Consider the following 141359-nt stretch of genomic DNA (forward strand, 5'->3'; position numbering starts at 1 on the left):
GCCACACGTCCCAGGGCTGGTCTCTTCTTCCCCAACAGCCCCGTGGGGTCCCTAAACCACCCTGACAGCCACACGTAGCCACAACTGCCTGCTCCTGCGTCCACTGCATGCCTGCACCATCCCCCCTGCCACCTCCGCCCCAGGGCGGCCGGGCCGGGCCGGGACACGTTACCCTCTCCAGGGCGGGCACGGGGAGGCCAGGCTGGTGCCCGCTCCCAGCCCGGGGCAAGGGGCCATCGCCTCAGATGGTGCAGCCCGAACCCCTAGCGCGCCAAGACCGGCGCGGCGGCACCGCGAGCGGCACCGGGACCGGGACGAAGACCCTGCCGGGCCCACAGCCCTGCCCAGGGGCCGGGGCAGCAACGCCCCTACAAAGATGGCGGCCGCCCGAGAGACCAGCCCCTCACAAAGATGGCGCCGGCGGCGCGGACGTGGCCCCGGCTTGGCTGCGCGGGAGGCGCCGTGCGCATGCGCGGCTGCGCTGGGGGGGTGCCCGGCACCATGGGCAAGAAGCGAGAGGGGCTGAGTGTGGCCTGGGAGGTGAGGTGGTCTGGGGTGGGGGTGGCCTTGCTCTGGGGTGGGGTGGCCTTTCTCCAGGATGGGCTGGTTATGGGGTGACTGTAAGGTAGCTGTGCTCTGGGGGTCAGATAGCTGTGGGGTGGGGTGGCCTTGCAGTGGGGTGGGCTGGTTAGGGGGTGGCTGCACCCTGGGGCAGGGTGGCTGTTTCAGGCAGAAGCATTTCCCTGGAGCAGCGCTGGGAAGGGGGCTGCCCGGCCGGTGCCTGCCCCTCCGGTGGGGCAGGGACAGGCGTGGGGCAGAGCCCCGGGGCGCTGCCTGCTTTGCCCTCCAGCCGTGCTCCACGCCGCCAGGATTTGGCCCAGCTGCCACCTTTGGGTGTGGAGGCCCTTGGTGAGGCTCTGCTGGGACCAGCCTTTGCTGGGCTCCCCTGCATGTGGAAGGCACAGCGCTGAGCTTAACTGTGGCTGTGGCCGTTGTTTTGGTCTTATTAAAATTCCCTCTTCAGAGGCTGTGATATGTTGATTTAATAAAGCATCTGTTAATCGACAGAGTGCAGTACAGCCTTTACCTGATGTGAAACCAGGCACCACAAATCAGCCTGCTCTATGTCTGCCGTGAGCCTGGGACTGTTTCCGATGGTTAGCAGCTGCTCTCTAGTGTTCCTGAGAGACAGATTTGCTTCCTTGGGGAAGTGCTGGGTTCTTAGTCCCAAACATTTAACTGAGCAATCCATTTGATGCTTTTGCTTTTGCAGAACCTTTGAGAACATTAAGAGGCACTTGCCCACAGTGACCTCTATGGAGAGGCAGTTCAGCACGTGTTTTAGTGGAGGGTGTTGAAGTAAGCTCTTGCTCCATGCTAGCACATCCACACACAGCCCAGTCTTTGAGTGCTGTGATTAAATGAACAGTGTCCTGTGTTCAAGCTGTCTGTTGAGCAACTCTATAATAGTAAGTAAACCAGTATGCAAGGTGGAGGAGAGTGGCAATACATCACAAAAAGGAGAAAGGGTAGAGACTTGCTTTTAAAAGTATGTCTTCCTTCTAAAACTGTTTTTATTGTTACCCTTTGGTGTTTCATAATATTCAGAGGGGCAGGAGGCCTGCTGTCCTAGCAAGCTTTATTTAAGCCCTGTGTTTGTATTAACAAAGAGGGTACATTTGTTAAGGTCTCTCTGAAGCAGATTTCGTTCAGGCTCCTGCACTGACCGTTGCTATCTTGACTGTTATAGAGGAGGCAGGGGAAAGCCTGCAGTTCAGGTCTGCAGGTTGTAAATACTTTGGGAAGAATGGAAGCCAGAACCTTTCTGGTAGAAATGGGGCAGAACCAATGCAATGAATCTTGTTGATTACCTCTCTGTCCCCAAGTCTTTCAGGTGAACTTACACAAAACAAACAAATGCAGCTGGAACAGAAAGGCTAGGAAAAGGACCTGGGGCATGCCATATATGCTTCATGTGCCACTAATGAAAAATGTGAATGTCCTATTGTGCCCTATGAGTGGTAGTTTGGTTTATAGTAGTGTTATGCTCTACTTCATCTATTCGGGCCTTCATTGGAGAAGACGGACATTTCTGGGCACTCTAACCTAAATGTAGCAGTCAAAAGGAGTCCAGAGGGGAGTGTACTGACAGTCCAAGCTTTTCCTCACTAAGCCTAACAGAGATAATTGAAATAATGAATTTTTAGTTGTTTGTGGAGATGTGACAACCAAGGAGAGATGACATGGTAAAAAGCATGAGCCCTTCTCTGAGACCTCCTGATCACAGAATGAAAAGGGACTGGTTTTAGCTGCCACAGAAAATTATTGCAAATTATTTGGGAACTTCTGGTATCTTTAGATTTTTAAAAGTCATGACAGAACAAGCTACTTTTGAAAGGACTTCCCTTTTTTGGGAAGTATTCTAGGTGAAAAATTTAACGTCTCTAGAAAATAACTATTAAAAGATAAAATCCTTTCACTTGCAGTGAAGGGAAGAGTACTGAATGGAAATTGAGGAGGAAGAAAACAAAATCGCTTTAAGCCAGAGGAAGAGAAGTCTCTGTTTTAGGTATATCAAGTGTCAGCATGCTTGACAACCATGCTATTGGTTTCATAATTTAAACTTTCTTTCAGTTCTTTGTTACCTTCTGAGCTGTTATGATTGTAAAGAAAACTTTCCAAATAAGTCTTAATATGACATGATGCATGGCTGTCTCTAAAAGGCCTAATCGAGGCAGTGTCATGCTTGTTTAGGTAAAGTCATGCTAAATGAATGCAATTTTCTACATGGATGCTTATGTCTGTTTAAATCTACATATCACATTAGCTTGCACTTACAAATTACAGATGCAGTTAATATGACTTGGTTTAAACAGGTGTCTCTAAAATGTCTCTCTATAATGTTGTGGTAGTTTAAACTCATGCCATTTCTACTCTATATGTTTGTTGTCTTCTGACAAGTGGTCTCATTGACAATACTGAACTGTCCAGAACTTCCTTGATGAAATCCATCAGGAGAATGCCACAGAACTGACCAATGTCTTCCTAGTTTCAATGTAGTAAAATGGGAAAGAACTTAGTGACAAGGATGATTAAAGGTGTGGACAACTTGTGCAAGAAATGACTAAGTAGAGAACGTTCCTGTAAGCTTGAAAACAAATGACTGAAAGGGGATCTGATATAGGTCTATATTCTCTCTACGGTACTTGTGATTTTAAACAAAAAAAAAATGTTTGATGGATGTCTCTTCAGTGTGAAAATTCAGGTTATCAAATGAAACTAGCAGATGCAAACTGAAAGCAAAGCTGTGCCCTACCTTTAGAACTGAGTCTTGCAAGGGATGTTAAGGACAATAGGAAGGGCTTCTTCAAACACATCAGCAGCAAGAGGAGGACTAGGGAAAATGTGGGCCCACTACTGAATGGGGTGGGGGCCATGGTGACAAGGGATACAAAGAAGGCAGAATTACTGAATGCCTTCTTCGCTTCTGTCTTCACTGCTAAGGGCAGCCCTCAGGAATCCCGTAGCCTGGACATAAGGGGCAAAGTCTGGAGAAGGGAAGACTTTCCTTTGGTTGAGGAGGAAAGGATTAGAGACCTTCTGGGCAAGCTTGACATCCACAAATCCATGGGCCCGGATGGGATGCACCCATGGGGACTGAGGGAGCTGGCAGATGTTGTTGCCAGGCCACTCTCCCATCATTTTTGAAAGGTCATGGAGAACTGGAGAGGTGCCTGAGGATCGGAAGAAAGCCAATGTCACTCCAGTCTTCAAGAAGGGCAAGAAGGAGGAACCAGGCAACTGTAGCCTCACCTCCATCCCTGGAAAGGTGATGGAACAGCTCATTCTGGATGTCATCTCCAGACATATGGAGGAAAAGAGGGTGATCAGGAGTAGCCAGCATGGATTCGCCAAGGGGAAAGCCTGCTTAACCAACCTGATAGTCTTCTATGATGGAATGACTGGCTGGTAGATGAGGGGAGAGCAGTGGATGTTGTCTACCTTGACTTCATCAAGGCTTTTGACACTGTTTCTCATAACATCCTCCTACGTAAGCTCAGGAAGTGTGGGTTAGACGAGTGGACAGTGAGGTGGATTGAGAACTGGCTGAAAGGCAGAGCTCAGAGGGTCGTCATCAGTGGTGCGGAGTCTAGCTGGAGGCCTGTGGCTAGCAGAGTCCCCCAAGGGTCAGTATGGGGTCTGGTCTTGTTCAGCTTATTTATCAGTGACCTGGATGAAGGGACAGAGTGCCTCCTCAGCAAGTTTGCTGATGATGCAAAGCTGGGAGGAGTGGCTGATCCACCTGAGGACTGTGCTGCCATTCAGAGAGACCTGGACAGGCTGGAGAGTTGGGCAGAGAGGAACCTCATGAGGTTCAACAATGGCAAGTGCAGAGTGCTGCACCTAGGGAGGAATAACCCTAGGCACCAGTACAAGCTGGGGGCTGACCTACTGGAGAGCAGCCGTGCAGAGAAGGACCTGGGAGTGCTGGTGGATGACAAGTTGACTGTGAACCAACAATGTGCCCTTGTGGCCAGGAAGGCCTGAGGTGCATTAGGAAGACTGTTGCCAGCAGGTCAAGGGAGGTGATCCTGCTGCTCTGCTCAGCCCTGGGGAGGCCTCATCTCGAGTACTGCATCCAGTTCTGGGCTCCCCAGGACAAGAGAGACATGGAGCTACTGGAGAGAGTCCACAGTAGGGCTGCGAAGATGATCAGAGGACTGGAGCATCTGCCCTATGAGGAACGGCTGTGAGAGCTGGGCCTGTTTAGCCTGGGGAGGAGAAGACTGAGGGGGGATCTGATCAATGTGTACAAGTACCTGAAGGGAGGGTGTCAAGGGGACGGGGACAAACTCTTTTCAGTTGTCCCATGTGACAGGACAAGAGGCAATGGGCACAAACTGAAACACAGAAGTTCCACCTGAACGTGAGGGGGAATTTCTTCACTGTGAGAGTGACGGAGCACTGGACCAGGTTGCCCAGAGAAGTTGTGGAGTCTCCTTCTCTGGAGATCTTCAAGGCCCGCCTGGATGCAATCCTTTCTAACATGCTCTAGGTGACCCTGCTGAGCAGGGAGGTTGGACTAGATGATCTCCAGAGGTCCCTTCCAACCTTACTGATTCTGTGATTCTATGAAACCTTCCCATAACTTGTTACTATGATGTGAAACTCCTTGTCATGGGATGTTGTAGTCCATAAAAATACACTTGGGCTTAGGCAGCAGCTGAACATGTTAATGGAAGTTTTGGTTTGTTTGTTTGTTTGTTTTTTAAAAAAGTGGGTTATTAAATATGAGGAGAACACCTTGTACTCAGGCAGTCCTTGGCCTGCAAATGCTGAGTATGTATTTGGAGAAGGTATCGTTACATGTATTGCCTGAATTCTCCTTCTGACAGTAACTGATTAGTGTCTAGGCAAGAGTATTAAGAATATGGGGCAGAGGTGCATGTAGTCATTACTCAGTAAAGTTGTTGCAGAATTTTTCAAAATGCTGTGGATAGTGGTGTGTGGTCACATCTGTGTGACATCCTGCAATGCCTGTGATGCGAGCTGCTGACTGGATAGGCTATAAAGGAGAAGATGCAGACGGGATGCAGACCTCCCTCCTTTACCAAAACAGAGAGTGGATTTGCAAGGTTTATCTTAGACTTTGCTGACTGATCATCTTCTATTGTGTAGCAGCTTACTTGGCAAATATTTTCCAAGCATGCTGTGGGCACAGCATCTATGAGATGACGTATCAGTATGATTCTACAAGCATGGTGAAAATTGAAGCGAGTCTATTAAGCACAAGTTAGCATGTGATTTTAAAACTCATCTCTACTGGACTGATTTTAATAATCCAGACAAATTTGTGGATGTGAGAACCACTAATTCCCTCTTGAAAAGAACTGCTCAATTGTACTGGCAGGTGACAGGTAGGCATGAGGAGACTGTTCAACAAAGCTTTTTTTTTTTCTTTGCTCCCACCCTGTCAGTTGGCTTTGATCTGTTTTATGTGAGGGTCAAGAGACGAAAACCTCATTACCTAACGCTGCTGGATGTCAATGTATGTGTGATATGGCTCTTTGCCAGCATCTTAATTAGGGAATTCATAAAAGCAGAGGAAGAGTGCTAGTTCTTGAAAAGTGCTTTTAGCCTTTCTGCTGGAAAGCAAGTTTTTTAACAATTCATTATAAAATGAATTGAAAAGGATCCAGCTCAACTCTGTAAGCAAAGCTCCCTCTCCACCTCAGTGCTAGCCATTTTGGATTCCCTGTCCAAGATGATCCCAACAAATGAGATTTGTAATAAACATGTAAGATGGTTTGGACTGAAAGCCACTCTGTCTCTCTAGTTTGAAGAGGTCTCTAGATTCTGTGCAAGTGTTGTCAGAGTTTACTGAAAATGATTGTGCCTAGTCATCCCTTTTAGAGCAAGGGAGGCACTGTGTGTGTGTACAAGGCTGCTGGAACTTGATTTTCCAGAGTGGTTCATGGAGAGCAGAAGGGCAGCTCTGTATGCCCCGAGCTGTTATCTGGATTTTAAGCACCTGTTACACTTCCTTCTCTTAAAGGGCACTACTTGAAGATGTTGCTGTGAATAAAGTCTTTTATCCCTGCTATGGAGCAAGCTGACCTTGAAGAGTTGTAGTGCGAGCTTTCTACATGCTGAGGTTTAGCTCTGTCCCAGAGGACCATCTTCATGGAAAGTGTATTTGGGGAGGGGGGGAGGAAAGGCGGTGGAGACGAGTTTGGTCTTTGCATTAACATATCTTTTTAATGGCAATCTCAGCACAGTTGTGAATAAGTTGTGAAGTGCAGTAATGGTTCAGCATCCTGCTATGGAGCTCAGCTCCTCATTTTCATGCAGGGCTAGGTTTCTACCCCAGCTAACTTGTTAGCATGAGGGAGAGGTTTCCGTCCACAGTAAACGCAGGTGTGCAACTGCATCTAGGATTGCTCTCTCTTGGAGAGCTGCCCCTGGGGATTATGCCAAAGCTTTACAAGTTCCCTTGTGCTACAGCTTTACAGGCTATGGGGCCCCTAGGAGACTCCTTGGCAGCCCTAAGAATAAGCAGTAATTCTCAGGCAGGTTGCTTGGATTTCTCCCCTATGTTTATTTTCTCTTTCTCTATTTTCTTTTGCCTTGCACTGAAGAGTTGCTTGGATGGCTTAGCTGCTGAGAGAGACTCCTAGCATGTAGGAGCAGATCCCAGATCCCAAGTGAGGCAATGGCACTGGCATATCAGGATACTGCTCTGCCTATAGTTTGGGCTATTGTCTGGGGCTCTTTATGCCAATAAACCACCTCCCGAAGGCAGATAGTGTTTTCCATTCACTGTGCCTCAGTTTCCCTACTTTCAAATTAAAAAAAATCCTTCTGTATAATCCGCTAATGTCCCAGACCAGCCTGAAGAAAAGAAATAATGGGATTGTAGAGAAAAATATTTTTTTCCTTTAGCAATCAGTTCTTTATTCCTTGCAGTTGTTGTGATTATTTTCTGTTTCTTGTGCCTCCATCTTAGAAAAGCTGATGGTGCAGTTATAGGGCTTGTAGATAGTTAGTGAATTACTATTCTCTGGCAGGGGAGCCAAACTTTAGTTTTGATTTAAGAGCAGAAAAACAGTTGGAACTTTTAAAGTATTATGTGGAATCTGGAGGGCAGCAGAAAGTCAACAGAAAGTAATAGTATCAGCAGAGCTGGATAGAATATCCCCTTATTGTGTCTTATGAAAGTATGAGCAGAGAGAGTACTAATGAGAGCAACTGCAAACTGAGTGGGAGACCCAGCTCTGGAGAAGAGGGGAGGAATGCATTGACAAGGCTAGTTTAGTGGTGGGCTAGCAGCTGACTAACCAAAGTTCTTGTTAAATTGTATTATTTAATATGATTTTTAAATGCTGTCCTGGAAAAGGAATGATGCTTTGTAATAAATTCACTAGTTGAGGAGGAGCCAGGTAAGATGCTAAAGTACTTCCTGCTGTGTTTGTGAGGGTTTCCAATACATAAGGGAGCAGATACACACATGGTACGAACTCATGATGGAGATAATCTGTTCAGGAGGGCTGAGCTTTGAGATTGATTGAACGAGCATAATCTCTTCCACTCTGCGGCACTTGGCCATTAAATTAACTTGCTGATAAATGTGGTTGGAGCTGACTTGGGTGAAGCCCTTGGTTTGCCCTGAAGCAGACAGGATTGTGGTCAAATAATGCATCCTGCTGACGAGGAATGATGAGCGGCTGGGGTGAGTAATATTCTTAACTGGCAAACTGGCATAGCTGGATATGGAGGAGGACACCTATCGTCACCCTAAGTCAATGTGTTTCAGGTAACGTGTTTCAAAAAATAGCCCTGTCCCCAGCCAGGCAAACCCAAGCATTGCCAACCACAGATAGCCTCTCTCCCCTGTACGTTGGGTTAGGGGATGTGACTTGGTGCTGGTCCTTGGGCTCAGGGTGGGTTCCTGGTGATCTTGGGATGTCAGCAGCCTTGGCAGAGTTCTACAATGACTTTTAAACAAATGACTTTTAAAACTGCATTCTAGCAAGATGCAAAGATCTGAACCTTGTTTTATGTGCTCCTCTCCTTCCCCCCCGCCCCGCCCCTGATCTACTGTGATTCTTGCGGCGAGACAGTTCAGCTGGCTGAAGTGCTCTTTGCAGTCTACCTTGCTCTCCCCTTTCCCTCCCCTGTCCTGCTTATTTATAACTCTTGCCTGCTTTCCCTGAGCAGAAGGTCAGGTCTCAGAGCTTATCCCTAAAGCAGTATGAATTAGGGGTCAGGGCCTTTAATTTTATTTCCTGTGTCAGTCTTGCTGGGAACTTTCATGCTTTGGACTATCTCAGGTTGATGTCCAGGCAGCTGGTGTGTCATTTCACCTAGTTGCTTTAACCAGGACCCTGTCATCTCTTAGTTTCTGGCTTGTGAATGCTGCCACTATAGAGAGGCCATGCTGCCAGTAACTTTGCTGGGCTTGGCCTTGCTTGGAGGGTCAGACACAGCAGGAACATTGTGTAAGTAGCTGAAAAGAGAGGTCATTGCCACCTCAGGACATTAGGGCTGGTTTCTTTCAGGCTAGGATGTTGTATTCGTATTATATGATTAGTCCCACTGTTGCCCTGCTGGAAGCAAGCCTGAAAGATAAGGCTTTCCTTGTGATGCCTTACATTCTGTTTGCAGGACATAAAAGATGAATGATTCCCAGAACTGTTTGGCCATAGTAGGATTTCTTCTTGTGCAAAGACTCCCCACACCCAAGCCAGTAGATCAACTCTCTTATGCTTATCCAGAATTACCCCCTCTCCATCTCACAGGAAGATACTCCAGTGTGTGTGTGGGTGGGTGTAATTTGCCAGGAAGACAACCAATTTCTGCTGTGGCAAGATGTTGCTGCCAAAACTTGGTGCAAGCTGGAGGTGTGTAAGCAGGGTGGAGGCCATGGTGAATGTGTCTTAGGGATTTTCTGCAGAGTGCTGCAGAGACCTTTCTGTGCATCTTAGTGTTGTCTGTGTGTAGCTCAGGATCTTTCACCTCTGCAGGGCTTGCAGGTTTAGCTGTAGAGGTAAGAGGTGGAGTGGCTGGTCTGCCATCTTTCTCTTCTGAGCGGGGGTGGATCCATATCAACCAGGAGAAACAAAGAGGGGGACTGATGTGTTTTTCAGATCGATGGGCTGGAAGAGAAGCTGGCGCTCTGCAGACAGTGTGTGGAACAGGTGGATCTTAAACTGCGCAGGGAGAAGCTCAGCCCTGAAAGAAGGTATTGATGATCACCTACTTTCACAGCTATGGTTGTGGACTTCAGCTAGCTGCTAACACTGTGGTACTCAGCAAAGACTCTTGGATGGATGGGAAATTTGTGTGATTTCTCATGACAAGAATGTCTTCCCCCATCTCGGTGATTACTCAGGGAACTTACCTGTGTGAGAAGTTTAGCAACATAGAGAGCGAGCTGATCTTACAGACAGCCTCACTCAAACCTGCAGTACAGTACACCCAGCCAAGCTGTGCATGCACCTCCTAGATTATTTATAGAACTGGCTCCGGGCATGATAGGAAATAGTCCTGTAAGACAGGGAAAGATTCACTATATACTGCTACTCAAGTCTTGTGGGGGCTGCCTAAGCTGAGACGGGGAAGATGGATAGCAACCACTACTCAAGGCCAATTCCAGGCTGGGATGCATTTGGAAAAGGGTTGAGGGAAGTGACTCTAGCTATGCCTGTGTGGCAAATATGCCTGGGTGTAGGGATGCAATCATCTACTGCCTTTCTTTGGGAGAGGGAAGAGGGACAATTCCTCTGAGATCTGTTGCTGACATAGAACAGGCAACTGTAGTCTGAGCTGAGATTCAAGCAAGGACTTTAATCTGGACTCTTTTTAGGAGACACAGGCAGAACCTGACATCTCTCTGGAGTGTGAAGCAAGAAACAAGTCTTCAATCCTTAACAGAGTGCAAAAGCCAGGGCTTCCCCCCCCCCAGCTGCAATCCCTAAACTGGTTCTCAAATCTGTGAGCTTGAGGACATGCCTTTCTTCCATTCATCGACATCATATTTCTCTGCTCCTATTAAAGAGTCTGGAAAGCTCAGTTGTAGGCCCAGGAAGGGAGCAGTCTTGTTGGTTCCTGTTTTCTGCTCTACAGGAGCATGTCCTATAGAACCCAGTTAGAAATGGCCCTAGCAGTGACTCATACACTGAGACTTTCCAGCCTCAACTTATGTTACTTTGTTCTCCATCTGCCATTCCTTGAGCCAGCCCCTTGCTTTCTTTTCTCCTCCAGTAATGGAGGACAGTAATTTGGACAGAGCTCTATCTCCTTTCCCTCATCTCTAGCTCCACATCTCACCAGTCCTTTACCTAGGCCTAAATTTGTCCCCTTGTGTTACTGTCTGGAGTCTCTACTGCTGGCCAGCCAACCAGCTTCCTGTTGCAATAACTAACCAGAATGGAACATACCCATATGATCATATCATCATATATATCATTTAGATCAGAGAATTAGGATTTGGGAATTCCTAGGGCCTTTTGCATGCAGATGGAAAGAGAAATACCTGATTCCAGATTATTCCCAAACCATGGAAGGAAGTCCTTGTCCACTGATCAGACTCATTGATCCAGTATTACACAAAGGAGAACTCTGCTTTTGTATTTTGAAGTTCAATTATCACATTTTCTTCCTTGCCTTCCCCATGAACCCAAAGCCCCCTCCCTCTAGATTCACAGTAAGCTGGGCTGGGAGTCCTTGAGCCCTGCACATTTTGCCATGTTTAATAGTCTCAGTTCCTGAGTGCCGAAGTTCTCAAACTCTCTTCCCTTGACCTGCTTCCAAAGGCAAGTTTCTAAGCAGCACCTCAATGATGTTGGCAAATCCCTCTTCTCACTTCCTCCTAGGTTGCACTCTGCATTTTTTCTCTCATGGTTGTCTCTTAAGAGCTTTTCCTCTTCTGCTGCTAATGTACCCTACTTTCCTGCTGCCTGTCACTTAACCAGCTGTATGCTTAGGTTTGGATTTCTTTCCATTACAGGTTCTTGCTTTACTCCAAGGGGAACAAACTCTGCTACTCTTACTGCCTTCCCTGTAATATTACCATCTGCTGAACAGGGAGATAATTTATTACTGAATGTTTGTTTGTACGTACACAGTCTGAAAGGAGTGACAGTGTCCTCATTGCTGTAATGGTGCTGCTTTCAGGCAATTTAGTTTGCTTTTATATTTTAAACTGTGTATTAATTAATCATCTTATGCAGTTGAAGACACAAGGCTGGGTAAGTGGTGGTGCTGGCTTGATTTACTTCTTATCCCGATTCTTCAGGTTAACTATTTTAGCACTAGGCCTGGGTTCAGTTTGTCTCCCCAAGTTGAGGAATTTGTATAAATTAGGTATCAGCTGAGGAAAGAGATCTCAGCTTGAATGGGGCAGAAGAGTTATAGTCTTTCAGCACTGAGCCAAGATGTGGTGGAAGAGCAGGATCCAGCAGAGACCTTGTATGGACCCTGCCCTGTCCCATACCTATTGCAGAACTTCTTTCTCCACCTGGGGGAACATGATGAAGGGGTCTGTCAGTCAGAGATCCCCCTATAGCCTGCTTGCATACAGTGGCACTGTCCTGTAATGAGAAAATTTTTTTTTTTGCCAAAGCCACGTCATTTAACTGCTGCATTTCTCCTGCTCAGCTGGGGGTTTCCAGACTGTCGCCTCTTTGCAATGAAGGGTAAGGGGATCACTCTGTGAGCACCTATCCCTGCTGGTAGGGCAGAGTTTCTCTTCCATCATATACGTGGAGAAATAGGCTGTGTTGTGCTCGCAGCTAATGAACTCCTCTTCTCCTTACAGAAGGTCACTGGAGAGAGAAAGAAACTTACTAATGACCAAAGCTGACAACTATGGTAAGAACTTCATTAAAAATGGCCCCTCAGGGTTGGATGGGATCAGTGCTGCAGCCTAGCTTTCTGGTCAAGCTCCTGCCAGCTCTGACTTCTGCCTTTGAACCTGAGCTCAAATAAACAGGGCAAAAGTGAGGGAAATCAAGTCAGCATTTTATAAAAGGAATCCAGATCCTCTGTACTCCTCCTGAGTTGAAAAAAAAAAAAGTAGGTATCAGCTGACAGAGGGGGAGGGGGCAGAGGTAAGAGGTCTTGCTGGTCTACCTCCTGCAATTATCAGCTTTGCCTACTGATCCCAAGAGAACAGCCCCTGGTTGAGGTAGTCTTGTTTATCTATAGATAGAAGAAGAAGAAAAAAACAAAAAAAACCACCTCTCCTTTCAAAGCTTTTTTTTTTTGTTTGTTTGTTTGTTTGTGCTGAAGCTACAAGCAAGGCTTTATTTTTGTTTTGTTTTTTGTGTGTTTCCCAGAGAAAGAACTGAGCGTGCTTCGTAAGGAAAATCGCAAGAATGCTGCTCTTGCTGTGGCCATGGGGTTACTAATTGCTCTTATTTATGCCTGCTGGACAATGTGATTGCACTCCAGAATTCTCCCTGCTAATCAGATGACTCTCCTGCAAGGAGCTCTTCATTCTCTCACCAATGTGCCTCCTTCCTATGGGTATGAATGAGCATTTCACATTGCTATTCTTGTTTGTCCTCCCCAAGCCTCACTGTGGGGATGCTTTCTCTCCAAGAACTGAGGGTTTGGGAGGCAAACTAGAAATCAAAGCACACTTGTGATCAGAAAGAGCATCAAGCAGGGATCAAGGTGGAGCCCTCTTACCCAATAGGCAATCAAGACCCTCCTGGCTGATGCAGGAAGGCAGTACATTCTCCCTTTTAAAGACCTCTCTGGGCCACCTTCTTGGTTGCTGTGCCTCAGCAATAAGCTGAAGAGATCAATCTCTCTGGATCAAAAGGGAAACCCGAGTATTGTGCATTCGAAAGCATATATATCCCCTGAGCCGATGCTAAAGAGAGCCTTTCTTCCTCCACACAAACTTACAGGACTAAAGGAGTCCTACCTTCACAAAATCAGATGGGAGGTGGGTATCTCTCTCCCTCTGTCTCCGCAAACAGGTAGCAGACAACTTGATCTTGGTGCTTGGACTTTGAAAGATCTGCCTACCTCTCAGGTACATCAGAGCCTGTTAACCCTTCTGTGCCTCCAAGAATCAGCACTTGCATAAAAGTTTCCTATCAACTCCAAGATATGAAGTCCCTCTGTAGGGTTTTAAATAAATAAAGTAGTTAGACCTGGTAGCTTCCCACTTTCTTTTTCTTCTCTCTCCCTATTCTCCCCTCACCTCTGTATTTTGTAAGAGGTTTCTCAGCCACTCTGTTCTTGTCCTACCACCATCTTACTGGCATGCAGTCCATCCCAGTAAGCCTAGAGAAGACAGGGTACTTGATATTCCTGGGTGGCAGGTCTCAGTAGTGGGCTATTGGCTTATTATGGCCTGGAATCTGCTTGAGCATTTACTGTTGTGTGTGCTTCCTTTGAGTGGAAAAGCAGCCTAGTGTAAGGCAGAGGAGTGCCAGAGGCTGTAGAGTGCCTTGCATTCCCTTCATTCTGATCCAGTAACATACAAAGGGGAGCCCTGAGGAAGCTCTTACTTGTTGGGAAAGCCTTGTAAGAAAGGACTACCTTCAAAATTTAACTACGCAAGGCATTTCTCTCCCCACACTAACACAAACTTCTGGCTAAGATTTGCGGGAAACAAAATAAACAAGCACCTTTATGAACTAAAGGGGCTGTATTGATAATAGAGAGAGCAAAAGCAGAAAAGTCAACACAAAATGATACATGGCCAATACATTGTGCAATTAACGTACGTAAACATTCCCTTCAGCAAAACCTTTCTCAGCCCCCTTCCCAGCATGCTCCCTCCATATTCAGCCTGCAGCAAGGAAGCAAGTAGCTTGGTAGCTCATACTGCCTTTTTGAAAGGGAGTTGAGACTTAAGGTTCAGTGCATCAAAAAATAAAAATAAAAGCAAATTAAAATTAAGAAGAGCTAGAGACAACAGGGCAAATAGGAAGCATCTGTTCATAAAAGCTAGCCTGCAGGCAAAATAGGTTTCTTTGGTGCCCTCCAATGCCCACACTTACTATGGTATACTCCCTAGTTACCCTCCTGTTTGCCAGTCCAAAGGGGAGACCAAAGCCCTGAGTGGAGGACAAAACATTTAGCAAAGGAGCCTGGTAAAGGGAGCAGCTTGCTTTGCTGGCATTATAATAGCCTCAAGGCAGTCAGCAGAAGTGCCCAAACTCAAATTACTGATTTAAAAAGCCAACTGTACACAGGCCTGAAAACCACACAGCTGGAGGTGCTTTATTGCCCACTGGGAGAAGTTCCTCCCTGTCCTTCATGGAAGTGCCTTTGCTAAAACTGCCAGTGTCAGGGTCTTGTCCTCTGAGGAGGAGGCTACAGTGTCTCATGTTCTGCTAGAGCTTGAGAGCACAGGGGGTTGCAGTTCAGCAACAGCACATGATACCACAGCTGCTTGGGTAGACCTACCTGTGTCTGGGGATTAATAATTATCAAGAGGAGGAGGGAGGAGGAAACAAAACAAAACAAAACAAAAAAAAAAAAAAAAAAAAAAAAAAAAGAAAAAAAAAACAACTTTGGCTCACTTCACTACTTTTTGGCTGGAGTTTGAACAGAAATAGAATACCTCTTCTGCGCAATATTCAGGGCTACCAATTTGTAACCTAACCTTTCACTGGCACCCAGCTTTACCTTCTCCAGTTTCCACACACCAACAGACCACGCCAGCTTCTGTGCTGCTCCCCTAGAGAACTAATGCACAGGTACATGGACACAATTTGTTTGTGAAGACATGGAAGTGCTCCAAGCTCAGAGAGCAGAGCCCACTCACATTGACAGGATGACATTCAGTGTGTGCAGAGTCAGCACAAAAACTATGCATAACATCGAACATTAGAGAGTAAAGGTGGGACTTCACAACATTCTGGTTTTGATCAGGCCTCTTTGTGAGGGGCACAATGCAGCCATGCACCTGTACTCTTGCAAGAGCCAAACCTTCTGTGTCTCATTAATACCCAGCTTGTTCAAATCCTACATGTGAAGATAGGGGAAAAGAAAGAAGAATCTAAACAACTACTACAGTTTCTGGGAAAACTATAGTTTTCTTTAAGGCACAGTTCAGGCAACCCCTAAATAAGTTTCCTCCCTACTGCCAACCTGTGTTTAAGAGGTGGGGATGGGGAAGGTAGCAACTTCACTGTCTTGCCCAAAGCAGTCAACTGTGTGTTATCTTCTGATTTATACGGAAGACCTGGCAAAAGCCACATGGAAGCCAGAAGTGAAGGTAAAACATGCAACAGAAGACAATTGAGCCCAGCACAGAAGTGCATGAAGAAGTCTGTTGACACATAATCATGTTGAGAGTCATGGCTCTGTGTCTTCACACTCCAGATGCAGCTCCAGGGTCAGATCAGACATGGAGGGTTTCAAAGACCACTCTGACATTTAAAAAGGAAAGTCTAATATCATTTCCAGTGGATATACTCAGGTGATAGGATTTCTTCTTAATAACCAACAAGGTCAAAAGTCAAGATCTCACTTCATCAAAGCCCTAGGTCTCTAGTTAAAGTCAGATGTTCCCATCATTTCCTCTAAAGATCTCCAGTGTCACAAACTTCTTGCATCTTCCCTCCCACATCTGCTTTCCTCCCTGAAGAAACGGGTAACAGTACCAAGTACTGAGTACCAAGAAAATCAAAGCACTTTGGTCTCAGAAGTACCATGAGGCTTAGACATGTTCACAAGTTAACACCAGGCTGGTGGCTCAGGGTCAGTCATGGACTTGGAGAGGGGAAGTCCTTGTCACAACAGCTTCTAGAGGTCTGAGAAGACCCTGACACCCTACATATCAAAATCACGCCAGGAACTCTGCTTTTATCACCTGGATTGGCTTTTGTTCACCAGGATACCATCACATAGGAATTGCCAGTGGTCAGCCAAGTGCCTTGACAGCGTAAGTGCTGGAGACACCAACAAGAATACATACTTGTGTCCCAAAGCTAGCATTCCCTAATGAGTTATACCCACCACTGGGTAGCAAATGCCCTTGACAAGGCCAAGGATACAGACAGCTGCAAGAAACAACACAGGGTGCTCAAATGTGCTGTTCCCCAGCTCTATCACCATTCTCTGCTCCTTCCCACACTGCCAAGGAAGAACATCACCTCCGGAGAGTTCTGGTACACAGAGCTCCACAAACCTAGCTGAATGTTTGAACAGGAACAAGGAAAGCTGCCAGCCCCTTGGCCTTATGCATGCAGTAGGTCAGGACAAAAGAGCATTAGGCCTTAGCTCCAGGAGTCTCCATGGGTACTCCTGCAGCAGGCACTACCTGAACCACACACTTACATACACGGCTATCCCAGGCTAGAGCTTTGTCCTATGCCTTCTGCATTACCACCCCTGGTTAGACCATCTCCAGGAGATCAGCTCTGGAGAAGACCAGGGCCAAGTTGTGGAGTCTCTTCAGTCCAGCCAGTCCTGAAGAATCCAAGCGAGGCTCAGCACCCCCCTACACCCCTCCTGAGTGCAGAGGTCAGGGGTAGTGTGCCTGGATGAAAGACAGGACATCATCCTTCGACAGCTTCTCTGGATCTTGCCTTTTCTGAGAGTCATGCACTTTGACACCTTCCCCCCACTCCCAGAAGAGGCGGCTGTAATGGCAGACACTGTGGGCAGAGAGGAGAACAACATTAGTGTGGCAAAGGGAAGGAAATAGGAAAACACTGTCATAGCCCCGAAGCGCATTACAAAGATGCCCTGACAATGACAACTTTGACCAGAAGGCCATTACATTCATTCACCTGAAAAGCTCTAGAGTTTTTAAGGTACAAAAACTTCCAGGCCTAAGAGATTTCCATAGAAACAAACAAGCTGCATTCAAGATGGTCAGTTTAGTATTTGCTAGAAGGAAACAGGTCATTAGGGAAAACCTTCCTCCCTTTCCACAAAGGTTTTCAGAAGATGAAATTCAGAGAATGTTATTGCAATGAAAAGACCTTAATGAAGAACTTAGAAAGTCTGACAACAGCAACAAGCTGCAATCTGATCACTTACTCACCATAAACTTTAACTAGAGTCCAGTAATACCTGTCTTATGAAGCTTAGCAAATGAACAGAATTTCATGCTGTACAAAAAGCACCTGGGATAACCCTTTCTTTCCCCAAACAATCTGACCAGGCCCCACTTGGCTGATGAGACTTTGGTCATATAACACCATTTCTCACTCCATCCATCAAGCATGGCCTTCCCTCAGTGCATCAGCATAGTCCCATCCCTAATGAAAACAGAGCTGCTAATTATTGCTACTGACACAGCAGCCTTTAGTTTTGTACAATTACTGATGCTTAATATTCACATAGCTTATTTAGTGCTACTGTTCTAACAAAGCAGTATTAGCAAAGTGACAAGAGCACATGTCAATGGCTAATTGCACACACATTAGTACTCACTAATGACAATAGAATACATCCCTTCTAGAGTCCCACACAAACCTTCCCCATCCTCATCCATTCACGCTGGTCTACTTTTGAGAAGAGTGTACAGGCAGAACTAACCCCATCCTAAGGCATGGAGGAAACAAGCACCATGTGCCACTACTTTTGTAGTTCTCTTCTTCTATTTAGCTGGTTAAAGGAAGCTTACAGATTCTTCAGATCACTTCTTTAAGCTAGAGAAGGAGATTCAGAGTGGGAGATCAGCACCCCTATTTCACATGAACATCTCCTTCAGAGGCACAGTCAGGGAGGGAAGAAAAGGAGGCGGGGGGGAAAAACAATCTTTGGAGACCACCTGAGGCAAGGTGTCCAGAACATCTCCACTCAGGAACACTAGGCTGCTAAATGGACTCAGAACTTGCTGTCCTTCAGTGGCCTTGGCCTAGCACACGATAGATAGAGATTGGTTTCAGCAGCCGCAGTGTTAATGACTGTCTAATGACCATCCTTCCTCATCCTCTCCTAAGGAACTGCTGCTACTTTTTTCCTCACTTTCTCAGCTCCCAGCTAGCTATAGCTTATTCCAGAGCCTAGCCTAAATGAACTGAGATTTGCTTTTAAGTTAGCAACTTCCAACCAAGCATCTTAAGACACTTTACAGTTGCCAGACTCAACTTCCTTTTCTGTGGGTGCAGGGAGGCTCAATAACTTGCTACAGATAGGGAAATGAAAACGGAAATGGAAGTTGTGAGAAGGTGCGTTACTCATAGCAACCAATGGCAAAATCCATCAGAAATCAGCAGTGTCCTAAAACTCCAAGAAGATAGCAGCTTCTGCAGCACACTCTGCTGGTGACCAAGCTGTGCTTGCACTGAAAACGATTGCAAGAACAGAGTGCAGCCAGCCTGGACTCCCTTCCAAGTCCTCAGAAAAAAGGTCTAGAGAAGCACCGACAGTCGAGTTTTTCCATCACTTGACAATACTACCTTAAGACCTAAGCACTGGTCTGTTGGTGAGAAAGAGGCAGTATACATGGGATACTGGAACCCTTGTGAAATATCCTTCCGTAGCCTCAGCTCTGGCAAATACTGGGGCTTGTACTCACTGAAAGGGTGCAATGGATTCAGAAGGGAGATCATATGTTGAATTCTTTGTTATCTTGTTGAAGAAGAATTTCCTCCTGGATTTTTTGCTGTATGCCATTGTCCAGGGATCTTGGGAAAAAAACACAGGCACAAGATAGAAAATGGAATGGGGGGAGGGGAGGGAAGCACACCATAAACACATATAATGAGAGCAGGAAGGAGCAATCTGTAAGAATATATTGTGATCCCTCTCTTTTTCCTTTTCCTTTCCCTCTCCACCAAAGGACCTGCTTTGCAAGCTGTTCTCTATTCACTAAGAAAATTCCCTACTCCCTGCATTTAAGGGACATTTAAGTAGGATATTTTCATTTACTATTATTTTGGGAAATACCTTCTTGGTGAAGGAATATGAACTCAAAAATGTCATGAGTCATGTAAACAAATGGAATTCCCCATACAGTAACTAATCAAACCACAATAGAAAAACTTACCACAAAAAAATCTAAATCTTATCCCAATCCAAGTTACCCTCATTTCAAACACATGAAACCAGTCTCTAGCTACTGAATACTCCCATTAATTTTTATCAAGTTACAACAAGAGCAAGTCTGGTCACTACTTTTCACTTGAAAATAAGGAGAACAGGAAAATGAGAGCAGGAGACTCTCTTCCTACCATTCACAGTCCGTACGATGTATAGTCCCGTGGGCACAAAGTGCCGGTCATCTCGGCCTGTGTAGGATAGCCGGGGCATTCCCCCAGAACTCTTGATGACTTTCATCTCTAACCTGAATGTTGAGAGAAGGCAGTGAAAGAGATTGCCAAACACAGCATCTCTTGTTTCTTCCTTCACTGTCATCTTACACACAAAATGCACCTGCACGCTCTCACAAGAGTGTCACAGTGAAAACTGACAGCACTGCATATGACAGGACAAATTAACGCATCTCTAGACAACTCATACTTTAAAAAGCTAGAAATCTCCATATAAACAGGCAGAAAGTCAAGTGGTGCAATGAAGGATCTGTGATGATTTACCATACTTGATCCAAATGAGGCTGCCATTTCAGGTACAAACTCTTAATCTTTCAAGCCACTGGCACTTCTGTACACAAACTCAAGTGAAGCTTTCTTCTCTCATACATCAAGGGAAAAGACAAAGAATCCCTGGTGACAAGAGCTAAAAAAGATACTGCTCCTGCTACTGCTAAGCATACTGGTCACATCTGTGCATTAGAATTCAGCAGGATGATTCTTTGAACCAAACACCTCACAAACAGCAGCTATCAGCTGTAAAATCTCTTACCCCAGGGACCCACAAGCATATCCCTCCCACTCTTGTGGCTGAAGTCTTCAGTATGCCCTGAAGTGTCTCCTTTGTGCTGGTCACTTACCTCACAAAAATCTTCTCCATCTCCTCCAATCTGTACACTTCCTTCACTCTGGAAAAGCAAAAGCATGATGGTTAAAGAGTCTGAATTGTCCTCCTTTTCTCTCCTAGCTACTGGGAGCAGCCAAATACGTTTTGTACAGCATAAGGTGGTCAAGCTTGACTAAGATTCACCTTCCTCCTCAGTCTTATGCCCCAGTGCCTTGCTTCTCCTGACTTGAGAAAACCTGACACCTGCACACTCACAGCTGAGTTGCTGTAAGCAGTATACAAATGTCCTCACAGCTAAAGAAGCTCCATATTTTTACTCAGGCTAAGTATAGAGAAGAAGAACAGTCTAAGCCAATCACTTTTTGCTTTCTCACAAGGTAAATCCATCTAGATCAGCCCCAGACAGGAGATACAGTTCTGGCTTTGGCACGCTGGCCTCACAGTAAAACTAAACAGCCTAATCTTTGCCGTGATTATCCTCAGGGATACCTCAAACTCATTAGTAACCCTGAGGTATAAAAACACAGCTTTTTTTTTTTTTTTATGATAAAAGATAAGTTGGAATCATCATTCAATGATCATGTCAATCTGCTTTTATTTTTATTGTTCTGAGACACACAAAGATAATCAGAAAATTTCAAAAACACTGCCTCTGACCAGAGCTTATCTCACGACATCACAGCACTTCTAGCTAGACTGATAGTCTTCTGAGATGAAAACTATTTTGTATGCAATATCTACCTGATATCCACCAGAACAATGCTCTGATATTCCATCACAGTAGAAATAACAGGATGAAAAGTCAGAAGGCAACCAAAGCTGAAGCCTCTTGTCAGAACTTTCTTGGGATTATAACTAAAGCCTTCTCCTCAGATTAACTCTTTGGAGATTGCAATTTCTAAAGAGAACTTCATTTATCTACTAAGAATAATTAAGCTAACTGGGTGCTAGAGCTACTATAGCATGCATTTGAGACTGACATCAGCCACTGCATCTCTGATGAAGGTATGATTGCCTGATACCTGAAAAGAGGGGAAAACGCCTCTATAAACATTATCTAAGACACCTAAAGGCTCTTTAGCCTCTTCCCAGTGAAGAGGCTGAAATTCATTGTTCTGTTACAAAGTTCAACTCCTTCAGCTCCTCGTCTTTATCCTTGAATATGCTGAGACCAAAGCATTACAGGCTGAGGGAAGGAGTCACCACTCACCGAACAGGGTTCATATCTGGCCGGCTAGGTTTAGAAACAGCTTTGACAAACTTCTCCGCAAGTTGAATCCTGAAACAAAATGGAAAGAGAATCCTGCAGTTTAAGGTAATGGATCCAGCCAAACAACTGATACACCCTCATACATGCAGATACACTGACCCTACCAGGAATCAAAAGGGTATTGAACAACATCTTTCTCACCCTGCCCCCCGCCCCATTCAGTGCCCAGTGAAAATGGTTATTATTCAGTAAAAATAGGTTTCCGTAGCTCCTCCACAAACTCATGTGCTGCTGAATACATTACATTCATACATCAACAGGAAAGCAGGACTGACAGAGACATCATGCCTCTGAGGAAGGAAATAACGAGGTTCCTCCCTTCTCAGCCAGTCACCAGCTATGTTCATTCATATTCCCAGGATGATCAGTTCATCCAGACTCTGCCTGACTCACCTCAGACCCCAGGAAACTAGGCCTGCCCTAATACACAGAGAAGGTACAGAAGCTCCACAAGAAAGAAGCTTCTCCAGAGCCTACATACCTCTGGTTGAAGTGCTGCTTTCGAACATCATTGCCATTTAGCACCAAGACATCCAGGATGTGGATGGCACTGATTTTTCGCTGGGCTTTCCCCTAGGAGGGCAATACAGAGACTTACTGCTCAGACTGTCCATTGCTATTTCAGTTTTGTTTTGTAGTCCACTTTTTGTCAGCATATTATTCTCTTCTAGCAAGAAAGCACTTCTTCAGATATTAGAAGTACAGCAAATTCCCTCCAGTCAGTGGTACAGTAACGTGCCATCCATCCTTCAAGAACCGCTGTGGTTCATCTACACAGTTGCAGCTCAGGGGAGGCAAAGACAACAGGGCCACAAGTGCCTGAAGGAGCAGTCACCATCTCCCCAGAACAACTGCCTCATCAGGTACCTCAGTACAAAACAGTGCAGTGTACCATCATCACCTGAGGTGCCAGAGGACAGTAAACACCCCAGCAGCAACGCCTTATGCTCCAGGATCTTTTCCTAAAGCCTGCAATCGCTACCTAGCAGTTATGCACCCAAAAAGTCACAGAACACATTAACTTTTGTTAACAATACCATCTCTTGCTGCACTTAGGACAAAAGCAAGTCATCTCCAAAGCAAGTTTAAAATTATGTTTAAAATCATCTCTATAGCCCTAGCTAATAATCAAAAATGGTTTCATACACAGAAATGTTGTACCTGCACAAATGGAACAATTATTCTGCAGTACCCTACACAGAATGAGTGAAACTGTTGATTACATTGTCAGATCCTTGGTGAGGCAGAGAGTTACTTCCTACCTCTCCTTTCAGTTCATGAACAATCTCCACAGAGAGAAGAGTATCTCGTGGCAGCTCAGTTTTCAAGTCCAGCTTTGTCCAGCGATCTGACTGGCGACCATCCCAGGTGTAGATCTGTGATTTCTGTGTGCAGAAGGCAGTCAGATTCAGCCAAGGTTTCATGGAAGGAGTAGAGGAGGAGAGAGCTCCAATTTTAAAATTAAATCTGGAGCAGACTTTCTTGTCCTAGGCTGTCAGAGGTAGTTTCTTTGTGGGAAGTTTTAAGGAAGAACTTTAATCTCTACACTAAAGGAGCAAAACCTTTATTCTGATCTGTCAGTGACTTTTCATACCCAGAATCAGAAAGAGAGATTTTTTAAAAGGACACTAAAGACAATTAGAGGCACTAGTGAGCATACAGCTCTCCCTATAGGCTGGGATTAGAAAAACAGAGTTAATTAGTTTGAAAAGCAGTGAGGGATGGATCTGCAAGGCAGAATAATAGCACTGAAATGAACCACCAAAACTGCCTGCTGTGAAGTCTGACTGTTCTCAGCACTTACCCCTAGCCCCAAGAGAAACTTCTGCTCACTTCCAGACACCATACACCGGTAATCTAACACTTGGCGGATCTTTTCCAGTGTACTGGAATTGAGAGGAGTAGGCTTGTAACTGAAGATATCAATATCTGTGTCCTGAAGAGCAAAGTATGGGAGAAGCAAGTTAGACACAGTCCAATAACAAGTAGATAAATGGAATTTCTACATAAACTGATAATACAGGTCTAGCTTCTTCATCTCAATTTCTACAGCAAAAAGGTCTATTTGTACGAAAGGATTCAGAACAAGCTTCCAGGTTAAGGTCTCACCTGGATCAGCTCAAAGAACTTGGACTTGGGATCTGAAGATGAGGGAGCAACACGGGCCTGATCAGGAATCTGGGGGAAAAAAAATCCAAATGATTGGTAATAAGTGCTGCATGTTCATAGGAACCTTTGTGTTCCTACAGAATACTGTGCCCCCTGAAACTCCTGCTCTTAGGACTCTGGGTGTTGGAGGGCCCACCTGACAAAGAAAAGGCCTAACATACTGCAAACTTAATACAGTTATATCATGTCACAGGAAACAATAGGCAATTTTAAAAGGGTTCAGGTTATATATTTTATTCCATGTGTGTTTTGGAAAGTTTCAAACGCTATGTGAAGAAAACATGTACTAATTGAAACAGCACCTCCACAGTAATGAAATACTGTTTCATCTAGGACATAAAATTAGCCCATGAAACTGACTGCTGTGTGATCTCACTGCAGTCAGAGGATCAGGAATGAAAACTGCAGACCCACAAAGCCACTAGCTGCTGAGTTTGTTGTGTACACGATGAAATATCCTCAACAGCAGCACAACAGAATAATCAGAAGGCTGTTCACTTAAGCCATTCACATAACCTCTAAGCAACATCATGTTTACTTATTTGAACAGCTTCAAGAGCTCTCTGATTTTTCCAGAGGACACCATTAAACATATCAAACCCCTGGCTAGAAATTCCTTTCTGTACTCCAGCTCCTTCCTTATTTCACCATAGCAAGGACACCTTCACAGCCTCCCAGATTAGCAGCCTACTTACCCCCCATAGCTGGAGACACTCTTTTCGGATTTCAGCCTGCCGTGGCTCAACCAATGTCCTTAAGAGAAAGCCAGCACACAGTTAAAACAGCGAACCCTCTTTAGTCTCGCAGTGTTAACATATCCCAGCCCTACCAGTCTGCATCTTAGAGTATCTGGCTTGGTCAGACACGTACAGTGTTCATTAACAGGTTACATTCAAAACAGGATGTTCCCACCTGCCCCAAGTCTAGCTTTGTTTCATGGTCTGTGCTACCGTTAGCAGCCTCTTCTCTGTCTCAGGAATGGACTATGGAGACATTAATATTCTCAAAGTGATGTATTGGTATGAACTTACCTCAGTCTCCAAGAGCTTAGAAGCAGGATACATAGCCCTATTTACAAGCAACAATGTCCTCTTTGGCATCACACAGAATGGTCTCAGTGTTAGGATTAACTCTTAGATGACTCCTGGCTCCCAGGCTCATTCAGTTTTCTACTACATATTCTCTCTGAATGATGCCTGAACAATAAGTTATGACAGAGAAATGCCTATATATTGCAGTGATTTAGGTAATTCCAGGTATGTAACTTAGACGCTCTGAATTGTCCCCAGAAAATGAAGAGCTACGAAACACAGTTAACTGAGGTGGTTACAACAGAATTGAAAATACCAGCCAGGAGTTGCTTTTCTGCTCAGATTCCTGTAAAGTAGAAGGCCCACTTCTGGTAACTGGAAAGCATGCCAATCCACAAAAGCCTTCTTAAAAAGGGTGGTACTAGACAATCAATTTTTAAGATGCCTTAAGCTACCCACATGTTTCAGGGAGCAACTCAGAGACAAATTGACAAAACAATTCATTTATAGTAGGTTAACTCAACCCTCATCCAAAGTAAGGGGAATATACTCACGTGTCTTGAACAAAGGCACGAATTTTGGCTAGTGCCTTGATCTGAACTTTGCAGTGGCTGAAAGAGAAGACAGTTTTAAGTCATGGAACAAGTTAATCACCACCAAGACTGTTTTACTGTTCAAAACAAGGAATAGTGTTGGAGCACCAGGAGGAAGTCTGACTAATCCTCAAAGCAGTATTGGATCATCATAGTCCAATATTAATCAAAGTGACTGGAAGGCCATACTAAAGAACTAGGCAGTAGCATTCTGCACAAGAAGACAGCCTACAGAGGCCAAGCAGTCACTAAAGTATAAAGCATTTGTCTCTGCAGAGGGTCAGACTCTGCTCTGTCAAACCTCTTAGGGAGCAAAACTAGAGCCATCTAACAGCAATCAACAAGTACCTCCAAGAGTGTAAGCAGTTACAAGTGAAAGCCATGTTAGCTGACCTACTCCAGCCAGCGGCTCTACTCGCCCATGGACACTCACTTTTCATTAGAGCGAACAATGTAATCATAGAAATCTTGGTTGCCTTTGATCACGTTCAATGGAACAACTAGATTTACATCCACGTCTGAGTTGCGCAGCTGGTTGAGTCTGATGTTCACCATGAAGAGGTAATCCCGCACACCATCAATCCCTAGCTTTAATCCTTTGCATATCACGTACCTGCGGAACAAGTCAAAAAGATCATGCGAGTTCACTCTGCTACACAGCCAACTTTCCTGCCACACTCCCAACTGTTAGGGGAGCTTTGGTTTCCCAAATCCCAGGAATTCTTTCCCCCTGGGTTCCCCCAGTAAGAGATAGTCTCACCTACCACAAAATCCTTATGCATCATTTTCTACTCTCTGAAAAGATTGGGAAACTCAATCCTATTCAAAAACCTAACAGATCTTCCTAAAGTAGTAAATCAACTCAGATAAACTTGACAATTAAAAAAGAGGTACAATAACACACATAATATGCTCTAGCTTCACTGAAACCTTAGTGGTTTCATGCAAAACAAAGTTGTTATATATTCAGGTCCACTGCTCTTCCCCCAGAGAGAAGTCAGTAGAGGCAGGAAAAGACCACAATAATTTGGTGAGCATCTTCTTTACCTTGTCAACCACCATCATTTGCTAAGCATCTAAAATGTTTCCTCCTCCAAGAGGAAATGAGTGAGATCACCGAATTTCCACTAAGCTGACCTAAATCCACTTATCACAGCATTAAAAAAAGGGGGGGGAGGGACACCCCACCACATACACCAGCCCACAGGGTTTCTTTAGTAATCCTTCACGCGCTACAGTCTTACCTCTCTGAGTTAGCAGGACGGCTTGTCACAGGTTTAAAGATGCAAATTTGCTCAAAGCAGCAGTACAGCAGATAGATAAGTCCCACACTGAATGGGGTAAAGAGGTCAAAGGTTTTGCAGACAAAATGTCCTCCTGGGGTGAAGAGAAGAAGCACATCAACATCAGTAGATTATGAGGAAACAAGGCACCTCCACAACTTTTTCTCCCTCAGAAACAAACAAAATAAATGTTTTTGTACAATTAAACAGAACCTGAAATACTTTCATAAAGTAGATCAGTGGGGTTGCATGAACAGTCTTCTCCATATTTCTGCAGTAAAAAGTAGTTCCCTGACCAGAATCAAATCAGTCTGCTTGCTGTCTCAAAAGCAACCCTTCTATCCTCCCCACAGAGACCAAATTGTGCAGTATGGCAGAGCAGCATACTATGCAAAAGCCCTGACAGAAGAGCAGCTCTGGTCTCTCCAATGAGAAGCTTCAGGTTGGAAGAAAATCAACAATTATCTAAACAAAATAATTGTTCATCTAGAGAAAGTATCTATGCTCTCTGCCTACAAACAAGGCTCCTGATTTCCCTCAGGAAAAAGAGGTCTGTGTCTATTCAGAGAGGAAAGACTTACAGAAGGTTGTTCTTTTTACCGTATCAACATCGAGATGCTACTGCTAAGCAGATCACTGCCTCAGATACTTACTTCTGAGCACAGCACAAGGTAAACAATAACCTGATGAAAATTTTTTTTCTCTTTCACTCTTGTGCCTCAGTGCCAAATGCTAACTAAATTCAGCACAAGAGAGGAGCTATTAAAACCAGATACAGCTGTTCTGTCCACCATTTGGCAGCAAGAGAGCTACAGCTAGGACAATAGCAGACATCATCTTTTTCTGATCATAGAGATGATAGATTCAAGGGAAAAAAGCCACAAGTTAAAACAAAGGATGAATTGCATAAATACCATTGCCTGTTCCAAACAGCCTGCTAAAATAATTCAGGAAGCAGCTAGTTTAGCTGAAACAAAGCTCAGATTTACTGTCCAGTCATTGTACTATTGACCTTAGTCCAAGACAATTAATAACACATCAAAAAAATTTAAACTAATGCATTTTACCTCATGTTTGTAATTAAAAACAGACATGATCATCTTATTTTTTCTTTTCTCTAAACTTTGAGATAATCATCTCAGGATGAATGGGAACACACTTACTAAATTCAATGCAACTCACCCTCACAGCAGTGCAAACATCATGGCATGTTAATAAAATTCTAAAGCATCCATCTGAAAAGCTGCAGATGCCTTAAAGAAGCAGTGAGATCAACAGATAAAACATACCTGTCCGGACAATAGACAGTGCTGTAAGAAACTGGCAAAGCATCAGTTGTTTGCTTAGTATTTCTTGCAGATTCTCCTGACCCTCCACAGAGAAGCCCTGCAATGCACATAGAATGTGATTAGCATCTCCACAAATCTGTTGCTCAAGCAAAACATTCAGTACATCTGCATCATGGAATCATGACAATTTCTACTTTTTAGAATAGAAATCATTGCCACCAGGAATTTTAATAGCAAGCATTGACATGACGCTGATTGACAGCTGGCTGAAAGGCAGAGCTCAGAGGGTCGTCATTAGTGGCATGGAGTCCAGTTGGAGGCCTGTGGCTAGTTGTGTCCCCCAGGGCTCAGTACTGGGTCCCATCCTGTTCAACTTCTTCATCAATGACCTGGATGAGGGGACAGAGTGCCTCCTCAGCAAGTCTGCTGGTGATACGAAGCTGGGAGGAGTGGCTGATCCACCTGAGGGCTGTGCTGCCATTCAGAGAGACCTGGACAGGCTGGAGAGTTGGGCAGAGAGGAACCTCATGAGGTTCAACAAGGGCGAGTGCAGAGTCTTGCACCTAGGGAGGAATAACCCTAGGCACCAGTACAAGCTGGGGGCTGACCTGCTGGAAAGAAGCTCTGCAGAGAAAGATCTAGGAGTGCTGGTGGATGACAAGTTGACTGTGAGCCAGCAATGTGCCCCTGTGGCCAGGAAGGCCAATGGTATCCTGGGGTGCATTAAGAAGACTGTTGCCAGCAGGTCAAGGGAGGTGATCCTGCCCCTCTGCTCAGCCCTGGGGAGGCCTCATCTCGAGTACTGCATCCAGTTCTGGACTCCCCAGGACAAGAGAGACATGGAGCTACTGGAGAGAGTCCACAGGAGGGCTATGAGGATGATCAGAGGACTGGAGCACCTGCCCTATGAGGAACAGCTGCGAGAGCTGGGTCTGTTTAGCCTGAGGAAGAAAAGACTGAGAGGGAAATCTTATCAATGTGTATAAAAGTACCTGAAGGGAGGGTGTCAAGGGGATGGGGAGAAACTCTTTTCAGTTGTCCCATGCGACAGGACAAGAGGCAACGGGCACAAACTGAAACACAGAAGTTCCTCCTAAACGTGAGGGGGAATTTCTTCACTGTGAGAGTGACAGAGCACTGGAACAGGTTGCCCAGAGAGGCTGTGGAGTCTCCTTCTCTGGAGATATTCAAAACCCATCTGGATGTGATCCTGTGCAAGGTGCTCTAGGTGACCCTGCTTGAGCAGGGAGGTTGGACTAGATGATCTCCAGAGGTCCCTTCCAACCTTACCCATTCTGTGATAAATCTCACTTTGTAAGCATGGCCTGATGTTAAATCGTATACTATATACAGACTGAGGTATCAATTTTGGTCATTAGTGCAAGAAGAAAAAGAAAGGGACCAACCCCATCAGCCATTAAGAAATGCACTCCCTTCCGCTCGGTATTGTCTAAAACAAAATTCCGGAAAGCAGTGATGTTCTCTGGACGGGTGATGTCTCCATCTCCATCAATCCCTCCTTCTCCTAAGAGGAAAAAAGGAGGCAGTTACTAACATGTTTGCAGAGTACTGACAAAAGACCAGTACATACAGGCAATCTATTTACAGGCATTTAGTCCGCAACTACACAGACCTTGGTAAATGAGTAAGCATTAATGCATTCCCTTGTTCACCAAAGATGCTAGTTAACTTAAGAAAATTATGCAGATTGTGTGGTCAGAGCTAAACAAAGTCATATAATAACCATGCTCAAAATATGAGTTGTACATTAGCCTTGGCAAATGACAAATCATTCACTGCCCCCGAGACACAAACTGACTACATTACAATATAACACTCTCTCATTCAAGCAGGAATGAAACAGTTGAATCTACTAAAAATGTAAGAATCAATCTCATTGCATAGCTAACTGTAAGTAATGCATTTTACAGGCAAGGCAAAGTTATTTGTATTGTGCATTGGCAATCTTCTGTTAAGAATTAGCATCATTCCAGAGTAACATAATGACCTATTTCCAAACACATTGTAAACTGGAATCAAAAAAGCACCAAAAATAAAAACAAAACTGTCCACATACTCCCTCTGTGTACAAACCCTATTTTTCTTTCTCTACTCCCATTATAAACTGATTTGTATTTCAGTTTTCTGATATGTCTCTCTAAAAATCAGATGTATGTACTCCCCCAGGATGACAATTTAGAAAATTAGTCTAAGGTGCATTCTAGAACTCACCAACTCTGACTTTTAAGAATTCTGAAACTCTAGTTGGTAATAGCCCCTATAAATCTTCTACAACAACAGCCTCTATTAACTGAGCAACTAGATGTCTAGAAAGTAGCACAGATCAGGATGCATGATAGTGTTTTGAAAACTAAATTCCTCATCAATTATCCTGTCACTAAGTGAAGTGACCCTAGAATTTGTTGCCATTCTTCATAGCACAAATATCAAGGCAGTTTGTTTCCTTCCCATTGCTGGAAGAAAGTTTGTACATGTCTCACTAGACTTTATAGCATAATAGAGAGAAAAGGAATCAAGAAAATGCATCAAAGTCATTGGACTATTCATTTCTGCAAGTCTCTCCTCTCTCCTAAAGAGCACCAGTCTATGAAGATCCAAATGCTGCATCTATTAGAACGTGTTTATCTGCCCCACTGCCCTTGCCATGAACTACTTATTTAATTGATCTAATCTTCAACCGCTAATCATTCTCTAAGAGTTCATGACCAGCTGTCAGAAATGTCAGCCAGCAAAAGTTACAGTGGTAGGGAAAAACAGAAGCATGATTAAGTGGAAAAGCAAGCTGGCTACTGCCAGATAGTCACACTTGACTTCTCTTTACACAGTCTAAAAAAAAAGCAGGAAAATTAGCAATCCTTGTATTTCCCTTCCTACATACAGGCTACACAGACAGAGGGTTCAGTCATATCAGTAGGTTTAGCAAATTACCATCCATGAGATGAGATGCAGTAACCATCTGTTTACCTGTACTTAATCTGTCACAAATGCAAGGTGAAATATGTTAGTTTAAATATCTTTGGATTAAAAAGTTCATTAAGTCACAGAGATTCAGCCATAGCTTCAAGCTCAAATCTGATTTATTGGTCTTTGCTAAGAATCCAGAATCAATTATCAAAGCAGAGCTAGAGATGCCTGATACAGAAGTAGACTGCCAGTCAGGCAAGTAAGGTTTCTATTTCTGGCTCTGCTCACAAATCTTTAGGCAAGTCACCTCAACCACTATGTTTCAAGCCAACAGCAGTAAAGTGGGAGAAATAGCAGCAAGCAACCTTAAAGCACATTATAATTTTCAAATAATTGCTCAAATAGAAAATATTACAAGGGACACATTCCCAGGGCAGACTAGAACTAACTGTGGAAACATGGCAGTGTGCAGGCTCTGCAATCTCAACCACTTCGTCAGACAACAGTCCCCTTCTATCTTACAAAGCGGCTTCCAGGAACAGACTTCTCTTAGATCCCCACAGTGGTATCAATATCAGCCCCACTCCTGATAGAGAGGCTGCAATAAAAACAAAAACATGAGGTAACACTCACATGTGTGCTACATACCATAGTAAGGTTCAAAGAGCTCACTGGAGGCAGAATAGAAGTCCTCTAGTTTAAAGTCATTTGGTCCTTTCAAGGTCATGCCAAATCCTTTTGCGTGCCATTTTCGCCTCCACAGGACATACTCAGAGAAGCCCCCGGGGCCAGCACACACATCAGCAAAGTAAAGCAGCTCTGCTTCTCGCTCCTTTATTAAGGGCCTCTGCAAAAGGAAACTGAGGAAATTCTACTGACCCAGTAACAGCTCACATCAGTCAAACTACATATACTATCAACTGCACCACCAAGACAGTCTCTCTTAAGCACTTGCTTTCTCAGCTAATAGCCTACGGACTCTCCTTTCTCCCCATCTTCTCCATTCTCTGAGACAGCACAGCTGTTTGAAAGTTAAATAGAAGCCCTCACCCCCTGGGAGTCCTTAGGATTTGTAAACATGTAGTCAAAGACATGGTCCATATTTGCCATCTTCATTGCAGCTCTGTGAACACACAAAAAGGGACCTGTTTAGTTTCAACCTTGGTTCTCAAGGCTGAGAGGGGACAAAAATAGGAAAGGGGCTACACAACCAGAAGTTCTGCAAACCTATTCAGGAAGAAGACTCCACGGATCATCTCATAGGGGTTAGATCTTGTCCGAGCTCGACGCATTTCTTCTCCATCCAGCTCATCAAATACACTCTGCATAAAGAGAAATAAAACTGAGCCAGACTTGCTACAGGCTTGAGGGATAGCTAGGCACACGCATTTCCAATCCTCACGCTTTTTTCTTCTTGGACTGTTAATTCTATCTTGGGTTTGGTCTTCACAACACAGAATGGTTTTTTCAGTCGCATAATATCCAGACTTCGAAGCTGCCCCATTTCTCAAATGAATTTAGCAACATTGAAGAATTCTGTACTGACAGCTCCACAGCCTGATAGCCTAGTTAGTCACCTAAAAAGCAGTCACAGCCCAAGGGTTTTCTCCAATACATACACATGCTCTATCTGCCCTTCTACTGCAATTCATAGAGGCATGATTAAATCCAGGAGGGGAGATGGAACATACAAGAAAGGAAAGGAAGTTTATTTCCTTAGCTCATTCAAGTCTTCAGACTTCCAGCTGAACTGGCTAAAAAAGAGAAACCACTAATTTCATTCATCTATTTGAATGCTGAGATGTGAAGCAGGTCACAGAACAAACAGTAACAACTAGGATTCTAGGTTATACCAGCGGCATAGAGGTGAGAGAGGATGCCTGAGCACAATCACCTAAGCACATTACTCAGTCCTTTCCAATTATTTATTTCACTTGCTTCCCTAAAGCCTAAATCCACTCTGTAGAGAAAGGAACTCACCTTGCACTGCAGGACATTACGTAAAAGCTCTTCGCCACAGAACTCCGTTTCATCTTCAATCACCATCTTCCTCTGGAGCAAGATAAGAACACATAGACAGCACTCAGCACACATGGTATCAGTAATTTCAGAATGTAAAACGCAACAGCGATGGATGAAGCTTGCCAACCACATACTGGGCTGTATTAGCAAATGTCTAGCCAGCAGGCCAAGGGGCTACTCCCCTCTATTCAGCATCTTGAGACCATATCTTGAATATTGCATCCAGATTAGGATTCCCCAGTACAAGACAGACAGATTCATATATAGGAGTGAGCCCAGCAAAAGGCCACCAACGTGCTGTGGAGGGCAGAAGCACATGACATATGAGAAGCACTGAGGGAACAGTTCATTCTGTCTGGAAAAGGAAAAAAAGAGAAAAAAGTAGTTGTCTACTACCTAATGGTAGGAAACAAAGAAAATGAATCTAGACTCTTCTCAGAAGTGCATAGTGATAGGAGAAAAGGCAATGGACACAAGCTGCAACACAAAATATGCTATATAGAGTTTTTTTTTGTGTGTGTGTGATAGTCAAACACTGAAAGAGAAACCAAGATAGGCTGCAAGATCTCCATCTTTGGAGAGATGCAAAACTCAATCAAATAAGGCCCTGAAGAACCTGATCCAGCTGGACCTGCTTTAAGTAGCAGGTTGCACTAGTAACTTCCAGAAGTTCCCTCTAGACTAAATTATTCTATGATTCTTTGACAAGACAACCATTCCAGGCTGAGTACTCCTGCATCTTCTTAGGCTAGTAAGTACTGGGATCTGGAAAATTACCTTCCCCACAGTCATCCACTCCTCCAGCTCCTGGGCATCAGGGATTTCTGTGGTGCATCCTGTACACCAGTCCACCTCCTCATAGGCACTGGGCTGCAAACACAAGAAATGGTAAAGGTCAGAGAATTTTTTTGCTAATAAAATATAACAACTAAGTGCTCCCCAAAAGCTTGATGCTCACTCCTCCCATAAGGGGCTTCTACCATAATTTCTGGGCCAAGCACAATTTTCTCTCCTAGACTGTAACATGTCATTCTTCGTGGAAAAAAAAGTGAAATAACTTTCCTCTGATCAGAGTCCTACAAATAGTAAGGGCATAAAGCCTAGTAGTCTCACAGTGCGTTTTAGAGCTATCGCAAGAGAGATAGTTACAGGTAAGAAAAAAAAAAATCTTGATGATACTTTACACATCCTTTCTTTTCAGTTCTTTCAGAAAGGCTCTCACAAAACAGCTAGTTCAAGCTTCAACCAGCTTTTGTCAATCTTGGGAAGGAATTGTTACAGTAATAAAGATTAAAGTGACTCCACTCCTCCACACAGAGTCTGCTAACACCCATTCACCTTCTCCTTATAATTGAATTGTAATTATTAGTAGTATTATAATAGCATCATCTACAAAGACCAATCACATATGACATCTAACTGTTCTGTGAGCTACGGAAACACACTGGAGAACGAACCCAAAGAGTCTACAAGAAGAGGTCTCAGATTTCTGGCTTGCAACAGATAACCTCTGACGTTATTTATAACTACTGAAAATAAAACAATTCAAAGAAAGGAGGTGAAGTACTACAATGTCACCATACTTCACTTGACAGACATTACTGTCCTTGGCTAATGGGACCTTTCGGCTTACTCTCCAGAGGACCAAATGCCTAGGACTCAGTTTTGTTTTTTTGTTTGTTTTTAACTACAACACATGCCAGCTATTTCACACCAAGCGAGGCTTTACTTTGATGACATCCATTTCTATTTCCCAATTTTCTTCCCTGTTGAAAAGCTTGACAAGATGCAGGAATACAGCAGGTCTGCATTTTATTTGGGACTATTAAGCACAGCTAGAAAAGTTACTTTAGAAAAAAACCTCAAAACATCAGAAAACCTACAGAGGCATGAAAAACACTGACACACAGAATAAAAATAGTAAACAGAAAACAGCTTGATGGTAATCTTCAATCACCTTCTCTCCTGCAAATATGGAAACAAAATGTATAGATCACAGCAACAACCTGAGACTGATTTTTCACCAGCATATTAATACAGGTGAACAAAAACAAGTTTTGATGTGCTTTTCTGGGACAAAATGAGGCCTGGATCTATCCAGCAGATCCATTTGACAGCAGCCAGTTATATCAGAAAATAGTAAAAAACATTCCCACAGGGTGAATCCTGAAAATGTCAACAGAAAAAAAGATTCAAAACAGGACATACTTACCTCTGGTTCATCCTGCCAGTCAATATTCAGCTCCCCATCAAATCCTTTGAGGGTCAGCCCAAAGCCTCTCCTTCCCTTCTGACTGGAGGCCTCAACAATATCCTTTCTGCCTTGGCCATATTTTCCCAGACCTTCTCCTTCACGGAAGCCCATCTTGGCCTACAAAGAAAGCAAAATGACACATCACACTGAAGTGAATTGAACGCATCGATCGCTCTTAATCTCAGCTGTAGTTTTCAAGACTTGATATCAAGTTCACCCCACTGAGGCAGGAAGGAGAGAAGTAGATCCAGAAAACGATGCTTGAAAAGATAACGCATTACAAAGGGTTCAGTAATGCAGGAAGAGCCTGCTCAAATAGAAAAGTAGTGAGGAGCCAGGAGCCATTTGTTACCAAGTTCAGCGAGTGTGGATTGTTCATAAACCAAAAGATACTGACACAGGAAAAAAAAATAATGTTTTGATGATTTTTTTTTGTGGAAATGTAGTCACACATGCACACAGATATCTGCAAGTGTCAGTTAAAAATTCAGAGGAGGACTTCAAGACTGCTCCAGAAATGCATTATCTCTTAGCTTAAAAGGAAAATCTTCATTAACTGCTACTTTTTAAGGCTTTTCTCTTCATAGATCTTAGCAACAAGAACACAACAACATGAGTGTGAACAGAGTCAATTCCACTTCTGGTATGCATCCACAAGACAGTAAGTAAATAAAAGACCTAGAAAAGTGTCACATCAATGAATAATTTATCTGCATCTCCTTCCCTGTGTAAAGCAGCAATGACATTGTTAACTGCCAGTCTGTATGAGAAAGAGTGCAAAAATATTATACATGCTTTATACAAAGATACGTAGTGTTCCACCACTGCCTTTGCTATCTGGCTTTGAATCTTCTGAGTTATCACATCTTGAAATATGTGCATTAAGCATGACAGTCACTGAACCTGTTAAACACTAATTTTCCGAGAACAGAATAGTGAACATCTTTTACTTAATGCTATCAAGTGATTCAGCTAGAGTTCAGAACAATCTTTATATCCGAGTCAATAAAGCTGTACAAACAAAAGCTTTCTGAATTCAGACATACAGAGTCCCCACACCATGGCAATTGAAGACACATACCTACTCGGCTCTGGAGACAGCTCTACATGTTAAAGACAGTCTGTCTGGTGCTAGAATCTGCAAACTGCAGCCCAGGTGGCAAATAATTCTGAATGATCACCAGCAGGATTTACCCACAGAGGAGCACATTAACAATCAGTAACTCAGTCTCCAGATCCTGCAGAGTTTTAAATTCATCAGGAACGGAAAGTTCCTGTTTTGTAAGCATATGATCTTGCTGATTAGTAATAGTTCAACTCTTTGAAAAACAGTATCACCCAATTCCCATAAGCAGCAATACAAACAGTAATATCTGTAAGTGGAAATCTGGCTGTGAAAGGACATACCACATAGTATCAAACTAGGAACCTTCCCAGACCAGCAACTACTTTGTAAGAGATTTGGGGAGCAAAACATCATACTTACCACTACTAATAGTCACAGTATAGTTAATTTGCCAAGCTTTCCATTTAATGTAGGACTATCTGTGTATATGCAAGTCAAAATTCACAAGATACCAGATGAACTAATGTGCCGCAGTTAACTCTGCGTCACTTTAAAAAAAAAAAAAAAAAATCTGTCTTCACACTTTTTGTTTCAATATATTTGATTCAGTCACACTGATTTTCAAAAGCAAAGATGAGTAAAGAAGAGTCTGGTTCTACAAAAGGTTACATTATTAAATACCAACCTTTGGAGGCAATTCTGAAACTAAGGCAAAGCAAAGGAACAGTTACTGCACTGGAGGCTTCTACGATCTGCTTCAAGAAAACATCCTCACTTGGAAAAAGCATTACAAACTTCACAAGTCGGAACTTCATTAACAATTTCACAGCAGCGCAAAACACAAGCATAACTACCGCTCCTCAAGTTAACAGCTGCATTTAAACCAATCTCAAAGATTAGCAGAAATAGGAATCTTCCAAATTTCTAGAGGCCTGAGGCTTGCAGGAATAAGCTTCTGTGCAGTAGGCACGTGCAGTAAAAGACAGACTTGGACTTGAATGAAAAATACAATTATAAGCACAAAAGTCTCTCTTGTAAGAGGGAAAGATTATACTCACTGTAGTTTCAGGTTTGTAATTAAGAAGGTATAAATCACTGATTGACCTTGCTGCAGCTAGAACTGCTGATGCTTTCATTATGGGCATAAAAAGTCCAATAGCAAGCATAGAGAAAAAAAATCTCTTAAAAGAGACCTTAAAAAAAAAAAAAAAAAAAAAAAAACTTTGTCCTCACATACTCATGAAGTCTTAATAATCTCATACAAAATCATTTTGACCTACCATGAGCTTTTGGGAAACACTGTTATACATAGAGTAGCGGGATGAAGTACCCTCCACAAGAGAGTCTTGCTTGAACTCATTGCTGAAGACTGGTCTTTTTTCATCACTCTCACTATCAGACCCACTGCTGCTACTGGAAGACTCTGAAAACAAAACAGTAGAAGAAGTGAATACAAAAATAAAAAGAAAAATGGAATCAAGGCATCTCAGCTACCACATCAAGAACTTTAAGGTGTGTTTTATTCAATCCTCTCAATGAATACAAGCTCAAATAGGACACTTCAGTATGTCATGTGTGTTACAGAAACCATGCAGGTGCAATGTAAAATACTATCTGGAACCAATACCTGGTTACATTCTTAATTTTACTGAATGGTTAACACTCCTTTTTCTCAGGGGTCCATATGATCTCTCTCAGCCTGTAATAAACATTTTAGACACTCAGATTTCAAACATGCCAAAAGGCCTGGCAAACACCATTATGGCAGCAGCAAAGGCCACAGCACGATCATCATGGCACATTACTGTGTCTGACCTTTCAAATGATCCCAGGCAGCTGGGAAAGTCCATGAAGAGTTCCTCCTGAGCATAACAATAATTACTGATGCCTTGGTAAATCATATTGGATTCTCCTCATTTCCCTATCCAGCTACAGGATTGAACACAATCCCTGACCTAACCACAAATTCATATCATGCAACACAGACATGCAGCAAATGGACAATACTGCAGAAAGAAGAGAAGATTTAAGTCCTTTTAGTCCCCATAATAAACTTCACTTTGATTCAATTACCCACTTCAGCAGCATGATCCACAAGCTCACTATGGAAAATGAGACTGTTTCACCACCAATTTTGCACAAACATCACTTGCCCTATAGGTCTTTCACGGAAAGGTTTAACCTACATAGGTTATCCTTCCCATAGAAGGATACAGACTAGAACACAGCCAATTTCTCATTACCATTGTGGGTCTACCAGTACATTAATTTCATGTTTTCCAAATTCAACTGGCTATCCCAATATTCCTTTCGGCAAGCTTCACCTTTTGGAAAACTCTTAACTGAGAACAGTTTAATATAACAACATGGATATGCTATGGACCACTAATGATCTGAGGGCCGCAGTTTAAAAACACTAAGTAAATAACCACTTCTTTGCTACATTCTAGAGCAAAACCATGCTATTAAGATTTCCCAAATGTTATTCTGATAGAACTAACCTTAAAGCTTCTGGTTTCCTTCTTTCACAACAGCAGGCCAGTATACATCTTATTCTTTACCCTGCACGTATGCAGCATAGGACTGCAGCCTCAAGCAGCACAGGTACCTTAGCTGGCTAGATTCTACTAATACACCCAGGTGTGGTACCATCTTCAGTAATACGAAGAAAATAGAGTAAAGCACGAATTCCAACAAAAACGGAGTGGTAAGTCCCTTTTTGAAAGTAGTTTGGCATGTATCTTCCCCCAACCTGCTGCTCAAAATTATCCAGGCCACTATGACTGCATTGAGCGTATTTGCACCAGATTATCACATATGCTCACTGCCATGGTGCAGAGCAAGTTGTACACTTTGGCTCAACTACATCTAATTACATATACAGGAGGTTGCTAAAACAGTGTAAAGTCCAATCCCTGCAGGTACTCAATGCCTACATTAGCTTGTCTAGTATAACCACCTCTTTTACCAGCAATTTACCTTGGCCTCACAGAATCCAGCTTTACAGAAAAATGAAGAAAAAAAAAGAAACCCACTCAAACCACAGTTTACCCAAACCCAGGAAGCTCCAGGCTAGAAAGGTAGCACTTCGGCTGTCTGAGAAAGAAGCTGCAGCTGCTCCTAACAGAGGGGTTGAAGCTCCCTAACTGCATCCTTGCAGGCAGAGTGCTGTACAGTCCTTGCTCCCATACAGAGTCTTCTGCTCAACACCAAGATCTCCTCTTCCACACAAACAATAAACCTCATCACTTTATGCTCCAGGAAGCAAAGACAGAAAACCCTAATTTTGGATGAAATCACTTGGCCCACCCCAAAACAGCACCAGGGACAGGTTCCTCCTGCTTCTGGTAACAGTAGGTATTTCTTTTCCCCATGTCATGTGCACCTAAAACAGCAGCAACAGCATTGAAGCAGACTAACTGATATGGTTGCATTTGAAAGGTTAGCTTCACCACCATAAGGCTTATCACTACTTTTAGAATGAAAGCTGACACTAGGAAGAATTGTAAGCGTCCAAAACAGTGATGTGGAAAACTTAACGAAACAGAGGAGCCCTTAGAGTATATTCCTCTTCCTAGATTACCCATGCTGACTGCATCTTTCAGTTGATTCCAAGGCATTATATAAGCCCATGAAGTTACTTCAAATTTGCTTTAGCAAATACAAAGAATTTCTTCTAAGCAGTAAGCCCTGTTAGGCTGCTCTTCTCTCTTTAAATCCATTACAGATAGTAGAGATGCATCAAAAGAATTTGCAATCTTACAGTCTGTTACAGTGTCCCAGTCAAATGAATGTGATATTAAAGAAAAGCAAGAAGCCTAATTTTTTTAATAAGTGTGGTCTGATTCAAATCAAAACAAATGCAATTGTTGTAAACAATGCTGAATGAATTATTTGGCCAGGTCCACAGAAGGAATAGTTATTATTGTAAAAGGTAATATAAAATCCAAAAGTCTTGACACAGTGAGTCATTCATTAAAAGAAATGCTGTGCCACTGTGATTTTTGGCTGATGCTGTCTTACTACATTTTAAGAGTGGGAGAAACAAGTCACACTGAAACATTAATTCCACAGTGAGGAGCCCAAGTTACATCAGAATTTTAAAGATGAACTGATGAATTCTTTTCCTCCTTGCAACAAAATAAAGCTAAGGAAGAAACAGGTCATGCCTGATAAAGCCTTTAAGAGCCGTAACAGGCAAAGGGTGTAACATGAATGCAATTAACTAAACTAATATGATTACCCTCCTAACATCATGAATCAATTAAAGAATTACTTTGCCAAACCTAAGTGACAACTAGACAACTATAACTGCTTCTGTAAGAATCTCATGTGATAATCTGCTAAACTTTTACTACTGAAATCCAGAAAGTTATTTTAAATTTTTGCTGAAGAGAGTTTTCACCCGGACTAGCGAAGCAGTTACTGACAGATTTGGGAGAAAGAGAACATAGATCTGGAGAAAGAGATATAATATATCAATGGAAGAGAACTGCAACATTTCTGTTATTGAAAAAGAGCAATAGCTCACAGGCTAGCTTCTTGCTTGAATATCAAACATCAGTTGAATACAAAAAAGAAAAGCACATATGATAGATCTTAACAGAACACAAATTAGCTTATTAATATTCGTCAGTTATAGACAAATGGTGGCTTATTCAAGCAGGTTAAATATCAGTCTAGTTTAAAGAATTTGATGGAGATGATAGAACAGGCACTCAAAATAAATTGGATCAAAGTCACCTGAAACTCACAGAGCAGAGCCTACACAGGTACAAAACAATGAGCTGCCCAACTGAGGGCTGTACCTATGCCTAACTCTACTGTGGGACCTATTCAGGAAGCAAGTAGGCCTGTATGAGCTGTAGTCATCACTGCAGCTCTACAGCTGTGAGATGCCCAAACCGATTTGCTCTGGGCTGGATACAACTGGGATCTAGATGGGAATCAGGTGATAATCATTTGACTCACAGCCTGCTTCACACCAAGCAGGAAGCCCTAAAACCCATGGAGTCCTTCCCCTTTTCTTCTTGTAAAGCCACTGTAAGAATGAAAGAATAGCATTATTTTCCTCCCCAAAATTTGCCTAGCACCACTGCATTCACATCAAGTTAATATGGCTGAGCAGTCCATAGAGACTACCAGAGAAGCATTTTACTATGGGCAGTATCAATTTGTTTCAAAAACATTAAGAGTTATAGCCTATTTTGACCTGTAACTGAACTAAATGACCAAATAAGTAGAGGGGAGGAAAAGAAGAAAACAAACACTGGCTTGAAATATTTAGCCCAGCCCCAAGTGCAAGCTGCATTCCCTACCAACTCTCACACCCTATAACTCTAACTCCCCCATTCACCTCCAGTCTTGCCAGACACATACATGAGAGACACTCTCTGCCACTGTGCCTGCTCCCAGCCACTGTGCCTATTCCCAGCCAAACTGACCCACTCATTTTCCATATCTGTCCCCTTTCCATTTTCACAATATTCTGTGCCCAGAAACCATCTTGCTAGCAGTTTGTTAACCATGGAAATCCCAAGACTCAAAAGTAACAGGTGGGAGTGTGAGGCAGCATGAAATGCCAACTTGTGAGTGTTTATAGCACCCTGCAACAGGGATAGCAATTGTGTAGGGCATTCTTGTTGTCTTTGGTATATTCCAAGCCCTGGAGAGAAATCAAGTCCAGCTTGAGGAAAGTTAGAAAACAGATACAGTTAATTCTAAACCATTTTTAATTTACGAAATCAAATACCTGTGAGCCCTCACAACTCTTACACAAAAGTCACACTGAATTAGCAAGAGAGATGGTCTTACAACCCAGGAATCCCAGCCAACTCACCCTTTGCACACATCTCAGTTTGTCCCAGCTGCAAAAATTGGGATAATATTTCTGAATTGTTCTTACAAAGTGAGATTACCATGCTTCATTACCACATATCACAAACAACTACTCACTAATGAAAGCTTCCAAAACAGAAAAAAACAGAGACTGAAAAGACTGATACTGCTGATTTATAGTCTAATATCTGTAAAGATTCTGTCTTTGGTCATCTACCTCCAAGTTTTATTTTCTATGTCTGAATTCATATAATTCCCAGATTAAAACGTCTGCATGAGATTTTTAGAAAGGGAGAAGGGGTTTTTCAAAATAATTTTTAAAGCTTAAAAACAAAAAACAGTTCGAGTTTGTGAATAAAAATAAAACATTTTTTTCTCCTAAAGAAAAAGCATGCCCTTGAAGCTCAAGCTCTTAATTAGGATTTAGGTTCAACTCCTAGCTATTATTTAGATCCCCTGCAGTGATACACACACTAACTCCAACCTTACCTTGAGTCATATGGTTACTAAATTGAGTTTCATCATCTGAAGTAGAACTGAGGGTTAATCCTAAGTCTTCTATCCTCTTCTTCTGCTTCTTTTGTGGGCTGCTAAACTCTGGCTCTGCCCTTCTCTTCATTTTTACTGAAAGAAAAAAAAAAGTCACACTTGGTAAACATTAAGACAGTCAACTTTTTTCTGCTTGCTGAACAGTAAGGTGCAGATCTCATACTGGCAACACTGTGGCATACATCATTTTATGGACTATTCAGTGGTACCCTTCTCAAATTTCCTTTAGGTAAACATATTGGATTCTTTAGATCATCTACTCAATAGTTGGTCTAATTAATCAAACAGGAAAACTATAAAGAAGCTTCCCTATTGTCAATGACTTGAATTTAGAATCATTTCTACAACCTACTCACCATTAAATACTAGCAGCTTACAAGAACCAAGGTTTCAGCACTTAGATACGTACTGAATCAAAGATTCACTTCATCCAAACACAAACAAGAGGAAGCAAGGTAAATCTAATGGCAAACACATAGGTGGAATCAATTTCTGACAAAAGAATCTCAACACCTCTGACCTTACTCATGCTAACATTAATTACAAAATGAGCTTTTCTACATTAATTTTACAGTAGAACTTTATTAAATTCAAAAATTCACAGTTCTTGGAGGGGGGTTGATGTTTGCTATTTGTTTGTTTGTTTTTACCATCAGACATCACTGGCAAGACACCAAGTTTCTGGATGTGCCAGATAAAACTTTGCATAAACCCAGGAAAAGGAATATCATTCAAGGCTGAGTTAATAGGACCTAGGTAGAAAAAGCCTGCAGAGAAGTGCCAAGAAATAGGAAAACAGGTGAAAATCAAAAGGCATAGATCACTGTAGCACTAGCTAAACTTTCTTGCTATTGGTGACAAGCAATAAAAACCAACTAACATTTTATTATGCTACATATGAATGCTAGATTAGAAAAGGAGCACTGAGTGAGCTTCTGATTCTAACCCTGTCACCAGAATTGTTTCCACAAACTTATAGAGATCCATTTAAAATCAGTCCTTTTATTCACCTCTATGACCCTGTCTGGAAGACCATCTCAGAACTTCACTGCATTGTGGCTACAAAATCTTTTCAGCTCCAGCAGAAGTTCAGTCACAGCCAACTTATGGTTATCTGCTCTTGTGCAAATACAGACCTCTAGCTTAATAAACAGGGCAAGAAGAAAGCTAAGTATCTCCAATGTACTGGGAAACAACAATTATATTTCTTCTCAGATCTTGTCTAATTAAGAAACTCTTACCTTATCCTTTCTAGTTTTCTCTCAAAATCTCCACCTTCTTAGTCTTACTAATTGTCCCTCAGTACCCCCATTTTTCTCTTGGACATCAAACCGTGCAAAACTAACTGAAAAGTAAACTACAGGAGATACACAAGGTGACATTATCCCCATCTAATTTGAGTCAATGCCACAAGATTTGCCCCCCATTCTTAAGAATGGTGTAAGCTAGATAAAACAGAGCTGAATCCAACCATCAGACACACGCACATCTACGCCCTGTAACCCATAAACACTGATGCTTTAATTTAAATCAAGGATACATCTTAGTCATTACTCTCTCTCTCTAGGGCAGAATGGCGCTAGCCAGCAAAACCAAGCCCTCAGACTCAGCAAGCTCCCCTCGACAGGAAGCATCTCCTTATTTCTGCTCACTTTTGCCAATTCCTGAAAATTTCAAACATCGTCATTAATTCACACCAGGCAGCGTGCAGCACCCTTTCCGGCATGGCAACGAGGAGCTCGGAGCCCTCTCCGGTGCCTAACCCTGCCGCTCACCGGGGATGTCCAGGCTCGCACGCAGCCACGGTGCAGCACCCGCCGCACGCTCGCTCCCGTCACTATTTCACGTGACGCCCTCGGGGGCGCTCCCGGGGCTGCCGCCGCTTACACAGCGCCGCCTCCCGCGGACGGCCGGCAGCAGCCGCCGGCGGGCTCCGCGCAGCGCAAGCCCACGCGGTGCCCAGCGGCGGCGGGCGGCTCTTCGCTAAGCGCCCGGCGCCCCCGCCGCCCTCGGGAGGCTGCGGCGGCCGTGGGCCGCGCTCGGCGGAGGCGGCCCGAGCCGGGGGGGAGGGGGGGGGGCCGCGGCCCCGCTCCCGGGCGGCACTCACGGAGGAGAGAGAGGGGAGCGGAGGCCGCGCCGCCCCCCCGCGGGCCCCTCGGCGGCGGCGGCAGCGGGAAGCCCGGCGCGGCCCGGCACCGTCGCCCGCGGTTTCGTTTCCGCGCTCGCAGGCGCCGCCGCCCCGCCCCGCCCCTCCCGCGGGGCCTCCCCAGCCCGCGGGCGCGCGCCAGTGACGCAGCCGCCGACCGCGCCGCGCTGCCGCCGACGGCGCCCCGTCCCGCAGGCGCGCCGCGGGCAGCCGGCAACCCGGAAGTAGGCTCGGCGCCCGCCCCACCGCAAGGCCCCCGGTCGCTAAGCAACGCCCGCTGCCTGGCCGTGTGGCGGGAAGCAGCGGCGCGCCCCCGCCTCCTTTGGCGGGAGAGGGGGAGGAAATGTTCTTATATACATTGTATATACTTATAAATATATCCTATGTAAAATACAGGAATCTATAAATCTATAAGATAAATTATTTATAAATAATATAAAAATATATACATTTGCTTAATCCTCAATTTAATGCAACTTACCTAATACATATAAATTTATATAATTATAAATGTATACAAATTGTATGGATTTATATAAATTGTACATATATACAACACTGGCTGCATTGTTAGATGCATACGTAACTTGTACCACCTTTAGGAAAGGCCCTAGCTGACAGCGCATCCCAGCTGCAGGCAGCACCTGCCGAGTCCTGGGCAAAAGGGCTCCGCTCCTGCTGCCGAGGTGCAAACGGGACAGGCTGTGACTGCTGTAAGCAGCGCAAGTTTTCTTGCGCACAGCCTGCCTGTGTGGAGGAGATAAGCCTGCTCACCTCAGGGTTACTTTGTTACTAGCTATCTATAGCTCGGTTAGGTGAACAGATTTTGAAAGGCCTGTGGCAAGAGCTTTTTGCACAGTGGAAGGCTAACAGATGTTTATAGATTATTTGTCCTGAAGATTTCTGACACTAATTGAGCTGTCTTCTCAAGGCTGAAGCCCAGGGGCACACAGCTTGGCATACAGACACAAATGTTGAAGCTTAAGCTCAAAACAAACAGGGAACCACCAAGAGACAGCAATACTGTATTAGTTAAGTGTAGTTTATGACTACCCCATTGCCATAAGGTATGTGTATACATATATGAAGTTACAGCAAAAGGGACTGGCAGGAGAAAGGAATGCGAACAAAACACTGACTAGACAGAGGATCTTCTGGAAAAAGCACTTAAGTTATGGTAGGAGGTTGGCGTGGAGAGGAAGAGCTGAACTACTACATTGGTATTTACATGATCTGCAAAGTTAAATGGTCATTGTTGCCAAGGCTCACCAGGCACTAAGAAGCTATGTGTTATGTGCAAGAAAAAAAAGCATTTGTCAGACTCATCTTGCAAGCAACAGCACCTACAGCAGGAGATTTAAGCAAAGCACCATCTCACCCCTATGGTCCCATTCCTGAATGCATTGAAGTTCTTTCCCAGATATTCTTGCTTCATGTCAATAAGCAATACATTGCTCTGAAAATGTTTTATCATCACATTGTATGACTACCAGCTCCCAAAACTATTTGAATCTGCATCAAGCCTGCTGTGGATAAACTGTGATCACCTAAGTTGTAATGTAATCTTGAACGTGAGACAAGTGTTTGATGCCACCCCAGGACAGGGCAGCAATTCAGGATATGAAATCTGCAAGTGGGTATTCAGAAGAAGAAGAAACTAAAGTGCAGCTAACCCAGGACTCAGGACTGTTAGTCATGCACTCAAGGAGTCTTTCATAAGAGGTTCATTAATTTCATTGTACATTTCTTCTATAAAGCAAGAGTTAGATATCTGGATTCCCTTAATCTAGCCCAAATAACAGTAAGAAAGGTTCTTAAATTGTTGGGATGTATCAGAAACTGCTGTCTTACTCATACACCATTTACAGCGATTCAGGTTTGATTCTCTTCCAAATCCATTTACAAGTTCTTTAGTTTGTTGTAAAGGAAAAAATTGTGCTGAATTTGCATGCTGTACTAGAAGTTAATCTTATCCCATGATCATACAAGGAAGTACTACTGTGTCTTTCAATAGCAATTCCCATCCAAGGACTTCACCACACTTTAATGTGAATTTATGACTCACCTCACAAAACAGGTTCCATATAGATTCATCTTCGTCACAGAACTCAGAGAAGCAGGATCAATCTTAAAGTCACAGCAGCAGCACCACCAAAAAAAGAAGTGAATCTCTGTAGCGACCATCTTCTCTTGAGGCTGTGTCCACCTTAAACCACATTTAGGGCATGTAGAGGTCTTAAGTGCACAGCTGATACTAGTGAAGGTACAATACACCTGACAGTATCACTTACTCAGAAGGAGAAAGCCAACCAAGTGGCTTCAGTTCAGGCAGTGCATTCCAGAACAGCCCTTTTACTAGGCCCTCCTTCCTTCCCAGACAGGGAGGAAAATGTCCTGCTCCAAAGAGTCAAAGAAAAAGGGACTTACAAATATCATCTACTATTTGCCTCTTCCTCAAAACAATGTCAAGAGTTTCCTTTCAGCCTTTCTCAGTTTGGATCCAAAAAAAAGTTTCCAGTAAAGACAGCACCTTTAGAAATATACTGCAGAGCACAGATTGAACTTTGAAAGCAAAAGAAAAGTACTTCATACACTTTTTTCTTCCCCTCCCCCCCCCCTTTTTTTTTTTTTTTTTTTTTTTTAAGGGCGAGAGTAAAACTCTGATACTACAGATGTTTGCCTGGTCTGTTCATTCAGGCTTTTGGAAAAAAATATTTTTTAAAAATAGGAATCTCATTATACAATTTTAAATTGCATTACTTCTTGTCCTAGTCCCTTCCTCTTTGAAACAGCTTTTGATTTATTGGGAGATTCATGATTTCCTCAGTTTCTCTCTCTCTCTTTTTTTTCTTGTTTTTTTTGGAAAGACAACTGGAACTGCTTAAATCTTTCCCATGTCGGTGATGTTTCTGGGACCTCAGGTTTTGTTTTGCCAGTTGGTCTAAATCCGTTTTGAGACACAATCCTTTAGATCTATTGCTGCTGAATCTTACCAGTGCTGAGCAGACACAAAGAAACACCGAACAGTACATATGACCTATTCTCATTTATGTATACAGATACCACCTACTTTTTTTTGGAGCAGCATATTGTCAGTGTAACATTCTTTCCCATCCCTTTCTGTTGAACTGCTATCTGGCAAATTTGTTCACAGTCTGTATTTGACTGCTCCTACACAAGCACAGAAACTTATGTTTGATCACAGTGAATTGTATGGGGGGAGGGAAGAGAAAGACACATCTCCACTTAAATCCTTTTACCACCACTGATTTGTGATCAGTACAAAGTTTTGAACAGACCTTAGAGTAGTCACATTTAGATTACCCTTCCACAGCTTCCTTATGAGAGACAGTATCAAAAAAAGTATACAAAAAACTAAGACACCTACATTTTCTTCTAATTTCTCTATCAAAGTAACAGTATTTAGCATGTTCTGTTGAGTAATCGAGTACCTTTATTAGTCTTCATCTTGTTTTCTATATGCTTATAAAAAAGTATTTTTAATAATGTGTGGACGGTGGAGAGTAAGGGAAAGAAGTTAAGCTCACAGGTCTACAATTCCTTATCTCTACCTTTTTCCTCAATTCAAAGATACAGCATCTATCTTCAGTATTCTAATACCTCACTTGTCCTCTAATTCTCAGAGAATTGTAATAATTCTGAGATCGCTCCAAGTATTCTAGGATTAATTTCACCTTACCTAGTTATCTGAAAACATCTCATCTAAGTACTCTCTAATCCATTATTTCAAAACTCTAGCTAGTGGCCTACTGCTTTGCTCCTTGGTCACCAGCATTGTATAAATCATTTGATTAATATCAACCTTAAAGATGATTTAGATTAAAAAAAAAAGCACTGTTTTTCTTAGCTCATCACTGGTTACTGATCTGCTATTCAATGGAAAATTGATTCTTTTCCCGATCTTCCTCTGATTAGATATGTGCTAACTGAATGATTTCTTGCTACCTTTAGTCTTACTTCATTTCATATACATATATACATGCATAAACACACATCTCAAGTATGAAGGAATCGAATAACCTAGACTCATTCCACTTTCTACATGCTCCCTGTGTTTAACTTGGAAGTCAATTAAAAGCTTGCAATTCAACTCATTTTCAGTCTTCTGTTATGTTTTGTTTATATAAAGTCTTTCTCTGCTTTTGGTCTGCCTCAAGAGGAATGATCTGATTTAGGGCCCAACAGCTAGAACGATCATTTTAGACTCTACGAAGCTAATTTATAGTCATTCACTATAAAAGTTTCTATTTACTGTGCAAGTAAACAGAAAACAGGATCCATACCTTAGACCTCAGGAGACCATAGTATGAAAGGTATATGCATCCAGAAGGGCAACAGTTTGAACTTCACTTAACACTTCTGTATATCTACTGAGCAACTTTGTACTGGATAATAGTTTTCCTGAGGAAGTCTACTTTTGTCAGTGAAATGCTGTAACAAGTAAACACTGTTACTACTTAGCATCTCTCTTTGAACCTTTATACCCTACATGCACTCACTGATAACAGTGGAAAAGTTTTTAGTATACTAAAGTTCTTTATATTTCAGTGGAAAGGGGACACACTTAACAGGCACACTGAAGAACTACTCTGTAACTAGGAGAAACATTATTCTTTTCTGTAGTATGTATAAATGCTGACATAACAAAATAAATATTTAGGAAAAAAAAAGGCAAAAAAGCACAGCAACATGAAAGAGATACAAGGTAGAAAAATTTGCAGTCCTAGGTAGCCAGAATAATCCCCCCCCCCCCATTCCACTCCAACAGAAAGGTCTTACACCAATGCCAGAATATTTCACACACATTTTGTGGAACTCCCTTCTCACAGACGCTCTGGAGAGCATATACTCACTAACAGAAACTTCCAAGACCGCATGCAGAAAATGGATATTAAAAGGACAAAAGGAAACCTCAAGATGTAATAGCTCTTGCACAAGAGAAACCTTACATCAAGATTTTAAGAAAGTTGCCTGGCTTACATTGCTCTTCATTCTTTAAGTCCTACCAATCAAAAAAAGAACCCATCAGAATGCACTATTTTCTTGGGACAACATCCTCCTTCAATTACCTCCCTATGTTTTTAATGAGATCTTTCTTTAGAAGAATAAAGAGGTGTGATTGTATCTACTGAATTATTGTTAGGGTAGCCACTGCTAACACAGGGCTGAAGAGCTGGGATGTCTTATCAATTCTTGAGCACACAAGTCTTTCAAATAAATTAAAAACAGTCAAACACTAAAACTGTTCAGAGCAATCAAAACATTAAGCAAATAGAACCATTAAAATGAGAAAATCTGGGTTCTCTTGAATATTCTAAGATAACTAGGAGAAAGACATTTGTCTCAGCAGTTGCACCAAGGAAGAATAATGCAGAAATGGGTTTATATTTTCCTCCTTAAACAGAAGGAACATAAAAACAAAAAAGTATATAGAAACAGCCAAAGAAATTACAGAACAGAAGGACTTCCCCCATCCCATTCTTGCAGTGGCAAAACTGTCCTTTCCATGCAACAGATAAGTCAAAAATATAGGCCGTTGAAAACAGAACTTCATAGGCCATCCTGGATAGGATGGGGGCAAGTCTTCCTCAGCCTTTTAGGTATTATTGATTTGCTGTGAGGGTAGTACACACCACAGCTCAACAGCAATATTTTGTAAACAATAAAACCAAAATGCTTCCTTCTGTACCTTGTGGTTGCCTACAAATGCTGCTTTCCCACCTTGTCACCAGGGCATTTCATTAATTCAAATAGCAACACTTCTGAAGAGACCAAGGTTCCTCTCAGCTGCTGGCAAAAGCTAAATGAGTAACTAAAGTCATTACTAATAATTTCTGAATGTGCTGCTTCCCATTTCTATAACACTTTATGCAAAAGCCTGAAGGAACAAACTAAAGATGCTACATGAAAACAGCACAAGCTAGGAATTTCTAGATGATTTAATCCTCTCCATCCCTACCTAACAGAAAATGAGCAATGTTCTCATTTTCACTTCACAGCAACTCAGCTTACAATGCATTCAAGCACTGAAGGCTGACAGGGTCAATAACCATCCTCTGAAACAAGTGTTACTTCTACTATTAGGGGAGCCTGGGATGGCTCCAGCTGCCATATAAAATTCAAGAGAAAAAACTACAATGGCATTTTTCCTGCTATAGCTCTGCTGTCTGATGGTGAAAACGACTAAGTTCTCAAATAACTTGGGCCACTCCCTCTGCTGTCTGAAATATGGGAAAGTTGATGCACACATATAAACATGTCATTCGCCACAGAAAGGGCAGTGATGCATACAAACTAATACATTATACCAACTGAGCAGGTCACAAATGATCACGGAAGCCTAGGTTTTGTATGTTAGCCACCTGGCATGACAAGATTTTTCTCCCACAATCCCAGTTTTGCTTTGGAGATCAAGTTTCTGTACATTCATTTAAAAAGTAAGATCCTTCTTCCAAATGCTGCCAGTTCTCAGCTCCAGCTTCCTCATAGAACTCTCCTTCCAAATGTCCAGTCCACTCATCCAGCAGTAGTAAACCAAACACCATTAGGTTCGTTCTGGGCAGCATACAGGTAAACCAGTCTGCAGTAGCAGTGTTTAAATAATATAGTAGTTATCATTCATTTTAAGAATCCTCCTCAGAGTTCTCGTTGTCACAACTGCTCACCAACAAGATGGAGTAGATGGAGGAAATTACAGTGTTGTCATTGTCCGTGGCTAGGTTCACCAACACATCCCGTTTCTCTGCATTCAAAAAACATGGACAAAAAAAATTAGTAGATGGCCACTCTGCCCATACATACTGCTAAATTACTAGTTCTCTTCGAAACTTAAAGCCTCCTATTGTCAGTTTGCAATAGGTCTTTCAAGGTGCATGGCATGCTTTATTTTCAAATTTCAGTTTAAAAAAATTCTGAGTTTTAATTTCTTACAAGTCTTTTCCTGTTAAGATAGCATAGCTGAGAAGGAGACATTTTCTATCGCTTTGCTGGCACACAATTAGCAATGGAAGTGGCTGGCTAATACAGGCCCTTGCCAGTTAAGAAAGGGAGAAGGAACAAAATGTGGAAAGGGGCCCTCAAACAGGCAGTGTTTTTTTTCAGGACACTCTTAAGGCCCCATCAAAACTTTCATACAAAGGGTACAAATTATCCCATGGTGTCTGTTATACTAAAGCTCATCATCTGACTGCTTCCCTAGTGCTACCTGCCTCATTGTTTCCTTTTCAGCCCACCTTACAGCTGGTTTCTTCTTAGGAATTCATATCTAATTAGACATATGGCTACCCTTCACCTTAATCAAGACGTTTCCATCACTGAATAAGACAACCACATGGAAGCAATTCATCCTTCCCCCAAAGTGTATCATGGTGAAGCTATACGATTCCCTACTAATAATCATTTTATATAATTAGAGCATCTATCACAAACAAGCAGGAAGATCACTGGTTTACCATATGGAAATGAAGTGGATTCCAATGAAGGGACCACTTCCTCCAACCACCATTAGCTATCTGATGAGACACTCCAATAGAACTACAGCATATTCTGCAGATGTGCATATTATGCAAGAGCAGTGTCAGTTCTGCAGAGGTGAAAGCAATCCACGAAGCAGTGCTGGACAGCCTCTGAGAAGTGTCGCATTTCCTGAGGGAATCAGACTGAGTTGGTCTGATAGATGATGATTTCATACTAGAACTGACACTGTCTAGAGATGTGTCATTCTATGTCACCATGGAGGATCTGAAATATTTCAAAAGCACCTCTCATTAGGAAGGACTTCAGAAGGCTTGACTTTACAAATAAAAGATTATGCACTCACCTCTACAGGAGGAAAAACAACACAATTTACTAAAGGGAACACAGTAATAGAAATTTGTTAAAGAGTAGCAGGAAAAAAACTTCTACATTTCAGCACCTAGATACCAGCACTGAGTGCTCTAGAAACAAGTTTGCAAGAGGGAAGTAGAAGAGGAACACCCCATATTGGAATTCTGTCTAGAGCCCTTACAGTCATGCAGACTTTTAGCCACAACAAGGCAAGAGGTTGTGTGTTAGAGGCACAGTGGCAAATTCAACAACAGCTCATAAGGGGGATCAATGACCAGTTTGGCAATACACTTGCATGACAGAACAATGTTCCCTTCAGAGATCTCCTGCATATACCTAAAACATGCAAGAGAATTACGAGTTTCTCACTAGGCACTGCTTTGCTAAGTTTTCATACTGATGTAGTCAATAGTTTAATTAATCAGAAGCATCTGGTAAATTTTGCAAGGCCCACCATATAGTTTTACTCTTTAGAGATCTCTTCAAAACAGTATAGACTTCAGTACGGTTAATTCATCCTACTAGATTGTGGAATTCACACTAAGGCCTTTTTCCAGACTTTTTATTTATTTTAACTTACTGTATAGTTAAGCTAGTTGTACAGTATACCTTAAAATTATTTCCCAATCTTAATTTTTGATGAATCTACCAATAATGGATATTAAGCCTCACACACAAATACAAGGCCATTTTCCAATACTACTTCTGCATTACTTGAGCATCTCCTTAGTATATAGGTGCCAAAGAAACTTCTACAAAATAAATGGAAAGAGAGATTGTACTCATCATGCCACATCCACCCACCTCTCACCTTTCCGCTCTCTGATAAGGGTGAGGCGACGGTCTTTCATTTCTACATCCAGTTTTTCTACCATCCTGTCAATACAGTTGTCCAGCACCAGAGAGCGTGTCTTCGATTTAATCTCCTGCCTGCAGATGGGACACTCCACTTTACGCTTTGTCCACTCATTAATACAGTAGGAGCAGAAGCTGTGCGCACAGTTCAGAGTGACTGCCTGTGAAATTCAAGGGAGGGACACTTATCAGAGAACTCTCACACTAGCACCATAATGAAAAAAAAAGAAATTAGAAAAGTGTCATGAATACTTCCTATGAGAAAATGGGTGTGGAGCAGATGGGCACAATGGAAAGAAACCAAAGTCTCTTTCTTTAGCCTTTATAAAATGAAAGCCTCTTTCTTTAGCCTTCCTAGGAGTCATATACGACTACATAGAACAAACCTCCCAGCCCAAATAACAGACAAATTTTACAGGCTCGTTAACGGATTCAACCAAGATCATAGCAAGTTTTTAGGGAAGACAGAAAGAATACCATTATAAGTTTTCCCCAGTTTAAGACAGACAAATTATAGACAAACTTAGATTCTGCAGAATAACATCTTAAATTACTAAGAAACCAAAAAAAAAAAAAAATGCCAGCTAGATCTTAAGCCAATAGAACAAAGCTAACATGTCAGGTTTCCAGCAGTAGAAATGAATGTAATGAAACTGAAGTTCTAACAAAACAAGAACAAAAATAGCAGCCTACATTTCAGGTATAGCCTGCACAATACTTCTAGAATCAACTGAAAACATCTCTCTTTCTGAAGAAGCAGAATTTATCTGAACAACACAAGCAGTTCAGAAGTTGACTGAACATTGTATCTTCCTTCCTTTACTAACCTCTTCCTATATCTAGGCCAGAAGCAGTCTAACCTCAGCCAACATAAAGCAAGATCTACTACAAAGTGACTTCTCCCAGAGCAGGCTATCAACAACAACTCAGAGCACTAGTTCAAAGTACACACTTACTTGCTGTGAGCCTGCACATATCTTAGGAGTAAGCACTCATCTCTGTGTAAGTAGAGATATCAATGCAGAACTTGCTGCCTAGAAAAGGAGTTAGGGTAGAGGGACTGGGCTCCTGGGCCAGACCTTAGCCATGGGTCACCTATTGAGACTGTTGATCTATTGATCTAAAGGAACAAATTTGACTATTGGTTTAACAGAGCTAATGAAAGATTCAAGCTTCTTCTTTGCTTTACTAGCAAAGTCAGACTGGTTTAAACATACCTCAATAAAGTGCTCGGAACAGATTGTGCACTGTAGCTCATTCTCCAACACATCATTCATCTGATTCAACACCTCTTCTTTCTGAGCTCTCACCTTTTCCTTTTCCTCCTATGGGAAAAGCACATACGGTCACATACTGATGAAGAACAAGATTTTACTTAATATTGGGGTTGAGGGTCAAAGGTAGCGCAAGGAGAAAAGCACACAACTGCAAGTCCTCTCACGTCAAGTCTGCATCTATTATACACGCAGATCTGAAACCTTTCTCCTCTTTACAATTATAGGCAGTATTGAGACTATCCTCACTCATTGCAGAGAACTTACAAGCAAGAGTAGCAGCCATTACCAAAGTTCCCTTTAGCCTAAAGGAGCCACAAATTGGATCAATCTTTTCAAAGTCTCTTTCAACCTCTTACTGGGATGAGTATGGCATAAGTCAAAAGAAGAATTCATTTGATGTCTGATGTAAAGAGCAGAACACCTAACTAGCCAAAATATCTAAAAAGTAGTTTTAAAAAAAGTAAGCTTGAGAATTTAAAATGTTTCCTTCCCTTCCTGCCTAACAAAATTTGTTGTTTGAAGTTAAATTAGGCTTCTAGGGACCTGCTCTATCTTCTAAAAATAATGAATGTATTCTTCCAACTGAACCTACACTTGAAACAACAATAGAGCTGCAAAGGAGGCAAAAACCCAAAGCAAACAGCCAGACATAGGAAATGCGATAATTTCCAAAAATAAGACAAAGCATCCCCTTAATTATTTTCCACTTATCACCTTGTGCCAAGTCATGCTTCTTCCTGCTCTTTTTCATTCATTACTGAAATTTCACGTGTTTCAGTCCCTGGTAGGGCTGCTGGAACAAACTGCAGCTTTAATTGAGTGCACTCTAACTGAAAATGAAGCATCCCACATTTCAAACACATTTCAAATACACTCAGTTCATCTCTCTTTAAAGAGAGGTCAGAATGGGTCCACTTTTTTGGCACAATACACAGTTCAAGTGCTCTATGCTCTCTTTGAGATTGAGAAATATCTGATCACTGCTGTTGAGTACTACTTTACAAACAGATCTTTTGCGCAAGGCATCATCCCCGTGCCCAGCCCCTCAAACACACACACACACACACACACACACACACACACACACACTTGAGGAAACCAGACAGCTGCCATCTCAAAATATCAAGGTATAGGACTTTTTCACTACAGGAGGCAATTCACAAACAAGGCAAATGTCAAATAAACCACTTCCTCTACAGCAGCATTTTGTGTTTCACTTACGAATGACACTGAAAATTCAATTTTATTCCTTACCTTGGTTTCTTCCAGTTCTTTATTCTTGGCTCGAATTATCTCCTCAAAGTCTTTTTTACTACGGCTCAGTTCTTCCATCAAAGCACGATGCTGTAACAATACCATCAAAGAAATAAGAACATGATTATAAGCTATTCTATTAAATATACATAGCTTTAATTATGAAGCTCTGCATACTCATTTCTGTGAATCTTCCCCTAAAAAATATCTAATTCATGCCGGTATGAATTAGAGAGTTAAGTTAGAGGCAGTTTAGCCTTCACTTAAAAGAAGATAGTTATTTATGACCTTCCCAATGCCATGGCACCTCACATTCCCTCTCCCAGGTCATTCTTTCTCTGTGCATCATTGGTAATCTCCTCTTTCACTGTGCCACTACAGAAGAGTAAACTCCCACAGCTCTACAAGATAAATTAAGCAAGACATATATGCTACGCAATCATGCATGAAGGGAAAAGGGCATAAAGCATACAGCAAATAGGCTCACACTGTTAATGATAAAACTCATTATGGAACACAGGAGTAAAAATTTAAATTTGACAATGAGTGGCACATATGAGGCACTGTCAATGTCACTGCAGAACCAACCTGTCTACCAGACAGTGGGATAATAATTTCTCTTATCAGCATTTCCAAACTTCTGATATAACAGTTCCCTAAGGATAATCAAGATAGACTTACTGTATTTTTGTACCTTTAATTAGAGTTGGAGCTTACACAACACTAGGCTCTACCAGAAACACTAATTATCAGAAACTAGTTTAACTAGAGAGAAATCTTAAAAAATAAAATAAAATAAAATAATCTGCTTTCAATACTCAAATAACTTAAGAGTTTTGACCTGGCAACATTGCCATATTCAGCCTTTAAGTACCAAGGTAACCTCAGTTTCATGAGCATGCAAGACATCTATAATGAAAACATGCCGACACATTTGGAAACTCCAAAGACCCTCATCCTCAATCCAATAATTTCAAGAAATAATGAGATTATTCCTCATTACCACACACTCACTATGGCATTGGGGAAAATCTGCAAAGAGAAAGCAGACAACCACTTCATAACCATCACAGCCATTTGCAGAAGCACCCAGTGCACAAAGACTTTTGGCTATAAGGAGAACTTAAGAATGTTCTACCCAGATTCAGATGTTCCAAGCACTACCTGTCCTTCAAACTCTGCCTCACCTTCACTCCGTGCCTTTCCCTGACCTCCTTTCTCCCTAGCACTGTCTTTCACATCCCCCTTTACCTTCCTTTTTTAAGCATCACCCTACAACTGCACAATTAACGACACTGGCTGCTATTGCTATGCTCTGGCAGCATGCATTCTCTCATCTTGGCACACCTATCTAAACTGTAAATATCTCATGACAAGGCTTGGGCCCCTGGTACTGTGTACAGTAACACAATAAGTTTGCAAAAATCAGTGTACTTATTACTCTAGTCGTTCAGTACAAATCTTCCAGTATCAACGAATAACTAACTGCAGCACTTAACCCCACTTTCAGAGCCTGCCTTAACAGGCCACTTGGCTTTGAGACATGTTCAAAGCCAAGTTAGCAACTCTAACTGTTGGAGAACATCTGCAGTTTATTTTGCCTTTCAATTATGTTTTACTGATCTCATTTTGAGTGCATCTGATATGCTTGAGTATCAAGGGGTATTTGATACATATGGACCACAAAAACCTGTCATTGTGGGCAGAGTTGGCTGATATTCTTTTAAAATTAGATTCCCCAAATGAAACCTAGGAAACCTAGGTGTGCAGCAATCTTTCAAAAATGCTCCTAACCAAGAGTGAAAAAAATTTTCTTTTGATTAGAAATACCAACACAAGCTCTCCAAAACAAGTACCCACTATACAGACTTCACCATGAAAAACATTAGCATAAGGAGCAAATTCAAATAAACATCATTGCAGCTACTTAATGCTGTCAATCTGAGTGTATATTCTTGTGTTATTTCCTGGCAAATAAGGACTCCCAAAAAGGGAAGTCTGCCACTTTAACAGAAATTTGCTCTGTAGATGATTTTCATCCAGTCTACAACTGAGGCACATTCCTAGTCTTCTACCAAGATGGCACAGCAGTAGGAACGAGTTAAGTATATCAAGTACACAGCCAGATCAAGCCTAGATTCATAGTTACTTGCCTCCTGCAGGACCTGGGCCAGTTGCTCCTTCAGATTCTCTTCCCCATGTTGCCACTTCACTCCCTGGAAAACAAAAGCAAAAACATGACTTCTTTTGCTGGAAGAAAGTTTTTTTGAATTAAGAAGATAAAAAATAAAAGACTTGCAGAAGGCAATGGACAGAAAATGACCACTTTACAGACGATATGCTTAAAGAAACACCACTAGCATTCAGTGAACTCCTATGAAGTCCCACTCTAGTCTTTCATGGGTTCTACAGAAATTAGAGATATCGTTTATTGCAATGAGTTAAAATGGATATATCACTCAGAATTGCATACTTTGAACATTCCAAATTATTCTAGCTCTAATAGCACTGTATGTTCATAGAAGCAGAGGTCAGCAACAGCTTAGGCATAAGAAAAAGCTGCAACTCCATCCATGAGCACATTCAAAGACGTCAAACATACTAGATTACAGCTGAACTCCCCTTTGGGCCTAAGCACATTACTCCAGACTTCCTGTACTTCTGATACAGCTACCTTCCCTTAAGCAGCAAGCTTCAACAAAAGCAATTGGTAACTCCAAGATAAAACTCATTCCAAGGTGAATTCCTCACTACTTTAAACTGTTTTGAATAAACTCAAATAGAAAGGTAAAGTTTTAGTTTGTTCTCCCAAAGAGCTAGTTATCGGTACATACACGCTGCTTGAAGACATTCACAGATTGGAAAGAGAGGTTTTTGCAAGTAAGAAAAACTCCTTTCCCAAGCAGTCTGAATGAAAAGATTAAGCATTTAGTGGTTCATTTGCTCGGAAAAAGAATGGATTTCCCATGTGGATTTGGCCTTGATACTTGTCATCTCAGTAATCACAGGAAACCAGTCAGAAATTTGTAATTTGATAAAGAATAGCTTTCTAAACAGCTTTTCTACCTTTGTGACATAAATACTCTACCATCCTGCTGTAATGAAACTCTTCTAAAGCCGAGAAGTTTTGCACCTTTGTCCTGATCACTCATGTAGCCCAGTCCTTCCTGCCTCTACACATTCTTTTGTTAAACATGCTTGGAAGTGAAATACTTCTGTAACAGTGTTAACAAGAATAACTCACATCAACATTAAGCATATTACTGTACTGTTTAAGAACTCGTTTTGCATCAAAGCCTTTTATTAGTCATTCCATAAGAAATAGAACATATGGAGTTAAAAGATTATCATCATTATACCTCTAGTTTCTGCTGCTCTTTAGAGAACATCTTCTCCAGCTCTTCCACCTGCTGCTGATGCTGCTCTTGTTCTAGGCACAACTGGTTCTGTAGCTCCCGTAGCTCCTGTTCCATTGCCAGGATCTGCTTCTGAGCACATTTCCTGCGCTTCTGCTTCATATTGAGAACTGCTGTCTGCTTCTCCTGTACTTTGACTTTCAGCTTCATTATATCTACCAGAGTTTTCCTCAGCATTTCCAAGCAAGTCCAAGACTGTGCAAGACCAGAGCCTTTCTGGTCCTTATGGGTGACAGATACAGCTTTCTCAGAGTGCACAGGACCTCTATGCTCCTCACTTGGTCCAGGAGAAGGTAGCTTGACATCCATCTTTTCTGTTATGTGTTTGGCCTGTTCTACCCTTTCCCATGATTTACCCGAAGGTTCACTATCACAGGACACTCTGTCTCTTTTGGATCTGGAATCTGAAGGGCCTTCTGATCCAGATATTTCCGACTCTTCCAAGCTATACTTACGTTTAGTTCTTGGACTCTTAGTTTTCCCCAAGTCATTCCTTTGGGCTAGGAAGGGTCTGATTTTCTCCCATTCCTCCCTGATTACTTCATACTCATATTCAGCAGTCTCTCTGTTTTCCAAAGGCACTCCTAACTGGATACGGTCTCCTTCAGCTATAGGATAGACTTTTAAGGGATCCAGGCGCTGTTTATTAAGCCAGACTCCATTTAAACTCTGCAAATGGACAGAAACCAACAAGATTCAACATACAGTTACACAAAGTCCTCAACGAGTTATTTCTGGCTGCCATGAACATACCCTGTCTCTTCAGTGTTGCAGTCAGAACCAGACACCTCTTTAAACAGATCTTGCAATATCCAATTTATTGACTTAGTGTCCCACTTCTTACAGTTATTACATTATTTATTCTGTATTACTACTGCATTACAGATTTTGTGTACAATCGCTAAGATGACTATAAGTAGTTGCACAGAAGGAAAAGAATGAACTCTAAGGGAAGAAAACTACCCCAAAGCTTCAGGAGAAATATTAACTGAACAACAGAAAAGACTCCACAATAGATCATTGACAAAAATATAGAATACTGCAGTAACTATTCTTAACAATTAAAGTCATCTCAAATCCAAGAAGAAACTAGAAAAGAAAATGGAACATAGTTTACACTGCTGGGAGAGGGAGAGGGAGAGATATGGAATAGTGCTCCATAACCATAAATGCAAGCAGACTGTTAAAAAAAGAAGAAAGAAAGAAAACAAAAGAGAGGGAGAAGGCAAAATGTCTTCTGGATAAAATGTTCAAAGCACAAAAGAGGTTGTTACATTAGGTACTAGCAGAAGGAATAGTTTCAAAAAAAAAAAAAACAGTAAAACTGAGCTGTGCTCAAGATAAGCTACAGAACCATTAGAACTGACACATCACAAATATATTCAGTAAGATAACTTGGTAAAATGGTAGCAGTGATGATCCAGAAATGTTGATAGTTAATCTACCATAAATGTTTGAAACCATGTAGAAACTGAAAGTTTTCAAACTTCATACACCTACTGGAATAAACCCTTGTTTAAGAGCAGTGTAATTGTGTAATTTTAACAGTAGCCACTCTATTCCTTCTGGGCTTATCTGTTGCTAACCCAAAAATGCTTTAAAGGCTGGATGACTTGTTCAACACTGACTGTTCATTCAATATTGTTTTCAAATAAGTTCCTTTTTTTTTCCTTCTTCCTTTAAACATTTTCTGTCTGAATGAGAAAGTAAAAAGACTATGATGTAAAAATCAGATCACTACTGAAGTCAAAAAGAAAGCTTGATCTCTTGATCTCAATACTTGGCTCTAAACAGCTAAAAATAAATTCCAGAAGATACTCCTTTGACTGAACAGTGCATGAGGCATGGTTTCTCTAACATTAGATTCTCATGATAATTACTGCCAAAATTCCTTTTTTCTTTTTCCAGAATGTAATACAAAGCAGGTTCACAGACTGCAAAATGCCTTGGGGAAGACTGTAATTGTCTGAAAACCACTAGACCAAGAGACAAATTTACATACAAAAAGCAGTAAGCTTAGCATCCCAATTGCAGCAGACTGAAGTTTCCTGCTACAAGTGCACAACAGGAGAGAGAGGTTCCCAAGGGCCTTCTATCATTTTTATATTCCATTATACCATAGCTTATACACTGTTTGAACTCAAACAAGGCATTCCCTTTAATACATCTCAGAATACAAAGTCTCCAGTCTCTTACCTTGTTATCCTTAACAGTCCACTGCCCTTCTGCATTTTGCTGGAAAACACAGTGCTTACGAGAGATCATCAAGGGACAAGTTTTTGACACCAGCTGGTACGTAAGATCTAATCCTCGGCCTACAGATACCTAAAAATAAAGTAGTTTAGTAATTACAATCAGCAACAACACAGTAAATTCAGCTTATACGGTCTGAATTTAAGTACAGCAGAAATCTTTCTTTTATAGCTGCTTCCCTATAGAGTTACAATAATAGGATGATTTACCAGTTCTTTACAAATCTCCATTTAAATTCAAGAGCAGATAGAAAATGGGAATCTCCAAAGAAGTCTAAAGAATTATCATTCCTTCACCTTGATGAACATTTGCGAGCTCTAAGGCAGATTTCAGCCTTGGTTTCATGGAAATTTTTCTCAGCAGCAAGGTCAGTTCTTAATCCATCCATCCTCCCATCAAATTCATTACCTTATGAAACATCATTTCTTCAAGCCAGTAGAGCTGTTTGTTGGTCTCACCGAGCAATAAACTAATCAAGATTATTTCTTACTCTCTTCTTTCTCTAACTGCATCTGTTCAACTGTTGTAAACACTACAGACACAGAAAAAGCAGCCTAGAAAACTGCTATCCGAAAAGCACACATGTAACCGTGCCCTAACCTTGCAATACTTTCGTAAATCACATCATCAATCTTAGGGCTTAGAAACTAAGCAACATGCAATTCGTAACTATTGGTGAGGGTGATCTAAATAATCTGATTAGAATCTCACAGTATCTCCTGGAAGAAGAATGGACAGAATTTGCAGTAGTACAGCTTCACAATATTTTATTTTAAAAAAGTATGATCAAATTGCAGGCTGCCATTTAAAGCATGGCTCTGCTCACCCTCTCCCCTCTGCATGATCTGATAGTTCCCTGCAGCATGTTTCTTATTCACTTGTGTGCTGCAGGAAAGTCATTTATTTTAAAAAGGACAAGTTTTCAGCCAGCTTACCATGTAATTAGACAACTGCATGAATCCAGTGCAATAGATACAAGAACATGCAGCCAAAAAGAGCATAGCAATACACCATTTAACCGAAGCCCACGGTTAAATCAGACGAGGCATGTTACAAAAGTATACCCTAGTCTGTATGTCTTAGATGAAGACTGCTCCATTTTTCCCCCTGCAGTCCCAACTCATTTACATCATATCTTCCAATTCCTACAAGATGATGACAAGATCCTGCAGTCCAGGAAAGGTAATTCATTACATGTTACCTGAAACAGTCTCATCCTTTGGATTTAAAGGAAGGAATCAAAGTAAACGCAAGGAATTCTATACTTCTTAAATGCTTCATATCTATAATGTTCTGTCAACATGGATCATGTTAGTAAGATGAAGATGATTCTCAAGATGGAAGATGATTCTCTACCATCACCTTCCCCTCTGCCCCATGCAGCTTCCTCCATGACAGGAAGAACTTCAGTTGGATTCACTTATACACTCAGCTTTGCTTTTGTCTGTGCAGTTTTAACAGAAATGCCTAACCCACATCAACTATTATTAGTGCTTGGTCAGGCACATCTTGTGGCCCAAAGCTCCAACACAACCAAAACGACACAGGGCCAATCACAAAACTCCCCCTTGCTAAAGTTCATTGAGCAAATAGCCACGGGGGTTTCAGATATTATCAGTTATTCGCTGGAGTTCATCACTGTCAACATAATGTACCTCCCCATCTCAGCAATATAGCTCGACACCACCATTTAAAATCCTAGTGAAAGTAGTTAGTGCTAACATGCCAGACTGCAAGCTGGTAAGCCTTCAGAACCAGCCAAACATTTCCTCTATTGCCCATGAGAGGGACAGCAACATTATGCCAATAACCAGGGCAAAAATACTGTGAACAAGATTCTCCACACAGTTACCAGAACCTTTATTGCAATACTCAGTTCCTTAGCTGTGCATACTTACAATCCTGCTGGCTTCAAATCCAAAATTGAAAGTAACAGGCATGCACACATCTGCTTAAAAACTTGCCTAGCACCAAAAGATGAATTAGCAGGGGTACCTTTTGCAGTGCATAAGCATAAAGGAATTGAGTATAGTGTGAACACACAACATTTAACTGTCTGCTTTCAAGCATTGGAACTGCAATCCTTTTGTAGCACCCAATCCTCAAAATGTTAATTTGTTATCTGAGTTGAAAGTTAGAGAGACCTCTTTGGGCTTTTAATTAGGAAAAAAAAGCTAACAGAAGCAAATCTTGTATCTATGTCATTCTGAAACATAACTGCAATGGCTGAAAATGTCAGCCTTAAATTTCAAATTTACACTTGAATAACTCTGGCCACAAGAACTAAGTATGTTACTTACTTATTAAGTGACTGTTACACACTGTTAACTTTGTCAGGGCATCACAGCACATCACAGTGATTCTTTTTTTTAACATTACCATCATCACACAAACAACATCTGTTTAGATATAACACCATTGTTAAAAAAAAAATAATACCTGAAAGCATAGGAAAATAAGTTTAAACAGCTGGCCTCAAAAGCAGCACCCTGCTTTACGCTCCCTTGCAAGTTATAAGCGTTGGAATAAACTGTCTGTAATCTGGGTCGGGGGGAGGCTGCTCTTTAAGAAAGCATGGAGGGGGGGAATAGTGAGCAGTGCTTCATCAAGCCTGCTTTACGGCAAGTAATTTATAAACTCAGATTAACAATCTGCTCTTCTGAATAGTAATTAACAGCTGCCGCTCATTAACCAAGTTTTCGTCCTTTTTTCCTTTTTTTTTTTTTTTTTTTCCCTAGAAAGGGCGTTAAGGAATCACAAGGCTCCCAAACTGGCAGACACGCACACTCCCCCTCTCCCCCGCAACCAGCCAGCCACCCGCCCCTCAGCCGGGGCGCAGCGAGAGGCGGCCGCGGCGCGCTTCAGGGAAGCGGGGCCGTTACCAACCGCTGGCACCGGCAGCAACGGCTGCGCAGCGCCGGCGAGGGCCGCGCCGCCCCCGCGGCCTTCACCCAGGCGGGGCTCCGCGGCGAAGCCCAGTGACGGGGGAGCGCCGCGGCCCGGCCCGGCTCACCTCGGTGCCGGCCTCCAGCAGGAGCCAGTCGCCGCTCACCCCGACTCGGCGGAGGCACCAGGTCAGGCGCGAAGCCCCCCGCGCCGCCATGGCGCCCGCCCGCCCTCGCGCCGCCGCAGCAGGCAGGAGCAATCGCTGCCGAGCCGGCTGCGGCAGTGTCTAACTGCTCCCGGCTGCGGCGCTCTCGCGAGGCAGGAGCCTGGCTCAGCCAGGCTAATCGAGCATAGAGTTCGGGGGGGAGGATGGCGCATGCGCTCTGGGGGCGGTGGCGGTTGGGGCGGTGCTGCTAGCCGTATAGCAGTGCCGAGTGGGGCGGGAGGCCTGGCGCCATTGCGGTGTGCCGTTGGCGCGGGTCCTCCCACGGAGCGCCCCACGGGCTTGGGAGCGGGAGCCGCTGCAATCGGGGGCTACTTGAGTCCCGGGCGGCGGGCTGGCAGCTGTCCCGAGCCGGCCCCGGCGTATGCACACCGAGCGCAGCCGAGGAGTAACCCCTACTCCCTGCAGCGGCGGAGGCCAGCTGCGGTCCCCCTCGATCCCATCGGCCCCTGCACTGGCCCTGCTTCTTCCGCCCTTCTCGGTGCCCTTCCTGAAGCCACCCTCGTCCTCCTTCCGCCCTCGGCCAAAATGGCGGCAGCCGGGCGGCTGCGGCGCCGCCTGCTGCTGGCCGTGGCCTGGCCCTGGGGCTGCAGCCCCCGCCGCTGGGGCACCGGTGGCCCGACGGCCGGGCAGGTCCGCGCCGCCTTCCTCCGCTTCTTCCAGGAGCGCCATGGCCACTGCCGCCTGCCCTCGGCCCCCGTGCGGCCCCGCGGGGACCCGCGCCTCCTCTTCGTCAACGCGGGCATGAACCAGGTGCTCCCCCCACCGCGGACCGGCTGCGAGGGGCGATGCGGCCCCCGGCTCTCCGCGCCGCCGGGCCTCGCCCGCCGCCTGTGTCCGGCCGAGGGCTGCAGCTGTCCCCCCGGCTGGGGCCCTTCCCTGCAGGTCCCCTGGGCGGGCTTCCCGGGAGCTGCTCTTCCTCAGAGAATGCAGTTTATCTTGAGCAGGAAAGCCCTTTTCACAGAGGTCTCCTGTGGCGTGATCGGCTCTTGTATGTCCTTGTCGCCTCACACCTCTCCCATCTTCTCATACATCTCTTCTGCTTGTAGCTCTATATCTGTATTTCAGGAGTCCCAGTCATAAGCCTGCTGTGCTGGGTGGTATCTAGAAACAAGAGAGGTCTCTCTGCCTTGATTTCTAGTTTAAGCCCATATTCCTGGGCACAGTGCATCCCCGGAGCGAGCTAGCGCGGTACAAGAGGGTGGTGAACAGCCAGAAGTGCGTGCGTGCTGGAGGGAAGCACAATGACTTGGAGGACGTGGGCCGAGATACTTACCATCACACCTTCTTTGAGATGCTGGGGAACTGGTCCTTTGGAGATTACTTTAAGGTGAGGCAATAAGAATCAACCCTCTCAAGGGGGAGATGCGGTTTTGCTTTTACAGCATTATGTTTGTGCTGTAGCACCACAGAAATAGCTGCACAAGGCTTTGGCAAGCTCTGAATTCCCTGTCGGAAGCTCTGTGGCCTGAAGCAGAGGTGGTCAGTTGGTATGCTGAATCACTAAATGTGCCCTGCAGAGAACGTATTTCTCTCAAAGCGCTCAAACCTTCCAAAGCTGCCTGTGTAAGTGCTGGTGTTGACCATTTCATGTGGCTGAAGGAAGGTTTCCAGTTCATTTTGTTTGTTATTAGAAAGTTTGAAAAGCAGAGAAAGATAACACTATTTTTTTTGATAGTAAACACAATTCTTCATGGAACAAAAATAATCCATGTGGCTGTGTTGGTAAACAGGTGAGTGTGGGCCATGCTGTGATTCTGAAGGCCTCTCGAAGATTTAAGAAGGTCATAATTTTCCACAGCTATTTGAGAAGAACTGTCTCACTGGCCTTATCCCCATCATGCTTTCTGGCATGTGCCTTAAAATTGCAAAGGGACAGAAAAATTGAAATTAGGTTCTTTGGTGTTTGACTCGCATTGTAAAGAACCTTCATGTCTCCTTTCATGCCTTGGATTACTGTGCTTCCTCTGTGTTCCCTTCCTATTCAGAAGGAAGCATGTAGCATGGCCTGGGAGCTCTTGACAGAGGTCTACGAGATCCCCAAAGATCGTCTGTATGTCACCTATTTTGGCGGAGACTCTTCACTGGGGCTGAATGCAGATGAAGAGTGCAGGGACATATGGCTGTGCCTGGGGTAAGTTGTGTGAGAGAAGAGGTTCTGAACAGCAAGCAGTGATGCTTCAGTCTCCGTAGTCTCTCACTTGCTCTTCAGTTCATGGGAGTCAGATGTAGGTGCCAAAAATTGAGCTTTAAACTCATTTGCTTTCTGCTTTGTTTGGGCTGTTAAAAGTCAGCTGAACTCTGAGCACCCTGAGGTACTTCATCTTTAAGCTGTTGTTCAGATGAGGAGCTGCGTTCTTTAGGATGCGTCTGACCTGGATGAAGTGAGGTGGTGATCTCTGTTTCATGTGCAGTAATGCTGCTCCCACTTATCCTCCTTTGTGTGGATACATCCTCTCTGTCATGAGCTGTGGAGATTGCTTTCTCTTCTCAAAGCTAGCAATGGCCATCTCAGCCTGAAGATGAAGCCACTGCAGAAAGCACTGATGTACTTTGGGAGCTTGTTCCAGGCTGTACGTGGACTTTGAGCCAAAGGCTGTTACTTCTATGCCATGTTGGTGTCCTGCTCTGCTGGAATAACCTCCAGAGAGAAAAGTGAACTGCATGGAACCAACAGAGACCGGGTCGTCCATCAGAAGGAGAAAAACTGAGCTTGCTAGCCATGCTGAGCAATGAGTAGAATCTATCTGTTTTTGTGCAACTTATCCCTGCTAAGGCATTTAATTTCTTGTGAACAGAAGCAGGTGAATCCTGATGTGTTTGCGTACTGAGTTTGTAGCAGTCAGAAAGGATCATGTCTCCGAGTTTCTCTGTAATTTAGGCTAATCTGTATTTTGTGTGCATGCCTCAGTCCTACCATCCCTGCTGTTTGCCTTTCCAGGGTGCCTGCCCACCATGTGCTTCCTTTCCCATTGAAGGACAACTTCTGGGAGATGGGAGACACAGGTCCTTGTGGTCCATGCACGGAGATCCACTATGACCATGTGGGTGGTGGCAGAAATGCTGCAGCACTGGTGAACCAGGGCAGCCCCGATGTAGTGGAGATCTGGAACCTAGTCTTCATGCAGTATAGCAGGTACTGGGTATCCAGTCCAAGCCCTGGAGCCTTTCCCTTCTCTGACATCAAAACTGTAATCATTTTCTCAGAAATCTCACTGCTTTCCAGGAGGTGGCAATACAGGATCAAAGGGAAAGCAATGGAGATGTGTTCACTGTAGCCCATGAGCTGCCTTTGCCATGTTTCTGAAGTCCTTCCTCGCCCTGTTCTGCCTCTTTTCCTTCACTGCTTCATCTCAGATATTCCTTTAGGTCTGCAGCAGCACAGAAAAACTTCTAGAAGGAGTAGAAGGGCTTAGGCCCTTGTTCAGGGCAGGCCTTTTCCCTTACATTACAGTATGTCCTGACTATCTGATGGCCAGAGCCTGGCTGTTTAGCAGTGCCACCCCAGGCTGCTGTTAGTCCTGTCTTTTCGATCACCTGCCCCAGCACTATTTCCACCCTCTGTCACTCTCCCATCCCCTATAAATCGCCCGCTCCTCATGTTCTTTGGCTTTGGACTGAACTCTGCTTCACTTTTGCCTTTTTTTTTTATTCTGGTGTGCTAACAGAGAGGTGGAGGGGAATTTACTTCTCTTGCCCCAGCACCATGTGGATACAGGAATGGGCTTGGAAAGGCTGGTGACAGTTCTGCAGAACAAGCGTTCCAACTATGACACAGATCTCTTCACTCCCATTCTGGATGCCATTCACAAGGTAATAATGCTGCTGCTCAGAGTGAGTCACAGTTAAACTAAAGCCCCATGAATGCAGAGTGCTTGACTGGTACCATAATAGAGCCTTCTCTACACGTTATTACCGTACAGGATTTTAAGACAAGAGGTATGTCTGGCCAGGCCCACAGCAGCATTCTTGAGAAGCTGGGGAAAAGGCCAGACTGGGAATCCACTGGGATAACAGCACTGGTGATCCATGTTTCTCCCAGGGTCTGTTAAATACCTCAAGGCCAGGGAGTTGGTTGATATCTCTTAGGCACAAAAGTCTTGATCTGTAATGTTCTCAAAAGGTTTTATGAGTACGTCTTACATCATAGGTTCAGAGGCAGTTGACAAGCATAAAAGTGAAGTGTGTAGCTGGCTGGTTTACATTACAACTTTTCCACAGCCATTCACTGCTGCTAATTTATCTCCCTGCTTTCTCTCCTAGGGCTGCGGGGGGCCCAGATACCAAGGTCTGGTTGGGGAGGCTGACGTTGGGGCTGTGAACATGGCCTACCGTGTGGTAGCAGATCACGTGCGTACTTTGTGCGTGTGCATCACTGACGGCATCTACCCAGGCCTGTCTGGAGCAGAGTAAGGACAGAGGGTAGATGGAATTAGATCCAGAAAGGAAAGGGAAAAGGGAATATGAGCAGCTGTATGGGAGAGGTTCTGGAGTGGGTCAAAGACAGGGAGTGGGTGAGCTGTGTAGAGAGAGGAAGGAGAGGGCCTGGAGGCATTCAAGATCCTCAGGGTCATCCCTAGATAGATGTAAAGTGTAGGATGCAGTTGACACATTGATAGATCAGGCCAGTGAGGAGCTGGATGTAGGAGCGAGGCTGTAATGCTCACATGGCTGTCTAAGGAATCCTGCCCTGCTTTCAGACTGGTGCTGCGTCGGATCCTGCGCAGGGCTGTCCGCTTTTGCTCTGAAGTCCTCCATGCCCCACCTGGGCTCCTAGCCTCCCTGGTGCCTACTGTGGTGGACGTGCTGGTGAGTAAGATCTGCTGCCTTGAGGAGGAAGAGTTTCGCACAGGACGTATTCATCCCCATGTGCCTTTCCTATGCACTGTCAAGAGACAGCCTGTGATGGGAAGGAGCTCTAGGAGAGTGTGGCGCTGTGCGTTGCTACAGTAAAACTCTCTTGTGTATCTTGATCGCTTGTGATTGGAGGAAAGGGGTCTAGTGTGATCTGTGGCACACTCAGCACAAGTATGTGTGTAGGTGTGTGTATGCTGCTGTTTCCCAAAGGCAGTGCTTACCACATAGTCATATCTGGTTAAAGCCACCTGAAATTGGTCCCTGAGATTACTAACAGCCTCCTAAAAGAAACTGCTTCCTTATCCTTTGTAAATTGATGTGACTGCCGCAGAGATTTTGTGTAGAGGCTAGCAGGGGAGGGTCACAGGGAGACAGCCAGGAGATGGCAGCTGTAACTCTATGTGTGATTCTCCCTCTGTGATGCTGTCTCTGAGTCTGTGCAGTGGTGCTCAGAATGTATTCTCACTTGCCTGAGAAACCTCTATAATGCGTGTGGCATGCTGTGAGATCCCCTGAGGAAGCTGCTGTGGATGTTGTTATCACTAACTGTGAGGCTAACTCTACAGGGAGATGCCTATCCAGAACTGAGGAAGAACATGGACCAGGTGAGCAGTGTGGGATCCCCTAGAGAGAACCCTCTTTCTTGTCTTCTTTCTTAAATGCTGCTTTTGGAGGCAGGAGCGGGGCCTGCTCTGGGACTTAATTGGAGGGGTCTGCCCTGCCTCCTCCATTGCTGGGTTCTCATGGGTAGGCTGAGATGTGCTGGGCATGTGTGTGTATCATGCACTACCTGGGACCAAGAAGTACCTCTGGCAGATTTCCCCATATGGGAGCTATATGAGATCCTGACAGGGGCTTCTTGTCCTGGTATAAGAGCTGTTGTTCTGACAAAACTAGGGCAGCTCTTTTGTCAAATGGAAGTACAGCCTGTCCTAGCATGGGTACCCTTTCTCCCAGTGGATTGGAGGTTTAAGGTTAGTCAGAATAACTAATTTACAGGCTGCTCCGTGCTTGCTTCTACTGACAGCAACTGTGATGAGCAATTTCTCTGGCTGTTCTAGTCTTGCAGTTTTAATTGGGTTGCAGGCAAGAATTTCTGCAGGGCACATTAGTCATCATTGAGCTTCCCCCATGTAGATGGTCAATGTTCCCTTCACAGGAAGGGTGACAGGGTGTCAGAAGATACAATGGGTTTAGCACTGTCTTATAGCACATCAGAACCATATTGTGATGGATACTTACAGAAGAAAAAGGCTGGTTCAAGTAGATGTAGCACCTGTTAGACACCCACTTGGCTGCTTTGAGCTCAACTTAGCAAGTAGCCTAGTGATACCAGAGCTGAGCTGAGGAGCTCTCTGAAGTGTTACAGCTAACCCTTCTGTTCCTTGAGGAGATTGCGGATATCATCAATGAGAACGAGGCTGCTTTTCTGTCCTCCCTTGAGCGTGGGAGGCGTATCATTGAGCGGACAGTGCAGCAGATGGAGCCCTCCACGTATTTCCCAGGTAAGTCTCTGTCTTCTGCCTGGCTGTACTTGAAGATGGCTTGATCCAAGTTCTTACAGGCATCACAGTCAAAACTCTGGTGAATGTCTGCCTGCCTCCCCCACATGTGTTCAATGACGTTCCAGTAGTGAACATTCCAATGCCAGATGTTGCTCTAGTCTCCTGATTGTGATTATTTCCAAGTACTTTGTTCTCACCACCAACTAGGCATCAAAAAGCTAGAAACATCCCTTGCTGCTTTATTTACCATTTAACTGGCTTCTTACAAGTACAGAGCTGGAAGAAGTAGCTTAGGACTCAGAGCAGCTTATCCAGATGTGCTGCCCTGAGTTTTAGCAGAGAAGGGGCTCTGGCACACCACTGAGTGTGGTGTACTCAATCCCCTGTGAGAGGGACTGTGTGACTGCTCTTCCCTTCCCCATTACCGATGCAGTTGTGCATAGCATAGGTGAACGCAGTTACCAGAGCATACACTAGATTGATCCCATCTGAATGACTCTGGAGATACTTCCGCTTTCAGTAACTACAGAGAGTTTGTGCTCCTTTCGGTCCTGCAGCTGAAGTAGCCTGGTCTCTCTATGGGAATTTGGGGTTCCCTCTGGATTTGATTGACTTGATGCTTGAAGAAAAGGGGATCCGCTTGGATTCAGCTGCTTTTGATGAACTTGTTCTGGAAGATGCCAAGGTAAGAGGGACACTCTGCTGATTAGAGTGAGAATTTGGAGCTTGTCCTCTGTCCTGTGGGCAAAGAAGCAGAATTCGTCTCACTGCTGGGGCTCTTCAGATGCACCCCAGCGCTAGGGCACCCTTTCCCTGAAGTAGAAGTGGGTCTGATCATCGCGATTATAACACCATGCTTTCACTTTTGGGCTTGGGGCTGAAAGCATTGGTTGGTGATTCCTCTGCAGATTCTAGAAGTGTTTTACAATTTTTACCATTGCTTGAGTGGGAATTATCATAGAACAGTATTGATTAGGAGGAACCTCTTGCAGTTACCTGGTCTAGCTCCCCACTCAAAGCAGGGCCAGCTTAGACGTCCAAAATAGCAAGTGATTTCTCAAGAGTTAATGTACTCCCCTCAGTCTCTTTGGTGTTGGGAGACTCACGCTGCCAGACCCTGTTGAGTGATCAGATCAAGGCCTTGCTGTACTGGAAGTTTTGGAGCTATATAGCAAGCTGTTCAGGGAGGTTTGATTGTGTTAGCAGTTGCTTATGGCCTGCCTCAAGGCTAGCACAGGGTGACATTGAGTTCTTGTGGGTTAGAGGGAGTGAGATTGGTTTAATAGAAGCTTGCAGCAGCACAGCTATAAGTGAGCCTTATCCAGGAAGGTGGAAGGAGTTTTTAGCCTTAAAGCTCCAGCTATTGGTTTGGATGCACCTAAGATACCTCTCATCTTGACTGTGCCTTTTCTCCACTGTAGCGGAAGGCTCATGGCCTGCAGGCAGAACAGCTGGAGGGTGCAGATGTGCATCTCGATGTGCACTCATTGGCTCAGCTGCAGAGCAACAGTGTGCCTGTTACTGATGATTCACCAAAATACGCCTACACACTTGGGCAGCATGGGCAGTATGGTAAGTGGCTCGTCCCATCCATAGGGCAGGCTCTACCTTAGGGTACTGGAAGAGACTCTCATGAGACTGCTCTTACTTCCTAACCTCATGCCTGCAGGAAGGCATGTGCCCTGTGGTTCAAACCAGTCTTGCTGCTGTGTCTTTTCTGTGCCCTACCTGTGATCCCAAGGTAAATGCTGATTTTGCTGCTGGTGATGTGTCCCCAGGAAGGCCCTAAGCTGGTGGCAAGGCTGTGAGCTCTGAGTTGGTCTTACTGTGCACAATGCTAAACAGTGCTCTGTTGATTTCTACTGGAGGTGAATGCCAAGCCTTTCCCTGACAATCAGGAGTGTGAGTGCTAGGGAGAACAGAGAGGCTGCTGAGAGTTTGAGTAGTTGTCTAAGGCCTTGCACTCAGTATTTCTGTGGCAGGCCAGTAGATGCCAGTGCAGTTTTCTTATCATTTTGGGTAATGGGATACTGATGCTCTAGGGAAAGTATGAAGCTAAAACTACAGAGAGTAGGAGATGGTGTGGCTGTCACAAACAATTAGAAATAGCCGTGTACAGCCAGCTCTCCCTTACCCACTGTGCTGGTGGCAACCCACATTATGCAGAAAGTGAGGTAGCTCAAACTGTATATATTACAACAAGAGCATAATGGGAAAAAAAAAGTCCAGCAGTGACATTGGCTGAAATCTGCAAGCTAGCACTGTTTCACCTGCTTAGTCACTGAATCATAGAATAATTCAAGTTAGAGGGAATCTCTGGAGATCTGATCTCCTGCTCAAAGAGCATCAGCTTCCTAATCGGATCAGATTGTTCAGGGCTTTGTCCAGTCAAGTTTTCTGCTTCTCTGGGCCCTATTCCAGCTCTTTATCACTTTTCTTATCGTTACCCCCCACTTGCCTTTATTACTCTTACTGTGAAAATTTTTTTGCTTGTGTCCAAGCATAAATTTCCTGCATGGGAATTTGGCTCAGTCACCCATGATCCTTTTGCTCTGCATCTCTGGGAATCTGGCTCCAGTTTCTCTATATTCTCCCACTAAGATCTTCCCTTTACTTTCTGTTCTTCAGGCTGAACAAACCTTGTTCTCTCAGTCTGTCCTTGCATGTCATGTGCTGCAGCCTCCTGACCATCTTGGTGGCCATCTGCTGGATTCGCTCCTTTATTTCAGTGTCTGTCTTGTACTGGAGAGCCAAAAACTACCCAGTACTGTCATATCACAGGTGGCAGACAGAGGGGTGTAGTCACTTTCCTTGACCTGCTGACTACACTTTCATTCATACAGTCCAGTATGCAGTCAACATTCCTTGCTGCAAGGCCACCCTGTTGACCCATGTCCAACTTGTTCCTGAAGACCCCCAGGTCTTTTTCTGAAAGCTGCTTTCAATCCAGGTGACATTCATGTAGCCTTTGTTGAACATCACATAGTTTTTGTAGGCCGTTGAGATTCCTCTGAAAGGCAGCTCTACTCTCCAGCCTATCAACCTACCTCTACCAGTTTGTTAACATCCACACAGAAGGGGGGTGCATCTCATCCCATCAGGGACAGTCGTTAATGAAGATGTTCAACAGTGTGGTCCTCAATATCAACTGCTGAGTAGCTCTACTGGTAACTGAGTATCAGTTGAACTTTGAGCCATTGAGCACTTTCAAGTCTTTGAGCCCAATTGTGCAGCTAGTTATTCAGCCAGCTTAGAGTAATCTACCTGCCCTGTTCATATTTCCCTAATTTGGCTACAAGGGTACTACAGGAGGGTCTATCAAAACCTTTCTAAGTCAAGGAAAGTGGCATCTCTTGTCTTCCCTTATTCACCAAGCCAGTCTTCTCATTGTAGAAGGGAGTCAAGGTGGCCAGGCATGCAGTGTAGCACCATACAGACATGTCTATGCTTCATCTTTCTCAAGTGGACTCATGTGGAACTGGACTGGGCATCCCTGCTTTGGCAGCCTGGTTAACCACTACCCAGAAGGTCTATCCCTGGTTAAGCAAGAGATGACTGTGCTATTTTGGGACTTTATTCCAAATAATAGATCCTTTGTCCTTTCTGCTGATAGATTTGTTTGTCCTACTAGGGCAAAGGAAAGTCCTGGCTTTCAGTGTAGACTGGATATTGGCAGGATTGGCACATGAAAGTGGTGCCTCCCTTGTTGTGATCTGATGGGATGCGCACACTAATGGCTGCTATCTTCTTGCCCTTGGCAGAGTTCAGTCCATGCCAGGCCACTGTCCTGATGCTGTACAGAGATCAGTCTCTCCAGGAGGAGGTTGGGGCAGGACAACGCTGTGGTGTCATCCTGGATCGGACTAATTTCTATGCAGAGCAGGGTGGACAAAACTCTGACCGGGGCTACCTGATGCGCTTGGGACAGCAGGTGAGGCCCTTTGACTAAATCCAAGGTAGCCATAGTTCCTGAGGTCAAGTAAACTTTCCCAAATGATGGACTCTTGCTATATTAATTTGCAAGCTGCAGTGTGTGGGCAATTCCTTTGGCTTTGCTTCAGGGTTCGTTGGGGCAAGGGAAAGCAGCAACACCTTCTCAGAGGTGGATCTGTTGCTCTGATAGTCTCAGGGCTTTGCAATTTATTCTTACGGAGAAGGCTTTAAAAAGTCTTCTTGTGCCTCCCTTCAATATGTTGCCCTCTTTCCAGCTAGGATGATAATGCAGAGAGAAGGCAATCAGTGATCAGAAACTCTACCAGCTGAGTAACTTGTATCTGGCCAGTCCTGGAGAACTGCAAGAGGTGCCAAACCAGCAACCTAGTGCAAAAGTTCTTATCCCTCCCAAAAGCATCAAGGAGGACCCACACCCCCCAGCTCTGCAGCGTGTTTTTTCTACCCTGCCAGAGAGAGCGTTTTGACCCTCTTATAGGAAGTTACATGGGATACAGTTTTAGCTCCCTCCCACACTATCTCTTGAGAATCACATCTAGGCATTGATACTGCCTTTTTAGCCTTGCAAAATGGAATAGTGTCTTGCTCAGAACTTCTCCCAAGCTGAAGGGGGGAGTGAGTTTATCTTGCCAGCCCAATGAGGCAGAAGTGATTCCTCAGATACCTAGGACAGGTGCATTGGCTGTTGCTGTCTGTGTTCTCATGGACAAGTATCCTTGTCTAGAAAATTCATTGGCATAGTTGATTTTGCTGCCTCTGCACTGAAAGCTGGCAGACTTGACAGGTTGTGCAGTGGCTAACTGGACACTAGGAATGGCTGAAGCACTCTGGTTGCATTGACAAGAAGTTTGTCCTTGCTTTTCCCACCACTTCCCTCTCTTCTAGAGACCAGCATGGGTCATGTTTCCCAGTGGGGTGATGCAGGCACTAGTACTGCTCTTTGGATGTTCCCTGTGTCCTAACGTGCCCTTGTGTGTCTCTTTGTCCAGGATGTGCTCTTCCCAGTGGAATCAGTTCATCTCTGTGGTGGTTATGTGATCCATGAGGTCACTGCTATGGAAAATCTGCGTGTTGGGGACCAAGTGCAGCTCTTTGTGGATGAGGTGATGGCTCGTTTGCTCTTAAGCCTTTTCCAGCCTTGTTTTGAGAGTCTTGCAATGCCCTGAGTAACCTGGGCACAGCAGAGCTTTGTCTCTTGTGCTCCTGAGACTGCTCTTCATTACAATGTGAGGCAGGAGAGAGAGCTCACAAATGTCTCTGTCCATAATCTTCTAGGAGTTTTGGATCTGTTGCAAGGTATCTGGCCTGCCCTTTCCTGTTTTACAGAGCTGATCCCATGGGGAAAGAAGCGGGATGAACTTGTGTCACAGGGCAGATCTGTCTACTAGCTGTGCTGCCTATTCTTTTTCCTTGTCTCCTCCCACCCCCTCACATGCAGCCTTTCTCTTACCTCTCCAACCCATCACCTGCTCCCCACAATCGTAGAAACCTTCCAGCACTCACTACCAACCTGTCTGTGCTTTCAGGCACAGCGGCTGGCCTGCATGACCAACCACACGGCTACCCACCTGCTGAGTTTTGCACTCCGCCGTGTCCTGGGAGACCACACAGAGCAACGAGGGTCCCATGTGACAGCGGAGCGGCTGCGCTTTGACTTCAATACCAAGGTGACCCTGGACTTCTGGTGGGCCTTGGCAGAACTAGCATCTTGGGACTGGCCATCTTCTCAGGGATTTTTCTACACTCACCATAGTGAATCCTTTTGAGACAAGTCAAGTTTTGTCTGAGAAATAAAACTTAGTCCTCTAGAGGTGATGGGCTCAGCTTTGTACTGACCTGGGTCTGAGGAGGGCCTACTGAAAGAAAGGATGGGGGGCAGAGAGGAAGGAACTTAACAGGGCTAGTGGATGTGGAGCTGACCTGGGTAGTCTCTGAGAGACTCACAGCTTGAGTATGGCACATGCTGGGATGTGTCTGGTATCTGTTGGTAATCCAAGTGGGAGGGCTTGGGAATTGAAAGCTGTCAGGGCAGGCTGAGCACTGGTCCTGCTAACCTGTCACTTATGGCGGCATCTATCTCGAAGAATTCGGTTGATGCCCTTGGGTTAATAATCCTTATTGCTTTCCCTATTGCAGGAGGGAGTGGGAGGGCCATGATGCTCACAATTCCCTTCTACAGTTAGGGAAGATGAGACACAGAGGACAAGTGGTTTGTCCAAGATGAGTTGCCTGGGGCCATAGCACCAGTTCTCCCTGCTTGGTTCTGTGCCTCTTCAGAAACTTCCCCTGAAGGCAGCCAATTTCCTTCCCCAGGGCCCTGTGACCATGGAGCAGCTGCAGCAAGTGGAGCAAGTGGTCCAGGAGGTGATTAAACGAAATGAGGTTGTGCACATGGCTGAGGTCCCTCTCACACTAGCCAGAAGAGTCCAGGGACTTCGCTCTGTGGATCAGGTAAGACAGGAGGGCAGGGAATGTCTTCCTGAGCCTTATCCCTCAGTAGGAATCAGCTGCATCCTAAGAGATGCTGAAGCAACAGGTTTCTGCAAGAGAATTGGCTTCTAAAGCTCGGGAGGGGAAATAGAAGGGAGATAAGACTCTCAGGAGCACTGTCGTATCATGTGGGTGCTAGTGATGCACAGGCTTTCTACTCATTTCTCTGGATCAAGAGCTTGTAGTGTCAAGCTGGTGGTTTCTTTCTTGAGGGAAAAAAGGTGTTTGTGGGGGGAGCAGTGGTGCTGCCCCTGCCTCTTGGGGAGGGCCCAAGATAGTGAGGCAGGGACGTGAGGCCATGGGGCTAGTCTTCAGGTGTCTCTGAAGAACTACACTATTTGCTGCTGATCTGTCTCCTCTGTCAGGAGTATCCAGATCCAGTAAGGATAGTGTCCCTGGGTGTTCCTGTGGAAAGTGTGCTGATCCATGACTCTGAAGCTGCAAAGCACACCTCTGTGGAGCTCTGCTGTGGGACGTAAGTGACTTTCCCTACCTACAGTCAGAAGGCATGTTTGTGGGTGACTGCATCTTTGTGATTCTTCAGAGTTGCCTCCTACTCTGATCCCAGGACTAGGCTTGCAAGAGGATTTCTGTATGCCCTACAAGGCCTGTATACAAGCTGAGGAAGAAGAACGAGCACTGATGGATGAGGCAGAGACATTATTCCAAGCTCCAGTCCCTGTTCCTGTGCCACTTGGTTTCCTTACCTGAAAGATTTAGTGGTGATAGGGTAGGCTGGTTTTGAAGTTTTAGAAATTCCAGGATGAAAAAGCATGAGAGAAATACAAAGCATTATTCCTTGTTTCATTGTCTGAAACCTACTGTCATGGATGAGTGATGCACTTCACTCATAAGAGAGAAGCAGCAATATGTTTTATTGAGATAAGACGATGATTTAACAAGACTCAATGGCAAGGTACACTTGGTTATTTAATGCATGGAGGACAGGGTCAGAAAAAAGTGTCAAGGAGACACTCCTGTTGAGCCATGAAGTTCAGAATGGACCCCCTTGCTTTCCAAACCCCTTCTCAAGAGTCTGGGTACAGCTTGATCCAATCTTAGTCCCAGATTTGGTCAACAGTTTGTCTAAAGGATTATATGCACAGTCAATCACAGATGTAACTTAGCAAAGTTTAGGTGTGCTATTAGTCACTTGCTGGAGATCTTTCATGAGTAAGGAATCTCCTGACCTTGAGGAGATTGACCTTGACAGACATCCTTGCTCAAGAGGAGATTCTACTGTGCAGCTGGCTGCTGCACAGGAGAGCTCAATGGGCTCTGGGCTGCCTCCTATTTATGGGTTAGGTGGTTGACTTGTCATATTTGCATACCAGCTGTAAGGTATATTTGGGTGGGCACATGCTTAATTAGCCTTATATGCTGCTTACAGAGAGGTTGGGCTGAGGGAAGGGAAAGGGGGAAGTAGCACACCTCACCTGGAGCCAGAGGACTCCAGCAGAGTGAAAAGGGATGTGTGCCTTACCACACCAAATGGAGTTACAGGGCTTCTGTTTTGCAGGAAGGCTGAGGACCAAGCAGGAGACTGTGGAACAGTTGATCAGATAACTTGAAACCATTTTAACTGATTATCTTAATTAATGATCTTAGCTCTTCTCTGCTTTTAGCACTAATGAGAGTAGAAGAGTGAATCAATCTTAAGGCAATGCTGGCACAAGACAAAACAGGAAAAAATCGTCTTAGAACAGATGTAGCTGGAAATGAGCAAGTTTCTAATCATGAGTGCAGTCTTCTTGTGGGAGTAGTGGAACAAGGAACTGAATGGGAGTGGAGATGATCAATTTTAGTGAAGCTGTATGCCATCTTTGGTTGTGGTAACAGAGGACCTGAGACACTGTAGTTTTTTTTTCATATGCAGTGTTAGATAACCAAGAAGTAAGGTTGTCAGTCACATCTTCTGCCCTGTGACTGGATTCTACTGGCTGGTCTGTGAGCTGGCCTGACAGAGGAGGGATGGAGTTGTAGAAGAAGTGACTTTCTACAAGTTTTAGCAGGAGCTGAGTAGAAGAGAGAAATCCCAATGCATCTCACTGCTGAAGGAAAGGAATGCAAAGCAGAACTTGGCTGTTATGTGCTGTTTGACAGCAGCCTGCTGGGCAGGTAGCACAGCTCCTTTGAACTAGCCTCAACTCCACTGTCTCTTGCCTGACAGGGGTTCTGTAAGGATTTTAGAGGTAGGAAAGAATTGAAGCTGTTGGGTCTGGGCAGAGGGTGCTGAACTTGGGACACATCTAAAAGGAAAGTAGGTTTCCTGATTTCTGTTCTCACAGAGAAGCTTGTTTCCCTTCCTGTTCTCTGCTCGCTTTGCAGGCATCTACTACAAACAGGAGGGATGGAGGATCTTGCCATTATCAGTGAGCGTCAGCTGGCTAAAGGGATTAGCCGTGTCATTGCAGTGACAGGGGGACAAGCCAAACAGGTGAGAAAAAAGGACTGAGATTTGCCCTATGTCAGGGTTATGCCAGTAGGACCCAACTTTGTAGGTTCCCACTTAGGCAGTTTGTATCCTGGAGCACTCCTTGCAACATCTTGTCCAGCTTTCTCCTTTACTCTTGGGCCAAGCTCTGCTGATATACTTTGCTATACACCTCCAGTAACCCCTACCCTGGACTCCTGGCTTCATTCTTCCCTTCAGACCCCCTTTTCTAAGATGAGAACTTGACACACAATATCAAGAAGCCTCTGGCCTGTAAATTGCAGCCCCTAGGTAGGTGTTTAAAGGCATGATCCTTTGTGCCTTGGTTTCACCTTCTGCTTATCACAGTTGGATTTGCCCTGTATTCTAACAAGGCTCTGGCCTTAGTCTTACAGCCCTTTTGCTGCTTTAGGCTTTTTCTCCTGCTAAGCTGTGATCCTCGTCTGGCTGTATCTGTATAAAGAGTAAGCAACCTATTACTGTGTCTGTGCAATCTCTCTTCTTGAATATCTGGAAGGGTTGGGGGCCTGAAAGCCTTGCCTGCTTCTTTTGGGGTGCAGTCTGAGGAGAGTGACTTGCTCCCCAGTGGAACTGTGGGCTTTGGTCCACCCCAGCAAACATGTTGCCCTTTGGCTGGCTGGCTGCTGCACATCTGTGTTCTTCACAAGGCCCTTCTTGCTGCAGAGGAATGAAAGGCTGCAGGGCACATCTGCCTGCTTTGCTGGAAGTGCTGACCTAAAGAGCTCCCGAGAGTGTCTAAATCAGATAAGAGAGGGTGGAGGTAAAAGGGAGTGATTGGAGCTAGGGATATGTATCCTGGCTAGGATCCTCTCCAATCTCCACAACTTTCTTTCAGGCGTTCTGCTCTCCTGATATAAAATCTCCCAGGACTATCATGGGCACAAAGGTCTGGCAGTATAGGTCCAAAGTATAACGGCAATCATGGAGGGAAAATTGCATTTACTATTTTGTTAATGGTGTTGGGGAGAACCATCTCTCTTTAGTTTCAAGAATGCATTTGCTAGAGAAAGGAGCCCCAGTTACTTATGGGTGCTCTATAACTTTTTCTCGTTGAATTACTGATGATTTGGTGTGAGATAGATACTGAGTAAATGTAACTGCTAGGCAACTTGGTCCATGGAGTGTGACCATCTAGCAAAGGTTACAGATCTAGAGAGTCATTCTTAAAGCTGGTATCTCTAGGGGACAGTCATTCTTAAAACCTCTTTTTCTAGGTGTTTTCCTGTTGAATACTGAGAGTACTTGAATGATTATGACCCTGCAGTATCTCCACTTTCTGTATCCTTGTCCATTCTTTCTATTGCTGTATTTGAAGCATTCTCTCTCTCTCTCTCTCCAGGCCCGGGAAATGGGCCACTGCTTGGCTATGGAAGTGGACTCTGTCTCTATAAGAATGAAGCAGGAGAGCACCTCTGTCCCTGAGGTGCAGAACCTCTCCAAAGAAGTGGGCCAGCTGACCAAAGTAAGGATTATATTCCTGTGCAGAAAGATCCCAACATAGGCTCTATGGGTCACATCCCTTCTTCCCTGCTAAGTTCACATCTCATTGTGGTCCCTAGCAAGAGGAATTTACTAGCTACCAGCATCTCTTTGGCCAGAAAGATTTCAACCTGCATCTAGGTGCCTCTGTTACAGGGGTCCTAATGCTAGAGGGACCGTGGGAGGGTAACAGTTAAGAAGGGTTCCCAGGTTTTTCTCCAGGCTTTAGATGCCCAGCTGAAAAGAGAAAGCCACGTGCAGCCATGGCTGGCTAGCCAGATCGTGCAGAGCTAAAGGAGGGTATGGGAAGAGGTTATGCTCCAGTTGGACCTCCCAGAGAACTAGCAGTTTATTTCTAGGTACAGTTTAGTGTCCTTACACAGCAGATTGTCTTTCAGGTGGTGGCTAGCACTGCAATGCCCCAGTGGCAAAGAAAAGAACTACAGACCATTCTCAAAGCACTTCAACGAACAGCCAACACAGCTATCAAGAAACTGGAGATGCAGCAGGTATTGTGGCAGCAGCACATTCACTGCAGCCTGTTAAGAACAGCATGCAGCTTACACCAGAGAACCTGGTGTCTCTGTCACACTGCACAGCAACTCAGTCACTATGATCTCATTGGAGGGCAGGGGAAATTAGCTGTAATCGCCCACAGTGTAACCCAGGCCCTGGGTTGGCTTGATTTAACTGACCTTAACTCAGACTGTTGTTTAAAGTGCAATGAATGACTGGCCTTTCAGAACCTGTAAAATCCCCCGTCTCTCTGCCTGTGAAGATGAATAGCCCTATATCAGCACTTTTGGCAGACAGACAGATAACCATCACTTCCCTGTTTATAGATGGAGAAGATCAGGTACAATTCTGAGAAAATAGGCTTTACAAGGTCATGCAGTAAGACAGGTCTGCAAGACAGAGCCTTTCTTCCAATTCTGTGGATATTGCTCTGGCTTCCTACTACATTTCTGTGTCTTGCCAATTGACATGATTATATTTAAATTCATTTGAGAATGCTTATTGGTGATTTAGTGTTCTCAGTAAGAACTAGCTTTTCTTAAAGTACACGCATTTTGCCTCAGAAGCCTACTTGAGATATATGGCAACGTTAGGCACAGGAGAGAGGCCAAGGACCAAATGGGTCACAGTCTATTCCACTTTTGAAAGGGGTTCATCAGGCTCACTTTTGAGGAAGGAGGGTTATACAGGTCTCCACCTGGAGATTTCAGTCTGCAGTTTTACTCTGGCCTCTCTCAACACACATCTGCCCTCTGTCCCCCAGAGCAGCACCTCCATTCCTTCCGTACATATGTTGCATGTGTATATCCCAATGCAGCCCACCCTATGCCACATGTAGTCCTTCAAGTGCTGTGTTTCCTCCTGCAGGCTGCAGAGAAGGCACAAAGCCTGCTGGCAAAACATTGCAACCAACCTGTCATCATTGATACTGTCCCAACTGACTCCCTCTCTGTGAGTAACCTTTTGGCCCAGCAGTACTTCAGGTGCTCCATATGAGAAAAAAGAGATGCTGGGCATCTTTTCTGCTGCACGTAGGGATCTGCCTGACCCTTCCTAACTGTGCCTCTCCTAGATCCTAATGAAGGTAGTGAACCAGCTATGTGACAAGTCTCCTGGCACATCAGTTCTGCTGCTTAGCCCTCAAGCTTCTGGTGAGGTGCTCTGTGCATGTCAGGTGTCCAAGGTAAGCACAGCCCTACCAGAGAGGTGAGGAACCTGCCTGCAAAGGGGGACCAGGCCCACTTCTCTTTCTTGGAAAGAGAGGTCCCAGCTGAGGCTTTTCCTGGGATTTTTTCAAGTGTTGCTGGGTAATCATATAGAGAGAGTTAGGACCTGAGATGACCATACTGGAATCAGATACCCTTTCTGTCTCTGCTGGGCACAGATATCCCTGGATCCTCAGGGACGTATTTGCCCATGAGCAGGACACAGCATTAACATGTAAGCTCAGTTTTTGCAGTCCTGCCAGTCATGAGTGCCTCATGTAACAAGGACTCAGGTTGGATGAGAAGAGAAAGCACTTATCTTTCTTTATCTGGCCTTCAGAGTGACCCATAGTCCAAATGACACTGCTCTGTTTCTCCACAGAATTGCCTCCCTATGTTCTCCGCTGCTGACTGGGCCACGGCTGTCTGCATGCAGATGGAAGGCAAGGCAGGAGGTTCTTGTGTTGTCGCTAAGGGCAGTGGAAATGCCAAAGGCATGCAAGGAGCCCTGACTGCTGCAAGGGAGTTTGCTCAGAGTAAACTCTGAAATAAGTGTGATGCATTGGTGGCAGGACAGCTGTATGCAATGAGCTGTAAGCTATATGGACATTTGATGCACAGCACATATTGTACTCCATTGAGCTGGAAGGTTTAGCAGCTCCTCTACTGAAGACTGCTGCACCACTGTATTGGGGCTCTTGGCTTGTGGCCAGCAGGGATCAGCAGAGCACCTGCTCTTTCCTGATTCCACTGACTAAGTGATGCTGCCCGTTCCTATCACATGTTGGAACTGAGCCTTGGAAAGGACAAGCTGCCAGAATAGGTCTGTCTTCTGAAACAGTGTGGCTCCTGCCATAAGAGCAGAGCCAGGAGGCTCTATGAGGACACTGACAGTTGGCCAGTGCTGTCCCAAAGTTATTAAAGGATAGAGAGTGGTTGATTCCCTGATGTTTCTTGTTTGCTACATCTTCTTTTCTGCTCTGTTCTGGCAGAGGAGCTCTCTCTCTGCAGCCCCATCAGTCAGTACCCACTCTTGTCTAAGCAGTCCCATCCAACTGCAGAATTCAGGACCGCCACTCTCTGATAAAAATGCTATTATAATTTAGAAATGGGAAGAGAAGTCCCCCTGTCTGTGGGCTTAACCTTTTCAGCATATGCTTGTTAGGCTATGCAATAGTGCTAAAGCCATCCTTGCACAGAGGGAAAAAAATCATCCCAGCCTTCACCTTTTATCCTCATTTCTCCCTTCCTCTCGTAACTCCTTTTCATACTGCCTTCTGACTTCTTTCACAGCAGGCTTTAGGTAGGTGCTGATACATATCTAGCAATTTTGGGGTGCAGGTACTGTTGTCATCACTGCGTTTTAGTGTGGAACTCCCCACAGCAGGACAGCAGTAGCGTAGAGGAGAATAGATCTCCCTCATAAACTGGTTGTTTTTCATGACCAATAGCAGCCCCAGCAAACTCAACTGATGAAGAAATCTCAGGATAACGCCTGGCCAAATCTCTATTATTTTAGTTGCTACATTGGCCTAAATAAAGAGATGCTGTCTGGCCTGCAAAGTTCACAGTTAGCTGATCTGAAAGTGTGATGGGTAATGACACGAGCAGGTTTCACCATGGGAGCAGTAACAGTGGCTGGGCAGGGACCAATTTTGTGAGTGGGTAGGTTTGCCTAGCACTGTGGAGGAGGAGTCAGTAGCTACATGCTTCGAGGGGTGGGGGGAGGAGAGGAAGCAGAGTGATGGTGATGGCTGGGGGCAGGAAATGGGCAACAAAGAGTCAGAAGATAAGTTAGTAGTGTGCAAAGGGAAGTGGTTTGATAATACGTAGAAGGCAACCCCCCTGTGGTGAGAGTGACATGTCAGGAAGGTGATTTTGAGTGGCCTTGGCAGACTGATGCAAGGAGTTTTTGGTAGCTGAGAGCAGACCAGAAGTGATTAAAGGAGAGACGGTTGGCACAATGCCCTGTAGCCAGGACAGAACTAAGCCTCGCATACAGGCCTCGGGAGTAATCAGCCCTTCAGCCATGGGGCACAGCACTGCTCCCATGCATTGGCAATACGTGCAGCACAGGTTTGTAAGGCAGGCTCTGTAGACTAATGTGTTTGCCTGTTGCTTGATCTAGATTGGTCTTCATTTAGTTATGGAGTGATGCCATAAGTCAAGAGGATGTAGTAGGAAATGGTCCAATCTCCTAATTGGAGACCTGCCAACCCTCTTAGCTGCCTGTACGAGGGGTAGAAGGTGATAGTTTCTGTGAACAGAGCTTCCTTTCCATTACCTCTTCACTGAGCTGCTCAGTTGGGGAAAACTGGAGGTGAACATACAGTTCTGATTAAGAAAAATGAGTTTTCTTCCTTGTCTCAGTGGTGGTCCACCCCAAAACTTCCCTTGTGATCCCCAAAGTTTAAGGCTGCTCCTACACCTCTGCTAAGTGCCAAGATGTTGGTTCTGCAGAGGGCAGGATCTTGCACCTGTGCAAGTGCCTGATGTTAACAAGAGGTCTTGAAAGCAGAAGGAATGGAGTTGAACCTTCAGGGGCTGGCAATGCTCCCAACTGTCTGCCTGTGCTTCCCCAAAGAACTGACAGCTTCTACAATTGCAGCTAGGATACAGACAGTTGCCTCAGGCTATCTGTTTCAGTAAAATCTCCTTCCAGCCAGGGCAGTTAAAACAGGGCTTTTTAGGGACTGTGAGTTGAGGTGCCTTGGTATTTGCCTTTGCTGCCAAGAGGTAGCACAAGCCATTTCATCACCCACCCAGTAGAGCAGGTTGCTGCTCAGCACAGATTGTCCTTTGGCCTGTTTCCTTACCCTATGGTAGAGCAGCTCAGTGCTCTCCCAGAGCTTTTCTGTTCCCTCAGCCACCATCTCATTGCCTTTCCCCTTGCTAACAAAGAGTCTTTAGTGCTGGAATACAGAGCGCTTGCTGTCCTCTTCAAAAGAGCACCGGTGCTGTGGGAAGAGGTGGGAGCTGCGGTGTCAGTGACCTCTTTCCATTTTTGGAGTCAGAGGTGCTGCTGGTGCTTGTAATGTCTCTGCTGGGAACCTGTGTGAAGGGGAGAGAGTTGGAACATCCAGATGAGCAATTGAGGGATCTTGTGACAAGGCTGCAGGGTTGTTGGAGATGGTGCACAAATAACAAGGCAGGGCAGAGTGGGACATTTCATGCCATTGTTCAAAAGCGCTGTTAGTGCCCCGTATTAAGTGGCTGCTGTGTTTCACCTCATGGCAGTACTGGACAGGGGGAGGGAAAAGGATGCTATAGCTAATTGAGAAGAAGCTTTCCCAAAATGCTTTTGTGTGCATTCATATTACTATATTAATAGCTGCTACTGAGATGATGTCTCTTTTCAATATTGGAGAGTAGGTGTGAGGAGGAGGAGACGAATGCTGGGTTGAACTGCTCTTGCATCATACTCCAAAAGCAGTTCCTGAGCTTGCCAGCAGCAGCCTTACAGAATTAACCCCCTTTGGCCTGTTTTTTAGCTTAAAAGCTGCTGACCCTCCTGTAAACTTCTGCCCATCTGTTTAGATGAAGGAGTCCGTGCACTGACCTTCAAAGTAATGCCTTTACTGATGGAGAAGGTGTAAGTCAAGCCCTGAACATTCCTCTGGACAGCCAAGGGCTGCTGCAAAAGAGGCAACTGGACCGGTGGCAGAGGGCTTTGGGGCCTTTCAAAGGAGGCCCGTCTCTGCTGCAGGAGCTGTTGGGTTCTCAGCACTGTGGGAGGAGACTGGCTCAGTGAGTGAGCAACACAGACCTGGCTTCTTGTTTTCGCTTGCCCAGTGTGACCACACCAGCCCTCCTCTCCCCCTCCTGTGTCCTGTGGGGAAAGTAGGCATTCTGAGTGTGCTCCCCACTCTGAGACTGACAGACTCAGCCCTACAGGGAGAAATATGCCCCCTACCTGCCCTTACCTCCCCCTAAGCAAAGGCATTAAGGAAAGGCTGAAGGATCCCGCAGCCAGTCCCAAGTAATTTGGGGAACAAGAGGGTATCAGTTATGTGACAGCTGTAATTGAACATGGGCTTGCCACAACCTTTGCTGTATGCATGCTAGCCAGTAAGGGTTATAGGGCTCCTGAAGCAGAATAGGGGTATCTGTGTGACAATCCTACCAGGAGGTCTGTGGGCACCCTCGGGTGACCTCTGCAGCCAGGCTTTCCGGAAGGCAGCCCAGTATGGCAGGAGGCTGCTGAAGACCGAGTCCCACAGCTCGTCAAACAGCCCTGGAGGCGGTAGAGGCGCATCCTTGAGCAGGGAGCGCTCAATCGCCCGCACAGCCCTCTCCAGCTTCTCCGCATCCACGGCCACCTGCAGGATCAGCCAAAAGATATGCTCAAGCTGGGGGGGGTCACTTTGCAACAGCAAAATGCCATGGGGGATGAGGCTGGTCCTGAGCAGCCCAGCTGCCTCCAGGCCAGTTTGACCTCCACTGCAGCATCAGTAGCTGCTTGGATTTCTTAGAAGTGGAGGTGCAACAGCTCAGGGTGCTACCCCAGACTAAGCCAACAAGCAAGGGAGTCTGCTTAATGTTGTTCACCGCAGTGTCCCATCCAGTGGGAAATAGCCCTCTCCCCCCATCCTACTAACTGCTGCCACCAGAGAGCAAGACTCTCTTTTCTGCTCATCCTTCTTTCACCTCTAGCTTGATCACCAGAGCCCCTTGCTCTATCGCCCCCTCTGTCCTTGCCTAAGGCATACCTGCAGCTTGGGCTCCAGCTTGGAGAGGAGGAAACAGTCCCGGATCACTCGAACCTTCCTCTGCAGGAAGGCCCTGTTGGGACCACTGCAATGAGCATTTTTGAACTTTTGCACCTCCAGCTGGAATCGCAGGCCATTCTCCAGCATGGCAGGACCATGCACCTGCAGGTGGTTGAGGAAATGGAGCATCTCCAGGGTTGGCCAGCCCTTGGCAGCAGCTTGAAGGGAGCGACTGAGAGTGTCTTTGTCATCCAGGTTGGGCTTGGCCACAGCAGCTGATGTGGCCTTGGCTTCTCTCTTCTTGAGGTGTTTGAAGGCCACTTTGGAAGCCAGTGTGTGCAGAAGAGGCTCAAGGCTAGACCAGCCATCCTCCTGGATCTGGGAGGGCTGCACACCGTGCCTGCTCAATCCCTTGCTCACCTCAGCCCAGAATTGCTCAAAAGCTGGAGCAACATGTGAAAATAAAGCCACTTGGATTTCTTCCAGGCTTGAGTTGCTCACCACTCCCTGAGTCATCTCTGCTTTCAGCCTCTTCTCCAGCTCTACTGGGAACTGAAGACTGGCTAGCCCCATTTCTTGCTGTTTCCAAAGATCTAGAAATGTCCGTGTGCAACTGAGTCGCTTCCCATCCTCCAAGGCCGTGAGGCATGACTGCAGTGTCTGCAGCAGCCCAAGGACCCTCTGCACGCAGGAAAGCTGCATCTCCTCCACTGCTTTTCTATAAACCTTAAGAACTACTTCGTTAGTGAGCAGGGCTGCAACCTGCTGCCATGGTACTGGCTCTTCTCCTCCCTTAGTCAGAGCAGTGCTGGAGGGACTTTCCAGTTTGGACCCCATTCTTTTTCTCCTTTGCTGCTCCTGGCCTTCCTGGGCATGAAATTTAGTATTTCCTTTGCTCTTTCTGAGCCTGCAAGGATTTAAGTGGGTCAGTAATGAGGTCACAGCATAACCAAGTCATGATCTTATTTGATCTCATGAGATCAGCAGCACTAACTCTGTAACGGAAGGTAAAAAAAATTATCTCAGCCTACCAAAGAGTAGCTTTGTGGAGACATCTGTGTTGCCCATATGACCCCAGGTTGGTACTATGGGTTGCTGGACTTATAGAAATGCTGTTTAGAGACATGGCCATGGCAAGCTATTACTGATTCTAGGAGACAGCATTTCATGCTGTTCTCTTGGCCAAATCCCAGAACTGCATTCCACCTTCCTCTTTTCTTGTCCCAGAAGGAGAACATGTTCACGTCGCATGCTACAGACGCAATAGCTGCCACATTTCTACCTGAAACCCTTTTTTTTTTTTTTTTTTTTTTTTTTTTTTTTTTTTTGTGACAGGTAAAGCAATGCTCAGATTGGAGGGCTTGAGGGAACAAGACCCAAGTTTTAAATACAGTTCTCTGGCCAAAATAGCTATCTGCCTTCTCTTTCATTTATCAGAGATCTAAAGAACAAGCAGTACCCTGGACCCACATTTACAAGTCCAACCAGTGAAGACTGTGCACAAACAGAAGGGACGGTGGGAAGCAGGAACTTAATTAAGAGATGATGGGTTTTTTGCTCTGAACAGGTGCTGTCAAGCTGGCAACAACTCTGTGAGTCCAGATGGACCCCTGAGGTCCTTTAAGGGCATGTGCAAAGTGGGGCTTGCCAGCTTGAATCCTAAACAGCTACCTGACTTTGGCAAAAGGGGAACAGAAAGTACATACTTGTGCCTTTTCACTTTCTTTACTCCTTGAGCTTTGTTCTTGGTAGCCTGGGCTTCAGAGTGACAGACGGGCACACAGCATCTGCAAGACAGGGGCCATGAGCAAGCAGAGCATGTGTGTCACCAAGTGTCACCATGTGTTCTCCCAACTGTGTCTACCAATCAGAATTACTTTCCTGGTGCAATGTAAAGGGGGGACTGAATGAAAGCCAGCATAATCATTCCTTCCTACTGGGAGCAGTGGCCAGCTGGCACTGAAGAGCGAGTGCCAGTTCTGAAGGAGTTCCTTGCCCTGCCAAATTAAGTCTTTCCCAGCTGCAAGAGTGTACAGATGGGCCGAGAACTCAGGCTCTGCAGGAGCTCTGCAAGTAACCCCTGAGCAAATCTCAGCTCTCCCTAGGTGCTCCCCCAGTCACCCGCACAGGGCCTGCTGCCTTGGGGACCAGCAGTGCCACATCCCACATTCCTTAGGACTCACTCTAGGAAGGTGGTGATCTCATAGCGGCAGTAGTGGAGCCAAGCCACGTGGAGGATGGCAAACACACGCTGAGCCACAGGCTCAAAAAGCACGGGGCCCAGCTGTCCATGGCGGGAGCTGAGCATCTCCTGGAGGTGCTGAACGTAAGGCAGCGTGTCAGAACTGAGCCCTGCAGGGAGGGGAAAGCAGCTTGCAAGTTGGCTCTGGAGGCTGTCTGTGAGCAGAAAGGTCAGGAGGGGCACTGGGAAGCTATTTCTGTCCATGGAGACTAGCACTCTTCCAGTCCACATCAGAAAGTTTGTTCCCCACATAATGCAAAAGACAGTCCCATAGACACTGGCTCACATAAGCAGGACATAATCCAATAGATCCAGGAGCTGTAGACTTCCACTTGCCGTACAGTAACGTGCCATAATCCTCCCTCATTCCCCTGCAGCCCTGGTCATGCCAGCTGAGCATGGAGGGTTTGGCTAGTGCCAAATCTGGCTGCGGGGCCTCACCAGCGCTGCAGGGAGCCACCGGTGCCAGGTACGTGTGGAAAATGTGCCAAGCCATGCAGCGCCACTGCGTCTCATCTGCCTGCTCCTCCCATGCCAGCCGGTGCTGTTCCAGTGCATGCCACAGCAGCAGGCTCCGGACCGTCTGAGCATCAGCGTACCTGGTTGTGGGGGGAAGCAGGAAAGCAGTGAAGCTGGTGGCCCTGACCTGTCACTTTGAGAATAGCTGATGGAGGCAGAGCCACACTTTTTGTTCAAGGGCTTCACAGACAGAAACGACACAAGCAAGGTTGCCCCTGGGAGCACTGGCTGTCACAGCCAGAGGAGCACAGCAGCAAACCCCAACAGCGCAGCCATTCCCTGGGCTGCTCAGGGACTCTGAGGAGGCAGGGACGCAAGGCAGCCTCACCTGGTCAGGTAGTAAAGAAAGCCCCCACCACCCCTCAGGTCACACTGCAGTGCACAGAGGATGCGGGAGGTCCAGGGTGTCTTGGGAATGTGCCATGGGATACTCAGCTGCCAGTGCGGCTCTGCACTGCCTCTCCTGCTCCCTGCTGAGCGCTGAATCTGCATCAAACACATGGCACAGCATGACTGTAATGGCATCTTGCCTTCAGTGAAAGACGCAACTGGGAAAACAGGAGCTGTGCCGACAGGCATGGCCAGAGACCAACCTTAGTGGGAGGGGAAATAACCACTGACAAAACTCAGCAGCCATTAACAGTCACCCTCAGCCAGGGCTCAAAGTGTCTGAAATGGCAGGAGGAGCATGGAAGTCCTATTTTTGGCTCTTCTCACTCATGGTCATGTCCTTCTCCACTCTCTTCAAGCCCTTCCAGTCCCTGTAGATCCTCAAGGGCAGATCAGCTTGCATCTCCTCCCTATTACCTGACTGCAAGTCCCTGGAGCAGGGACTGAATAGCAAGCCCCAGGCTAGCAAAGCACTGAGGGAACCAGACATTGTGTTGGTACTATTTTAACTGACCTCTTGCCCACAGCCTAGCTTCAGCCATGCTGGGGAGAAGTCTCACCACCGCAGGTTGCTGAGTAGCTGTTAGCATTGGATTTGCCACTGTGGGACCTGCACACCCGCCCAGAAAGGATACCTACGCAGAGCCAGCCCGTGCTTCTGTCTGCACCATCCCCACATTGGTCTTCCACAGGAGGAAGAAGCTCAAACACCTGCAGTGAAGGCAGGAAGGTGGCAGGCACAGAAGTCCTGGGCTTGTAGTCTGGCTTGCATGTGAGCCTACAACAGAAAGAAACTAAACCTAAACTAATCTAAGAAAAGGAGAACACCTGACTTTTTTATTTTTTTAAACATTTTTTTCTTTCTTTCTTTCTTTCTTTCTTTTTTTTTTTTTTTTTTTTTTTTTTTTGTTTTTTTGTTTTTTTTTTAATCATGAAAGGGGAAAACTAAACCAGAGGGAAAAGATGGGACTGAATGACTCACACAGTGAGTCAGTGGCAAAGGGAGGAAGCCAAGCCACATCCTTCTGAGGAAGATAGCTCTCCCTCATGTGCTCTCCTGACACCTGTACCCCTCTCCTGCCATCAGAGAGAAAGCTGCTGAGTCTTGGGCTGAGGTGAGTCTGAGACCCTCCTTCCTTACCCATGGCCTCTGTGGTCAACGAGGGGATGAGGAGTGTTGTAGCCTGATGCAAGCTGCGTTTTTTTCCAGTACCACAAGGAACCCCAGCCCTCCGGCAGCAGAGACACATTGTCAGTACAGAAACCGCCCCGAGATGACACAGGGCACCAACCTGAGGCGAGCAGCTCGCCAGCAGTGGATGAGAAACCTGGGAACCCAGTAGGAGCGCAGGCGCCGCAGGGCGTCGTACTGGGTCCTCCAGAGGATGGCAAAAGCCGCCGCCGCTCTGTCCTGGCTCTGGTTCGTCTGCCCACATCAGGAAAGAGAGAACAGGGAGCTGTGGCTGCATTGCCCTCTGGGCTTGGGCAATCAGGCTTCATGAGGGCCCTTCCCGACCTCGGCCACCGCTCTGGACTGTGGCTACTGCCTTCACCAGCTCAGGGGTTTGGGGCAACTCCCAGTGCTCAGCTCCTGCCCACCACCCCTTCAGGGACCGCAGTAGCAACACCAGCAGCCTGGATGCCATGCCAGTCCTGGGCACCACAGCAGCGTGAGCTAGGGCTGGTTTCTGGGCTACGGAAAGCAGCCCCATGCCAGCTGGAGTGGTTCAAGCCCTGCTCCCTCACCCCCACCAGCGACTATGGGGCACCATGCAGAGCTGCAGCAGCAGCCACCCATGCAGAGGGGAGGGAAAGCCTCCCCGGGCATCTCTACTCACCGGGGAGGTGGGAAACAGGTTCAGCGCATATTTCTCCTGAATGTGCCTGGGGGAAGAAAACCTGCTTCAGCCCAGGCATTATGGCATAGGGGTGGCCAAGCATGCAGACCAGACCCTGTGTGCACGAGGAGGAGCAGTGCCATCCCTCCAGACACCCACGCTTACCGCAGGAGGTCGATGCGGAAGAGCTGAGCCTCCCTATCGGTGTCATTAGCCTCTAGGCAGTGGGTGCACTCCTTGAAATCCTCACAGTCCAGCCACATGTGAAGGAGCCGGAGCCCCAGGGTGCCACGGAGAAAATCCTGGAAGGCGTCCATGCCTGCCCTCTGCAGTGCAGGTGACAGGTGAGGTGGTGCCAGGGCTCTCCTGAGAGCTCCCCAAGCGGCCTGGCTGGCCCTGAGAGGCTTTTGGGGAGCAGCAAGGTGTCCAAGGGCTGGCACCCTGCTACTGCACGGCTCTGCAGACCTGATGCAGCCCCTCTGTGCCACTCTTGTGATCGCTGCCACAGGTTCTTGTGGGCCGTGGGGTCCCCCAGCCCTCAGCCCAGGGAGTTCAGCTTCTTCTCCCCACATCTGCTGCCTGCAGAAGCTCAGAGGTCCCTGAGTCTATATACCTTTGGGGAAACTCTTGGCTTTAAGAGTGCTTTTGGAAGTGTCTGACTTGTTTCCCCCCCTTCAGACACAAGTCTCTCAGCCACCCTTGCAATGCTATACCACCTCCACCTTCCCCATCTGCTTCATATCTATCTGGCAGAGCCATGAGGACCCCACTGAGTTTTTCTCCGGGGGCAAGGCTGACAATATTCCATAGCCTAAGCCCCATATGCCTCACCGTGCCCAGAACATCCTTCTTTAGGCGCTGCAGGGCAGAGGGGGGGAGATCTTCGAGGAGCCAGGATTCCCCTTCCCCCTCAGAGTCGCTTGCCTCGGCCACGTCCAGCCGTGGCTCAGTCCTGGCTCCTGACGACAACTCCCTATCACGCTTGCTGTGGGAAGGAGGTACGCAGCTGAGGGCACTGCTGGAACAGGAGAGAGACTCCCCATGGCATCTGGACATGGTCTGGCTGGAAGTACCACACTTTCCAGCATTTCCCACATCCCTTCCTGCTTTGTACACTGGCCTTGCTCTATGCCACTGCCCCCACAAGACGTTCTCTTTGCAGGATCTCAACTGCGGCTCTGCATTGCTTTCTGCTGGGCTCTCCTCCTTGCCACAGTAGGAGAACTGCCCTGGAGGTTTGCAGGACAGTCTGTACCAAAGCAGCTACCAGAAATCAAAGAATAATCTCCAATTCAGGAGTATATACCATGTCCTAAGTGTTGGCAAGATAGTCTGCTTGGAGCCCAAGAGCGTGACACCCCTTGTTCTGGTGTCACACACACCACATACTTACAACACACATCACATTGATGCCAGCACACATGCGCATCAATGCTTCTGCATGGAAGGCAATATACATGCTGCTGCTTGGATTTCTTTCTTAATAGAGTTTTTTTTTTAAAAAAAAAGAGAGAGAGAGAAGGCTGTATTCAGTCCTGTGTTCAGATCCCCAGATCCTGGGGATGCAGACAGTCCAACCTCTGGTATACCCCAATGAAATGTATTTCCCATTATTTGGCACAGGAAGACCCCCAAGAGGGGTCATGCAATGCCCAGCTGCATTACGTTAGATAGATCCAAAGTAATAGCTCTTGCTAAAGCCAAAGAAGAATTAAGACCTGGCACGAGACTTAAAGGACAAAGTCTAGAGCAAGACAGATGATTAAACTACATCCTTTCTTTCCCACATATGCACAACTCCTGAATACTGGACAAGTCATGAACTAAGAGATGGAGGCATCTCCTTCCTCACCTGCACTGAGCTCCCTAGACCCACCGTCCCTGCTGCATGCTGCCTCACAGCCTATCACCCAGTGGCGAGGACCCCATCCCCTGTCCTCAGGAGGGAATGTGCAGCCGCTGCCAGCTCTCATGACCAGTTTCAGACCAGCCCTGGCACACGGTGGTTTTCCATGGGCACTCACTCAATGGGGCTTTTCCAGGGGGACTCCCCTCCCCAGCACACATTGACCCCTTTAGTCCTTACCTGCCTGGGTGAGAGGAGGTGCCCCCAGCATGACAGGCAGGTCTGTTCAGGCCTTCTGCATTTCCTGCATGGGTCCAACTGATCGAGGGTCCTCCTGTTGCCATGACACCAGGGACACCAGAAATGAATCCAAATCTTGCAGAATATACCCCTACCGGCAGCTCTGGTGGCTAAAGCTCCCCTGTGACTACCTCCTGGATGCAGGAGGCTGTAATCACTGGAGGAATAGCCTCCTGCAATTGAAATCAGAAGTAAGTGAAACCCACCCTATGCCCCACAGAGGTATTCTCCGTTCTGCTGTTTCCTCTGCCCACAGCATCTGTGATGGTGCATTGATGGCAAGATTGTTTCCCCAGACACACAACACAGCTGCTTCTGGGTCAGAGCACAGCAGCTGTTTGACAGCCAGGTGACACAGGGGTTCAGGGCAAGAAGCGTCCCAAAATGCTGTCCTCCAACAATGTTAAAGAGAGCATCAATGAGGCAGGATGCACCACTGCAGTGTGGCCAGGATGCCACAGTGAATACGCTGATTCTTGACAAAGCTGCTACAGGATATCCCATAGTTACAGAGGGAGGCCAGAAACTCTACTTTACACGTCTCGTGGGTGATGGCAGCCTCTCTCGCCTCCAAGCAGGACCATGCTGCTCTTAACACTGTGTCCCAGAAACTATGGCTGCGCAGGCAGCAAACTCTCAGAGGGACTTCTAGTACATGCCTAGAGGCTAGCGTGCACCTTTGCCTGCCTCCCTGCGTCCACAGCAATCTCACCACGGGGCCATCCAGTGCTGGAGCTGGAGAGCAGGGCCCAGCACTGCAGACTGCTTGGCCATGCTGCAGAAAGAGCCTGACCCAGGCCCACAGCAGCGAGGACCTCCAAGGAAGGCTCCCTAAGCAAGGAGTCAGGATTATCTGAAAGGCAGCCTGCAAGGAGAGATTACAGGGAAGGTTTGTCAGGAGAAGCTATATTGAGATAAAGAGGGGACTGGAAAGCCCTGGGGGCCAGGCAGGCCCAGAGCTGCCTGAATCCCACCCTGCAGAAGCTGGCAGCCAGTAGTAGAGCAGGAGCAGCAAACACAAGCTGGGCTTCTCCAGCTCTGTGCATGCTAATATCATGAAGGCCACCCCCAACACATGTCTTAGGGACATTCCCAAGACTCCTGGCATTGCTGCAGGCCTGTATTTTGCATGGTTTGTCATGCCAACAGGAAGATCCAAGCTGCATGTTGCCTGCCCATGGTGTATTGCTCTGCCTTGGGACAAGCAGAGGCTGAGGCCCATTGCCACACAGCAAAGCCAGATGGTCAGCTCGTACAGACTGCCTCACTGATGCCTTCCCCAAACAGCAGCTGCTGAGGGGACGAAACGCTAAAGGAAACATTCTCAGCCAGGCCAGGGAGTTCCCTGGTCAGCAAAACCTGAAGGGAAGGAGCCAGACTGTGCCATGGGTCAGAGAGGGGGCATGCGTGCCTGGTGAGCATGGTGCAGCGCTGCAGAGGTGGGCTCATGGAGGGTCGTGGGCTGGGCAGATAACTGGCACAGCCAGGGCATCTTCATCCTTCCGGACATCTTCTAACGTTCCTGCTCCGCAACGGGCTTCAAACATGGCAGAACCTCCCACGGCTGGGGTGGGGGGACCGTGGGGTGACTCACCTAGACGGGCCGGGGTGCTGCTTGTCCGCCTCAGAGGCCTCTGCAGCTCACGGCTGGGAACCGCTGTCGGCCACCCCGCTGCCGAGGGGCGACCGGGGAGGCTGGAGGCGGCAGTGCCGTCGGACTGTTGGCTGCGTCCGCTAACCCCGTGCCGGCTCCCCGCGGGGCCTTCCTCCAGCGGGCGGATCAGCAGCTTCGCCAGCTTGTATTCCAGGTACAGGGCTGCCCTGGAGCCAGAGGTGCCGCTGGGGACGGTGCCACGCACAGCCCTGAAATAGGGACTCAGCAGTGACACCTCCCGCTCCCCCCCAAGGACAGTCACGGACACAAATGTGTTGCAGCATGGCAAAGGAGCAAATGCAAAGCCCGAGGCTTGGGCCATGCTAGTGGGGGCCATGGGGCAGGAGCAATGGGCAGGAGCAGAGCTGGGGGGGGGAGGCCAGGGCTGGGGGCTATGGGGCAGGCGTGGCAGAGCTGGGAGGGCAATAGCAGGAAGCAAAACACCTCTCAGGACAGCAATACCTGACCCACACCAGCTCACCCCAAGGTACTTAATAACTAAGTACGTGATCTTAACAAATTTTGTGGTTTGTTTCCCCTTACGGCCCAGCTTTCCGACACAGGCCCTCAGCTTTCCAAAAAGGACAGTTCTGTCACTGCTCCCCGAGACCCCCATCCACTCCTCCTGCCCCACAGGCTGCCCCAGGTCTTGGCATCAGGCCCAGGAAGGCAGTTTGGAGCCCAGTCTGCTAAAAGCAGCAACATGTGTGTACACGCGCAGGCACCTTTGAAACAGCTGGGCGCGCTCCCTGGTCAGCCAGCCCAGGCTCCTTTCCCTCTCCTCGTCCGTCGCCCCATAGCGAGGGGAGCAGCGACTCGCACGGGCTAAGCCAGGCAGTTCTTGGGGAAAGTCACCCAGCTCTTGTAGCTGCCCCCTCAGCCGGTCGTATCGCAGTCGCAGAGGGAACGCCTGCACCGACAGCGCCTCTCGTCAGCCCCGGGAGCAGCACCCTGCGGGCACCGGCAGCCTGCGCCAGGCCCCCCCTGCTCTGGGGCTGCTGGCGAGGGCGCTGCAATGCGTGGGTCACACTAGCCCCGGCCTGGCCCCTGCCCCGTGCCCTTGGTGCCAGCGCGGGCGGCTGGGTCCATCTGAGGACACGAGTGTGACCATGAGCATCCCAGGCTGAGGGCTGGGCTCTGCTCCCTTACGCGGTGCCCTAGAGCCCAGGGTAGCACCTGCAGGCCGGAGAGATGGGCGGAGGGTGAGCAGCTGAGCAGCCGCAGGCACGGGAACAGGAAGGGGGGGAACTCACAGGCAACGCCAGGAAGGCATTGAAATACTCCAGGAAAAGATCATCGTAGGTCAAGAGTTCTTCCAGGTCTGCAATGAGAGACAGAGAGGCCAAGGGGCTCAAGAGCAGCCAGGACTGTCGCACCAAGCATTGTCCTCCCGGGAAGTTTCCCCCTGCTCAGCTCAGCTGGGCTCCCTCCAGGTGTGTGTGAGGGTCAGGAGGCCTCAGGAGCATCCACCCTTGGCTTTGCAGTATTTCTCAGCAGATACCCTCAGCAGGTGTCTCAACTCTCTGTCCAAACTGCCAGCTCCAGACACTGCTGGGCTTGGGGTGGGACAGAGCTGTGAGCTTGGGGTAGGAAGGACAGGATGGGTGGGAACAGGATAAGGTAGGATAGGATGGGATGGGCTCCAGACCCATCTGCTCTGGAGACCACGAGTGGTCCCAGGCCCAGAGGTCCTGTGAAGGGATGTCAGGTCCCAAGCCAGCATTGCTCAGCATTGGTTCATCCCCCATACCCTATACCTGTTTGGTGGCACACACAATGTTTGGGAGGTCTCAGCTCAGTGCTCAAATGTCATGGAAGGTCCCATGTATTTTCCAGTCTAAGCAAAGGGGCTGAAAAATGTGGAGGCAATCCACATTTATGTGGATGATAGCTGTGTGCTATCATCTCCTGCTCCTGTAGGACTGAGCAGCCTGGGGCAAAGCTGGCCCTGAATGCACTCTTTCTGCGGCAAAGCTGAAGTTCCCAGGAGAAGTGCAGGCGCATTCTCTGGGTCCAACCCTCCTACCAGGATTTTGTCCCTAAGGACTGACCTGCTGGGGGAGATGGTGCTCTGGTCCCTTCCTCCGCAGCAGCCATGGCGTGCCAGGCAGCTCCTGGGGGAGCTGAACTCCTTCTGCTCGCTGCAACCTGTGTTTACATTGCCCTTGTTTACCAGGAAGGTATGTACAGTTGGTGGCAACTAAGTCACCAGGTGGGGCAGGACCTGCTGGTTGCTCCCTCTGTTCTGTGCATCCTGCCTTCACAGTGCCTGTAGGGATGCATCAGTCACCTGTAAGATGATCTGCCCCTTCCTCAGGTCTTCAAAATCAGCAAGGCAGCTTAAAGATAACAGCTCTCACGTTCCCTGGCTTCCTTCATGGGCTCGTGCTGCTCAGCAGATCTATTTCACTCTTCTGCCACCAGTACAGCAGCATTCATCTCTGCCAAAGGCAAAAGAGGGGACTTTCTGCAGTGCAGGACTCCAAAACCCAGCAGTTTGTGTGTCCCTGCCCAGCAATACCAGGTCCCTGAGAACCAGCATGAGCTCCCAGACTACATCTGTGTGTAGCTGACACCAAGTATTTCCCAGCTCTGTGGGCAGGTGAGTGAGGGCTCAGCGCTATCAGGGACCTCCAGCTCTGGGCGTGTTGGCATAAGCCAGCACGAAGAGGAGGGCCTGCTTGCTCCCCTCTGAGAGGGCTCCCATCACTATGCTCCCAGAAAAGGCAGAGTGCCCCTGCGAGAGAGCTCAGTTCAGGCTGCAGGTGCTAATCCTGGCATTTTGGCAGCTTGGAGCAAGCGGCCTGGGACTGCCCACAGCCCTTCTTGCCCCGAGCATTGTCCCCTCCTCTTCCCTTGCATTTTTGGAGCTGAGAGCCAGCAGGAGGGGCAGTTGCACTGCTGGAGCAAGGTTCCCGTGTGGGAGAGGAGAGTCCAGCTGGGTGCAGAGCCAAGCTCTGATGGGGGGGGCCAGCAGTCCAGACTGAGATTTCATTGCCTTAGTGCTGGGGGCAGCTCTGCACCCAAACTCAGCTGGGCAAGCATGTGCCCTCCTACCACTGGTGACTGGCCTTTAGCAAGTCATAGCCTCTCTGGATGCCTCAGTTTCCCCATTTGCTTCTCAGCTTGGCAGCTCCAGCAGGGCATACCTAAGGCTTTTTTTTTCCTCTGAAAACTTTCTGACAAGCCAACTCTTGTTTTACGGTGGGGAGCCTAGGACACAGAGAAAAGCTGTGCGGTGTGGGGACCCCACTTTCTGCCCGTTAGGCCACAGAGCCTCTTCTCCAGGATTAGGCTCTGAGGAATTAGCTGTCCCCTGGTGCAGTGACATGAGGGAGTTGGGGCACCCCAGCACAAAGCTCAGTAGTACAGAGCTGGTCTGGCCACAAGTGAAGCACCAGAGATGGTCTCTGCGTTGGCACTGCAATGGAGTATCAGAGCCAGGTACATGCATGGGTGTACAGCTCTACCAGGGTTAGCCAGGGATCTGTGCATGCACATATCTGCACCGGCGTGAATGTGTGTGTTCCCATGGGAATGTAATTGAGGGGGCACTTCCCTTGCCATTGACATGGCACAGTTCCCCTACAAGTGCCAGGGGGTGAAAAGGGACAGAGTCTCCCTGGTTTCCATCAAGGCAGAGGACAAACAGCACAAGAAGTCTACACATTTCAAATCTAAGAAGAGTGAGTGTGCACAGTGTGTGCCCATCCCTATGCACAAGCAGGCGTTTTCTGACCCTAGCTTCTAGCTGAATGCTCTAAAACCCACCAGCACCACCAGCTGCCCCATCTCTCTGGTGTGTCTGTTCTCACTCCAGCTGGACAAACTCCTCAGCAGGTCTCTGTCGAGAGCAGGATGAGTGTGCAGGAGTGAACTGCAAACTAAGTGTAGGTCCTGCTAGCAGTGAGGGTGCACTTTAAGCTTAATACATGCAGCTGCTTAACTAAAGACACCTCTGCTCCCAAATCACCTGTAAAAGCTTGATTGTGTCCATCCTTGCTGCCTCTCCAAGCAGCAACCAGAGCTAAGTCAGAGACCCGCTTTCAGCCCGGCGCTAGCCTGCAGGGTGCCTTTAGGCTGGGCTTCACATCAGCACGTTAAAAAAAAGATGGAGTGAGCCCAGGCTCAGGGAGCTGGAGCTTGGCTGTGGGGCACAGCCCAGACGCTGCCACCACCTGCAATGTGCAGAGCCAGAGGTGGAGATGAAGGGAGGTGTCCCCCAAGCAGCAGTGCCCCACTGTGCCAAGGGGCACATCCACCCCACTGCCCAGCAGCTGCACCACATTCCCCCTGGCAGAGGTGGCTCGGAGGACACAGGAGAGCCATGAGGAGCAACTAGCCACCCCTGCGCGACTTCTGAGTAGCAAAGCACTGCTGCCTAACCAAGCAGAGGGTGTTCAAGGTTTTTAAGTGGCAGCTTAGTCAAGCCCAGAGGCCGAGGGCAATGAGTGTGCGGCAGTAGCATGCTCTGAGATAGTCACACGTCATTCACATGCACACACATTCACACACAACCCAGAAACTCACATATGCATGCGCACCTCTCGCTCACACGCGCACACAGAGGCAATGCTCATGCTCCCACCGGCGCTCATTTTCACACAGCCCTCCCACACACAGGCTCACCGCTCACACAGCAGCTTGATGCCTACGGAGCAGCGCACACACTCAGGTAGTAGCTGCATGCACAAGGTGACATTTCTGAACCTACAGACCCAGCTTGTCTGTGCCTCCATCCCACAGGCAGCAGCTCCCATGGTCCAAGTGCGGGCTCACATAAGGGCTGCCCAGGCCCTGCTTGCCTAATGGATGCACAGATCACTGGCGTAACTCAGGAGTGCTTTCCATAAGGTTAGTGCACTATTTTAACCCCATTGGTTTAGGAACTTGAACTCTGTTTAAAAATTTCTCTATTAGTTTCCTTGAAGAGTTGTGTTCCTTTCCCAACTTAGGCTAAGCTGATACCAAATACCCACACAAGACAGCTGCGGTAATTTAACCAAACAGCTTTCCTGGCTCTGTGCCTCTGGTCAGCTGGGGCACTGGCTGTGTAAAGGTGGCACCAGCGGCAGGCAGGACTCTGGTTGCCACTATCTCTGATCCTACGTTTGCTCCACTGCCCAGCCCAGGCAAGAAGGACCAGCCAGCCATTGACCACTGAGGAGGCAGGATCCCCTGAAATCAGCTGATCCCAGGGACATGGAAGGGCCAGGCTGGTGCTAGTGCTGTCTTTCACCTTATGCCTCACTGCTTCAGCTGGCTCAAAAAGCTCCTCCGGGGAGCAGAAGGCTCTGCAATAAAGGAGTTCAGCTAATAAAGAGGCAACGTCGAGGGTGTGCAGGGCAGGACAGCACCAGTCCCTGGTGCAGGTCACCCTCCAGCCCTGCTGCACTCTCTCTCCATCAGGGAGGCTCTGCCCTGGACAGATGAGCCCTCAGCTCCAGTGGAGCATTATCAGGGCACTCACTGGAAAGGACTAAGCTTACGCTGAAGCAGAACACAGTCCTCAGTGCTGAACCAAGAGTCAAGGAGGCAGGAAAGGCATTTCACAGGGAATCCCGGCAGCTTGCCTTTGCAGCGTGTCCTTCACGGCCAGCCAGTTTGCTGTGAGATCACGCTTTGCAATCAGCTCCTGAGCTTGAATTACAGCTGGCGTTTCTGTGCCACTTGCTGAGAGGAGCAATTTACTTGGCTGCAACATGAGATCCTTTCTCCTCCTGAAAATGCTAGGAAAACCTCCAAAGCTGAGAGAAGGGCTCCTTTCCTGCCTCACTCTCCCCTCCTCAGCATCACCACCATCCTCACAACCACCTCTAGGAGCATCCTGCCACTCAGCTCACCTTCGTGCCTGGGGCAAAGCCCATTTGAGGAAAACTGAGGTTTGAACTTCCACAGATTTCTGTGCAAGTCCCACTGTCTTTCTGAGCTTCAGCCTACCAAAAAGTTACGAGGTCTTCTCTGTGCACTGCTGTGAGCCTCAGAAATGGGTCAAGTGCCTGTGTTGGTGTCACACAGGTTGGCTTTGCTGGACCCTCTGAGCACCCCAGGAAACCCACAGTGCTGCCTCTCATCTGGGAGGCCCATGGCATTGCCAGGAGATGATGCGTTATACAGACAAAGCAGGCTAGCAGCACCTTGCTGTTCCCTGCCAGCTGTGGGAGATCCAGGCTTTGCTTGTCAGTGAGTTGAAAATGTGATTATTGTGGTTGAAAGAGAGGCAAAGAGTAGTTTTTCAAACAGCCAAGGTAGAGACAGTGCAGTCCAGCAGCAAGGACTTTCACAGCCTGGCCTGCTACACCAGCAGTCAGGCTCACACTGGGCCTCCTCACCCAGATCCGCCATCCAGTGAGCTAGGCTCTGCTTTATTTGGCCTGCACTCACCTTGCAGTCATACAACCAGAGTGCGACCCCCAGCAAGGAAGCACCCCTATTCCCATGAGCAGCCTCAGGTATTAGGTGTTGCCACCCCTCTGCATTAGTGTGTAATGTCTCCCCTGAGATTGGAAAGGGGATACAAGAAGCTCCTACTCAACAGGAACTGCTGTGGGTGAGCCCGGAAGGAGCTGTCTCCGCTGGGTCTGCACTGCACCCAGTGCCTCCATGGTCCTCTTGCAACCCCTGCTGCTGGAGAGCTTTGGGATGAGTTGTGAAGTCCTACCACATGCAGCCACTTATGACTCCCATGGAGGTTTTGAATCTCAAAGTCCTGTTGCAATTCCAGTCCAAATGCCTTCCTGCAGTTTCAGCTGGCTGTGGGATTCCTCTGCCTGAACTACTGCCATCATGTATTTTATTCTTTCAGATGGCTGTGATGGTCCTCCCTGAGCCTGCTGTGAAGGTCCCTAAGGCTACACAGACACTGAGTTACTGTTCTAGTCCCTGGTCAAGATTCTCACATCTCCTTATAGTCCTTGCCTTGCCTTTTATTTCACTCACTTCCCTATTACTTTGCAGCGGAGGTTGCACAGGTCTGAGCTCCAGGAAAGGAGGATAAATCTGAGTCTACAGAGACCTTCTTTTCACATAGTAAGAAATTATTTACACTTGGGTTGGGATTTGCTGCTCTACTAATTTTGTTGTCTCCTCATTTGCCCATTTGTCCCACATTTGAGAGGCTGTTTCCTCCCTCCCTCCCTCCTACCTTCCCTCACTCCCCCCGCGTGTGTGTTTCTTTCCTCCCTCCTCCTCACACTTGGCCTGGTTATGCAGGTGCAAGAAGAAGACACACGAGGAAGACAATCCATCAACTCAAATATCACTGAGTTTTATGGAGAAAGGGGGAAAGAGAAGCAAAACTAAATGACCTTTAAAACAACTGAGTTCTTAGGTTCCCTCCCCCATCTAGAAGCTGCTCTTGTGCTTTGCTGTAACCTTCTCTTCTCCATCCCAGCATTTATTTATAAGCACTATCAATAATTAAGAAGCTGCCTGCCTGCCTGCTTTCCTCGGCTGCAGTGCTGACAGAAACATCTCTGACATTTCCTGGCTCACCCTAGCTGCTTTGTTCATTTGGGCTTTTAATTTTCTTCCTCTGTCATGTTAGAAACATAGGAATCACCGACCTGGAACAGACTAAAGGTCTGCCTTGTCTCCCCTTGCCAGAAAGTCTCCCTGCAGCCTACCAGTTGCACCCAACAGAAGTGATCTGAAACATGTGCACTTGCACCCCACAGCAGCAGCAGCGCAGCACAGCCTGTCCACGGTTTCCTTGCTGAATGGCACCATTTCTCCCCCCCCAGAGCCAGTGTCCAAGAGAAGAGACGCTCTTGCTTTGTGTCAGGCTGCGACGTGTGGCTGTCATCCTTGTAATACCGACTCCGTATATGCAACTTTGCTGTGGCTCTGCAGCCATTCTCGTCCCATGGCCTGCCTCACACTCCTGATAGTTTGGAGAAAAGCACAGGTGGCTTGGGAGATGCTCTTACCCTTCCAGCTTTGTGTTGCAGGGGCCTTCTCGATTCCCTGCTTGTGCCCCAGTAGGATGGGGGGCTACAAGGAAGGGCCAACTAGATAGCCAGGAAGGGGCTATTGTCACCTGCAGCCCTGCTGGGACCCCGAGGCTCATGCAGAGCAGTTCAGCTTGTCCACATCCGAGGGCCGGGGAGCACCACACACAGGTCACTCGTTACTGAGATCCTCATGACTGTGGCTGCTTGCAGTGAGCAAGTGAGCAAGTGAGGGTTCCGCCACTGGGGCCCCTGCCTCTGGCACTGGGGGCATCCAACCCCTGGCATGCAGTGAGGCGGATGGAAGAAGCAGAGGCATGACAAGCAATGCAGCCAAAAAGCACAACTGAGGTGTGTGAGCTGGCCCCTAGCAGGCTGAGCTGGAGAAGGCCTTATGGTAAAGGATGAAGGGTACATGTGGGCTTAGAAATCAAGGATCCTCTCCTACCCGTCACGGCCATGAGCAGCTAGAAAGGCAGAAAGACATGGAAGGTTTAAAACTGGCCTGGAAGAGGCATCACAGGAAACAACCCTGTTGTGGCCCTCAGGAAACCCCTCCAGTCCTTCAGAGAGCCTCGAGATGGTGCTCTGAAGACCAGCCTCACCCCAGAGACAGGCCAAGCAGAAAGACTGCAGGCCAGCCCTGGCACATTCCTGACACTTTAGAAGTCCTTGGGAATGCTCTGGAGTCACTTCTCTTGGGTTCAAAGGAACCCTGCAGCCATCAGGGAAGCTCTGGCCCTTGAACAAACCCTTGGTCATGCTGTTTCCAAGCAGTCATACTCAGCAGCTGCAAGCAGAGCGTGTAACATTTCAGGCTGAGCCCTAGTCCCCTTGCCAACATGAATCCTGATGCTGTGATGGGGTGCGCAGGGAAGCCTAGTGGCTTTCCCTGAGCTGGCCTGTAATGCTGCTGGGATGTTAGAGCTGGCCAGACAAGCTGTGGCAGATAGCTGTAGCTGGGCGCATTCAGTAGCATGCACCCAGCTCCCTCCAAGCACATGGCACTGTGCTTCAAGTTCACTTTACCTGCCAGCTGGCCCTTAAAGGGAACAGGACAGTTCCTGGAGCTCCCCCATGGTCCCACCACCCGGGTGCTGGGCAGCAGGGTGCCCTGCAGGACCTGGGAGCTGGTGCAGCAGCAGCAGGAAGTGGATCTGTCACGGAGCGTCTCTGAAAGGACAGTGATGAATAGCTGGCAGCTCCCCAGCCCTGCCAGTGCTGGTCTCTGCTGCCCTGGGAGGGCTGAGGTGCACAGGGGGAACAGGGCACTAAAGGACAGTGTCAACTCAGCAGCCCTCAGAGCGCAAACTCCCAGGCTGTCCTATCCCATCAGTGTCTGATTCTCACCACAGCAACCATACTGAGGTTGTCCTTGCCAGGATGGGGTGGATGGCGTCTGCGGCCAGCCCCCTCAGCTGTCTTGCACCAGACTCTGCAACTGCTGATACAGTATGCTTGGAGCTGCTGAGAGGTATCTGAGAGCAGGAAAAGGCACCTCCACCACCAGGTGCCCCCTACTTCCCAAGTCCATGCAGCCCAGCTTGCCCAGGGGCTGTTGGAAGAGCTTGTCCCCTGCCCACTGAGGACAACAGGGGATAGTGCCTTCAGCTGAAGTGTGACAAAGCCCTTGGACCTCTCTGCTGCTTTCTTGCAGCCATGCAGAGAAAAGATGCTGCACTTCCCTGACTTTATGGTTTTCAAAATCTTCCTGTGCACAACCTGTGCTATAGGATCCGATTCCCCCTCTCCCTGTCGCTGTAGAGCACTCACCCCTGTTGCAGACACCCTGGCTTTATCAAGCCACAGCACAGCAGGGAGAAGTGGAAATCGGTGTGTGTATGCGTGTGTGAGAGAGAGAGTGTGCGTGCATGTGTGTGCGTGTGTGTGCATGTGTGTGTGCGTGTGTGTGTGTGGAGGGGGAACGAAGCACACTCACAGGCTAAAAAAATGCAAAGCATGCACTAACCCAGGGAAAAAAAAAAGACTATGCAAAATGAACAGAGAATTTCTGAGTGCTGGAAAACCGCCTTCAGCTAGCACCCATCCCCAACCAGGGAAGGGAAAAGCTTCACACCTGCTCTGAATCCCATGAAGGCTGCGACAAGCTAAGCTAGGAATAGAAGTCACTAACTAGATCCTTTTCCTCCTCCAAGTGAAAATTCAGCCAACTTTCCTTGCCTCCCTTGCCTGCACCTGTAGCAGTCTCGGTGCTATTGCAGAGCTGCAGCAGTGTGTATGTGAGCCCAGCTTGGCTCATGCAGTTGGTGCCAAGTTTATCGTGCTGCAGATAACTTGCCAGGCTTTCAGGTTCCCATAGCGGAAAAAAAAGAGAACAAGCATGAGCTCACAGTAGCGCAGGCTTCGATGATGACCCCAGCCCCCACTACAAGGGGGAAGTATGAACAGATTAAAGTCCCCTCACAGACATTGCTAGCAAGAAGACACACAAAAGCATTCCCATGGTAGCCAGACTCAGCCCCAGCCCGGAGCTGCTTTCCTATGCCTAGATGCACTGCAACAACATCTAGCTGACCTGTGTCTCTCACTTGGCTATAAATCTGTCTCCTCCTCACGCTGCCCAGGTATACTTCTTGCCTTAAGCATCTCACTGAGAAAAGCTTAGCTCTGGTGAGAACAGAGCGTCCTGTAACGGAGTGGACGCTGCGGGGAGTGGATACCATGGCTCGTCAGGTCCATCTATGCCAGAGAGCCCTGCTGCCAGGGGCCAAGTGCGTAGGACACTCACGAACATGGCTGGTGCAGACAAAGGGAGCTGGCCTGCATCCAGCACGCTCAGCCAGGACACGGCTCTGTCCCATTTCACATAAATAGAAATGCAGACGAGGAGGGCTATTAAAAGTGCTCAGTGACCAGTGTTATCCTATTAACTGTTTCCTTTATGGCCTGACCTGCCATGACCAACCCTATTTCTGAGTGTGTCCCCTCCTGGACTCTACTAAGGGATGTATCTTCCCCAGGCCCTTGAAGGAGCTGGGGGGCAGTGACCCGACAATGAGGGCACACATGCTCCAAGGCTAGGAGCTGAGAGGACTGCCATGACACAGCAGTGATCTTAGGCAGTGGAGACCCCAGAGTTCAGAGAGTGCTAGTGGGAGCCACCTAGGTCCCATGGAGATCTCTGTCCTTGGGTGTCAAGAAGAGTCAACAGAAAGGGTCAAAGTCCCTTTAGGAAGCGGGGGGGGGGGGGGGGGGGATTGTTCAAGCTGCACCCAATTTCCAAGCCAGAAGCAGCAGGTACTGTGCTAATACTGCTATCTGAAGTTAAAAGACTGGCAGTATTTGAGCAAATCCTTCCTGAATCCCTGAATCCAAACATAGCTCCATGCTCCCAGCAGGGCTCAGAGATGGGATGTTTCTGCTGCCCAGAGAGTCTGAGACCCCTTTCCTACTTTCTAGTAGGATGCTTGCTTTGTTTTTTCCCTCCTTGTTCTAATCTCAATAAGTGGGATTTGAGATTTGTCCTGCCTCAGAGAAGCTTATTAAACTTTCAGATCTGTGCTTTCCAGACAGGGAACTACTCAATGGCTGTGAGCAACCTCATCTGACCAAGAATTTTTCCGGTCAGTAAGGAAGGAAACAGAGGTGAGGGAGCAAGAGGAAGCAGCAGCTATGGCCACATCCTAGGCATTGTGTGTTAATTTTAACATAGCCTGGGAGTTGTGCACAGTGAAGAGCTTCCAGCCAGGTCCCTTCTTCCCTGGCACCTCTTTATCTGAAGTTCTGCCAGTCCTTCCCACTTGAATTCCACTGTGACTGGGGCTAAAGACTAGTGAAGCTGGGGAAAACATAATAGCCTTAAATCTGCATTCACTTGAAGAGCTGGACCTGTTCTTCATCTCTTCTATGTTGATTGAAAGATGGAGAGAAAGAAAGGGGAGCCTGGCACAGCTCCTGCCAAAGTCTAATTTGTCATCTGGCACTTGGATGCAATGGAAGAGGCTGAGTGAAAGTCAGTGGAGGGGCCTGAAACTTCTGGCCTGACGTTAAAGAAGTTTCAGAGAGAGGGATTCCAGCAGCAAGGGGAGAAGGGGTTGCAAACAGGAGCCAGTAGGTCCTGGGGTACAGATTCTGAAGGTTTTTGTCATTCAGTCAAGCAAAAGTACAGTCTGAAAAAAACACTTTAAATATAAGAAGTGTCAATTAACCTGTCTAGCTGGGCAAGATCAGGCAATGAGTCTACCCTTTTCTTCTCACTCTGCTAAAAGCAGCAAGGGCCTGTGAGGGAAAGGGGTCTCCACAGTGGAAAGTGAACTGAACCAAACAGGGATATATTCAGCTCTGTGGGAAAAAGAAAGGATATTGCTGGGTATTTAGACACTAGCTATTCAGACTGGCAGAGAGATGGCCTGCAGGGTTGGGGTAAGCTAAGTGCAGATTCCCTAAGCATCTTGGGCATACACCAGGTCTGAGGATGTCCTGCTCCAGGGCCAGAATTCGCTATGCACAAGGAAGATTTAAGAGCCACCTTTACTCTCATTTTTCCTGGGCTGTGCCTCCAAGGAGGCATAGCCTCAATGGAGAAGGAAAATCTCCAGCACTATTTTCGTATGTGAACTAAAGTAACCTGGGTGAAAGAAGCCTTCCTGCTTCAGAGTTCAGACCAGACTTGGAGTGGTAGAAGTAGGAGAAAAAATCCTCCTTGGGCAGCTCCTGTGCCACATTTTAAAGGCCATGGTGAGATCAACTTTCACAGCCTGCCTGCTGGCTGACTCCCCCTCCTTCAGGGTGCTCAGCATCCGCAGGCGAAAGCCTGCAGGATGTCCTGGGGAGACAAGCCTCCGCTCTCATTGCTGAGCATTGCTCCCCGCAGAGCTGGCACAGGCAGCAGATGGGCTGGTTCCTATGCTACCATCTCTCCCTGGAAGTGCAGGGAAACAGGGCTGGAAGGTAGGAGGTGGAACCAAATCTAGTCTAATTAAAGGTAATTACCATTCATCCCAGGAAACGGTAGGAGACAGAACCCACGTTTCGCCTCACCTATTAATAGCTGTCAGCAGCTGCACAGATCCTACTGGAACCCAGGTAGAGCAGAAAGTTTGGGGAGGAGATGCAGCCCTGAGACACATCATGTTCCCTGTCCTTTTCAGTGCTGGCTTTGTGGGGGGGTTATTTCCTCCTTCCAGGATGCTGTTTCTTTTTCCACTTTCTCCAAGACAGTAGGAGATGCAGACTGCTTTTAGGCAGTGTTTTCAAACAGGAACTGTAGGAAGCTACAGGATAAGGGACCCTGCGCAGGATGCTGGCCCCATCCCACAGGGCTTTCAAACCTGTCCCTAGTCTTCAGTGTCCTGAATTTGCTGAGCCTCCACCAGTCTGGCAACTTCCTGTGCTTCTCTGAACTTTTCACTGGAAGCATAAAGGCCCTTTAGAGGACTCCCCCTGGTGCCAGGGACAAACCTCACTGGCTCCTGCCCCAGTGAATCCCCTCTGTGTCAGGCACACATCAAACAACAGATGCTTCCCCCCAAACAGAATCTTCAACTGTACCCACAGTTCTTCCCCCAGGAGAGTGCCAGAGACAGGATGAACTGCTTCTGACAGATTAGGGGTGTCTCATTTAAGACTAGAGAAGCTGTCCCACATGGCGTAAAGGGCTTGAATAAAATAAAATGCGGTGACTTCTGGCCATCCCAGTGTGATCTGAGGACAAAGGGGGCTGCAGAATCTGCAACAGCAGAGCTGACTGGGAGGACATGTGCACAGATTTTTTCCCCTTCCCCTCCTGCTACCTCCAGATGCCACTACAAACAAACAGTCTGCTGCTTGCCGTGGGCAGAAACCTCACCAGATGCGTTTGTGCAGTCCCCGAGGAGACAGCTGGTGCTAGTGCCATCCCGTTAGGGAGAAACCAAGAAGCAGATTAGCACAGAGAGGAGCTGCTTTGCTGTGGGGTGTCTTAGTGGCTTGGCAAAGCCACAGGCCAGAGGAGAGAAACACACCTGGGCATCTGAGCCTCTTTCTCTGCTTGGTCACTGCTATCTCGCACTTTGCCACTAGTTAATGCCTGGCAATAGTGCCAGTTCCAGTGAAATCCAGCATGGATTCATTGCCATTGCTACATGGCTTCCAGCAATCCTATGCTCCATGCTGCTGGACCAAGGATTCCCCTTCGTGATGCTGGGCTGTCTCATGCAGCAACCCTGAAGTGGAAGATAGGCTGCGTACATCTTCTTTAACAGAGGAGCTAGTCCTTGTGTCTTGCTGGAGCCTTTCCATAGAAGAGATGTGCAGAAGAGCTTTGCAATGATAGGGGCTGGACTGGAGGTGGAAGGGGAAGCAGGAGGACAAGAAAGAAAACCAGGACAGCAGCAGAGAAGGGAAACTTAAGAACAGAGGCCCAGAACAAAAAGGGGAGCTCCTCAGGCCAGATGTGCACAGGAAATTTGGTCTTTAACCTCTGCAGGTCCCTGCAGCATGTAGGCTGTACTCAGGTCACTATTCTCTTTCTCTGATTGTTCTTCAGCAACAGCAGCCTGCAGTGCCCTGTGAAGGATTATCTGGGGATGGAGCAGAAGGCTTGGAGCTCTCTGGAGGAATCTGGGCTTTTGGTGTCACAGCCATTAAAATCACACCATCTGTGAGCTTAAGCCTTGTGCAGATAAAACTAGAGGTACTCCTTCCCTCCTCTCATCTTCCCAGGATTTCCCAGTGCTGCCTTCATCCTTACATGGCTCCTCTATCAGCAAGTCTTTACAAATATCCTGAAAGAGACAAAGAAATCAAAGCTTGGGAAGCCAGGTAAGATAATGTCTTTCCAGTCCACCATACCTTGAACACTAACAAAGCTTATTGCCCTAAAGCCATAACCCCGTCTACTGAAAGGGATCTGAAACTTAATATGAGCAGCAGAGAATGCCTTGTGTGCACACAGCGCACAGCAGAACCTGTCTCCTGTTTATTGTTTTGATATTAAGTCCTACTAATGTTACATTGTCCTCAAACTTCAGGCAAAGATGTTTGAACAGATAATGTATAACAGCACCACAGAACTGGAAGGGGGAAATCTGAGATCTGACAGCAGAAAGGAGGGCAAACGGGTTTTCTAGAAGGATGATGCTCTAGTCATTAGGATGGGAAAACAGTGCCTTTTCACATCCCCTGTTTAGATGTGAACAGGGGGAATATGAATGGGCATCTTACTTTCCACTTAGCTGCTCCATGGCGTTTGAGGAGCAACAGTGCCTGCCGTTGCTCACCCTGCTGGAAATGCCTGCTAATATATGCATGCACAGAAATAAATGCTAAGGTAGCATTAACATGGACTTTTTAAAGGTATCATTGTTTGTTTTCAGCATTAGATTCACACTTGATTGCAATACTTGGGCAATATTCTTTCTGGGATCTGATGACACTGTCTGGGCAGAGACTAGTGGTCCCCCTGGACCGCTAGTCTTCAGAACATGACATTTGCATCACATTAGCCATGAAATGGGCTAAAGACTTTATTGTTGCTGGCTTGTTGAATGCTCAGCTCAGAAACTGAGCACAATTGTGGAGAAAACTCAAGGGGTGTCTATTGCTGTGGGTCCAGTTCTGCTGCCTGTGTTTACATGAGGAGTCAAATTTGAATTCATGAATAACTGCACGGAAATCAATGCAACAGAAAATATTTATGGTTTTATATTGCCCTCGTTCCTGCTTTTGGAAATCTCAAAAGCTGAAGAAGTGCTCCTGGAATTAACATTCAGTGTGGGACCAGTGTTCATAAAAGCCCTTGAAAGGATGCTGACACTCTCACTATGTTAAACACAAGCTTGAATCACAAGCTGTGTCACTATCTTCTCTGCAACTGAAGGAGTGGCAGAATCAGGCCACACCTAGAAAAGAATTAAATTCCTACTGAAGTCTCAACACCCAAACTCACAAGGCAGGCCTCAAAAATCTCGATTTTCTAAAAATCCCAAGCGTCTTTCTATTTATTGTTTTGTTGCTGAGCCTTTAGGATAACCTCGGACCACATTTGTAACACTTTCTCGACAATTAGAAGATATATTTTAAATGAAAGTCAGTGCAGCTTCTCAAAAATACCAACTATCACGGGACTCAAAAAAAAAAAAAAAATCATGAGAGTTGGCAACAATATTATACACGCTCCCACGGGGCATGCACTGGCTAGGCTTGTGATGTGCTCACCACGGAGCGCATCAGCGTTTTGAAAGAACACAAGAAAGTCACATTTCAGTCTGAAGACGTGCTGGTAGATACTGACACGGTTGGATCTGGGAAGCGCTTTGTTGCCTTTGCTTATTGTGTGTTTTCCACTGTGGTATGTGTGTGGCTACTATTTTGCTTAGGCTTCAGGTGTTGCCCGTACCCGACGAAGGGTGCTTGCTAGCAGAGTGAGAAAAAGAGCAGACCAGGGAGCAGAGACAGAGGCGGGTACAAAGCAGGCGGCTGGAGGTGTCGGTGCGGATCGCCTTGCTCTGGGGGCAGCTCTCAGAGCCGTGCCCTTCCTGAAGCCATTTAAACATCAGTGACGGGGGGCGGGGGGAAGAGCAAGATGTTCGGTGAGGCCGTCCCATACCTATCGCCTGCCACCCCAAAGTAACTGCCCCAAAATGGGAGGCCTTGAAGCAAGCCGCTTTCGGAAGCAGCTGGCCTGTCTTCAGCAAAGCACAAAATAAGGCCGAGTTTTAAAATAAACGTGTGCGACCAGGCAAGCGTCTTCCGCGCAGCCAAGAATTCCCCGTCTGGATGTCGCGGCAACGCGGGACACCGCGTCCTCCGCACGCGGGACCTGACGGGAACGCTCCCCCCCCAACCCACCCCCGCCGGGAGCCGGGAGCCGGCGGCCTCGGCGCGGGGCCTCCGCGTCCCCCCACCCGGCCCCGCTTCCGCCTGCCCCTGGCAACGGCGGCGGCGTCCCCGGCGACGGCCGCAGCGCCGCGCAGGCAGGCCCGGCGCCCAGGTGAGGGGCTGGCGGCGGGGGGGCAGGCCGGCAGCCGCCGGGCTGGGGTCGGACCCGCGGTTTCTGCCCTCCCCCGCCTCGGCCGGGCGGGTTCGCGAGGGTCTCGGGACAGGAGCCGTCCGTTCGGGCGCTCGTCCGCCGTGCCAGGGCGCGGGCGGCTGGCGCTAGCGGGGGCGCGGGGCGTTCAGCCGGGCTGCTGGGCAGAGCTCAGCGAACGCGGCGTTTTGAGGAGGTCGCCGTCGGCAGGATCTCACTCTGCTGGCGGAGCGCATTGCTAGCCTGTTCCAGTGCGTAAGCCTGGCGTTCTAGTTAAAATAATAATAATAATAATAATAATAGCCCATCTGCTTGCTAAAATAACACGGCCTTGCTGGCCATCAGTACGGACTAGCCAAGCGCTGGCGTAAATGAGGAGCCTGCAGCGGTGACGTGTTCCCCACCAGAGAGCATTCCTCTTCTTAAAGCCAGCCAGTTTGGAGAGCAGGTGTGCCTCCACTTATTTGCCAACGTCTGAGTGACTTTATTTTTCTCTTGCTTCCCTGTGGGAGCTGATGACAACCCTGGGAGCCCCCCGGCCGGGCGCCCACTGCTGCTGCCCGCTGCTCCTGCGGGCCGGGGAGAGGAGAGAAGCGAGGGCAGAGCTCCGCAGGGAGGCGCCGGGCGCCTTTGGGACCCCGGCGCCCGCAGGGTGAGGAGCAGCTCTCCAAGGGGCTCGGTGGGGAGAAGCAAGGAACACGCTCTGCCTGTTAAAAGCACGGGCCTGTCACGTTGGCTCTGCTCGTGGCAGTACCGCGGGCTACCAGCGCCTTCCAACTAGTCTCAAAAACCTGGTGTTTCCTCAGGGATCCCCCCCTTACCCTCTTAGAGTTCACAGACAGCTGGAGAGGACGAACCGGAGAAGAACTCTGTTCCTCATAATTATTGCTAATAAACTGACCAGTCTAGTGAGTGGTTTTTTCCCCTCTTTTGGATCCCGTAGAGGAGCCTTGCTGGGAGGAGAGAGTATAAAGTCCTCGTCATCAGGCATTTCAGAGAGCTGGACTAGAGCCTTTGGCTGAGGGCTGGGCTTCCAGAAGCAGCCAGATGTTTTCCTTACCTCTCAGAGATACCTGCTTTCTGGGTCTCCAAGGGTTGGCATGATCAGGGCCAGCTATGCAGAGTAGCAAGGGCTGTAACAGGCAATGCCCAATTCCTCAACTGTTTTCGTGTTCCAGGAAGGTCCCTTAGGAACAGGACCCTTATCTGGACAGCGTGTCTGGTATGTTGACAGTTATCTAGGACCAGATTGTTGGCCCTTGACATCTGTCATATTACAGTGACAACACTGACCATATTCCCATAAGGCTGGCTACCTATTCTGCCTGATCTTCACTTACAGACAATTTTCAGTGTATTTGAAATTAAATAGATCCCTCATCTGGAATGCATTTTTTCCTTTACTTGAGGCCCATTCCAGAGACTCAGGCTCTTTAGGAGTCCACAACACACTTTCCTAATGCATACTTGGTATCAGCCTTTCTATATAAGCAAAAGAGAGCATCACATGCCACTGCTCATGGTAGTGGGATTAGCAGTGCTAGCTAGTGCTCAAGATCTTTGGCTGATATCTCAGCTAGCCTATGCAGAGTAGAAGTAACAACAAAATGGCACTTGTAGTTCAGCTAGAATTTCCAGAATACTGCAGCAATGATGTGAGAACTTCCTCAGTTTCTGGGCAGACCAAGCTTCAGTGTGAATGCAATCTCCATACTCAAGAAGGATTTCCCCTGCATTTACAAATTCTCTTTAAAAGGGCCTTTACAGTCATTCAATTACTTCGATCAACATATTATGGTAGGGGTCGTCAGCCAAATGTCACCAATTTCCACGTGACTCTTCTTAGAGACTCTCTGGGCTTTCATGGTTGATCAAAAGAGCAGAAAACCTTTTTGTCTGAGTAAACGTCCTATTTCCAAATCAAAATTGTTGGGACTGAACAGCCAAAATGTTAGGTAGCAATGTAACTAGGCTACATGAACAGAATCCTGAAAGATTTGCTTCTCTGGGGGGAAAGCAAGAGTGAATTTTTAGAAATTTGAGTATAATTCACTTTTCAGCCTAATCCACGTATTAAATTATATAATCTGGGAATTTACTACATGTCCCCATTTGTTGTATATCATTGCATAAAGCCTTTGTAGTGTAGGTGACTTAAGTGTAGAGTGGGCAGTGTGTTAATGCTGTTGACTTGGCTTATTGGTAGTCAGTGAATTACAACACTTCTCTGGTGTTTAAAAACATGCTCAGCAAATCCAGTCATGGGAACTGGCTTATTATATTAGCTCTGGCTTTATGTGGTTCCTGAGGCCAAGGCAGAGGAGATGCAAAAGTGAAAGCAACCCTTCCCCTCCCAGACTGCGTACCTGGACACCTAGATCCACAGAGGCTCACAGAAGACTAAGGTCCTGAAGGCCAGCAGTAGCATGTGGTTACAGTGCTGAAGGTGGTGTAAATTGATTCAGTGTGATCAATGACTCAGTGTCAGACTCAACCCTCCCTAACACCTCAGTCATGAGGTTGATTCAGACACCTTGTGGGCTTGTTATCACACACTAACAGCCTTCCTTTTGCTAGATTCGTGTTCACGCTGAATGCTGAATGGGTATGGCAGAGTTAGAGGAGCTGGCTTGATGCAGAGCTCAGATACAGACAAAAATCCTCAGCAGCTGGGCCACATACACCCTGAGCTCTGTTCTGCAGTCTCCCATTTGGGATCAGCCTACACTGAGATTGGTGCCCATCTAGGTAACTTCTCACACCAGGCAACCATCACTAAACTTCATTCAACATACCAAGGCATGGCACTGATTTCTAGAGCTGGGTTTATGCTTTGCCTGAGGACAGCTGTGTCTCCCACTTGGCCTACAGGAGGCCATTTGACAGTCTTGTATGTGCCATGGTTTACTTTCTAAAAATCGATCTAGCATCAGTATACTGGCAATCAGATTATTTGCTGGAACGCAACCGTGATATAGTCCTAGGCCATCAATGCTGCACTAGCTTTTCCTAACAGCTAGTCTTTAAAGATTGCTCCCAGAAGGTCATAAAAGTCATCAGAAGCTCCAATCAGCTGTGACTGGCCTGGGGGACACAGTGACAGAGATGCTTTTTGAATAGGATGAAAGACTGAGCAAGGAGAAAACATTTTTCCCAGGCACATTTCTTCTTTTAATGCCACCTCACTGCCATCCAGATGTGCTTTCCCTTTCCACTGAAAACTGACAGCATTAAGAGCTGGGTTTTCAACTGGGTCAATGTGTTATGTTCTCTTTCCCCTCAGATGTAGCTTGCCATCACAGCATCTTCCTTCGGGGGCAGGAAGCTCTTCAAACAAATGTTTCTCACTTCTCATTTTGGAAGAGTCACATTGCATATCATCCATTCACTCCCCTTCCACATCCCTCCTTCTTCAGCTTCCTTTTACTATGGCCTTTTCCTTTGTCATGCTTTAACCAATGCCTGCCAGGAGACATAACCTCCCTGCCCCAGTACCCTTTGTCATCCTGCTTTGCCATGGAGGAACCTGCCACTGCCATTTCCTTTATCCTGACTTTCGTTCTGAAAAGATTATTCTCTTCTAGGATCTGCTGAAAATGCAGTTAAAGAAGCCTTTGCTGACACACTTGCTGCAGTATCATATGAATCATTTTGCTTTGCTCTTCTAGTTCCTGGCATTTCACTGGTATTTTGCACATTCCTTTGTAGGCCCTTAAATCAGATGTCTTTTGGAAGAGGAAAGAGCAAAGGGAGAAAAGCTAGCAAAGCCTGCTACAAAGCTTTCAGGAAAAGAGGGGCTTATGCTGACTGAGGCAGCACAAACTGGGACTTCACAGGAAAAAGAAGCAGCCTCATGCAGGGGACAGAAATAAGGCATTTGATAGGGGGATCACCATCTGGCTCTTGCCCTCCATAAAGGAGGAGCTGTTTGCCTTCAAAGCACTGTTCCGCTGACGGATGTTGTGGCAGAAGATACTACATGGCTGTCAGCCTCTATGTAGGATGCTGTCACAGGATCCTTTGACTCTGTCATAGTGCAGGACCCCTGCTGCCCCAAGGCATCCCCTTGGTCTCGTAGGAAGCTGCCCTTGCCTCTGACACTGCCAGCCATTGTTCCGCCTGGTGCTATTTTCATGTGCCCTGGAGACTCTAACTGTCCTTCTCCCTTTCAAGCAGCTCCCTTGAAAGTCAGCTCCTCAAAACAACTCTGTTGTTTTTATGAGCCTCTTTCCTCTCCCACTGAACTGCAGCCCTGTTATGTGCAGTTAGCTCCAGGAAAGATATAGCATAGGTCTGGGCATCCTGAGATGGATTTGCCAAGCCTGTGCACTGCTGTTGAACCCATGACTCAGAAGGCAAGGAAAGAGCCTTCTCCTTCCTAGTCTCTCGTCTGACACTTTCAGACTGGTGGAGTTGGTGAGGGACCCATTAGGACTTTCAAACAATAATCATACATGTGTGATAATGAAGGCCAAGACTACTGGTCTTGAGTTTGGGGCAGGAAATAGCAAATGAGAAGATTTGCTCTGGGAAAGCTTTGTAGATCTAATAGGACTTGGGCATCCTGCCTTTTGTTCTAGCCTGGTTCTTTTAGCTCATATATGCTTATGCTCAATGTGGGCCTGAACAAATCTGACCCATCTTGTAAGTTAATGGATGTTTGGAAGAATTTCAGCTGTTAAGTAATTGGGAAAGGCAGAAAAAATGAATATGTGTATCGTAAGCATCTGTCTTTAAGCAGTCATAAGGGCATGCATATTGGATCAGATGGGAACTATCTGGCCCAGTGTCCCATTTCTGAGTATGGCCAGATGCAAGTATACATGTTGCTTTCTCCAACACTCTCACCACCTCCAACCATTTTCAAATCATATTGAACCAGATGTGGTTTCTGTGTGTTTAATCATTCCCAAGGGGTTTATATTCCATGAACTTGTCCAGTCTCTACTGAAACCTTCACAGATTTTCAACATCCATAGCATCCTGTGGCAAGAAACTCCCCTATATTAACTACAGATGGTATGAAGAACAACCTGTTTTCTGTGTTTTGAACCCAGCTCCTGCCAGCTTCACTTAAGGCCTTTATTTCTTTTATTGGAAAAGACAGTAAGCAACCAATTGCTGACCACCCTCTTCAATAGCACTTGGAATTAACAGCACATTTTTATCTGTTTATTACATATGGTACCTAGAGACATCTTTGTGCAGGCACTATATAAAGGTAAGACTAAATAATAGTGGCTGTGCTGCAGTGCTTCCAAGCAGAGAAACAGGCAAAGGGCAGGAGAAAAGTGCATTACAAAAGAGAAATGTGAACAAAGTATTCTTATCCCTGGCCTTTTACTAAAATTAGTTTTTTCTGTTCCAGGCAGCCCAGCTGGAAAACGTGGTGGTGACTTCTGATCTCAAGCAGTTTTCCTCTAGTTTCTCCTGAAGGAGAAGTGTGACCTGAGCAGGATGCAGGAGCCAGTAGCTGGTGATGTGAACACAGCCCTTCCCTCATTCCCATCCCAGGCCAGCCTCACTGCTGATTCACGCTCTATACAGCGCGTCATTGCTGAGGATCCTGAGTGGTCCCTCGCCACTGTTCCACAGCTCACAGAGCTCTGCCTCCAGCACATCATTCGCAATTTTGAAAGTAAGCAGGAGAGTCTCCCCCCCAGGACACACAAGGAGACAGCATCTGTCTTGGGGAGCAGAGGGTCAACAGAGCAGGCAGATGCATCTGAAAAGCACAGAGGGTGGTACCCAGCCCTGCCAGAGAAACAGATGGAGAAAAACAGCTCCTCAAGCAGCTAGTTAAGCAAACTGTTTAGTTACTGAGCATGTACTTGCACACTCCAGGGATGTTTTAGTCCTCTGGGCTGCTATCCAGGATGTGACTCTGCCCTAACCTTGTCCTGTCATTTCTTCTTCCATGGTCTGCTGGACTCACTACCTCAGCTGTGACCAGGACTGTGAAGTTGCTATTTCCTTCTCTTGATTCATATGTACATTACAGTAGCACTCAAGGATGGAGCCCCCATTGTGCTGGGTACTGTACAAAGAGAGGTAGAAATACTCCCTGCTCCAAGGAGCCCCCATCTCAGAATTCATATTGTACTTACAGTTTCAGGCCTTCTCCACAGCTTTTGGTGGTGATGTGACAAGTCATGTCCCCAAGTAGGGAAGGTGCTTTTGAGACAGCTGGGCTGACAAAATACAGAAAAACATAGAAAGAGTGTCTCATCTGGGAAGCAAGTGGGAGGGGGAAAGACAGGACCTACCTGTGTTTTCGGCTGACTCGGTGGAGTTGTAGCAAAGACCAAAGATAGGGTATGTCCGCAGGGGAACTGTAACACAGTATAGAGAAGCTCAGTGCTGCCTTAGACCAGGAATTGGTGCTTGGGGGTCCCAGCTGGGAGACCTTCCAAGTCTATCAGTTTAATCAGTCAGCTTGATGCCAAATGAATTGGACCTACAGTGCATGCATGTAAGTGTGCTCAGTCTCCTGTGGTCCCTCATACCAGCATCTGACCTGGGGATCTGCATCTTGCCCACCGTGGTTGCCTGGGTGAGCCAGACTGAAGCTAGTTCAGTTGTTCCAGTGTGAGTCCTACCTGTGCTTGCATCATGAGTCTTTGCAGAAAACGTCATTGCAGTGCCAGCTGTAGAACACTGAAAAAGAGACTTCTGAAAGAGCCTCTGGTAAAACTGTGCATGTCCTTAGGAAGGAAATGTCCCAGATGATAGAGAAAAAAATATAAGACTAATCCCACTTTTTGTCTAAGAATCTGAATCCTCATGTGCAGATAGGCCTTTGCACTGTTGAGCTCTGTGATTCAATACACACATGTACTTGTCACCAAGTATTCACAGTGTATATGCATGTAGCTTTTCTCTGGCATCTCTTACCACAAAGAACTTCCACCAGAGAGAAGTTAGCTGACACTCAAGGCAAGGCTTCAGAGAAGGGATTGAAGAGAGAGAGCTCCTGGGAGAAGAGAATCTTTATTTAAAGAGGGTAGATCTGAAGACTAAGATAAAGTATGTCTTAGTAGGAAGGAATCAGGAATCAGTTTTGGGTAAAAGACAGACACCTGAGTTAAGATGAAAAGACAAGAGGACTTGTATGAAAACTGCATAGACAGTTCACTTCTCAAATATCATCCTTTAATTTGACTAGAATCCAAAGGGAGAAAGTTCAGCAAATGACAAGCCAAATTTTGCCATCACTTTAAGCCTAGAACAGTTATGTTAGTGGCAGCAGTCCTCTAAATATAAACCGAATTAAAACCAAATTTAAACTGATGATCTGACTTTAGAGTGCTTGAGAGCAGATATTTTCAAGATCTGTTCAAAACCACATGCAAATTCCCAACTACGGGTCAATAGCCTTAGTCAAGATCCTATTTGTGATACTCAGCTTTGATGGTTACAGAGATGGGAGCTAACTTTCTGATGCAGTTTCCAAATATTATGAGAGTAAATTCAATTACCCTGATTCTGTATAGTGAAAGATAGAAATCCTACACAAAAATGAGTCATTTTCTGCCAGCTTATTTCCCTGCAGCAGCTAATGACAACTGAGAAGGGAGCCAGTATCAATAGAGGGGAGGGCATGGACAGACAGACGAGGGTTTGGACAAAACCCTGGCCTACAGGTGCCATGGACCTACAGCCCAAAGCAACTTCTCCTTCTCTCCATCCCCTCCAGAGAACCCTATTATGGACCATCTTCTGCCTGAGCACCAAAGGAAGGTGCTGGACAAGCTCTCCACTGGACTTCCACTCACTGTGACTGCCAATCTAATACACGATGAAGACTACTGGAAAAGGTGCTGCACTCAGCGCTGGCAAGTGTGTGATGTCTCCAACTATGGAGACAGCTGGAAGCGGATGTTCTTTGAACGTCACCTGGAGAACATCCTGAAATGTTTCATCCCTAACATCACGGATCCCAACCAGGTCCTGGAACTTATCCCGCTCTGCAAAGAGTATGTGTGGAAACTGGAGGTTGATCAGTTCCTGCCGCCAGTGAAGCTGGATCAAAAGGAGGAGGAAGATGACTTCTCTGATTCAGGGAGTGATTTTGGGCTCAGTGAAGTCTCCATGCATCACTATGACCTGGGAATCCTCATTACTGCTCTCCCTCATCTTGAAGAGCTTAATCTTACTTATGGTGTGAAGGACTGTGGTATGAATTTCGAGTGGAACCTCTTCAACTTCACCTACCAGGACTGTTACAACCTGGCTGTTGCCTTGAAGAAGTGCCACAACTTGAAAGTAATGTATCCCAAAGTGAACCTTTATTCCTCAGATAGATCTTCAAATTGTCTGAGGGAAGAAACCTAGGGACCAGTGTTGCTTGCTGGACATGTCTAGTCTTGCCAGGCTAGTGGGCTGTTTGTAAACATCTAGCTCAAATACTCTGCTTCTCTGGGACTAGTCTGCATTAGTCAGCAGAGAGCAGTGTCATCAAAGTGGTAACCTTCAGTACTGTTCTAATCAGGTCCATAGCTGCTGCAGTCCCTAGAGCTGCACCAGCCTCGATTGAGCTAAGTGAAATATCGAGTCAGGAAGAACCATTCCCTGTTAGACATCCTGTCTTGTAGCAAGGCAGCACCTTTCCCTTTGACAGTTCCAGTCAGCCAGAAAGGAGAGAAGTTGACTTGCTGGCCTAGTGCTGAATATCTTATCCAGTATATGTTCTTGTTAGAACAGGTTGTCTGAGGGTCAGTAAGTAAACCATGTACTCCTTCAAAAAATGTTCCCTGTAACCAGAGAGGAAGCACCATTCCTGTTTTAACTTCCCACATAGTTCTGGGAGGGAGGAGAGGAGAAGCCCAGAGACAGTTTCTCATTAAGGGCAATTTTTGGTGATTTATGCTCAGTAAATACATATCTGAATGCCCCAGAGCAGCAAAGACCCTCAAGAAGAACATAGGAGAAATATTTGCATTTTCCCTAGAGTGATAAGGCTTATTCTTTCTGGGCTCTAACATAATCTTAAGTTCTGTGGCGATTACAGCACAGAAATTCAGTCCTCCAAAAGTCCATGGATGTTGCTGTCTAGAGAGCACCCAGAGAGAGCTGGCTACATGTTTCTACCACGTATTGGCATGCTTTGGCAAACATCCTTCTGCTTGCCTTCCAGAAGAGAAATCACTTCTCATGTAACTATTGAGGTGCTCTGGCCATAAAGGGCATTGTCCTTAACAAAGAGCACTACACCTATTTATTGCTAGTGCACATGATAGTGGTCCATGAAAGTTCAGACAGCAAGTATTAGTGGTATGGGGTGAGTTCTGCTATTGGGGTTAGTTCTACCGTTACTCTCTACAGAAGTTTTGGCAGCTTTATATCATTTAATTCAGCTCTTTGTGTCGAAGACCCTATAGGGTCAGAAGACAGGGGCAGGAGATGAATCATTTCACCCTAGAATAGGCATGGGATGTCAGTGGATTGAGCTGTCTTCTGGAAGAGCCTGCCCTACCCACTATAAAAGCAGCTATTTTATTTAGCCTCCAGGACAAGGTGTCTGAAGCAAAGTGAGATGAATCCTGCCTATTGTGAGCAGCTGCCATGGGCGTAACTCACTTGAGGCCTTCTGAAAAGCTCATTCCAAAGCACCGGTCATTTTAATCCCCCATCTTTTATTTCCACAGATTTTCAAGTTGACACGCAGCAAAGTGGATGATGACAAGGCCAGGCTGCTGATCCAGAACTTGCTGGATCACCCCTCTTTGATGGATCTGAACTTGTCCCACAATCTCATCGGGGACAAGGGGGCACGTGCTGTTGGCAAGTTGATCAACCACAGCAAACTAGAAATCCTTAATCTGTGTAACAACCAGATTCGTCACGTGGGGGCTCAGGCTCTTGCTCAAGCCCTGGCCAATAACTCCACCCTGACCTCCCTGAATCTACGCCTCAACTGTGTGGAGGACGAAGGTGGGCAGGCAATTGGCCGTGCCCTGCTGAGCAACACCACTCTGAAGTCTATCCATCTGGGAAGTAATGAGCTGTCAGAACCAACTGCTACGCTTTTCTCCCAAGTCCTTGCTCAGAACAGCACACTGACTAGTATCAATTTCTCCTGCAACCACATAGGGCTGGTAAGAGAAACCTTTTTACTCTGCAGCTTGTATGTCTGAGTGGTTGTGTTGCAAAGCAGACACTGAGCTCACTCTGTCTCAAAGCCACAGAGTCAAACATATCCCTCACTTTGCCATCTTGCTGTGATAACAACAGTTACAAAAAATGAAGTGACTATGGCAAATGTCAGGAAGGAGAACAACATCTTCTGTGTGCACACACACATTTATCTCATGTATTATATCTAGCTCTTTTCACAGAGCTCTCAGGTGGAATCTAGCTTCCAGGCTTTGAGCTTCTGGGCATACAAATTTCCCTTTGGGAAACTGAAATCCAGGAAACTGGGAAGATCACAGCCACTTTGCATGCAGGGGAGTAGAAAATAGTGATAGGTGCATGATTAGGGCCATATTCTTATCCTTTGTATTTTGGATCTGCTGTGCCATCCGTCGCCCAGCGTCATACAGGTAGTTTTATCCTTCCCAGAAACTCTTCAGGTCATCAAACACTCAGAGTATATTCTTAGAAAACTGTATCAGTTATTGAGCTAGTGAAACTCACCCTACAGCCCTGGACTGGTCTGGTAGTTCAGAAGTGTCACATCTGGATGCTTATATGTGGCTCCTAAACCACGGGCTCACATTTTCCAGATGGAGGAGCAGCCACAGATCCTACTACATCCCTAAGAGCTGCAGTACTCAACATCTCTGCAAACCAGACCACTTCAGCTGATTAAAAAGATCTTTAGAAATCTGAAACTAGACAGCCAAATACAATTATGTTGGCTTTTTAAACTTTCTGCGCTGCCTCAGTTTTCTGTCACAATAAAGAGATTGTGAGACCAGCTGTCTCTGCTGGCAGGAATATTGTCTCAATGTGTTTGACAAAGGTTTTAAAAGGATTTGATGACAGAAAACCTTCTGTGAGTTCTGATTTTTATGATCCCGGATACGGAAAAACATTTGAGTGTGATGATACAAGGGGTAAAGGCTGGAAAGGATTGAAAGATTTTTGCTTAGAAAATAATAATCTCTGTGCTTAGCACCTTCCACATGATGAGCTCTCCTGGTGCCCATTTGTGAAGCTCCACAGCACCCCAACAAGTGGACAGGTATTACTATCTATGTTTTATACACAGGGGAACTGAGGGCCTCACTGGAGATTCTCCAGTGAATCAATGATACAGCTACAAACTACATCTAAAAATGTCCACAGGCCATTGCTATGATCACTGTGATCCCGATTATGGCAATACAATTCAGAGGCTAAGATTCCTGGGTACCAAACTGCTAGAGACGCGTCAAATTCTGGCCATTGTACTCCCTTAAAAGGAGACTCATCCCCCTTCTCAGCCTGTGTCCTATTTAACAAACATCTAGTATGTAGGGTGCTGGGGAGAGAGGGTGCTGGGGAGAGAGGGTGCTGGGGAGAGAGGAGGAGATTGGGTCAGCACACATATTCAGTTCCTGAAAGAGAACAGTTGTGGGGAAAAAAAAAGTCAAATGGTCACATCCCTAAAGGTGATTTTTTCAGGTACGGGAAGGAAATGCACCAACAGTTCTAAAGCTGATATCTGTGTAACATTTTCCATGGAAGCTTGAACTTCCCATGCAGACTGGACTTCAGTTGCTTGAAAGTGTTCCCCCACAAAAGCTGATCTTCCCAGGGAGATGGCATCCAAGCAGGAGACCATGAGCACAGGGGTTCCTTGTACTGTGGAGATGAAGAAGAGTGCACAAATCATGCTGCCATTTGTCCCAACCAGCAGTTAGCTGAGGACTGGGACACAGGTTAGAGCAGAGACTCCTTTCAGGTGATTATCTCCATCTGCGCTATGAACCAGCCTGAGCTTGAGGACTGCTGACACGGTGCCCAGAGGGAGCTGTTAGCATGTGTCGTATCACTGTGTGCTGCATAAGGTTACACTGCTCTGTATGTCTCTTCTAAGCAATGTTTCAGGCTTGGGTGGAGGCCTTAGTCACTTTTAACACAGTCTGATGATCTGATGGCCGCTCTACCACCAAGAGCAGAGGAGGGGAAGTTGCTCTGGGGATGAGAGAAAGGCAACAATAAACTTCACTCTTTGACCTCCTCCTCTCATCCCTCCTCTTACCAACTGCAGGATGGTGGCAAGCAGCTGCTTGAAGGGCTCATGGATAACAAGATTTTGACTGAGTTTGACCTCCGCCTGGCAGAGGTGGGCCAGGAGAGTGAATATCTCATCAACCAAATTCTGCGGGCCAACCAGGAAAGAGCCCGGCTGAGATCTCTGCAGTATCCATCAGTCAAGCCCCTCTGAAGAAAAAATTCTAGAAATCAGTGGGCTTTTCAGGTATTGGTAATCCACTGTGTAAGATTTGACATGAAATATCTCCTCTCTCAGAGTGCTGTGGCAAACATGGCTCCCTGCTGGAAGTGAGTGGGAGGGAAACATAGGAGGCACTTAGTGACTGTAATCCAGACCAGACCAGCACACAAACAACAGAGAAGGGGATCTAGGGCTTCTTCAGATATTTCCTCATTTCCCACCCATCTCTCACATTCTGCTGTCCTGCAGACTTCAAATCAGCCCATGATACCTTCACGCCAGAAATTCCAGCTCTCCCCTTACAGGCAGAGTTGCCTGAAGCTGCAAGAAAAGGCTGTGTTAGAAAACACTGTACTGCTACTGGTGGTGCTGGCTTTAATGGCCATAGTTTGTTTGCAGGAAGGTATTCAGTCTCTGAAATGTCACCAACATAGTGGCTGGTGACAGCAGCAAAGACACTCACCTGCTCAGTCTCCTGTGTTTCTAGGCCATCTGCTTTGTCCAAGGCTTTGATGTAGGATGGGATTTTTCATCCTTAATTTGCTGCAAAACAGCATCTATTTGATAACAGAGCAAATGCTAAGTTAGTATCAGTCTCTGTGTATGAACATAAAGGCCTTTTGGGAAGGCAGCCTTTATTTTGGAGGTTTGATTTTATCTGTATTTTTGAGAAATGCTCAACTTGCGGCAGCTACTACAGCCTTTCTTTGCCAGATCTCCATCATCTTAGCCTGTGGCTCAATATGAGAAAAGCATTAGATCTAATGGGACTGTAGTGGCTTCACAGAAGCAATTTACCTCTTAAGTAAGTTCTCTCTCCCGCTGTGCCCAACATCTCCTGTGGTTTGTTACATGCTCCTGTAGCAAACTCAGAGTAGGATTATGAAAGGGAATGAGTTTGGGCAACTGGATGTTGTTCCATCTGTAAAAAACCTAAAGTGAATAGCAGTCCTAAATGGTCTAGTTCAGATTTAATCCTCAGGGCAGGCAGCTATTTCAGCTATTTTTCCTGGAGGTGGGAGTGAGATGCATAGAGAGCAGAAGAATGTTGTTTGTAGTTGCTCAGAAGCTTTTTCTCCTTATTGATTCAGCCTATGTTTTAGCCTTGTTTTTATAGCAAAACCTGTCTAGTTTCAGTTATGGGTGGTGAAAAGTAAAGCAAGCCATTCAATAAATAGTAACTCTCTACAACACCCTTTCCTGCTTTGTGCTGTTAGGCCTTTGACACTGCTAACCCTGCTTTGCAAATAGGCGAATTCTTTAAAAACAGATGCTCACTTTTAAAAGCAGATGCTTAGGAAGGCTCTTCAATGCAAACCTGTCCAAAAAAAAAATAAAAAAATAAAAAAAAATAAACTGTGCTTTGCAGAACTTTGAATTAAGAGAGATCCCTCCTGGGATCCTGCAGGACTGCTAGACCACAGATCTCATGAGGTTGAGTGGCAAAGACTGGATGGCCTGCTGAAAATAGAGCCACTTCCTTCTGTTTGGAAGGAGACAGATCCCTCCCATCACATGGAGAAGGGGTCAGTATAAGAAGCAGCCCAGGCTGTCACCCTTCCCTTCTGCTCCATGGGCTATGGTCAACTGAGGATGTTAGGAAAGGCCACCTACCTGGCTGTCTTGGTGCTTTGATCACCCCAGTCAGGAGAGGTTGGCCAGATATTAAGCAAACTGAGTAACTCTTCTAGGCCTCCATTCACTCCCTGTCCTTTGAACAATGCAGGGGTTTCCAGTGTCTCCCAACTCTGGCCTGTACCAGTGCTCACAGATGCACTGCTGAGAGCCATGTCAGTGAATCATCTGGAACTTTTATTACACTGATTTGGTTTACAATCTTTGTACTTTGATATTTCCAACAAAAAAGGCAACATTGTGATATACTGTTTGTACATATATAGAGAGACAGACAGAGCTAGATCATATTGACATAGTCGAAAAGTAAAAACTGTTCCCAGTGCTCACAAAAGAATTTGTTAGCCATATACCCGCTTGTGCCTTGCTCTGCCTGATGGATACAGACATCTGTGTCTCTGCTGCCTGCAGACCCCTGACCGACAGGGCCTTTACCTGCTTGATGTCATGGCCTTATAGATCAGAAAGGATAGGGTGCGAGGCTATCACCAGCAGCAGTGGCCATACTAGGGGTGGCAACACGGATCACCCCAAAGCCCTTGCAGATCAGTATAGCTCCCTTCCAAACTATTCATGGATGCTCCAGGGGTGAGGTCTGCAAGAAAATATAACCAGTGGCAGCAGCTGTGAAGCCTTCTCACCCCGGCATCTCCAACTATTTGTTTCCCATCCTCGAGACCGAGGTATTGAATAGATTTATTTCTTTTTATTTGCATTTACAAAATATTTCCACTGAATGACACACCTGAATGAGATGAGAGCTTGTGTTTAGAAATGGCAGAAAAGATCCAGATTCAGGCTGAAGAAGGAACAGCTCCAGCAATAAGGGTGGGATTTGGGTTTAAGGGGATGACCTTGTCCTGGGAAAGCTGCATGTAGCTCTGAGTGCAGGGCTGTGTCTGAACAGCTAGCTGTGCAATAAGAGCTAGTGTTGGGAGGGCAGTGGTGTGATCCCTCAAACATGCTAGCAGAGTCAGTGAAGAACAGGACTGGAAAGAAAAAGACTGAATATGCGCTGAATATGCATCACCAGAAAAATTCTATTGAATTTCCTTCCAGTATACTCTCAGCTCCCCTGGTTTACAATGCAAGATTGTAAATGATTGTAAACACAATACCAAAGCTTTCTAACCACCACCCACATTCCTGGGCCATCACGTGCACAAACTCCTGGCCAGGTAGCCGCCTGGAGAACCCTTTGCCTTCCCTCCCATGAATTTCTCAGCCCGTCAAAGAGCAAAACCAAAACCAAGCAGTCTGCAAGCCCAGACACTTGCCCACATGCAAGAGACCAATAGAGCAAATTTTCAACCAGCTTGCAAGGATTCAGACTGTTTCAAAAACTGTACAAGTTAGTGAAAATTAAAGCCTCTTCCCAGACAACTGACAGAAACAACAGATTCACTGAATGAACAATCCCATTTCTGGTAGGTCACTTGTCACATTCAGGCCCAGTTACATAAGTGTGGGGCTACCCTGCAGTGTGGTCACTGCTGGATGATGTCTCTGGACGGGCACATGCTGCAGTGTGGTGCTGATGCAGGGTGAGTACAGACCCCTCTAGCTCTTCTGTGAAATTCATGCCCAGGAGGTAAAGCTGGGAGGCTTTGAGGAGGGCGGTCAGCTATAGACCTCCATATCCAGGAGGGACTGACCTTCTGCTGCTTTTCTGGGAGCTTTTCTTTCCTCCTATCACCATCCAGCACTGAGGAACATGGGTGCCCAGTGAAGAGCATTCAGACCTGTGAAGAGCAGAGGCAGGGAGACCCCAGCCAACTTGGGAGCATCCTCTTGCTCACAGGGTGCATTGGTCTGTACCACTGTGATGGGGAAGTTGGGTTGGCTGGGAAGTAAAAGAGGCTCCTAGACCTCTGAATTCAGGGGAATGACACAAATGCTTTTGCTTTGAATATGCCAGGAAGTGCCTCTGCTCTGGCCTGACAGGGCGCGAGGCTGGCTCCCTCGTGCAGCAGATGCCAAGCCGCGCTTCGCTGCTCTGAGTGCAGTGCACGCACCGCACTGGGAAGGACCCAGTGGCTGGCTTCCCAGGCCTCTCAGCTGCTCACAGCGATGGAGGCATCGATTTGTAAGGTGTCATGCTGGCATATGTCGTAAACGTGACAGCAACTAGGGATGGAGGAGCAGGCTGCCTTGGGGACAGGCAGACATCATGCATAAAAACCATTACTGCACTCACTCTCCCTTCGCTCCATCAGGACTGGCTTTGTCCATACTGAACTTCTCTCCCTGCCTGCCAAAGTACCTGCTGGCCTTCAGCATAACCTGTCAAGGTGCTTGTGACTGGCCATGAACAGCAAAGAAGGAAGATAGTGGAGCTGTGTGCTGCCCCCCCAGCTAGTGTAACAGAGCTAACTGTGTCTCCTGACAGAGTGAGGGCTTGGGCTCAGGCAGCCTGGAGCATTTCCAGGTCACGTCCTAGAGAGGTGAACTTTGAAATTGAACTGGGGGTAAGTTGCATGTTTGTGAAACAGTCTGGCAAGCACTACTAGCCTGATGCACACAAGATGCAGGCCACAGCCCTGCACCCCAGGTGACTGACAGAGCTTTTCTGATTGCTGGTGACCCACCATTTTATCCCACTAGCACCAAAAATGCCGGTGTGCTACATACAACACACTTGCTCCAAACATCCCCACCAGCTAGCCCTGTTCTGGGCCCATGCACTGCTCTGCTGACAGATGCCCATGTCAGCCTGTGCTTTTTGCTAACATGACCCTCTCCTGGATTCTTCCTTTGGTCACAGTGAAGAGAGGTGAAGTCTGAGCTCATGTGGCTGGGAAGACGGGAAGCAGCATAGAGCCAACCCCTGAGTCAGCCTTCCTAGGCAGAGAGGACAGCTAAGAAATGAAGCACTTCCTCCCTACAGGCTGTGCCTGAAATAGCCAACACTGTCAGATCCCCGTCCCCAGCCTTGACGGATTAGCCTCGCCGAAGCACAAGGCAATTTATTCATTAGTGACATTTACACCTTGTGGCTGCATTATCCACTGTGGTTTGGCGACACGTGCTCCTGCTGTCAGGCTGAGCTGGGAGGCAACATTGTTGCTCTGATGGCGCAGGGAGGCTTGGCCTAAGCACCTGAGCTTGCAAATACCTCCTGCCTATCTCCTTTGCCAGAGCATGTTCACAGCCTGCTCTGTTCCAGGTCTTTTCCATCAAACGCCCTGCTCCCTCTGTTTTGTTCTTCCCCTCTGTCTCTTCCCTGCTTCAAAACACTGGTGCTCCAGCACACAGGCTCCTGCCCTGTCTTGTCTCATGTCTCCCACAAAAATCATTGCATCTACAAAGTCTTCAACAGCTGTTCACATACAGACTCTCCCCTCCTAGATCTTGCTGAGCGTTCACACTGTTCTGCCCTCCTAAGTTAGCTCCTCCATGAGCTGGGTCTTGTTCAACTCACAACAAAGCTTCCCTCTGTCTCAGCAGAGCAGCACAGAGCCCATGTTCAGAGAATCCTCCGCAGACATGCTGCTTTCATCGTGACACCGCTCCCTGGTCCCACACAGCTACAAGAGCCTACTTGCTCCTCTTTGTCAGGGAGAACACCCGTGAATTGGAGATAAGGAACAGCAAAATATCAAGGGCTTCTGTTTTCTGGCTCCAGTCTGTTGAACTTCTCTCTGCAAAGCTCTGAAGTGCCTCCCTAAAGGGCTTAAGTAAATGCTGGCAAGCTCCCCAAGAAAGCACAAAATGATGCAAAAGTAACAAATCAGAGGGCAGGAGGCACTGCAGTGCTCTACAGGCTACCCTATTTCCCCTCAAAGCAAGCACAAAGCACGCAAATGCATGAGCAGTGTTTGAAGGCAGTGTACAGTCAAACTAGCAGGTTACCCTGAGGTCCGGCCACAAACATTGAGGTCATTACACATCCACAGGTATTTCACAGCTGGCCCACAGCACCTAACAGGGAAGGGAATGAAAGGTATGAACTCACAGCCTAGGAGGTTGTCATGACCTGTGCAGGCCAGGGAGAGGGATGCTTTGGATAGCTCAAAAGAATGACAGTTTTCAAGTCAAATTTGGGGAGGGTGAGAACAGCTGGAAAGTGTTGGCCAGGGAACAGATCCAACAGCTCCCAGCTGGCCATTTCAGTCAGCCAGCAGAGCATTACCTTGTTCTCAAACACTGCTTGCTACATGCTTTTATCCCTGCTCTCTGCCATTCATGGCAGCAAATGTGATGCTTCACATCATCTTCTCACAAAAACTATGTCAGGAACTTCCTCTCACAAGAAATGAAGAATGCTCTGTCACCTTGCAAACCACTCACTACAAGAATAGATGGGCTTCACAAAACCAAAGCCACAAATACAACAACCCTCTGCATGGCTACAATCCTCCAGCTGTGCACAGGAGCACACAGAAACATCCCCCAACGCACATCCACTTGTTTGGATGGCAAGGGCAGACCTCAGTGCCTGCAGATGAAGATTTTAAACTATAGTCTCTGCTCCTGATCAACTCGTTGCAAAACCACAGGCCTACTATCCAAATCTTCTTTTAGCCTTTCTTTTGCACAAACACTACACATTTCTAATACAGCTGGCTGAAATGGAGTGTTTAAATGCACATCTTCATCATCAAAAAATGAATCTTTTTGAGCAAAGAACAGCAAATTGAAACATTCCTCAACACTGTTTAATTCAGTCTTATCAGATACTGTTCTTTTCTTTTCTCCTCACCTCTCTTCTTGGGGACAGGCATTCCTAGAAGTGAAGATGCAAAACAGATGAACAAAACCCAACAACTTCTCATTGTGCTGAATAAGAGAGAATGTTTGCTTTCAATGGATCCTCTGCATTTGCTTCCGGAAACTCAGACTCAGGCTTGGGTTTTTCAAAACTTTTCATCATTACTGGTTCATGGGCTGCCATCCAAAGCCAGAATTCATGGTGTGTCAGCTGACAGTGCTGCTAATGGACATTAGGACAACGGGACTGATACAAAATACGAAATCATCTCAACACATTATAGCGAGGCTGTTTCTTTCACTTATGTGAGTAGCTAAGGTTGCAGAAGCAGTTTCCACTGACAGAGAGTGAAAGAACCTTGTGTGTCTGTGTGTGAAGTTACTTTGCTCTACTAAGTCTGCTAAGTTACAATCACAGTAGGTGATCCACCCATTCCCAAAGCTTAAAGGACTGGGAACGGTTCAGGACAGGCTTCATTTCCCTAAATGTCAGAATTCTATAAAAAACAAAGAAATGAACAAAAAGCCCCAACAAAACCAGTCTTCATCGTAAGCAGGGGAAGAGTAAAACTCAGTAAGCTTTCCAGCAGCAGCTGTGGTTATTCTCAGTGCTGGATGGACACGCTGCACATTGTTATGGGCTCATGGAAACTCAGCAGTTTCTGGAAGTGTTGCATAGGTGGATGATGTACCTGTCAGTAGAGCCTGGCTACGGGTTGCAGGCAGAGGAGCTTGCTAAACTCCACGAAGAAACTGTCCCTCCCTCAGGTTAAGACAGACAAGACAGGGAGGGAAGGAAGAAGGGGAGTCCATGAGGCCATGGGTCTTGAAAGTTCAGTTTTGTTCTTGGAACCTCTTTTCCTTTGTGTATGGAAAGGCTATAGTTCTGGGAGAGAAGGCTCCTCTCCCAGTCCAGTAGAAGTCAATTTGCTTGTTAGCTTGCTTTTGAGGAAGTTGATTAGATCACATCCATGGTTATAACGTTCCCCTTCATGGAGTAGCTGTGATGAAGGCAGTAGAGCAAAACAATTCAACCCACTGCTTGAAGATCCAGTAGATATTCAACATTCATTCATGTTGGCCAAGTCCCAACATGAACCCCACGCATCAAAGCAATACTGCAAACGATCAATTTGTCTGGATACAAGGGCAGATCACTCTGAGGAGATGCTGGGCCATGCTCACACTGGTGTAGTTCCACTGGTTTCAATAAAATTACACTAGGAATGAACATAGCCCATTAATTTCTACTTAAAATGTGACTAAATCCATTTCCCTTTTACCAGAATGCCCCTGGGAGAAACAGCTCTGGGTGTGCTAAGCCTGAGGTCCCTACTAGTCCCTCAGGTCCTAGGAAACAGCCCTAGATCACCAAGTATATCTGACTCAACGGAGTTTCTAGGCCTGCATGCATTGCAGGAGATGGTATTACCAAACAGATCTAACATTTAAACCATGTGCCATTTATAAGACAATATGGATCTAGATCATATGCACAGAGACCCATATTCATATTCATGCAGACCTTACTCGCGTCACTGAATATAAATGAAACACAATTAGAAGCACGTATCATAATCTGACACTTAGAACTGTTTAGCAGCACAGCTTCTGGTATAGTAGTATTTCAGACATATACCCTACAGCTACTGCAGCAGAGCAGGAGTAGCAAGGTTTTACCCTGCTGTAGCTAAGGCAGCATCTTGGTGATACTTAGACAGTATTTACTGAAGCCATGATAGGAAAGCATAGGGGGAACACATAGAAGGTATTATTCTTCACACAGGCTAATCAGTAAGCAATGTTTTACTGAAATCAGATGCCATATAACCTTCTTAAACTTCCACTTACTAAACCTCTTGCAGTCCCCTCCCCATGAACATTCATCAGAGGTATTAAACACCTTTACAGCCTCTTGAGCATGAGTAGGAAAAGATAGCATAGAAAGAGCAAGGATGTGTTGGTTCTGTAATTTGTGCATTTTATAGGACAAGGAAAGGTGGGGGGATGTTTCTTTGAAGTCAGGCAAACAGCTGCTTCCCCATCACTCATCCTAAGTATTTGCCTTATGTGCGATTCTGGAAGACTTGGGGTTGGCCATAAGCTGAGATTCCATCTCTCTGTGCTACCAAATGTCCCCACAGTTGTTCAACCTGAAAGCCCTCTCTGAAATCCACCTCCTTGGATTGTTTTGCAAGGCATTTAGTGGGCTTAAAAAGTGACACCAGGCTGGTTGGTTTCACTGCCTCGTTCTGCACTAGCAAAGTACTTGGCACTATCTGAGAAGCTTTCAGTGTGTGCTGAAAGACAGATAAATTGGCGGTGATGTATATTTTTGAGTGAGTACCAACTAACTCAGAGCCCCTCACAGACTCACTCTCTCTGTCTCTCTCTGTAAGTCAGGAAGCTGGAGAGCTTTTAACTATCTGGCAAGTATATTGGCAGCAAGAGGAAACACCAAGTGGCTAAAACTTATTGTCTAGCCTTATTACACTATGGAATAGCTCTCTTCTAGGGATATATTAGTGACCCGAAGCACCAGGAAGAGGGGCTGGCAGCATTCCCACTTCACTTCTCCTGGTAAGTGAGGGAAGTCTGCTGATAAGTGCAATGCTGAGGCTGACTCTCAGCCCATGGAGTGTTGCAATGGGTGAGTGATGAATGGAAAAAAAAAAAGCCCTTTGAATGTGGAGATCTTTTAGTTATTGTCCCCTGATACTTGACGAGCACCCAAATTTCACCCTCCCAGAGCATGCTGCAGGCTGTTCTGTTTTCCTTGCATGAAGGGCAGCAGCTCAACATACTTTAGTCACTTTGAAGTGACTTTACACCAGAAAAGAGGACATTGCTCCCTGTTTGCCACGACAGACCATGTCACTGCTTCCACCTTTGACCCTCTCTCTCACTCAGGCCAGGAAAAGAGCAGGAGGGATATACTCTCTACTCAGAAAAAAACTTCTGCACCAGCAAGTAAGCTAGGGTTTGTCCAGTAAGAGCCAGGGAAAGGGAGGGTTGCTGAAGGGAAGGATGTATAACCTGCTTGTGATAGGGAGGCCATGGGGAAAAGGAGCAGAGCCCATTACACTCACTAGTCAATGGAGGAGAAGTAATGTGATTAAGATACAGCAGGGAGAATTCAGGTTAGATACAAGGGATCAGGCTATCATGAGAGGAGCAGACAGAGCCACCAGATGAACTGCCAAGGGAATCACCATCAATGACACAGAGAAGGCACAGAGCAGACAGGAGCCTGCAGGAAGAACAGACGCCTGGCTGTGCTGCCCAGCCTGGGGCTGTGCAGGGGGAGGAGGCAGTGTGCCAGTGCAGAGATGGGACTACTTCACGATAGTGAGGCTGCACCCCAGAATGGGATAGGAAATCTTTAGGCAGCTGTGCTGACAACCTGAGCTGCAAGGAGAATTCGTTCCCCTTTGTCCAGTGTGGTAGGATCCCCTGTCAACTTACTAGGAAGCCTACATATGCACACCCATTCTGCCAGCTGCTTCCCACACTAGGAGTGGGAAAGGAGAGCCCAGCTGTCAATCATAAATTTCCTTGTCTGTCTGGACCAGCTGCCCTGCTGTTGTAACCAAGGGGATGGAGGGAAAGCATAATTTGAGCTTCAGTCTGTCCTTTTCAGCTCAAGCACTTCTCTGCCAGGCCATCAGGCAGCCCCTGTACCTCCTGCCCAGCTCTGCTCACCTCCATGCCCAAGTGTGCCTTCTTCCCTCCTAAGCCTAAGACAGAGCAGGATAGTCTCCAGCCTAGCAAGAACAAGGTGGGCACCTGCCTGACTCCTTCCAAACTGAAGAAGGAGGCACATCAAGGTGGGAGGATACAGCCCTGCTCATAGCCCTCCTATAGCATCTAGAACAAAACAGACTCTTCCTGAGAAAGAAGCATTTATCCTCTTTCCTAGAGAGCCTGGAGCAGTTTGCTCCTGCTTATGCATGCTGGTCGCACTACTCCTCTCATCTACCTGGAAAGATCAGAATATGGTAGGCCTGGAGCCAGGAAGGGACTGTTGGGTGCCAGACAGCCCTGAGCACTATCCCATTACTCCGCATCAAAGCCACCGCTTTGTGTCGTGCCAATGCTGTCTTGCCTGCTCTCAGCCCTTCTTCCCTTAGCCCTGAGGGGCAGCTTCTTGAGAATGTGGTGAGAATCTCCCTTTGGCTTTATGGCAGGGCTAACCTCAGAAGAACAACGTGCAAGCATCTAGGGGGCCATAGAGATAGGCTGCTCTGACAGCCGAATAAGGAGAGGCGTGCCCCTCACAATGCATACCCTGCCAAATAGACCTGGGGTCACGGTTTCTTGTCACCTATGCTGGCTGGTATTTGAGGACCAATGGGGGCCAGCTGCATCAGGTGCAGTGGGGAAGGAGGGTCAAGAATATGAGGAACGTATCTCCAAGAAATCCTGGAATGCAGCAGGGAGCACCAGCAAGAGAGCTCCTGCTTCTCTTCAGTGTCCTGTAGGCCTGTCAATGCCACAGCCTATGGCACTAGGCTTATGTCTGGGACCTAACTGTAGCTGGCTCTATATGCTTGGGGAAGGTGTTCAGTAGCAGGAAGACTATGCATGAATCCCAGTGGCCTGGGTGCAGCTATGCCTCAAAGACACTTCTTTCCACCTGGACAGACCACCTCTAGAATAAGATTTTGTGGGTGAAAATGGGGCCAGAGGAACTGGAATTGGGGCAATCTCATGAAGAGGCCCAGAAAAAAACAACAGACAAGGTGTCTGAGAGCAGAATTCTGCTGCGGGTATTAAAGGATGCGGATGTATAAACCCTATTAATCTGTCCCTATTTTGAGGACTTTTTTTGCCCCAGGGTGCCAGAAGACCTGCCAAAACTTTGGTAAAGCCATCTGTCCAATGCATCCTGGAGGCTAGGGATAGAAGGACAAGGCACTGTAGCCTAATCTAAGCAATGTGTGAGAGATCTCAAAGAGTGTATGATGAGAAGGACAAGCGGACCATGTTCCCTGCTAACAACCACTGCAGCTCAACTGACTGAATGTCTCCTCATTCAGTATGACATGCACTATCATCTCCTGAGAGAGTCACAAGGAGGCTCAACGTTGGCCTTGGATTACGTTAGGCCCTTGGAGAGATGAGAATAAGGGCAGAGCAAGCCAAATGCAGGGAAATTCTAGTGCAGCCAACAGAGCTATATCCACTTTTACCTAGTCTGAATTTGTGCCAGTAGCAATGAGAACGAAAACGAGAGAATGATGTGCCCACACTGAGCATCTTATGCTTCCCTGTTCTCAAAGGAGCTCTCTTATTTAAGCCAAGATATAGGTCTGGTAGTGAGAATAAGAACAGAATCATAACAAAACAGGCTGAGATTTGAAGGGACTTTCAGTTCAAATCACCACTGTTTGGAGTTTAGCGCTTGAGATCCAGGAGGACAAACTGACTTGATCGGGCAAGAAACACTGACAAGGACATGCCAGGGCATGAAGGGCAGAAGAATAAACCTCTCTGAGGGCAAAGCCAAACAGAGCCTTACAATTCCTGTAGGCACTGACCTCTCAAGACTTGCCAGCAAGGCAGGGTTGTGTTTATTCTGCAAAACAGAGATGTGACACTTGTTAGACAAGGACCCTGCAGTGGGTCCAATTCTAAAACCAATCTAGTAGAAAGACTTTCAAAAAAGGGGTGATGTGACGGAACATGACATTTGCACCCCCCCAAGACCTAGTAAGTAAAGCATTACAGCAGCATGACCAGAGAAACAGACCCTTTATTTAAAATTTGGCAGGAGGAAGTCTGACTAGACTAAATACAGTGCCCCACTGTTCAGTGTTTTATCTTGCCCTTCTGAGATGTATTTGGAGAGAGGCTCCAGGTTTGAATGACCAGGTGCTAATGGACTTGCTCTTTCGACCCAAGAAATACTGCTCTCAGCAGCATTTTGGCCCTGTGGATGAGGGAAGTGTGGAGAGGCTGAGGAACAGTGCTGTCTAGAAAAATCACTGGCTGAGCTGGCATTCGCACTACCAAAGAGCTGACTGAAAGGTAGACAGCTTTTATGAGAACAGGGATACAAGAAATCTGGGGATGTGTTGATGGGAAAGGAAAAGCTGGGTGCCTGTGTGCTGCAGACACAGATGCAAAGTCAGCAGCATGAATGTTCCTTACCCAATGCAGCCAAGATTCTTTCTAGCTGGTTGAATGGGGTAGCACAGAGCTCAGAGCAGGCCAGCTTGCCCTGACAAGAGCAAGGCAGACAAACCTAGGGGCTAATGGGCTAGTAGAAGGAGAATTTGCCTCACTCTGCAGGCAAACTGATTGTTTTTAAGCAGGTTCCCCTCTAATGTATTCCCAGCCTTGTTCTGCAGAGTGTCCTTTATGGCAGATGTCTCACTGTCTCCTAGTTGCAGGTTTTGTGCCCACGGCATGGCCTTGCAAAGCAGGGATCATTTTGATCCTCATTTCACCAGCCTAGGCATCATGCACCACATGCTTTAAAGTGTCTTTGCCTATCTTCCTCCCCACCCCTCAGAGCTGCCTGCCAGAACCAGGCTGCCAAAACTCTGCAGATCAAAGTCTGCAGCCGGGAACCAACCTGATTTCACGCAAAATTTAATTTACAAACAGGCACCAACCTGCTGATCTATTTTCAATAGTCGTACTACAACTGAACCTACCAGAGCCTTCCTTGATGCTTGTCTGAACCAATTAGGACTCAACTTTAGGGCAGGAAGGGATCTCAGCCAATTCACACACTATCTTTTACCATGATGCTTGCTCAGTGTCATCCTTCCTCCCTTCCCCAGCTCACTAGGGGCCTCCTGTTTTCTCTTTCCAGCTGAGCCCAGCAAGCAGATCAGTGACACCGCAGGTCTCCTCCGCTCCATCTGGGTTTGCCACATTCATCCCTTCCCCAATGCTGCCTGCCTGCTGTAATCCCAAACAGAAAGTCCTTTACCTAGGGATGCTGATTCTCAGAGCTGGTGTGCTGAAGCTTCCTAAGGAGCCAAGCCTGGGATCCTCTGGAGGTGATGTCATTCCCAGCAGTAAGAACAGTGTAACAGTCGGAGCATGGTCTAAAAAAAAATGGGAGGGTAGGGAATGGTGGAGGGGAGGGGAAGAGCTGGATTCATGGCTTTCAGCCTTTTCTCTAACCTGCCAGTCAGCTCCACGTGCCTGGATGCCCCAGACTTTTAGGCATGAGCAGTTAAACACCACTCCCATGGGGAATGTGCTGCTGGGCCCATTCCCCTCCACCCTGTGAGGGGTCTTACTCCACTGTGGTAACAGAGGTGGTCGCAGGTGCAGCAGGTGCTTTCTGGTAGTTGCCGTTTCCTTGGAGCACAAGCTAGCATGGAAACAGAGCTGAGAGTCAAAGCACTCCCTTCCCTGCATCAGGTCTGTCTTTCCCCACCTTGGATTTGATGCCATGAATTATGGTTTGGGGAGTTGTGGTTTTTTTTTCTTTTTTTTTTTTTTTTTTTTTGGCAAGTGGTGGTTGATCTGGAGTTCTATGCCATGCCATAGGGAGCACCATCACTCATCCCTCCATGAGGTCAGAGCCACTGTGGGGAAAACTTTTGCTGACTGGCAGAGCGAGAGGCTGTGTCCACTCCACCCAGCCTCATCCTCCTAGGCCATTTCCCTTCCCCACACTCTTCTCCCCAAATCCTCACTGGCCCAGGCAGGGCAATCGCCAATGGGATCTCACTGCCCTCTGTTCTCACAGTGAGGTCTCCACACAGGATCCATTGCGGTGGAGGTGACGATGGTCATGGTTCAGGCAGCCTTCATTGCGGTGCACAATGAGGATGGGGAAGTAAAGGGCATCCTGGTAAGGAGGGGGGTCTTCCTCCTCCACAGTAACCTGGCTGGAGAGGCGGGTCTGCTCCGTCGGGCAGCTCTGCTCGTTCAGGCTCCCGCTCCGGCTCTGCCAGAGGCAGCTGCGTCGCGAGCCATACAGACGGCCCAGTGAGAAGCGGCTGCTGCTGAAGGGGATCCTGGGGCTGCCATTGCAGATGCTCAGGGCACTGCGGGAGAAGATGGAAGAGCTGCTTATAGTCCTGTGGCACCGCTCGCAGTTCTGACGATAGCCCCCATACCGGCAAGCAGAGTAGCTAGTGCAGCCAGATAGCCCCACCAAGTCCATCAGGACCGCTTCTGAGTAGCTGGGGACCAGCTGCTGGTTGGACCGGATGTGCCACTCCAGCTCAGTGCTGTCCACTGTGTTGACGCGGGGCATCCTCCGGCAGAAGGAGCGCTCCTCAGCCGGTGTCACCGCCACATAGTCAAACCCAAAGAGTTTTTCCACATGGTAGTGGACATAAGAGGTGCGATACTCATTTAGCACCCGTAGAGGCCAGGACAGGGTCAGCAGGGCAGCCACCCAAAAGACATAGTGGGATACATACCAAGGCAGGTTGTCTGGGTCAGAAAAGGCCACCATATATTCCTTGAAGTCCACGTTTTTGAGGTGCATCCCCTCCCTGGCCTCCATGTAGTCATCCAGGCCCTCATTTTCTGTGAAGAAGCGGGCCCGCTGGGTCAGGTAGGAGTTCTCTGATTCCACATTGGCAAAGCTGAAACACTTGGTGAAACGGAGCCGTGTGGCTGGGTAGCTCTCTAAGTCAATGAGGTCCTTGGAAATGTCCTTAACTCCACAATTGGAATAGTCAAACTCGGCCTCTGCCACATGGGTGTTGACCCGCTCATGATATACTTGGGTTGTGGTGTAGGCGTCCCCGTTGCGATAGCGGGTAACCTGTCGGGTCCTCCGGACATAGTGGTAGCTGATGGCTTTCCACCAGATACAGGGGGTTGCCTGCTGCATCCGCTGGACACGCTCGTGCACGCTCTCCACATCTACCTTGTACTGCAGCTCGTTGCGGGTGTAGCAGTGCCAGCACTCCACCAGGTACACCACATAGAGCATCACCAAGAAGGCCAAGGGGATGTAGACA

General features: G+C 46.6%; 6 protein-coding genes across 9 annotated transcripts in view; 3 read left to right on the forward strand and 3 right to left on the reverse strand.

Annotated features, from left to right (window-relative positions):
• Positions 1–473: 473 nt before the first annotated feature.
• On the forward strand, positions 474–13673 carry CCDC167 (coiled-coil domain containing 167). Of its 2 annotated transcripts, none has more exons than XM_062571980.1 (4): positions 474–540; positions 9648–9742; positions 12320–12372; positions 12840–13673. In XM_062571980.1, the coding sequence occupies exons 1-4, from the start codon at positions 502–504 to the stop codon at positions 12941–12943; spliced, it is 291 nt and encodes a 96-aa protein (XP_062427964.1). In that variant the 5' UTR covers positions 474–501; the 3' UTR covers positions 12944–13673. The 2 variants fall into 2 exon arrangements, with proteins under 2 accessions (XP_062427964.1, XP_062427963.1); XM_062571979.1 differs by lacking the exon at positions 474–540 and adding an exon at positions 1382–1469.
• Positions 13674–14148: 475 nt separating this feature from the next.
• On the reverse strand, positions 14149–44821 carry CMTR1 (cap methyltransferase 1). Of its 3 annotated transcripts, none has more exons than XM_062571977.1 (24): positions 44761–44821; positions 42594–42728; positions 37547–37689; positions 35159–35317; positions 33724–33816; positions 32905–32976; positions 32152–32246; positions 31975–32047; positions 31573–31771; positions 29406–29524; positions 28000–28096; positions 26672–26804; positions 25861–26040; positions 25389–25445; positions 24499–24556; positions 23744–23812; positions 23439–23570; positions 22897–23019; positions 22116–22207; positions 21575–21643; positions 20378–20425; positions 19659–19771; positions 19004–19112; positions 14149–17129 (listed from the first exon to the last, which is right to left on the reverse strand). In XM_062571977.1, the coding sequence occupies exons 2-24, from the start codon at positions 42721–42723 to the stop codon at positions 16997–16999; spliced, it is 2496 nt and encodes an 831-aa protein (XP_062427961.1). In that variant the 5' UTR covers positions 42724–42728; positions 44761–44821; the 3' UTR covers positions 14149–16996. The 3 variants fall into 3 exon arrangements, with proteins under 3 accessions (XP_062427961.1, XP_062427960.1, XP_062427962.1); XM_062571976.1 differs by lacking the exon at positions 44761–44821 and adding an exon at positions 44429–44583; XM_062571978.1 differs by lacking the exons at positions 25861–26040; positions 44761–44821 and adding an exon at positions 44429–44583.
• Positions 44822–47830: 3009 nt separating this feature from the next.
• Positions 47831–64891, reverse strand: RNF8 (ring finger protein 8). The gene is given in 9 exon segments (XM_062571981.1): positions 47831–51445; positions 51447–51562; positions 53459–53663; positions 54720–54827; positions 56034–56123; positions 58187–58249; positions 59393–60118; positions 61646–61774; positions 64716–64891. Coding segments are annotated over 9 exon segments (1557 nt in total). The 5' UTR covers positions 64806–64891; the 3' UTR covers positions 47831–51415.
• A 448-nt stretch (positions 64892–65339) lies between these two features.
• AARS2 (alanyl-tRNA synthetase 2, mitochondrial) lies at positions 65340–84217 on the forward strand. The gene is made up of 22 exons (XM_062571982.1): positions 65340–65564; positions 65953–66141; positions 66800–66945; positions 67753–67947; positions 68480–68624; positions 69075–69220; positions 69512–69620; positions 70235–70273; positions 71062–71173; positions 71731–71858; positions 72595–72745; positions 74935–75104; positions 76114–76227; positions 76651–76791; positions 77438–77575; positions 77980–78089; positions 79943–80051; positions 81409–81531; positions 81947–82057; positions 82932–83015; positions 83137–83247; positions 83652–84217. Exons 1-22 carry the CDS (start codon positions 65340–65342, stop codon positions 83814–83816), a joined length of 2961 nt encoding a protein of 986 aa, XP_062427966.1. The 3' UTR covers positions 83817–84217.
• A 34909-nt stretch (positions 84218–119126) lies between these two features.
• TCTE1 (t-complex-associated-testis-expressed 1) lies at positions 119127–126060 on the forward strand. Its single transcript, XM_062573616.1, has 4 exons — positions 119127–119322; positions 121381–121949; positions 123332–123781; positions 125884–126060. Exons 1-4 carry the CDS (start codon positions 119142–119144, stop codon positions 126058–126060), a joined length of 1377 nt encoding a protein of 458 aa, XP_062429600.1. The 5' UTR covers positions 119127–119141.
• A 13368-nt stretch (positions 126061–139428) lies between these two features.
• The window catches only part of TMEM151B (transmembrane protein 151B), a 10516-nt gene continuing 8585 nt past the window's right edge, over positions 139429–141359 (reverse strand). The window contains exon 2 of the mRNA XM_062573617.1: positions 139429–141359. This exon is cut by the window's right edge and continues 200 nt beyond it. Coding sequence (XP_062429601.1) covers positions 140123–141359 — 1237 coding nt within the window. The 3' untranslated portion in view covers positions 139429–140122.

Source organism: Rhea pennata, chromosome 3 (genome assembly GCF_028389875.1).
Source record: "Rhea pennata isolate bPtePen1 chromosome 3, bPtePen1.pri, whole genome shotgun sequence".
Taxonomy (NCBI): Eukaryota; Metazoa; Chordata; class Aves; order Rheiformes; family Rheidae; genus Rhea; species Rhea pennata.

What these genes read in the sequence shown, in the direction of transcription:
- TCTE1 (XM_062573616.1), top strand. Translation starts at nt 119,142, where the DNA reads ATGCAGGAGCCAGTAGCTGGTGATGTGAACACAGCCCTTCCCTCATTC. An exon ending in CATCATTCGCAATTTTGAAA is followed by an intron (nt 119,323 to 121,380) that starts GTAAGCAGGAGA and finishes CATCCCCTCCAG; the next exon opens with AGAACCCTATTATGGACCAT. An exon ending in CCTGCAACCACATAGGGCTG is followed by an intron (nt 123,782 to 125,883) that starts GTAAGAGAAACC and finishes TACCAACTGCAG; the next exon opens with GATGGTGGCAAGCAGCTGCT.
- CMTR1 (XM_062571977.1), bottom strand. Translation starts at nt 42,723, where the DNA reads ATGAAGAGAAGGGCAGAGCCAGAGTTTAGCAGCCCACAAAAGAAGCAG. An exon ending in ATTGTTCGCTCTAATGAAAA is followed by an intron (nt 25,446 to 25,860) that starts GTGAGTGTCCAT and finishes CTTCTCTTTCAG; the next exon opens with CCACTGCAAAGTTCAGATCA. An exon ending in CCAGATATGAACCCTGTTCG is followed by an intron (nt 20,426 to 21,574) that starts GTGAGTGGTGAC and finishes TTGCTTTTCCAG; the next exon opens with AGTGAAGGAAGTGTACAGAT.
- CCDC167 (XM_062571979.1), top strand. Translation starts at nt 1,422, where the DNA reads ATGAACAGTGTCCTGTGTTCAAGCTGTCTGTTGAGCAACTCTATAATA. An exon ending in TGTTGAGCAACTCTATAATA is followed by an intron (nt 1,470 to 9,647) that starts GTAAGTAAACCA and finishes TGTGTTTTTCAG; the next exon opens with ATCGATGGGCTGGAAGAGAA. An exon ending in GACCAAAGCTGACAACTATG is followed by an intron (nt 12,373 to 12,839) that starts GTAAGAACTTCA and finishes TGTGTTTCCCAG; the next exon opens with AGAAAGAACTGAGCGTGCTT.
- AARS2 (XM_062571982.1), top strand. Translation starts at nt 65,340, where the DNA reads ATGGCGGCAGCCGGGCGGCTGCGGCGCCGCCTGCTGCTGGCCGTGGCC. An exon ending in GTGGAGCTCTGCTGTGGGAC is followed by an intron (nt 78,090 to 79,942) that starts GTAAGTGACTTT and finishes CTCGCTTTGCAG; the next exon opens with GCATCTACTACAAACAGGAG. An exon ending in AGAAACTGGAGATGCAGCAG is followed by an intron (nt 82,058 to 82,931) that starts GTATTGTGGCAG and finishes TTCCTCCTGCAG; the next exon opens with GCTGCAGAGAAGGCACAAAG.